Source organism: Eretmochelys imbricata, chromosome 7, assembly GCF_965152235.1.
Source record: "Eretmochelys imbricata isolate rEreImb1 chromosome 7, rEreImb1.hap1, whole genome shotgun sequence".
NCBI lineage: Eukaryota > Metazoa > Chordata > Testudines > Cheloniidae > Eretmochelys > Eretmochelys imbricata.
Window position 1 is genome coordinate 106,434,293 of NC_135578.1, and position 113,871 is coordinate 106,548,163.

Consider the following 113,871-nt stretch of genomic DNA (forward strand, 5'->3'; position numbering starts at 1 on the left):
ATCAAGCTTGCCCATGCTCAGTGGCTGGGACTGACTGGACTGAGGTGGAATTTCAAAACAGTCCTGGGTCATGGCATCACTAAGCCCCCTGGTCACATGTCCCCCCATCCTCTTCCTCATCTTCCTTGCTGTTCAAGCCAGGGGCCTGTGACCCAGACTCCTTTATGTATCCACAGTGGTCCGCAGGGTGATGGTAGAATCCCCAACAAGTCTGACATGCAGCTTTTTGTAAAAGCGGCAGGTCTGCGGCTCAGCACAGGATTGGCTACTGGTTTCTCCAGTCTTCTGATACACCTGATGTGGTTCTGTCACTTTCACATGGCGCTACTGCTGGTCCCTGTCCTTCCCCTTCTCCTGCATCCCCCGTGCACATACATGTCCACATTTCTACAGCTGGTCTGCAGCTGTGCTTGCAAACCGCCTCTTCCCACAAGCCCAGGAGATCCAATATTCTGTCCACTCCAAACTAGAGCATGTCTGGAGTGTGCAGTTGCACACAATGGAGAGCTGCTAGTTTGCTCACCAAACTGGACAATCAGGAAAAGTCATTTCAAAACTTTGAGAGGCTTTAAAGGGGTGTGCGGCCTTCCAGTCTCTGACCCCTGGGCAGTGGAGTTCACAGTTGCGACCAGAGTGTCGGTCATTGTGGGACAGCTGCTGGAGGATTGTTCGGGTTGACGTAAGTAACAGTGTCTACCCAGGCGTTGTATCAACCTGAGTACACTGACTGTGGCTCAACGCCACTCAGGGAGGTGGTGTTACTGTATTGCAGTAACGGAGCATTTACATCAGTAGGAAACAAATTTAAGCACAGAAACATGCACAACTATGTCAACGCAATGTGGCTTATGTCGACCTAACTTTATAGTGTAGACAAGGCCTCAGTCTACCACCTACAAACTGATGGGTTAATAGAATGATTTAACTGTACCTTGAAGTCAGTGCTCCAGCAATTCGTTAAGACAGGTGCTAAAGATTTGGGGCCAGTATACCCTATTACGTGAAGCCATTAGAGTGCTCAATCAATTAAACGTGGAAGAATGAAACAGAAGATGCAATGTACCAAAGGACAAGAAATCACTTTACTCGTATGCTAAGATGTATCCTTTTCTGGTAAATGGTCCAATAAAAAATGTCAACAGTTCTTTTAAGTTATCCAAACTCATTTATTGACAATTTAAATGTGACATATTTACAGGAAATAGCACTGGTTCTAAAATAATTTAACAATTTTTATAGATTTATAAAAGTACTGATAAATAGGAGACCCTGACAATTACCAACCACAAATATATTTTCCTATGCTACTGAACCACAAGAGTAGTTCTAATTTTAATAAGTCCCATAATGGAGCTGCTTTACCTCCACCTAATACATAAAACTGCCAATACCAAAATATAGTAAAATGAACATGCAGTGCCAAAGCTGTACCAGAGCAAGTGATTTTAAATGTGAGAACGATAGTAAAAATATTTCAATTGAAAGTGTCTCCCACACAGTGCGTACTTGTGAAAAATAAGCTTTCAAAGTACTGTTGTCTTATTTTGGTACAAGTTAAAAACTACACTACTTGTTTAGACTGCCACAATAATTTCAACCCTGCACTAGCTTTCACGTGATGTTGAAGAGTAAAATGAAAAAGTGTAATTTCCAAATACTATTGCCTAAAAACAGTGGTTAGTTTATGGATTAAGAAGTTGAAGATGCTGACGTAATGGTTTTGAAACTAGATAATATTTAATTCTCACATTACACCAATTACTCTATCCTCGGATCAACAAGTTACTGTGGAAAAACCCTCTCTCTCTCAGGTCAAAAGTCAGTTTGGAAGCTGGAGCAAAGATGGACTTTTCTGATATGTACTTGTTAAGTTCCAGAAGACTAACAGTATTGCAACAGTGGGAAATGTGAATCACAATAAGCAGCAGCATATGGAATTTGTGGGGTTGGTTGGTTTGTTTTTTTTTTGGTTACAGCAAACATTTTTAAAACCTAACTATGAAACCAGTACATGCTCAAGCTAATCAAATATTTGAAATGTAAAAGTTCTTATATCTTTTGTTTGCATCACTGAACCCATAACAATGCACACATGTAACAAATATTCAGTTTTATAAAAATCACATATTGCACAGCTAGTAGATGCAATACCAGCATGCTGGTATCCCTAGCATAAGATTTTCTATTTTAAATAATTGTTTTGAACTACGTTACTCAAAATAATTTCACCCCAAGGTTCAAAACCATGTAAATAAGGTCCGTGTACACATAGAGTCTCAAAATGTTTAACAAGATGAGAAAAAACACAGGCACTTTAATAGATTATTAGTGCACCAAAATTACAGGCCACAATTGCATGACTATAAACAGTTCAGTACCAGTTTTGACATCAAACTAAATAAATGAGGTCTTTCACTGATCCAAATATAGAAACAAGAACTGTTCACAAAGTACTGATAAGAAAAAAATCTCTCAAAAAAGTAATCCTAAACAGTATATGTTTAGACACTTAATACAAAGTAATTGCAGCAAAGCTTAATGTAATGCAATATAAAACTGGTTTACTTCAAAGGCGTAAGATGTAGTAGTCTGATTTCCCACCCCCCATCCAAAACACCATTGTAGGTGGTCCATTAAAATCAAATGTGCAAAAAAATTACAATTCATCTTTAGGAGAGCATCAAAAATAGGCTTAATGTTCAAAATAGCATTATTATTCTAATGTGAATTTTACAGCACCATATACTTAGAATTCTAAGAGCTTAGAATTCTTAGTCTGGTAATATTTCAGTTAACAATATTGATCTGATAGGAACGCAAGAGACTTTTTGTGCATATCCCAGTATGTGAAAGTCATAACATTTTCAAAAGAGGAGAGAAATAATTCTCACATATGCATAAAGTCTTAATCTGGTTTATAATCACACATAATTAAATAATCACATTTGAAGGCATTACATTTTCTATAGTATAGCATTAAAATATTGAATGTAATTTTAGGTTTGCCAAATTGAGGATAAAGAGTTGCTGGTACCTTATTTACTGACAGCAGTACATATCTTAACCATGTAGTTTGGCCCCTTCCTATTAGAAAGTGATTTATTATCAGGCTGTGAGAAAAAAGCAGAAGGTCCATTTCTGACCCTAATTTGAAGGCAGTATATAATTATTTAATATATATAATTATATATGCATGTACCTGTGTATACACATACCTATGTTTATACACGCATACATAAAATCAGTGTTCCATTCTCTTTGTTCTTTCTTCCTAAAATCTTCTTTGGCTACAAGTCTGACCAAGGAAATCAGAGGACCAAACAGATGGATCATTCTCCAAACACTTCCATTATTACACGTCACTGACTGGAAGGCTTGCATCATCCAGATCCACTGGGCCAGGATCCTGTTCCTGAGTGCCATTTTTACTTTGAGGTTCCAATAGGCTCTGTACAGTCACTTTGGAAGCTGGTTCTCTTGGAGGGACAGCCTGGACCTTGAAGTTCCCTGGCTTGGCCTTGGTAAAAGATTCGTGAAATCCTCGCTTCTCCAAGGCAAGGCGTTTGGCGTTAAGGTTTGAGACCAGAGCGTTGTTGTGAGAGGCTGTGGAATGTGAGGTGGCTGCGGTGTTGGCAAAACAGAAAGCATAGCTGGATTCTGAAGAAAAGCTGGAATGCTCCTGTAAAAGGATAAGTGTTTGTCAGATGGAGTCAGTTATTAATGGCATGTTAGTAACTCAGTTCCAGACTTTACTCTGTAAACTAAGAGAACAGAAAAACAAAGCAAAGCATCAGCCATGGCAGCAGGAAGTGGGTGCCTTCCCAAGGCAATGCATTTTTAAATGTGAGCTTACTGCTGTATGTGATAGCAAACATCCACTGCAGCGGAAGAAACTAAGTTAGGTTCCTGAAGTCAAGCTTGGCAGCTCTTTACATTTTGATACAAGAGATTAGCAAGCCCAAACTGATTTTTTACTAATATGTTTAATGGAAATTAAATTGTGTTCGTTTTCAATACATGTTAAAGCTCACATCTTCAATGTCAGATGGAAAAACTAATTGCAAGAGAAAAGTGTTTTCAAATGATATTTGGTATACAAATACATATATTATATATATTCAGATTCCAAAATCTGAAGCACTGTGGAACTCTCACTGCTCCCTCCCCTTAGAATACTCTGCTGAATCAAGTTAAAGCACGTTACACTTTTGTTCACTGACAACTGTTGATCTATTTCCTATTTTTGTTCCATCTTATTCTACTAAGCCACAGAGCAAAAATATGATGAATTAACTACTGTAAGAAGTTAAAGAATCCCTTTCTGGAATCCTAATTGTTGAAATCTTAGAAAATATACTTAAAATAATGCTTTTGAATCTAGATAAACAGTCTTTTTTTAAACTGCAAGAGCAATACTGAATTTTTTTTTTTTTTTTCAGAACAACTCAAGCTACAAATTGTACAGAAGTCATTTTCAAGTGCTTATTATGGATACTTGCCATTCCGTTGAATGAGAATTTTGGAAGAGTCAAATTCAGGCAATAAATCTACCACTATTTAAATACCTTCTTGTCAGAAAGGGGGCAATCAAACTATCCTTATCTATTACATTATGATTCAGGTAGGATAGCGCATACTTATGCCATTTTTGACTTTAATATAATTACTTTGATAAATCACCATAATAGGTCTGTCAAAGAGAGAGAGATCCTCTATGTCAACGATCTGAAAACATTTTCATATCAATTGTCAGTTTAATTTAGCATGGTATTGGATAGATTTATAGATATAATTAAGTTTGCAGTGTTGATCTGGCCAAATCAACAATATTACCCATATATTAAATAGGTAATATTTATATTTTCAGAGCTATTATGCATTTGTACATGCATCATAATAGGATATGTGTTAAGAATTTAATTTGTTGGCCTTTCACATTGTTTTTAGGAGCAATTCCAGGGAAAGTATTTTACATTATTTTGTCATGTTTTATGGTCAATAGCCCACTTGCCACACCACTTATTTCTAATAGCAAACAATGTTTATAAAAAAGCAATTGTGCTATATGGTTCAGTGATATATCTGGCATTCCGATCTATTTTCATCGGTAACTTCAGTTACACAAATGGGAAAGCTGAATAATTATGCCAAGTTTTCTAATAAACTACTTTTGTTCAGATTTTGCTACCTCCTCTGATAAATTCCTAGTTTAAGACATTAAGCTGCTTTACTTTTTAAAATATTTTTTAACATAATGTACAAGTTACAAGTAACAACCCCTTCTATATTCTGGCTAATAATTTCATGCATATGAGTTTAAAAGCCATGCAAATCAGGCTGCAATATTATCCTTCCAAGTATTGCAGTTATAAGATGCTTGTGTATGTGCACACATCTGTATTAGTTGGGGATAGCTTTTATTTGTGTTTTTGCTGTTACAAGGTGTCAAAGTTGTAAGGTAAAAAACGGAAATATGAACTCTCATGCAAATTAATCAAAGTTTTAATACTTTGCTCTTTAAATTGCATTTTATGTATTTTAAGGTAGTACAATTTGTACTTTGAATGTGAAAAATGACTTAGCATCATTGTTTTTGCCATTACTAATTTAAAAAATCAAATTTATTTTAGAAATCAATAGGTAATACTTAACTGCAAACCTAATGAGTGGTGTGAAGTAGTTTATGAGTTAGTTTTCAATAACGGGAACTGAAAAAAGCAGTGGGATTAAGAGTTAATTTTACATAGTGTATATTAGCGTTTTAAATCCTAGCCCTCTGTTAAGAAGGCAAGTTTACATGAGAGCCCACATACGTGCTGCATTCACCAGTTCTTGATGTATACCTCTGTATACAAGGATTCGACAGCCTTCTGGCCTGCCGCATCTGGAACACAGTGCAAAGCTAAGATTAGAGTAACCCATACTTCAAGAAGGGAATAGAGGGAGGAAAAAGAGAGGAAGTGTTGCCAATAGTTATAGCTAGGTTGCTTAGTCAGCCCCACCACAAAGCATACACACACTAAGAAAATACCCATCTCCCTCTTTTCCTCTCCCCCAGAAAACTTTTAAACTGAGTCTATTTTGTGATAGCAACTTTTACTTAAAACATGAAGCAGCTATAAAATTACTAGCTGCACATACTAGTGTTTAGATCAATTGATAGCAATCACACTAGCACATCATCTATGTGACTGCTGCACATTTAATAGCCAGATTTCAAAATGTAGATTTCCAATGTATTATGGGGGTAGATATACTCAGTTTATTACAAAATATCACATAGCAAAAAAGTGAAAACCATACCTTGCAGCATCTGAACTGTGAAGTATTCCATGATAATTTTGGACATACTTGATGACACGGACACTATTACAATCTTTAGCATGAAATACAATAATCTGTAAAAAAAAATCTGAGCATTTCTAATGTAGGTCCTAATGGAAAAATATATATGAATGCTGCCATCCACATGCTTAACAACTTATGATTTAGGTCACAGTTGTACACACACAGTTCAGTAATGCTAGATGGTGTTCACACTGGGTCTCCAACAGCAAAACTTCTAATTCATACGAGGTATTTGCAATCCCCTTCTGGCCCAAAATGCATTCAGTTTGGAACCACAGCTACTAACGTGACATATGGCCAATAGTTAATCCCGAGGATGTGCAAATTGAGGACCCAAGATAATTTTTAATCAATCTTTTATATAATTTGATTGCAAAATTTGTAATTAGCAAAAAATCTCGCCAGAATTAGCGAAGTTTCACTGTAGTTCTTCAGCTAGTAAAAGCTTAGTAGTAAGAGCTCATACTGAACTCAAAAATCTTCACACTCAGCACTTGCATTGTCTTTACGTTTAAGACAATGCAATGCGTACAAAGCTCCATACAGATAACACTAAATGAGCACTCAATTAGAAATGCAAAATATTTTATGCAAATTTAATATGCATGAAAGTTCATGCAAAGGAGATATGTTACTACAGGACTGGGAGAAAGGGAGATGAAAGAGGAACAAAATAGAATTTCTTGTACTAGATTGACACCTCTTAGAGGCCATATATTATCTACATATCAAACACATACAGAAGCTGCTGATCTTCCCGGTCCCCGTTGTGCCACTATGGCCCCAGAGATCGCTTTTATCCAGCTGTGCATGTCCTCCGGGCTGTCTGCCTAAATCAAAATAAAAATTTTAAATTAACATTAGATGGCTATTTAAGCTGGGTGAAGATGCTGTTTGTTTATATGGGTAGTCTGGGAATACAATGACCAGCCTAGCTTTCTTTCCCATTGGCAAGCAGGGGTAGGATTTTTCTAACTACCTATGACGTTGGAGCACAAGTGTCCATGGTTTTCAGTGGAATTTATACTCCTAAATCACTCAGACACTTGTGAAAATCACCCAAGATTATTACATCATATTTGTAATATTCCTCCAGGTCAATACTCCGATAACATTTCCATCAGAATTGGATTTACATGTTGGTTTATTTTTTAAAGGTGATCATTGTAATTCTCACAGGATTTTCAGTGATGTATATAAAGGGGACTTGTCCAATACCACACCCTCATATTTCTTCTTCACTATTGCTGTTTCCTATGAAACAGAAACTAACGTGGTCGGGTGAGGGATCTGGTGAAATACTGCACAAAGTAACCGATATGATTTATTGCTGGTGACATGCTATACACACACACACACACACACACACACACACACACAGAGTGAGTGAAAAGGTCTGGTGTTTAAATTAGGGATCAGCCAAATTTGCAGATAATGAAAATTGTTCATCTACCTTCTCAAAACACTACATAGAACACATGCCAACACACTGTACAAAAAAGTCTGTATTACACACACTTCAGATGATACAGAAAATAAATTGTGTTCTTACTTTGATTAAATTAACATACTATTTAGAAGAATCAATCCCCTAATTCCTTACAACCACCTTATTGGTGCACGCACACAGCAACCAATTGATTGTTATCTCAATCCATACATTATAGGATAGGAAACAACTGGAATAATTAAAACAAGTACTATATTTTCCAGTTAACCACACTGGGACAAATCATTGCTTCTCAAACTCCACTGTCTCTTCTTATTGAAATGGTGTGTGTGTCTGTGTGTGTGTGAGAGAGAGAATTTGTAATTTTTTCTTTGCTTTTGTTGTCTGTCACTTGTTTTTAGTCATCAGTGAACCAGTATGGATTGATGAAGTTGTCAATTTCTGTTTTGCTCAGGGCACATATTAATAGGTTAAAATTAAGGGCTTTGTGGGGGAGGGTAACTCAAACTACCTATTTCCATACTTTCACATATATGGGGTTCTTTTAAATATAACTTTTAACTCTTAATTTCTTGGGTCTTAGCAGTTGAAATTTTTAAAAAAATTCTTGACAATATTTTAATTCTCAACACTAATTCCATCTTAAAGCTGTGTGTCTGGGATATAAACACAAGATCCCCATTCATCAATTTGCTTTCATAGGAATATTTCAAAATATATCTGAAATTGCAGAGTTTGGTACACTTCCTTTGCACATATGCTGACTACATTAGACTGAAATGCTATACAAATAGCTGCTATAGCCTAAAAACAAATCTAAATTCAGTGCTCAATGATTCAACAAGGAGTCAAAATATGGCAGTAGTAATGACTGAAGTAATATTACTGAAACAAGCACTGCACTAATCGCATTTTTGAGGTATCTGGTCTAGGGCTTTCACTATTACCAAGAATGTGAAATATGTATTTCAATTAGGATACTTAATTCATAGCAGCCCAATATTCACTGAACCATTTTAAAATGTGATGCCAGAATAAATATTCAGCAATAAACAAAAGAAAACCTTGCTAAAGCATACAGTGGGTTGACAAGAACATATTAAAACCTTCTAACCAAATCAGTCATAAAATAGTGTCTGGGAACTTGCACATTGCAGCGAGACAAGATACCAAGTTAGGAGTTGTTCTTAGAGCTACACTAATTCATTAAAAGAAAAAGAGTACTTATGGCACCTTAGATACTAACAAATTTGAGTATAAGCTTTCGTGAGCTACAGCTCACTTGGTATATGCTCAAATAAATTTGTTAGTCTCTAAGGTGCCACAAGTACTCCTTTTCTTTTTGCAGATACAGACTAACAGGGCTGCTACTCTGAAACTAATTCATTAGTATCTCTTGACAGCTGAAAGCCCAGATTCTATCTGGGTAAAATTAAATGAAGGTGGTATATGGTAAATATGTTCTCCACTACATTTAGCATGTCTTCACTAAAGAATTCTAAAAAGGTCTATGGTCTGCAGAACTCACAGTAAGCAGAAAAATGGTAAAAAGAAACAACTGCTCCATTATGTTCATTATCCTATTAAATAATTATTTAACCCTGAACTAAAAAGGACAGATGTACACAATGTGCCAAACAACTTTTTCTTGTTTAGAAATTCATTAATGTGATAAGACATCCAACTTCTGCATTAGCAAATCGACCAAGTTATTATAAAACAGCAGTTGACAATACCTCATATAAGAACAACAGTATCTTGCATAAAGGGAACAAATAGTCATCATAATACCTTACTCTGGAGATTTTTATGTCAAGAACTTGTAAGGAAGAACCCCAATAGTGACAAGTTCCTACCAATGGTTTCACAAACAAATGATCTGGGGACAAATTTTTGCTAACTCTTTGGTTTCACCTCTATTTCCAAAATGTAACTTCCTCATTCGGGCATATGGGAAGAATGTTCTAACATATCATCATTAAAGCTACCTTGCTGAAGTCTACTTTCACACATCTGGAGAGAGATTGTAAATTTGGTGGGTTTTGTTTGATTTTTAAAACAAGTAAAGTATGTATAGTTCTTAAAATCAGCCTGGTAAGGATATGTGAGCAGATTGTTTTGTGCATGTACTGTTAAGTATTCAGTAAGATATGGCAAGAATCACTGAAGTATTTTCTGGTTGTGAAAGCACCACATACAGCCAACAAATCAAAGAACATTCAAAGTGAAAGTTCATTTTTTAGACAGAGATATTACAAACAAAGGCTATTGGAGCTACACTGCAGTACTTCACATTCATCAGTTAAGGTTACTAGTTTGAATCTTTGACCATTAATCTCCTAGATCTCTGTAGTTTAAATCCACAGTGAGTTGAAAAACTAATTTTCTATAAATAAAAATGTAATAATTTAATTAAAAATACAAATTTTGTAAGTGTATTGACCTCACACTACAGAATTTAAATAACTTCATGCCAAATGTCAACTCAAAAAAGTATTTAAGTTAATAAATGACAGGCTGTTTAGGACTTTCATAAACTTCAATAGTAATTCATTCTTGCTTGCAAATCTGACATTTCTCATATGGATTTCAGAACAAAACTGCAAAGAAGAAAACCTACACTAACATGAAAAGACAGTTGGAGAAAGGTCTATACTATACTATAGTATTTTACAACCAATGTATGTGCAACTGAGAGGAAGACTGAAGACTACTTTCTCAAGAAACAATTTTAACAGTAAAGTATTTATGCTTAATTTTCTTGCAGAATGATCTAGTTTTACCCAGAGTGAAAGATTACCTGTACATAAAAGGTTCGAGAAGTTGTTACAATTTCAAAGAGATTGTCTCTCATCATTATATCACTGCAAAGACAAAACAAAACAAATACTTAATAGGAATTTAGATTTTTAAACTGCTCTACTTAAAAACAATGTTATAACTAGAAAATCAGAGTATGCAGAACTCTGTATCCATCACCCTTCAAATTAAACTTTCATCTTTCCTGATGAGTTGGTAGTCACTATCAATGTAATCAAAGTAACTGAAATCAAGCAGTTATTAGAGGAAAAGTTATATGACTGATTGTGATGGGATGTATCAACCCTGCACTAGCCCAGCAAGGGTTAATCACTCACTGCAGGCTCAGGAGGCCTCACCCCTTCGCCCTTGCTGGGCATGCTCCAGCTGGGTATAAAAGAAAGCAATTTAGCTCAATCTGGGCTGATTGAGAAGGAGAGCAGACACATGGTACAGGTTCCTGCCAGGAAGCCACTTGAGCCCCAGACAGCGGAGGCCAAACACTCTGAGTCCACTGAGGACCCCCAGTCAACCGCAGAGATAGAGGGAGACAGACAGCAGCTGCTGCCCTGGAGGAACTGCCAGAGCTGGAATCACAGGTAGAAAGCAGCTCAGGGAATGTGTTTGTGGAGGCTGGAACCTGAAACCAGGACTACTGATTTCACAGGGCACTGGGTTAGGACCTGGTAAGTAGGGTGGGACCAGGTCCACCTACCCAACTGCCCAAGGTATTAGGCACCACAGCCCAGAACTGTGAAAGTTAAGCATGACTGCCTGGAGATCAAGGACTTAGCCGCTAGGCCTCACTGACCTGAGGAAAAGGGAGGCCTCAGACTCTGGCTGCTAGGCCTCGTTCCCCTGAATGTGAGGGGTCACAGTCACCAAAGGTGGTAAGTTCTCTCTCCTCCACCCCCTTTTTCACCTCGACTCACATCCCACAACAGGGTACATTACCCCCACGACATTGATGGAATGCATTTTACTTTTATTGGCAAATTCTTAACTTTGAATTTAATCTCAAATACAAAGAATAGTTACTTAGCCTGTAGTAAATGTGGTTCCTCAAGATGTTGCAGTCAGTGTGTATCTGACATGAGATCAGTTTTCTGAATAGCCATGTCCATCAGGGCTGTGCATGAACACTGTGCCTCTTAACAGCATAAGGGAGGAATGGCCAGAACCCTCCCTCAGAATTCAAATCCTACTTTTTCTGAGGACTCCAAAAAGTGGGGATGGAAGGTGAGTCACAGGATCCACACTGACTACAACATCTTAAGGGAAGGTAACTTTTTTCTTCAACTGTTTTTCAAGATGTGATGCAGACATATATTCTACTTACATGTGTGCCCAGCTCACTGGAACCGAAGAAATTTGCTGAGCAGTACCTCTCGGGGTGACAGTCACCCTGCAGCCCTACCCCAACCCGATACGGGCTGCACTGCCCTGACCCCCACAGTTCCTTTGCACTGAATGTCAGATGTACCGACTCCTAAAGAGGATGGAGGATGGGTCATGGAATACACATCTGCATCACATCTCGAACAACAGATACAGGTAGGTAACCATTTTTCTTTTGAGTGGATGCAGCCATGTATTCTACTACAGTGATTCACAAGTGATACTCATAGGAAGTGGGGCAGGAAGTCTATTTAAAGAAGGACTGCAGGATTGCCTTCCCAAAGTTTGCATGCGATCTGGATGCAGCAGTAATTACATAGTGTTTTATAAAAGTAAGCATAGAGGATCAAGTGGCAGCCCTGAAAATATCCAATACTGGAATGTCACTTAGAAATGCGGTCAATGTTTCCAGTGCTCTTGTGGAATAGCACAATATAGTGCTGCCTTTGAGAAGGTATAGCCTGAGCTACTTCATACACTGTTATGATACAGGAAGTTCTCCACCTGAAGATGGTCTAAGAGACTGCTTGACCCTTCATTTGGTCTGCATATGAAACACACACACACAAACAAGATGAGGAGCTGAAAGCTTTGGTGCTATCTAGATAAAAAGCCTAAAATCCAATGTAAAAAGACACTGTTCCTATGGGAATGAATGTAGCTTAGGGAAGAACACTGGTAACTATATAGCTTGGTTCAAATGAAAAGAAGGAAAACCACTTTGGATAAAGACTTTGGGTGTTGCTACAGGGCTACTTTGTCTTTAGAAAAGTCTGTAAGGGGGCATTGCCAATTAAAGCCTACAGCTCACCCACCCTCCTGGCAAATGTTATTGCCACAAGAAAGGCAGTTTTCTGACACAGAAAGGAGAAAGAGGCTGGAATGGAAGACCCACAAGAGCTACTAAGACAGTGTTAAGATCCCACAAAGGAATTGGTTCTTTAACCAGGAGATGGAGATGAGCAACTCCTTTCAAGAACCTCATTGTCAGAGTTTGAAAACACCCAAGTCCCATGTATGGACTGGTGAAAAGCCGAAATCGCCTCCAGAGGAATTCACAATGAACTAAGTGCAAGACCAGAAGACTGAAGGTATAACAAGTACTCAAGGATATCCTGGATACAAGCCAGCTTCAGATGAACTCCCCAGGCTAGCTCCTGTATTGAAAAATACTCCCACTTTACCAAATGAGCTTGGCACGGTCCAAATTCAGCTTGGGAATGACTTGTGGGATGATCAGAATTGGAAGAAAAAAGAATTGCTGATTCCCAGTGTAGGTGAAAAGCATTGGTGAAGAAGCCACAACTGAGACCCCCTAAGCAGCAGAACAGCTGCCATTTCTTGTTGTCCCTTGTGATGAGCAGATCAATTGTCAAGATGCCCCAAACTACAAAATTGGACCACAAGAGGCTGATCTTCAGGGACCATTTATGATTCTGGGAGAAATTTCTGCTGAGGTGATCCATTACATGATTCTGGATCCCAGGCAAGTGATTGGCCACGAGGGTAATGTTTTTCCTGATGCAAAACTGCCAGAGCCTGATCATCTCTCGACACAGCATGCTTGGAGTGTGTGCTTCCCCTCCCCCCCCCCACATCTATTCACAGATTGCATTGAGGTGGTATTGTTGGTAAGGAAGTGCACTGAAGCAATCTTGAAGGGCCGGACAGCCATGATGGATCGCACAAAACTCCTCGACAGAGATATGCAGAGAAACTTCTTGTTCTGACCACAGGCCTTGAACTTTCACAACTCCAGATGCACTCTGCAAACTTTTAAGGAATCATCAGTGACAACAGTCCTAGCCAGTGGGAAGCGAGCAAAGCGAACACCTGGCACACATTGCCCTGAACTGTTTACCACCGTAAGGAGTTCAGGATCAGCAGAGGAAGTCTGAACCGTCTGTCCAAGGAATGACTATTTGTATGACAGGCCAACTTCAGACACATCTGAAGAGGACATAGGCGCAGTCTGGCATACTGGATTACCTGTGTGCACACAGCCATATGGCGTAGCAATCTCAGGCATACATGGGCCAGGCCTAAGACTCCACCTCCAGACATAGGTGGTGAATTTCCTGGAGACAATCAGTTGGCAGAAACTCTCTCAAACTCAGTCTATCAGGGCCTGAGTGAACTCAATTCTTTGAGGTGGAACCATTGTTGACTTCCCGCTGTTTAGGATGAGATCTCGACAACTGAGTAGGTGCAGTATGAAGTGCACATGACTGAGGACTTCCGCTCTGGACCTGCCCCTCAGTAACCAATCATCCAGATACAAGACAGGAACTCCTCTCTTCTTGAGGTATGCTGTTACTACTACCAGACACTTGTATTCAGAAAAAACCCAGCGTGCTGAAGATAGGCTGAAAGGCAGCATGGTGTATTGGTGTTGCCGGACAGTCACAACAAACCTAAGGAACGTCCTGTGACTCAGAAGGATTGTTACATGGAAATAAGCACCCTGAAGGTCCAGGGTAGCAAGCCAGTCATTATGATTTAAGGTGGAGAGGATAGTTTCTAGTGTGACCATACGGAATCTCATGTACATGATGTATTTGTTAAGATTGCAAAGGTCAAGTATAGGTTTCATCCCTCCCTTGGACTTGAGAACCAGAGATACGAGGAGCGGAAACCTTGCCCCTAATGATGCAGGCAGACCTTCTCTACAGCCCCCAGATGCAGTGTCTCTTCAGGGACCCCTCTCAAAAGAGATAGGGTGGGGAGGCGGTATGGAAAGTAACTGTATGGAATAACCTGATCTGACAGTGCTTAGGCCTAGTTGTCCAAGGTAATCAAATCCCAAACACTGTAAAAACCAAGGCCAATGGGGGTGAGGAGCCAGCTGGTTAAACCCAGAACTGGCAAGCCCCTGACCTGTCCCCTGACTTTTACTAAAATACCCTGGGGCTGGGGGACTAAGTCAGGCTGACCGCCACTCCTCCAGCCCCAGGGGGGGCCGGCCCACTGCTCCGGCGTCCCTGGGGCTCACTGCCAGCCCACTGCTCCATCACCGCCGCTGCTCCTGCATCAGGGGTGGAATACCATTGCTCCAGCCCCACTGCTGTTCCTGTGACAGTGGCTGACTGCCACTGCTCTTCAACCCCAGGGGGGCTGACCCAATCCCAGCTGCTGTTTCAGCCCTGGGGCCACTGCTCTGGTGGCCCCAGGGCTGATAGCTTCTCCAGCCCTGCTGCTGTGGAAGAAGTCACAGAGGTCCCAGAAAGTTACGCAAGCTATGACCTCAGTGACAGAATCCTCTAATTAAAAAGCCTGACCTTTCAAACACAGCTATGTCTACAAATAACCAGAGAGTCTGAATAGTTTGGTTCTGTCAAGTAATAAAATAAGGATCTGGAGACATCCAGAGTCTGAAGCTTCTTCTACTCTCAGCACTACCTGTTCCTTGTGAAACAATGTAGGGTGGCTCAGCCATGAGTGCTTGAAGCTCTCTAATCCTTCTAGTTGAGGTGACCGCAACCAGAAAGGGTGAGGGTAATCTGGTGCAAAGAGCATACTGAAAGAGGTTCAAAGATGGGCTCCCTAAGATTCAGGATGACAATATCAAGATCCCATGCCAGAACAGGGTCCCTAATGTCGCTGAGGACTGGTCTGACATGAGCAATTAACTTCTGGAGTGAGGCGTCATTTCTTGTAGGATAGAATTAGGGAGGTAAACACATCATGAGGCTGAAAACAGAACATTTGTGCTAAGTAAGTTAACAGGTCAGTAATCTGAAAGACAGAATGTCTGGGCCTGCAAAGATAAGAGGGAGAACACTCAGGAAACCATTTACCAACAATTGGCAAGAGGAGTTAGGAATGTAGAGATGATGTAAAGATCAGATTCTACGTGAACAGAACGGGATGTACATGGATTAGTTTCTGACAAGTAACCAAGCCAATCATGAGGCACATAATTCAATGTGTAAATGTATGTAAAGGAAGAGGTTTTCTATGTAACTTTGGATGTATGGTAGGCCCTATACCCATGCCCTATGTTGGAGTCCGATCCACTCAAGTGTAGCTTTGCTGTGTGCCAAACAAAATAACCTGAGTGACGAAATCTGGAGTCGAACCGAGCATTTTGGACCCAGAGAATTGGATGAAGTCTTCTCCCAGAACTGGGCAAGGTGTTCTGGATAAACAGAGTTGGAACAGCCTTGGAGGGAATCCTAGTGCATGCCTGGCAGTAAGCATGCAATGGGCTCGTGAGGAACCTGGGCACAGATGAGTCAGAGAAGATAAAGCACGACTACACTAGAGGGTAACAAGTTGAGACTGTCATAAGGTGGACACTGACAGAGCTGAACAAGAGGCTATTTTTAAATGCAGCAAGTAGTAAAGGATCTTTGGCAACAGAAACTGCAACGGGTCTAGACTGTGTTGGGAAGCTCCTCCGTTTTGAGGCGCAAATCTTCCAGATGTTTTCCGTTCTGTAGAAGAAAATCTCCTGAATCTGCAAGGAGCAGTCTCTTTCAGTGGTACTCTGCTTGCCAGCATCCATGCAATCAGGAACAGAGACTCTGCCGTCTGCCACGAGTGGTAAGAAGGAACTGAGGCAGGGTCACATTATTGCTATCACAAGGAGGCACAGGGCACACGCATGACCCTGACACATGCTGCTATTCAGAAAGACTCCAATCTCATGTATGTGAGGTGCAAGCACACCTACAGCAGAATCTTCACCAACACATACCCGAAGTAGACATTTCGGTTCCAGCCTCACTTCAAAATATACTGATATTAGTGGTTTAATTGTTTCCTTGATTTTGTCGTTCATGGTTCATTCTGACCTTAACTCACTGCTAGGGATCACGCAGTGCAAGCCTCAATATCGAGATCTCATATTATACATCATACATTGCACTGTTTAGATACAACAGGGTACTTAAACACAAAGCTATCTTTTGTCCCTAAATACACCAACTATCACACACGTATCTAAATTAACTAATTGGAATTAAGCTACACATCTTTTGGCTGATCCTACATTCTAGCCCCAACAACACTGTTTACTGTGATACTTCAGAATTTTGCATCAATGGTTAATTCTTCTCACCTTTGTTTACATTCCTGAACTTTATGGACCTCTTTAAGAGGTATGATCCGGAGAGGTTCCTTTTCCTGCAAAAAAGGAAAAAAGGTTTCAGTGGACTAATTTCTTTCAAGATTCAAAAACCAGGATTTTGTTACTCAGGACTGATTTGCAATAACAGAGAGATCTAAAGGGAGACTTCCAAGGCAGCGATTCATTATGGCTTTCTCCAGCTAAGACTTTGTTCACTCTCACAAGCATTGAACTCCTCCACAAATTCTAAAGCATGAAAGCATTATGAACTATTTTTTAAATTATTATTTGGAACTTTGTGTAGCTACCCATTATACTCAACTGGATAAAGTCCAAGAGGATCTCCATGACTTAAGCCACCTCTTTCTTTCCAAAGCATGGCGCAGTAATCAGAGAATCAGAATTGTAGGACTTGAAGGGACCTCGAGAGATCTAGTCCTGTCCCCTGCCCTCATGGCAGGACTAAATACAATCCAGACCATCCCTGACAGGTGTTTGTCTAACCTGCTCTTAAAAAAATCTCCAGTGATGGAGATTCCACAACCTCCCCAGGCAATTTATTCAAGTGTTTAACTACCCTGACAGTGAGGAAGTTTCTTCTAATGTCCAACCTAACCCACCCTTGCTGCAATTTAAGCCCATTGCTTCTTGTCCTATCCTCAGAGGTTAAAGAGAACAAATTTTTCTCTCTCCTTATTATAACATTTTATGTACCTGAAAACTATTATGTCCCCCCTCAGTCTTCTCTTCTCCAGACTAAACAAACCCAATCTTCCCTCAGAGGTCATGTTTTCTATACCTCTTTCCTAGACCTTTTTTTGCTGCTCTTCTCTGGACTCTCCCCAATTTGTCCACATCTTTCTGGAAATGTGGCAGCCAGAACTGGACAATACACTCCAGTTGAGGCCTAATCAGCGTGTAGTAGAACGGAAAAGAATTACTTCTCATGTCTTGCTTACAACATTCCTGCGAATAAATCCCAGATTGATATTCATGTTTTTTGAAACAGTATTACACAATTGACTCATACTTAGGTTGTGATCCACTATGACCTCCACATCCTTTTCTGCAGTACTCCTTCCTAGGCAGTCATTTCTCATTTTGTATGCGTGCAACTGATTGTTCCTTCCTAAGTGCAGTACTTTGCATTTGTCCTTATTGAATTTCATCCTATTCACTTCAGGCCATTTCTCCGTTATACATAGGTCTATTTCCTGAACATTTAAATAAACCTCAGCACTGGCCTTTCAACTTCCAGTTTCATGTGCCACCATGTGGCTGTTGGAGGGAATAGAAAAGTTTCTCTCTCCTTACCTGAAATTTTATTTTTAATACTAAGGTTACTTATAGGTATTTCTGACAACTTGCAGCTTCAAGGAAGAACAAGACCTGTCTCTCATTGGCAGCAGGGGAATGCCCTACCTCCTGAAGTTACCTTCAGTGAGAAATTGCACAGCCAGGATGATTCAAATCTACTTTCCCTATAGATTGTTAACTATACTTTGCGGAAAAGCACAATGATTTCTCTTACAGAGCATACTAAATTCCATTTAATAACAAAAACACCCAAATCCTGGGATGCTAATTTCCATTCCTTCAGGAATGGAATCAGAATGGATGTTCAGGATGATCCATTTGTCTACACGGAGGGCCGGATCTGTTAACTTTATTACTCAAAGAAAGGAAATTTTCAGGTAGCACAGACAAGTTCTCTTATTCTTTCTGCTAAGGCCCACAGATCCGTTACAATGGAAATTTCATAGAAATGTGCCTCCACAGTGCCTGGGAAGCAAGATCTTCCATTAAATATTGGCATCTGAAACAGATAAAATATCTCCTCTATCTTCCCCTGGGCACTAAGGCATGGAGAAGATTTCTGCCTTTTCACAATCAACCTGTGGAACTTGTTGCCAGAGGATGTTGTTAAGGCCAAGAGAACAGAGTTCAAAAAAGAACTAGGTAAGTTCACAGAGGATAGGTCCATCAATGGCTATTAGCCAGGACAGGCAGGGATGATGTCCCTAGCCTCTCTTTTCCAGAAGCTGGGAATGAGCAACAGAGAATGATCACTTGATGATTACCTGTTCCATTCATTCCCTCTGGGGCACCTAGCACTGGCCACTATCGGAAGACAGGATACTGGGCAAGATGGACCTTTGGTCTGACCCAGTATGGCCGTTCTTATATTCTTACCAAAATAAAGAAAATGGCATTGGCTATGACTGGATAACCAAACAGCAAACAGCTGATCGGTAGCAGGGAGTGGGGGAGGGGAGGGGAGGGAACTTGCACCCTCAGGGAAGAGGCAGGGGAGGCGCTTGGCTGGCAGCAGAGCCTGCCCTGCTGCAGCAGGAGCCGGCAGCATCAAGCTTCTGCCCTCACAGGAGAAAGCGGAGGGGCGAAAAGCAGGCCGGGCCGGGGCCCCTTTGGATTGTGGGCCCAGCGCCATGGCAAATCTAGTACTGACCAGAACCCTACTGAGCGAGGCATGATACAAACAGAAGAAAAAGACAGTCCGTGCCCCAATGAGCTTATGCTTCTTCCAAGTGTTTATTTCAAACATCTTTGGTCCTGGATGGAGGACTGATTTTGCAACAGCAGATCTCTATGAGAGCTGAAGATGCCACTTGTTTTCCTTTATGGAAATCATAATCTGTTAACCTTCTGAGGTGAAACCTAGCACTTGATCGTATTCAATGTCAGCCCAGGCCTATGACTGACTTTTCTGGCACCATGCATCTGTCCTGAATCCAAGATACTTCAGGAACCGTTTCAGTGTGTTTACTTCAGCTTTCTCTGTGTACTTAATCCTTCTCTCTTCCCAGATAATTTTTCTGGTAAGTGAATTTCCTTCTTCCCTAATGCCAATATTATTGTTGCCATGATCCTGGAGAAAGACCCTGGCAGCACATGTAATTTCAAAAGATAATGACTGACTATGGGAAGAGAGCTGCCAGACAGCTGCAAAACATAAGAGTTGTCTTGAGGATGGTAAAATGGAAATTCTTTGAAGACAAGCCTCCTATAGAAACTTACTTAGATATTTCATGCAGGGCCCTGTTCTGTTTGTCCCCAAACCTCTAAGGCTAGAAATAGAAATGAGGAACAGAGGTTGTAACGTGCCGATCTGAAGTAGATGAATAATTTAATTCATGTCATGGCTTTTTCATGGGTTACTCAGACTAGGAATAAGACAAAGATATTCCTGCAATTCTTGTATAAGTACATGAGTACCTCCTTTGGGCATAGGGAAGTTACTTACCTTATTGTGGAATTCTTTGAGATGCGTGGTCCATATCCGTATTCCACTGTGAAGTACAAGTGTATGCCATGCACCTGAGACCGGAGAAATCTTGCAAGCAGTCTCCAGTGTTCCACCTGTGCCCCTGCACCAAAGATATAAGGAGTCGGGCAGATCGACTACCTCTCCAGTTCCGTCTCTACCATGAATCTTGTCATATTCCGAAGCAGAGGGAAAGGAATAGGAATAGTGGAATACAGATAGGGACCTCACATCTCAAAGAACTCCAGTTAAAACTAGACACTTCCCTTTCTTCTTCGAGTGCTGGTCCCTATGTTTTATTTCACCACAGGTGACTGACAAGCAATACCAAGAGAGGAGGAGGATGCAAAGCTCCATGTTGTACAGCTGCTTGTAGAACCACTGTCCTGAAGGATGAGTCAGCAGAGGAGCCTTGAACCAAGGCATAATGTCTCATGAATGTACGGATGGAACTCCATGTACCTGCCCTGCAAATATCAAGCGGAGGCACTTCCTGAAGTGATACTATTGAGGCTCCCTATGTACAGTGAGCCCTTACCCCATGTGGAGGAGGAAGCTGTGCCAACTGACAGTAGATCCACTTAGACTCTCTGAGAGAACATAGTTTGTCCATGTACTCGTTCTACGGCAATAACAACAAACAGTCTGGGTGAGTCTCTGATCTGTTTCATTCTCCGCAGGTAAAATGCCAATGCTCATCTCATGCAGAGGGAATGAAGTTGCCTCTTCTCAAGAGACACGGGGCCATCCACGTTAGCATTGTTTGTGAAAGCATGTGGGGGCCCTTAGAGTGTTATAACAGTTCACCGTTTGTTTTTGATTAATCTGATGCAACCTGAGAGTTTTCATGCCAAAAAGAAAAGGGGCTTAGGTACTCGCCTGAACTTGGCTGCCTGTGAAGGGTGGAGTGTGAACTTGGCTGCCTGTGAAGGGTGGAGCAGGAGAGTGAGTTTGTGTATTTGGGGGGCGGGGGGGGGGAACCCGGATTTGTGCTGGAAATGGCCCACCTTGATTATCATGCACATTGTAGGGAGAGTGGTCACTTTGGATCAACTATTACCAGCAGGAGAGTTAGTTTGTGTGTGTATGGGGGTGGGGGGTGAGAAAACCTGGATTTGTGCTGGAAATGGCCCACCTTGATTTTCATACACATTGTAAGGAGAGTGGTCACTTTGGATAAGCTATTACCAGCAGGAGAATGAGTTTGTGTGTGTGGTTTTTGGGAAAAAAAAAAGGTGTGTGGGGGGGGGGGCGGTGAGAACCTGGATTTGTGCTGGAAATGGCCCACCTTGATCATCATACACATTGTAAAGAGAGTGGTCACTTTGGATGGGCTATTACCAGCAGGAGAGTGAGTTTGTGTGTGGGGGGGGGGAGGGGGCGGAGGGTGAGAAAACCTGGATTTGTGCTGGAAATGGCCCAACTTGATTATCATACACATTGTAAGGAGAGTGATCACTTTAGATAAGCTATTACCAGCAGGAGAGTGGGGTAGGAGGAGGTATTGTTTCATGGTCTCTGTGTATATAATGTCTTCTGCAGTTTCCACAGTATGCATCCGATGAAGTGAGCTGTAGCTAACGAAAGCTTATGCTCAAATAAATTGGTTAGTCTCTAAGGTGCCACAAGTACTCCTTTTCTTTTTGTGAAGGGTCTGTAGAGTGACAAGACCACTCTTACAGGTAAATATCTCCCCCAGTTAGAAATGCTAAGTTCCTGATCACCAGGGAAAATACCCACATTTATGTCTGGTAGGGATCCCAGTCTGATGATGGGAATGACAGTCTGATACCGTCCTAGACTTTTAGGTGTGACAGGAAGACCCAAACCCCCTTCATTATACCTTCCCAGGGTGAAGGAAGGATATATTACTATAAGTTTGTCAGAGGCAGCTGCAGACCTCCTCAGCATAGTTTCACAATATTCTGTACATCTCTGCCTGAAAGAGTCTATACTTCTAACCTAAGTTCCCTCTAAACTGCATGCCTGCCAGAGGAGAGGCACCCCTCCCTACCAGCCCCAGCATGGGCCTTGCCCGCAACCAGGGGAGAAGCGCCCCTTCCCCGGCTCACCGGAGTAGTTGGGTGAGAGACACCCCTCCCCACCGGCCCCAGCACAGACCTACCACAGCCGGGAGATGCGCCCCGCCCAAAGCCCATCGGAGCTGCTGTCTAGTGGAGCCCCTCCCTTGGCCCAGCCCAGCTGGAGCTGCCACGGTTGGGGAGAGACACCTCTCCTCTGGCCCCGAGCTGCTGCAGCAAGAGAGGGCTGCGGGGAGTCCTCTCACTCACTGTAGCCCCAGGGCGGCCTGAACCCCAAACACCTCATCACCTCCATATTGGTGCACATAAAATTCATTCTGCACATAGACGTAAAAAATTAAAGGGAACACAGCTTCTGATCTGGACTGCTGGGCTTTGTGGGTATGTGCGCATGCATGCCTAGAGGAACAAGCATGTCTATGATGTGGTCTTTTCAGAATTGACCTGCCCTGCTGAACTCCATGAAGGTGAGCAAGAGAACTCGACACTGAGGATTATCCACACTGCTGCACTCTATGAAGGTGAGCAGGGGAAAATGCAATGGTTTTTCCCCCCTTCAGGAGTTTGTCCCAGTAATCATGCTTCAGAAGTAGGAGCAAAACTGGGCTCAGAGATTGCTAGCTATTGGAAACATTTTTGGAGCAATCAACCCATCCTCAGAGAGGCTGGGCTTATTTGTCTCCCCTTCCCCAACATAGGCCCCTTGACAATCTCTCATGGAAAATACTGACCAGATGCTCAAGAATGGGGCTCCTTAGCAGCTCTACCCCACTGTTGCATGCGGGATCCATATGGGCCAGATAGATCTGTTTCCCCTGAATGTCACAGCATAGGACATGAGTAGGTTTCTTTGGAGCAGGGTTATAGAGATGACAGGGGGTGAGAGCCGAAGCCAAATGCCCCTTATCACACACTGGTGTTGGCAGCATCCATGTGGTCTCTGGTGCCTTCCACCCAGGACCACTAGTGAAGAGGACTGGGAAGAAGAGAAAGCAGCTAAGCTGATGATCTGAGGTGTGGCTGCTGGTACCTATAGGGATTCTGGTACAGTCTTTCATCTGGCATGCAGCCCTTCTAGCTTCACTCCCTCCTGATGGAGATTGACAAGAAGCCCTTCCTTCCCTGTCAGTTCTTTTCCAATCCTGCCTGCTTCCTTTCTTACCAGGGGGTGAGGAGCTGAGGCAGTCCCATTCAAAAAAGGCAGAAAGTCCACTCTGCTGCGAAAGCCAGCTGACCTTCCCAGTGAGAGAGGATGTTTGTTTCTTAGCTGCATACCTCTGAATTTGCTTTTGACAAAGGCCATGTCAAGGCAGGAGAGGAAGCCAGGAGGAACTGTGCAGCTATGCAGGGAAGCTTAAATACAGCATTGTGCTTCTTTTAACATTTGCTTGGACTATTTCACAATCAGCATTTCTTAAGACAATCATTTATAATGCAGTGAACATCCACCAAGCATGAGAGGAACAAAATACTGATGCAAAATGAGTGACGCCTGTTGTGCATATTTAGAAATTCATTCTATTCACTATTACTCCTTACTGGAGATCAATCCTCCACAATACCATATCAGCCCCAAAAGCAGCAGATTGCGAGGTCAGAGAATTAAACTTCCAAAGAAAGAGATGACCTATTTTCATAAAAAAAAAAATACTGAAAACATAGAACAGAATTACAGAAAGTTACAAAAGCAGCACTGAACTTTTTCAGACACCAAGTAGATCATTAAGAAACCTTCAGTGTGTATTTTTGAAATTTACTTCCAGACATCTTTTGAAAGCTACATATAACATTTGGGAACATACCTGTTCAGATTTGAAATAGCCGATTGTGTTTTCATCTAACTGAAAGTATCTTCTCTTCCAGTTCTTCATCTATTAAAGGAAAAAAAAAGAAAATATTGTAATCCAAGCAATACATGATTCCCTTTAATTACACTCAGTCTAGCTAGGTTTTTTGAAAAATACATCAGTGAACCATTAGCAGTTATATGGAAGCTGCATTTTCCAATTTTTATTTTTGAAATTACTTTTAGCAATTTCTACTAAAAAGCTATTGGATATTTCTTGAAGTGCCACACTTTTATTTCCAATTATTCCTATTCATAGGAATAATGTTTCCTACATTCATTACTCTAGATTATTTTAAAGCCAAATATCCTGTTCTGTAAAGTCTAAGATTTAATTTCACAAGAAGTACACTTGGAAAGGTTTTCTTAAGGATCACAATGCCTCTAAGTCTGTGAAATCAGCAGTATGGTAATTCAATTACTCATCATTCTGTAGAAAGTGGCAAAAAATGTTTAGATGCTCCTTTGGAAAAGAGTGAGAACAGAAAAAAGGTATCTGGGGAAAATTTAGGGAACTACAATCCTATACAGGACAAATTACCACTGATGAAGTGAGGTCCAAATTCCTTGATTTAGGGAATCTGTTCCAAAAGTGCTGTGGACAAATCTGAAATATGCACTTTCTATCTGACATTCTACATACAGGTAGAATGAATCAAACGTGTACTTTATTCACGTCATACACATCAAATGACCTGGAATAACAAATGGGATTAAAGTGATACGATTACTTGAATGGAAAACTGGGATAAGGGTAAACCGAGAGGGACAAAAAATAGAAAGACATGAAGACCTCTGTGTAAGATTGAAAGCTTCTCTTGGTGAAAGGGACAAGTTGGTCCATTACAAGGTACTACTTCACCCACCTTGTCTCTAATATCGTGGGACCAATACGGCTACAACAACACTGCAAATATGAATAAGCCAGAAATATACCTTATTCTGTTCAGAGAAATATAAAGAAAACTAGGGAATATGCCGCCAGCCAACCATGAAGATAGTAAGCAGGAAAGTACATTGAATAGTGGTGGTGAAGAAAGTATGTACTTCTATTACATAGCGCTTAAACTATGAGTAAAAAAAGAACGAATATGTTTGCATATAAATTGGTATATCAAAAAGTAAAATGTTTAATATAACATAGGGGTTTATATTTACACCCTTCCCACTAATAATGTGATAATGGCTTAATAGATTTTTTTTACTTAAACTGCTTAAACAGTATCGCCTCATATATTTGAATAATTTGGCCAGTACTCATATACTACAAAGGCAATTTGGCTATGAATTTATGCAGCCTATAAGTGAACAAATTTTCACTGTTATTGTAAGTTGCACACCTAATATGGACTGTATTATACATATAGTTCACGTAATACTTTTCATATTACTTCAGTCTAACGAACACAGTATTTCTGCGTACACATCTCAGATTAGAAAATGAGTTTTCTACATGGTGTTTGAGAAACAAGATAATGTAAATACTAACATAATGCACACACACAAGAGCAGACAAAGTTTTCACGCAATTGTAACGGACATTCTGATTTGAGTCTAACCATGCAACCTAAGCATCATTTTAAACTTATTTGTGTGTGGCATTTCTTTGGTGTCCTTCTAAAATAAAAAGGAAGAACAAGTTCATAAGAACAGCTGTACTCGGTGGTCCAATCTAGTTCACTATCCTATCTCCTAGAGTGGCAAATACCAAAGTTTCAGAGGGAGTGTACAGAACAGGGTAGTTGGAGTAATTCAGCCCTGTCTTTTCTTCCCAGCTTCTAGCAGTCAGAGGTTTAGGGTTGCCCTGAGCATGGAGTTACATCTATAACCATCTTGTGTAATAGGCACTGATAGCCCTATCCTCCATGAATTTATCTAATTCCTTTTTGAACCAAATTATACTTCTGGACATAATACCCTCCCATGGCAATGAGTTCCACAGGTTCCTCTTGTTTATATTAGATCTGTTACCCATTCTTTTCATTGGGTGACCCTTAGTTTTTGTACCGTGGGAAAATAACACTTCTCTATTCACTTTTTCCACACCATTCATGTTTTTATAGACCTCTATCATATCCCTCACCCTTTAGCTGTTCTAAGTGGAACAGCCCTAATCTTTTCAGTCTCTATTCTCTGAACCTTATTCAAGGTATGATACTTTGTCTTATTTTTTATCCCTTTCCTCATAGTCCCCAACATGGTTAGCTTTTTTAAGCATTGCTGCATACTGAGCTGAAGTTTTCTGAAAACTACCCATGGTAACTCCAAGATCCCTTTCTTGAGTGGTAACCGCTAATTTAGAACTCATCATTATATACATATAGCGGGGATTATTTTTCGCAACATGCATTACTTTGCACTTAAACACAGAATTTCATCTGCCATTTTGTTGCCCAATCACCCAGTCTTGTGAGATCCCTTTGTAACCCTATGCAATCAACTTTGGACTTAACTATATTGAATAATGTTGTATCACATGCAAACTGTGCCACTTCACTGTTCACTCCCTTTTCCGATCATGAATATGTTGAACAGTACAGGTCCCAATACAGATCTTTGGAGGATCCTGCTGTTCACTTCTCTCCATTGTGAAAACTGCCCATTTATTCCTACCCTTCGTTTCCTATCTTTTAACCAGTTACTGATCCATGAGAGACCTTTCCCTCTTATCCCATGACTACTTAGTGTCTGTAAGAGTCTTTGGTGAGGGACCTTGTCCAAGACTTTCTGAAAATCCAAGTATACTACATCAGCTGGGTCATCCTTGTCTACGCATCTGTTCATACTCTCAAAGAATTCTAATAGGTTAGTGAGGCACGGCTTCCCTTTACAAAAGCTGTGTTAAACACAATTTGTTAGGCAAGAGTTATCTATATCTCTGATCATTTTGTTCTTTGCTATAATTTCTACCAATATGCCTGGTACTCAAGTTAGACTCACCAGCCTATAATCATTAGAACTGCATCTAGAATCCTTTAAAAATCAGCATTAGCTACTTTCCAGTCATCTGGTACAGACTTGTTTATGAAATGGGTTATATACTACAGTTGTTAGAGCGGAAATTCCATATTTGAGTTCCATCACAACTCTTGGGTGAATACCATCTGCTCCTGGTAATTTAGTGTTTAATTTATTAAATTGGTTCTAAAACATCTTCTATTGACACATCAATGTGGGACAGTACTTCAGATCTGTCAACCAAAAAGGATAGCTCCGATATGGGTATTTCCCCCACATCCTCTGCAGTTAAGATTGACAGAAAGAATCCATTTACTTCTTCCACAATGCCCGTGTCTTCCTTGAGTGTTCTTTAACAGCTTGGCCATCTAGTGGCCCCGCTGCCACTTTGGCAGACTTTCTGCTTCTGATGATGATAAAAGTTTCATGCTCCCAGACTTCAATGTTGCAAGTTTGCAGAGCTTTGAATATAGCATGTGCTAAATCCCTTAATCTTGAACTGTTTGGCGACACACCAATCTCCTTCACACCTTTGGAATTGCACAATTGCTCCTCCAAACCACATAGAACACCTAAAATCTTTCCCTAACCACTTCACACTTCATAAATCCTGCATGCAGTAAACTCTTGCTTCAGTCCAAATATCTTCTATACACTTTTCATTACAAAAAATAGCTGCATGTTCTCATGCCAAAGAGCATCCCTTAATTACACACTTAGCCTAAAACCCATGTGCAGCAATGGTTTTCCTCCCCAAAACGTCTTAAATTTTAAACTAATACAAAAACAAGTGGAAGCACCAAAAAATCCCCACAAAAGTTGAAATACCACCAATACAGAGATAAAACACATACTACTACTACTGAATCACCACCCATTTGATAAAATTCTAATTCTAACTACCCTCAATATTTTAACAACATTAGTGTTATTTGGTAAAAACCAAAGATCAGTATCAATTGATCTCAGTATAATATGCAAAGTAACCGTAATAACTTTGGGGCCTCTGTTCTTCACAAGAGGAATGCATTATTCTCCAAATCACTTACCACAGCGCCTTGTTTAACACAATAGCCAGCTTTGATAACAGCATTGTCTGGGGGAGGTTTAGCAGTAAAGTAAGGAAGGTGGCTTTGTGACCGTTTCAAGTAATTTCTGTCATCTCCTTCCCCACATTCATTTAATTCTTCTTTCTAGAATGAATCAGAGAAAGGTTCAGGATGTTCAGCGTTTGCTCCAAAGCCCAGGGATATAAGAACAGAAAATGAAAGTGTATTTGGTTCCCTAAACTTGGTATTTGGTCCACCCCGTACCCACAAACCCCATCTCTGATTTGTTTAGAAGCAGCAAATACTTGACACTGCAGTACAGCAGTAATATCAATGTGACAATTATCTACATAAGGCCTACTGGAGTACTCCAGGTACTGCTCAAAACTACACAGTTTGAAAACAGATTATGAACAGATAAAGCAATTAAAAATAGTATGTTGAAGACCTAAGAAACAAAATCTTTACTCCTTTTAAAAAAAATTAATCCATGGAATGACTTTGTTTAGGAGTACAACAGTCTAGATAATTCCAAAACTATGATTTGGGCCAGTCATGCAAGTCTTCAGAACAACCAATCCCCCAACGTGACCTAAAAGCATAAGATAGTACACAGAGTGTCAAGCTCAGTAGAATGACAGTGCATCTACTTTTAGATCTAACCATTACTAGCTTTTTATTTTCAATCAGGTTTCTAGCACACCGTTTATAAAAATCTTGGCTTTCTGAGCCAATCAGTATCTTTCCTTTCTCCACTGCAAAACGCAAAAACAAATATATCAGTTAACTTCAGTAATCGACTAACTTGAACAACTTTGACATTGCTCATGTCAGAAACTCATTTCATGCCAAGAAATTCAAACTCATATAGGGGGTCTGATTCTTGGCAGTAAAGAAGTCAACACTTAAAAGTGTAATCTTTCATACAGTCACAGAAAAGTAAAATAGTTGAAGAGACACCTAGATACCATATCAGGTAAACAATTTAAAAAGCAAGCTTATGAGAGTATGAGTCTTCTGGATGAGGATGGATGGGTTGACAAATTTATTATTGGTAAAATAACGTATCTCAGAGTATCCTGACAAGACAGACACATAGCACAACTCTTCCACTAATAACATTTCCTTACTTGGTATGAAGCTATTACCTGAGTAGGTGTAATGATGGGAACACCACCAACAATTTCTGTTCTGTAAGACACTTGTTTCTTTCCACCCAGATTTTCAACTTGGCGATTTGAGCTATCAGGTTGACATAGCAGATCAGACTGCTTTGGTACCTGAAAAGTTAGACATGATGAATAATTTGATGTTTTCCCCTGTTTTAAGACTAAAAATAAAGCTAGTAATCCCCATGCTTAGGTACCTAAAAAGCCTCAGTTATTATTCAAGCACTCACATTCAGTCTCCAGAAGGATTTCTACAACTAGTTTTTAATTCTAAAGAAATATCTCAATAGGTAACTGTTTGCAACAGATTTGTGTTCGATATCAGAAAAAAAAAAAACACTGATCTGTGGTTAAGACACTTGACTTTGACTCAGGAAATCAGGCTTCACTTTCCAGCTCTGCCACAAACTCCCTACCTAATCTTCAGCAAGTCAGTTTCTCTGTGCCACAATTTCTCATCTGTAAAGTAGAAATAGTTTCTCCCACCTTGTCATTAAGCTCTTTGGGGCTAGGATTCTTACTACGTCTAAACTTTGCTTAGTACAATGGGACCACAAACCTTGGTGTCTAGGTACTACTGTAATGCAAAGAGTTACTATTCATACAAAGCTATCGTGTCGATGTTTGACAAGTGTCTTTGCTGCTTGATGCAGCATTTTCACCCACAATTTAATGCTTAGCATGAAGGTATTTAAATTACTATGAAACAATATGAACTAAACTGAAACTCTGCTTTAATTGTAATATCTGGAGCAAGGTGAAAAAAGTTATCCATACTGTTCAAGCGGCTTTATAGAATGACAAGATACAGGTTTGTACTTCAATGCAAAATCTTCAGGGCTAAAGAATGCAATGGTTAATAATCATTAACATGTTTCAGAGTAGCAGCCGTGTTAGTCTGTATTCGTAAAAAGAAAAGGAGGACTTGTGGCACCTTAGAGACGAACCAATTTATTTGAGCATAAGCTTTCGTGAGCTACAGCTCACTTCATCGGATGCATTCAGTGGAAAATACAGTGGGGAGATTTATATACATAGAGAAAGTGAAACAATGGGTGTTACCATACACACTGTAACGAGAGTGATCACTTAAGGTGAGCTATTACCAGCAGGAGAGCGGTGGGGAAAAAACCTTTTGTAATGATAATCAAGGTGGGCCATTTCCAGCAGTTGACAAGAACGTCTGAGGAACAGTATGTGTGTGTCCATTTATTCTTTTACGTAGAGACTGTCCAGTTTGGCCAATGTACATAGAGGGGCATTGCTGGCACATATCACATTGGTAGATGTGCAGGTGAACGAGCCTCTGATAGTGTGGCTGATGTGATAAGGCCCTATGATGGTGTCCCTGAATAGATATGTGGGCACACAGTTGGCAACGGGCTTTGTTGCAAGGATAGGTTCCTGGGTTAGTGGTTCTGTTGTGTGGTTGCTGGTGAGTATTTGCTTCAGATTGGGGGGCTGTCTGTAAGCAATGATTGGCCTGTCTCCCAAGATCTGTGAGAGTGATGGGTCATCCTTCAGGATAGGGTTGTAGATCCTTGATGATGCGTTCGAGAGGTTTTAGTTGGGGGCTGAAGGTGATGGCTAGTGGTGTTTTGTTATTTGCTTTGTTGGGCCTGTCCTGTAGCAGGTGACTTCTGGGTACTCTTCTGGCTCTGTCAATCTGTTTCTTCACTTCAGCAGGTGGGTACTGTAGTTGTAAGAATGCTTGAGAGAGATCTTGTAGGTGTTTGTCTGAGGGGTTGGAGCAAATGCGATTGTATCGTAGAGCTTGGCTGTAGACAATGGATCGTGTGGTGTGGTCTGGATGAAAGCTGGAGGCATGTAGGTAGGCATAGCGGTCAGTAGGTTTCCGGTATAGGGTGGTGTTTATGTGACCATCGCGTCCAGGAAGTGGATCTCGTGTGTGGACTGGTTCAGGCTGAGGTTGATGGTGGGATGGAAATTGTTGAAATCATGGTGGAATTCCTCAAGGGCTTCTTTTCCATGAGTCCAGATGATGAAGATGTCATCAATGTAGCGCAAGTAGAGTAGAGGCATTAGGGGACGAGAGCTGAGGAAGCGTTGTTCTAAGTCAGCCATAAAAACATTGGCATTCTGTGGGGCCATGCAGGTACCCATAGCAGTGCCGCTGATTTGAAGGTATACCTTGAATAGAGACTGGGAGTGGATGGATCATTACACAAAGTAAAACTATTTCCCCATGTTTATTCCCCCCCTCTCCCCCACCGTTCCTCAGACATTCTTGTCAACTGCTGGAAATGGCCCACCTTGATTATCACTACAAAAGGTTTTTCCCCCCTGCTCTCCTGCTAGTAATAGCTCACCCTACAGTGATCACTCTCGTTACACTGTGTATGGTAACGCCCATTGTTTCATGTTCTCTATGTATATAAATCTCCCCACTGTATTTTCCACTGAATGCATCCAATGAAGTGAGCTGTAGTTCACGAAAGCTTATGCTCAAATAAATTTGTTAGTCTCCAAGGAGCCACAAGTCCTCCTTTTCTTTTTGAGAATCATTAACATGGAATATTGGGGAGAGGAGTGTGCAAATTGTAAGATGAGTTTAACAATAGGATCCAAAGATTAGTGTTCCACAGCAATTTAAGACAGACACATTAAGAACTGTATGCAGATAATGCAAGTTACTCAACTTGATACACTACTATAAGAAATCTCTGGACATTAGCTTACCTTCAAGCAAAAATTGGCACTATTTCATCAAGAGAGGGGGATAAAAGGTGAGGTGTGTTATACGAGCTACACAAAAGGCAAATGGGACTATGCTGAGTATTACCACTTACCTCTTCATACTGAGTACTGATGAAGTAGATCACTGTATCACAGGAGCACCAAAGAAAGGAAATAGGAGATCTAGTACTTTCCAAATCAAACAGGAAGTGCTGAGGGAACTAACTTTTAGGAACTCTCTCTGAAAGTGTCTAAAACTGACACCCAACCTTTGTAAATAGGATTACCTGGTGAAACAACATGTTCAGGTAGTTTGAGAAATACCTTTGAGAAATACCGGAAGCAAAAGCAGTTCATGTTCCGCCTTAGCTATTTTCGAAAACGGCCATGTTTATCCCAGTTTGTCGGAATCAAATAGTTCTAAACCATCTGCCCCAGCCTCCACATCTGAAAAACCTTTACAAAGGTTTGTTACTTCACACAAAATCAAGTCATCGATGGTTGCAAAATAAGCATCCATCTATTAGATAATCAGGAGAAGCAGCTACTCCTTTTCTTCTTCACCTTGTTTGACTGTGCTCCTTGCAGCTCAGTAGGAGCTGCAGTCACAATGGTGCCTCTGCCACTGAATGGTCTCCCACAGCATCTGACAATAAGCCCTCTTGCAAAGTCTCACATCAAGACACAGTATTTCAAAATATTTTTAAATATTTGAATGCTTTTGAATACGTCAGTCTGCTAAAGGTGAGCTAAAAGGTGCCAGCTCTTCAGGAGCTTGATTCTGCCTGTTCTTGAGTTTGTGCCAAATCTGAAAACTGCATAGTTTTCTATCCTTGGAAGCAATACAAAGGCATTCTATTCCAAAAGGTAACATCTTTAGACTTGGATTAGCCTGCTTTCAAACAAATCAGAACCCCAGAACAAGGGTCAAGAACGTCCAATTTAGGAAAGGCAGAGCAATTCAAAAATATCAGATGTATGGCTGATCTAATAGTTTCAGTATTGTATATCTTGGTCTGGAGTATAAATAAGGAAGCAACTTCTTTCTTGTTCTTCAAAAGAGAAAGTATTTTGCTTTATGAGCTTTACAATTCTTAAATCTAGTCTAATCAAAGTCTCAGTTATAATAGTTTTTACTTATAAACACAAATGCAATGGGAAAAGACAACTACTACTTCTGAGTGGCTTTGATGTTTGGGTACTGGAAATAATCTACTGAAAAGTGGATGTTAAAGTTTCCAAGAGCTGTGACAGAAAACTATTACCTAGGACAGTTTGCTTGCAGAAAGTACAGCTGAATTATTCACTGGATAAACAGCACTAATTAGGAATATGCTTAATTTTTTTGATAGCTGTGCTCCTAAAGCACAGTAAGATACACACAAAAGAAGAAAGGCGATGCAGCTTGTGTCATTTTCGATTGAAGTTTGTTAGCATAACCCAAGGCACATTAAAGTTCAATAATCTGAGGATTAAGTGTGAAGTCTGAAGGATTTATTAACTGACTATGCTATAGACAGAGGTTAAAGTATAACCTTTGTATCAATCTAATTGCTAAAAATCAGTCAAGCCTTCTACAAATCTTGATTAATTGGATTCCATTCCATTAAATCATATATGAACTTAATTCAGTGAAGGTTCATATTTTCAAGATTTTAACAGATTTTAAATAATTTCATGATGTTCTCAATGTAATTTACAAGAATAATAATAAAGGTGAAGTTAATTTCAACTTTGTTCAAGTAATTGGGGGGCTCAACATCTGAACAACAAGAATGTACACTTCTTCAATCCTGTATCCGGCCTGTGTCATCTTACCTCTCCTATGAGGAACAAAATTCCTTTTGACTCCTCTTTGGTACTAGTTCTAAATTTTGTAGTTGGCAATTTTAGGATGCCATGGCAATGTGTGGTTCATTTAGAGTTGCCATAGAGAAGATAGAAATATTTTTCATAGAAGAAAAATATTTCTACGGAAATATCCTTAAACATATGGTGGGAAATTGTGGGCTGGATTTGTTGGTCAGATCCAGTTCCTTTGTTCCACTCTGGAGGTGCATGGGTCTGTAATGCCTATGGATCTTTTTGCTGGGAATACTCAGAGTAGCCTATACCACCAACTCCTGCAGCTCCCAACAAAGTGGACATATGTCAAGAATAAGGGCCTCAAAGTTACTGCAGTTTAGGTTTCATGACTGGCATAACAGCCCTCCAGAGCTACTATATCTGGCCAGAGTAGTTTACAGCAGTCCTGGAATTGGCCTCACAATCAAGAAGTTGCAACCAGTTCCTCTATAGCACCCCACCACACACTGCACCCAGTCAAATCTGGATACTACAAAAACTTGTCCCCATATATTAGACTCCTTTATTGCTCATAAATAGGGACCTACCAAATTCACCGTGCATTTTGGTCAATTTCACAGTCATAGGATTTTAAAAATAGTAAATTTCATTATTTCAGCTATTTAAATCTGAAATTTCATGGTGTTGTAATCGTAGGGGTCCCGACGCAAAAAGGGGGCTGTCACAAGGTTATTGTAGGGGGTATTGTGGTACTGCTACCCTTACTTCTGCGCTGCCGCAGGTGGCAGCGCTGCCTTCAGAGCTGGGTGGCCAGAGAACAGCTACTTCTGGCCAGGAGCCCTACTCTGAAGGCAGTCCGCTGCCAGGGGCAGCACAGAAGTAAGGATCGCATGGTATGGTATTTCCACCCTTACTTCTGTGCTGCTGCCTGCAGGGCTGGGCCCACACTCTCCAGCCACCCAGCTCTGAAGGCAGCAGTGCAGAAGTAAGGATGGCAATACCACAATCCCCTGTAAAATAATCTCGTGACTCCCACCAACTCCCTTTTGGGTCAGGAGCCCCAGTTTGAGAAACTCTGGTCTCCCCCAGGAAATTGGTATAATACAGGGTAAAAGTACACAAGACCAGATTTCTCTATGATGCGTTTTTTGTGGCTGTGAATTTAGTAGGGCACTACTCAAACCGTATGAGCAGAACTCAAGAGTGGAGGAAAGAGAGTCAAAGTGTATACAAGCATTGTGTTTTTATGTGCTGTAGTCACATGGTCTTCCTATAAAATGCTATGTCCGCTCCCCTCTCTCTTTTGCACACACTTTCACTGGTCAGGATGCATTCTGTGAATGTGCAGCCGAAGAATTTTCCACAGAATCCTTTGCCACTGAACAATGCTCCAAAACCTAAACTTTCATTTTCGAAAAATGTGTCATCTACTAATGCTTGTGAAGAAAAAGCTTTTCAAAACATGAACTAAACATGAAGTAAAAGAATGTTGCCTTCCCTGATCTTTCACATAACCTTAAACAGCTCAGAGAGAGAGATGGCCTGTCTTCTTTATCCCAATTCCTCCAACACTTCTTCAGATATTAAGAGCTCCAGTTGTTCCCATTCCACTGCCAAAATTCCCCATCTCTTCTCCCACTGTCAGGGCTTCTATAATGCAGTTATCTATTAGGATTAACATAGCTCTGTGGCATGTTAGAATCAGAAATGAAAACAGAGACAGCATAAACATTTAAATAAAAACAGGGTTACTGTATAGATTGTAAAAAGAAAAGGAGTACTTGTGGCACCTTAGAGAGACTAACCAATTTATCTGAGCATGAGCTTTCGTGAGCTACAGCTCACTTCATCAGATGCATACCGTGGAAACTGCAGCAGACTTTATATATACACAGAGAATATGAAACAATACCTCCTCCCACCCCACTGTCCTGCTGGTAATAGCTTATCTAAAAGCCATTTCCAGCACAAATCCAGGTTTTCTCACCCTCCACCCCCCCACACAAATTCACTCTCCTGCTGGTGATAGCCCATCCAAAGTGACAACTCTTTACACAATGTGCATGATAATGAAGTTAGGCCATTTCCTGCACAAATCCAGGTTCTCTCACTCCCTCACCCCCCTCCAAAAACCCACCCCCATACACACACAAACTCACTCTCCTGCTGGTAATAGCTCATCCAAACTGACCACTCTCCAAGTTTAAATCCAAGTTAAACCAGAACATCGGGGGGGGGGGGGTAGGAAAAAACAAGAGGAAATAGCCACTCCCAGTCTCTATTTAAGCCTAAATTAATAGTATCCAATTTGCAAATGAATTCCAATTCAGCAGTTTCTCGCTGGAGTCTGGATTTGAAGTTTTTTTGTTGTAAGATAGCGACCTTCATGTCTGTGATTGCGTGACCAGAGAGATTGAAGTGTTCTCCGACTGGTTTATGAATGTTATAATTCTTGACATCTGATTTGTGTCCATTTATTCTTTTACGTAGAGACTGTCCAGTTTGACCAATGTACATGGCAGAGGGGCATTGCTGGCACATGATGGCATAAATCACATTGGTGGATGTGCAGGTGAACGAGCCTCTGATAGTGTGGCTGATGTTATTAGGCCCTGTGATGGTGTCCCCTGAATAGATATGTGGGCACAACTGGCAATTGGCAATTGTGCCCACATATCTATTCAGGGGACACCATCACAGGGCCTAATAACATCAGCCACACTATCAGAGGCTCGTTCACCTGCACATCCACCAATGTGATTTATGCCATCATGTGCCAGCAATGCCCCTCTGCCATGTACATTGGTCAAACTGGACAGTCTCTACGTAAAAGAATAAATGGACACAAATCAGATGTCAAGAATTATAACATTCATAAACCAGTCGGAGAACACTTCAATCTCTCTGGTCACGCAATCACAGACATGAAGGTCGCTATCTTAAAACAAAAAAACTTCAAATCCAGACTCCAGCGAGAAACTGCTGAATTGGAATTCATTTGCAAATTGGATACTATTAATTTAGGCTTAAATAGAGACTGGGAGTGGCTATTTCCTCTTGTTTTTTCCTACCTCCCCCCCCCGATGTTCTGGTTTAACTTGGATTTAAACTTGGAGAGTGGTCAGTTTGGATGAGCTATTACCAGCAGGAGAGTGAGTTTGTGTGTGTATGGGGGTGGGTTTTTGGAGGGGGGTGAGGGAATGAGAGAACCTGGATTTGTGCAGGAAATGGCCTAACTTCATTATCATGCACATTGTGTAAAGAGTTGTCACTTTGGATTGGCTATCACCAGCAGGAGAGTGAATTTGTGTGGGGGGGTGGAGGGTGAGAAAACCTGGATTTGTGCTGGAAATGGCTATTAGATAAGCTATTACCAGCAGGACAGTGGGGTGGGAGGAGGTATTGTTTCATATTCTCTGTGTATATATAAAGTCTGCTGCAGTTTCCACGGTATGCATCTGATGAAGTGAGCTGTAGCTCACGAAAGCTCATGCTCAAATAAATTGGTTAGTCTCTAAGGTGCCACAAGTACTCCTTTTCTTTTTGCGAATACAGACTAACACGGCTGTTACTCTGAAACCTGTATAGATTGTATTCATTTTGTCTGAAGTTATTAAAAATCTATTTTTTAAAAAACTGAAAAGCTGTTGCAGAATTACCAGTATGTCACATTAGAACATTGTAGAATCCAAGTATGTTGTGACAAGTTGGACCTAAATTCTGCAGCAAAAACATGAGGGGCCTTGACTACAGTCCATGCTTTAATCCAGGGTTTCTCAAACTTTATTGCACCACAACCCCTTTCTGACAACAAAAATTACTACATGACCCCAGGAAGGGGCACTGAAGCCCAAGCCCCTCCACCCTGGGCAGAGGGGCCAAAGCCCGAGCCCCACCCCCCTGGGGGAGTGGGGGGTGAAGCCAAAGCTTGAGAGCTTCAGCCCTGGGCGGGTAGGGGCTGTAACCTGAGCCCTGCCACCCAGGGCAGAAGCTCTCAGGGTTTGGCCGCAGCCTTGGGTGGTGGGGCTCAGATTTTTGGCTTCAGCCTAGGCCCCAGCAAGTCTAATGCCAGCCCTGGCAACCCCATTAAAACAGGGTGGTGACCCACAGTTTGAGAACCACTGCTTTAATCTAACAGAAAAAAAAAAATCGATTCTGCAACCCAGCTTCTCCCACAATTCTGGATGTCTGGGCTGTTCCCCTCCATTTTGCAGCTCACAGAGGCAGATCAGCGTTTTGGCACCATGTGTTCTGACCTCTGTTCCCATTTGTCAACAGATTTCCTGCCTCTGCAGCAGCAGGCTGTTCAATTGCGCCCACCCTCATCCATTATATATATATATTTTTTTTTTTCTCAGCTTGGGCAGTAGTGAGCAGTTTCATCTTTTCAGCTTACTGATCCTCCCTGGGTCAGTTAACAGTTTGGTGGTTTAACCCAGCCTGACCCTCTGCTGCAGCATCTCCCTGTCTGCTCCTGTGCCCCTATTCAGGTATGGCAGAGAAGTCAAGAAAGCACCATGTGAAAGCCAAGTGATGCTCTGTTTGCAGAGCAGGGAGAGGGTTGAAAAACAAGAACCACCCCAGGCAGTCAATTCAGGGGTAAGTCTCAGGTGACTCATGAAGAACAAAGAGGAAAGTTTGTAGGGTCACAAGTCTGTTCACCCTACTCCTCACCACAAGTCTTAAAGAACTGGGCTTCTACCCTTCCCTCCCAATTTACCCCAGGGGGCTCTGGTGAGTCCCCTCCACCCTCTTGGGAGGGAATGGCTCCCAGAGGGGGAGTATTCAGACACAGATCTTGAGAGGGCTTCAGACCCTAAGGAAGGCAAGTTTTAAAATGCCTCAAAAGCAAAAGCAGAACTTCTACCCAACACATCCAAAAACAGCTTAAAAAAAAACTAAAGTAAAAAAAGGGAGGGGAGGGGAAGAGAAGAACCACAGAAAATCCAGGAGGTACAAGTTCTGACTTCTTCCTCTTCTTCTCCCTCCCACTGAGGAAGGCAAGCAATTGAGTTCAAAGAATATATCAGAGGTCTTCCCTTCATGAGCAATTCCAGACTATGTGCAGTAAGGTTGTCTTCACAATTCAAATTCAACCTGAACAGGATCCCAAGAGAAAGCCTCAGAGTAAATTCTCCCCTTAAAATCCTCTCAAAACTGCAATACCTTTTCACCCCTCCTTTGAGGAGGTGACTGAGGATTAAAGAAATAAGCCTGAAAAGGGCAAGCACACTAACAAGAGCAACCCTCAGGCTCTACATCAATCAAAATTGAAGGACTCTATTGCTGAAATGCCGCAGGTTGAAGCTGCTGTAGCATCTCTTGCAAGGGATATGGTAATTCCCTCAAAAGGCATGTTCTACCCCAAGAACTTCATAGATAGAAAGAGGGAGGCCACTCTCAAAAAGGAATTTTGAGGCCTCCTCTGCCACTCTCAAAGCATCCCAGGTAGCTATCTGCTTTGCAATGGCATCTCTCTCCTGGCTAGATCTCAGAGTCCTCAAGGACAGAGATCACCTTAACCTTGGTTCAATTTTAAAGAAAGTCTCCCTAGCACAGGATTTGTAGTTGACACCTCAAAGGATGCAATGAAGTTCTCAGCTTAAGCCAAGGATTCCAGCTCAACAGCCAAGCACCACCTACGGTTCCAATCCTGGAAGGTGGATATCCACTCCAAGCAGGTCCTATGCTTGGCCAACTTTAATTGCTCCCTCCTTTTCGGAGAAGAGCTGGAAAGGTGGTGGCTGACAACGTTGCAAAACCCATGCACTAGAGACGACAAGCCCTCAAGACAGAAATGCTCCTCCTGGCTATGTATTCACAGAGGTATCAGAGAAGGAACAGACTCTCCAAAGGAAAACAGGGGAATTGAGGTCGGGAGGTGGGGGGAAGGGGGAAGGAGGGTAAAGAGCAGAAGTCCACAGGGACTTCAGCCCTGCCCCTCAATCCACTCCTGTGACAGACTGCATAGCTTCAGTCCTGGGTGAGAACGAAGGAGCAGAATTTCCCATTTTCTAGAAGAATTGTTCACACTGACTATAGACAAGTAGGTCTGGGAGATAGCAAGCCAGGGATACTCCCTCAGGCTCCAGTCCCTCCCTCACCTCATCCAGTCTTCATCCTGTCACCCATTTCTAAAGACCCTATCAAGGTTCCTTCCCCACTCTGAACTCTAGGGTACAGATGTGGGGATCTGCATGAAAGACGCCCTAAGCTTATTCTTACCAGCTTAGGTTAAAAACTTCCCCAAGGTACAAACTTTGTCTTGTCCTTGAACCGTATGCTGCCACCACCAAGCATGTTAAACAAAGAACAGGGAAAGAGCCCACTTGGAGACACCCTCCCCCAAAATATCACCGCAAGCCCTACACCCCCTTTCCTGGGGGAAGGCTTGATAATAATCCTCACCAATTTGCACAGGTGAACACAGACCCAAACCCTTGGATCTTAAGAACAATCAGGTTCTTAAAAGAAGAATTTTAATTAAAGAAAAGGTAAAAGAATCACCTCTGTTAAATCAGGATGGTAAATACCTTACAGGGTAATCAGATTCAAAACATAGAGAATCCCTCTAGGCAAAACCTTAAGTTACAGAAAGAGACAAAAACAGGAATATACATTCCATCCAGCACCACTTATTTTACCAGCCATTAAACAAAAGGAAATTAACGCATTTCTAGCTAGATTACTTACTAATCTAACAGGAGTTGTAAGGCTGCATTCCTGATCCCTTCCCGGCAAAAGCATCACACACACAGACAAACCCTTTGTTCCCCTCCCCCCGCCCAGCTTTGAAAGTATCTTGTCGCCTCACTGGTCATTTTGAGTCAGGTGCCAGCGAGGTTATCTTGGCTTCTTAACCCTTTACAGGTGAAAGGGTTTTGCCTCTGGCCAGGAAGGATTTTATAGCACTGTATACAGAAAGGTGGTTACCCTTCCCTTTATATTTATGACAGACCCCATAAAATGAAATTTGATCCAGAACAAAATCTCATACTCTGGATATGGGAGTGATAAAAATAATTCCCTCAGAAGAAAAAAGGCTCTGTGGGTTCTACTCCATCTTCTTCACTGTTCAGATGTGCACTGGGGAGGGGCTGGTATCAGAGCCATGCTTGACCTCAGAAGGCTCAACAAGTGGAAGAGGGAAAAGTTTCAGATGAAGACTCTGGCCTCTATAGCGTTCTCTCTGTCCAAGGGTGGATTGGACGAAGCATTTCCTAACTTCAGTGGATCTAGCAGATGCATACCCACACACCCTATCAGGCCATGTCACTGCAAACTTCTGAACTTTGTCTATGGCCAGAAACATCAGTACCAAACACTCCTGTCCTCAACCCCCAGGGTTTTTACAAAGATGCTGGTAGTGATTATAGCCAGACTGAGATCACAGGGAACCCACCTGTACCCCTTCCTGGACGAAATGCTGATCAGCACTCCATCACCGTCATCAGCACATAGAGCTACGTCTCGGACACTGAATCTCTTAGAGGTGTGTGGCTTCATCATCAGTGTCAAGGAAAGTTCCTTGATTCAGTCGACCAGAAAAAACACTCACCAAGGGGTAGAAATAGACACCTTGGTAGCAAAAAAATCTATTCATTAGAAACATTCATGAAAATTCAGGATTTTATCATCTTGCTCTGGAGCACAGAAGGCCTCCCATAGCACTGTGTCTTCAACTGCTGGGCCTCCTGGTGTTGTATGACTACCCATGAGGTGATCCCTATACACATCAGCCACCTTTCAAGCCTTCACCCAAAAAGCGTAAGACCACTCCCCGAAACACATGAAAGATCAAGTATAGGTTCTGACACAAATGATCAACTCCCTACACTGGTGGTCAGCCTACAACAGTGTTCACAAAAGCATGCCACCTGTCTTCCAGATCCTCAAGTTCCACAATTAATGCCAGCCTGCATTGCTGGGGAACACACTTAGAGACCCAAACAGCTCAAGACTCCTAGAAGCTGGAGAAAAGAGCTCACAGCATAAGTACCTTAGAGATGAGTGGTCAAGCTGGCTCTGCAATGGGTTCCAGTCTGCCCTAAAAGGGAATCATGTTCTGGTTCAGTCAGACAATACAACTACAGCTATATATTTAAATAACCAATGGAAAACAAGAAGCTCGGCACTACACGTGGAAGAAAATAAGGTGGGTGGATCAGTTTCTCCTTTCCTTCACAGTTATCCACATAAAAGGGAATCTCAACTGAAAGGTAGACAGGCTCAGCAGGTGCAGGATCAACAACTCTAAGTGGTGCCTGAATCAGAAGGTTTTCAATCTCATCTTTCAGACATTCAGCCTCCCTTCAACCAACCTGTTAGTGAATCATATGGACACAGAGAAGCTGAAATACTTCACCAGGGAGACCATCCCGGATTCATGGGGACAGATGCCTTATCACACAGCTGGACACAGGACCTACACATTGCCACCCTTTCCACTACTGTTGAAGGCGGTCCAGAAAACACAAGTATTGGTTTTCAGACCATATAGACCTGAAATTGGAGCCTCTACTCAAGCCTCTGTGGAAACCGGACAGTTTCTCAGAAGGTCGTCTTCTTCATCCAGACCCGGAACAGAATCAGCTAACAGCCTGGCTATTGAAAGCGAAGTGCTAGAAGATCTGGGTCTGTCCTCCAGAGTCATTAAGACATTGCTTTTCTCTAGTACACCTCTAGGACAGTATCAGTACTGAAAGCGTACTTCTCTATCAGATCCAAAGTCAATATCTGCCAAGAGCACAATGCAAATCCCAGAAATCCAGGAAGCCCAGACATTTTGGATTTTCTCCAAGAAGGTGGCATAGACAGAGGGCACTCCAGTACCATTGCATGTCAGGTATCTGCTCTTAGTAGCATACTCTTTCGCAGGATCCTTGGGCTCCCTGGAAGACAACCCTCATGTACTCAGATTCCGCTGAGCAATCGGGTTAGCCAGACCAGGGGCCAGGTCGCTTTTTCCAAAATGGGGCCTACAGCAAGCTTTGGGGGCCTCAACAACCATCCCTTTGAGCCTTTGACTTCCATGTTGGCATTTTACTCATTAAGACTTGTTTCTTAAAAGCTGTCACGTCCACCAGACAAGTGTCAGAGCTGGCAGCCTTATCTATACAGGAGCCTTATTGCGCATTCCACAAGGACAAGGTAGTGCTCAGGATGACAGAATCCTTTATCCCTAAAGTTAATTTCTCCTTCCATGCTTTCAAAAAGGTTCTTCCTTTGTTCTATCCAAAACCACTACATCCAACTGAAAAGACATGGCACACCTTAGATGTCAGAAGAGTGTTGACAGTCTCTCAAGTGTACAGAGTCCATGAGATCATGCTCTGTGTCCTTCCACCAAAAACGCCAGGGACCCAACCTCCAAGCCCTCCATTGAGAAGTGGATTAGACTGTGCACTGAGGAATTTTACAAAGCATCAGAGACTCCTGTTTCAAGGTGCACTCGAGAAGATCCCTAGCAATCACAAGGGCTGAATAAGCAAGTACGCCCTCGTAGGAAGTTTGCCAAGTGGCAACTTGGTCTATAGCTAGCACCTTCATTAAGCAGTTTAAGGTGACTTGTCGGCTTTCTGCAGAGACCAACCTCCTGTAGGCAGTAACCCAGAAATAATGCAGACTTTTGAGCGAGCTTATGAAAAGGAGGTGGTACTTTCTTTCCTACCAAAAACTTTTTTCTTAATCCTCCCTACATCCATTCACTGCTCACTACTTCCCAAACATCCCAGAATTGTGTGAGACCTATGGCTGCAGAACAGAAAATTTCTTAATAATTTCCTTTCTACTAGCAGCTCCCACACTTCTACCCAACCTCAGTGGCTCGTGAGCCAAAAGCCAGACATTAAATGAAATCATTACCATGACAGTCTTTCTTGGTCTAACATACAGAGTTATTTCATTACATTCAGAGTATTCTTTAATAATGTGATGTAAATTTATAGATTTAGCATAACTCATCTGGTGGCAAGTGGGAAAAGAGAAGGCATAGCCATAGCACGCAGTGCCAAAATGCTGATCCACCTCCATGAGCCCAGACGTTCAGAATTGTGGTAGCCACTGCTAGCAGACAGGAAATTATTGGTAAGAAGTCTTCCAATCATACCAACTTGATCAATAAGAAAAAGTTGCCATGCCCTCTCAGCTGCCTCTGAAATCTATTTTCAATGAAAGTGACCCTCTGGAACTAAGAGGAACATGAGATCCTAGGTATCAGGGGTTTTCTCAAATTCAAGGTATTTTTGTGAATTCAGAAAGGTCTGCCATTAGCTAAACATGTAGAGAAGTTTGATCCAGCAGGACTTATCTCAATCAAGTCTTTCTTCCCACATTCTCCAAGTATTATTGCAGCACTTAGGAACCTAGTCATGGATTAGGACTTCATTGTGCTTCATGGAGCTGTACAAACACAAAACAAAAATATGATCCCTGCCCCAAAGAGCTTACAATTTAAGTATAGAGACAACAGATGGATTCAGACTGACCAACAGAGGAGTACAAGGAAACCATGAGACAGTATTGGTCAGCATGACCGTTCTCTCAGCAAACTAGCCGTCTAACCACTGCCAAGATTTTAGTAGGCACCATGACAAAGGACAGTTTTAAAGGAGGGAACTGAACGAGAACAATTAAATGGCTTTGAGGAGGTTTACAGGGAGCTCTTCCCAACCATGAGATGTAACATGGGACAAGGCACAAAAGTGCTTGTTTGAAAATTTAACTGGTGGGTGAAAGAGGCTGGCAGTGTCAATCTCACAATAGTGAATCAAAAAATAGGTAGCATGGGGATTAGCCGTAAAGGGCCTTGAAGTAGACTAATACCAGGAGCACAAAAACAGAGCCAATTACCTGGACAGATGGGAAACAGACAGACATTCTGCCTTTATTTCTTTTACACTCTTACTGTATGCAACATATTACCCAGGTGGGCCATCCTGAACCATGTAGCAAAATGATTTTTTACAGATGCAGTACCCCTGATCATTGGGTGCCCAAGGTTGCGAAGGCATGTGGAGGTGTATTTTCTGAGCAGGCTTGCTCTTCGATCCTCAAAATATCTTGTAAAAGTGACTTAAACTTCTGCCATACCCTGTGGTTCTGAAGCTTGATTTCCCCTAGGGAGTCTTTCAAAGAAGAGTATTTTTAAAGGAAATATCTAGTTTTAAACACTAACCAATCCAGAAGTGAGTGAGTGATAACATGGTTTACCAATTTGGTAAACATTCTACTCATTTGCAGACTAACAAAAGTAGAGGAATTATACATTTGGAAAAAAAAAAAAAAAAGGTATTTTCTCAATTTTCAAAATCAGCTTATCTACAGTATACACAAGAAAATTAGACCTAGTAGCAATTATACAAATCATACACACAATGTAACTAATAAAGCTAGCAGATATCAGCACTACAAGACTTGGATCACTTACAATTATTGAAATTTGGGCTTTTAAAAATGTATATTTTTTTGTATAAAGAATGCCATCCCCAGAATATTTTTATTGAGTACATACACTGGAAAAAAAATCAAATATTTGCAAAGTAATTTTTAAAGTGCCACAATGAAGTGTCATACTAGTCTTTTCCACAGTACATTTACACACAAATATACCAGCCATAAACCAATATACTTATCTGATAAAACCAGTACGTGGTGTGCACATATACATTCCTCTTTTGATGCCTGGCCAGCAATGCACTTGAGTCAGACTTTTGCCAGAAGTACCACTAGGGGGCACACACATCCCTGCTCTCCTCATGCCCAGCCAAGAGTATAAAAGGGGCCTATCTACTGCCTCCCTCTCCATTCCTTCTCACAGCTTATGCCAGTATTAACCAAAGTAGCAAGGAAGGTCTTGGAATGCATACGTGCACAACACATCTCGAAGAACAGTTACTGTAGGTAACTAACCATTTTTTTCTTCAAGTGATAGTGCACATATACATTCCACCTCAGGTGACTGTTGCACTTCTCTTACAGGTGGTGGGACTTCTGATAATCTGAACAGCAAATGCAACATGGACTTGCCGCAGCTTGCATCATCACCAGAGGCTTAAGTGAAGGCATAATGTCAGGAAAAGGAATGTACAGCCAACCATGTCACCACTACACCTATGTACATTATGGGAACGTTAGTCAGAAAGGCTGATGAAGTGGAGTTGGCCGTGGTGGAATCAGCTGTTACTCTAGTGCAGAAGATAACAGCAAAGCTTGAGACAGTCAGAGATCCAGGGTGATATATACTGTGTTAACACTGGCTGACCTTTGACCCTCTTGGCATAGGCTACATAAGGCTTACTAGAGAGGTTCTGAACACCTTAATGGTGTTGAGGTAGAATGGTAAATATTTAAAGTATAAAGCGTTTCCTCTACTTTGAAAGAATGAAGTGTGATCGGAGCGAAGTGTCGCTGGAGGGGCTACATTGAGAATGCTCAATCAGGAAAAACCGCAAATAATAGGGCAGACAATTCCCAAAACTGGTGATCTATTATTCTAATTAGATTCACCAAGCCAGTAACAAAACAGTTTCTGTACTATCTTACTGGTTACTCAGAAGCTAAAATACATTTCCCTTTAAGCAATCCAGTCTTTGGCTCCCATCCAGACAGTCAAGTCCATAAACTGAGGGTTACTTAAAACCTTATATAAAGTTCTACCAATCCCAAGAGAGAGGACACAACACTACCCACCAGGTCAATAAATATTTCAGATCTAACTCAAATACACAGCTATAGCCAATTCTTATTAACTAATCTAAGATTTTTTTAAAAAATTAAGAAAGTTACTAAATTTAAAAGATTATACATACAGATACGAATAAAATTCTTAGGTCAGTTTCATAGCAGAGATGGTGAGGCTGCTGGTTTGTATTAGTCCTTCCAGAAACAGTTCAATAGATTATATATGGGCAGTCCATGTGTACAGTTTGTTCAGATTCTTCCATGAGAATTTGCAGGGATAACAACAGAACAGACCTGGAGACCTCAGTCTTGTGACTTGAACTTCCCCTGACAAAATGTAAGCAGATCTGAGATAGTAAGGATCAGGTCCCAAAGTTTTTATAGCTGAAGCTCAGCTCATAAACCTTTTGGCAGCCAGTGATCACAGTAGGCATTTCTTGGATGAAGAATAGGTAATATACATTGTTGTTTTGAAGTAAAACAACTTCTTAGGCACACACTGGTAACTAGTTGCCTTCATTAGCATAAGGCAACTAACTATTCAAAAGGTAACCGTTCATAGGTAGTTTACTACAAACTTCAAAGAGAAATAAAGAATGATATTACACCACAAGTTTCATCTAAATGTGAATATTCCTTTAACTCTGAATATGATATAGTAATGAAAACATTAAAGGCAGGAACCAAAGTTAAACTTCTACTAGTTAATTAGATCACACTGTTAAGCTTCTAACAAGATATAGGTAAACAGACAAATACCATTAGTATTTACTTCTGATTCTCTGACAATACAGTCTTACATTTAAAGAATGCTACTCTTTTAGCATGGCTTTGCTAACTATCTACAAGAAATGGCCTTGTTTACCATTTCAGTACTTTTCTAGTATGTCCTTAAAGGTTGATTTTGGGTCATTTAGCCTGCTGGCTGCTTAACCCTCACTGGCTCAGTGTCACCTGAGGTTTAGGAAAAAAAAATACTAGAAACAGAACAGATTGATTCAATTCAGGTAAAGATCTTTGGCATGAACTTTGGATGCGGTCCGAGAGGCACGTTATCCTTAGGGTAGCCATTAATTAGACCTTTCAAAAATCTGGAAGCCAGAGGGGGAGAGAACTCCGAGAACACCTTTATTGGCATGTAAGCTGCAGAAATGCAAGCCAGATGAACCTTCATGGAACTGACTGAAAGGCCTGACTACTTCAGTTGTATCAAGTAATCCAGTGGAGGTGTAATGTCCATGCAATGTGGTGACAGAAACTCTCTTCTACTTTGCTACACAGGTAGTTCTAGAATCCTGTTCTGATAAAGAGCAGAAAGCTTGGACATCTTTGGACACAGTTTTCCCACTAGCATTTAGCCAGAGATAATCCATGCAATGAGGTGGAGAGATTGAAGGTTGGGGGGCAGAGACTGATCTTGATTCTCAGACAGAAAGCCCTTTAGCAGAAGAAATTCATAGGTAGCCTGACAGAAAGTTAACGCAGGTCTGTGAACCAGCACTGTCTCAGCCAAGCCAGTGCTACTAGGATCAACATTGCCTTCTCTCTCCAGTTTTCTGACTGCCCTGGGGATTAGAGGATCTGAATAGAATACATATTAGCAGCTGACCAGACACAGCAAAAGAAAAGCATCTGTCATGGAACCAGGAGCAAGGCCAGCCCTGAAGCAAAACCTGCACTTGTTGTTCAATAAATCTATCATCAGATATTCCCCACTGCTGGATGATCTGGAGAAGGATGTCCCCTCTGACAGACCACTCATGATGGTCAACAAAAATCCTGTGTTTTTCACTTCACAACGGCGTTTTTCACTTCCAGAATATAGAAAGCTTTCAGTGTCACTCCATTTCTGATGCATAAGTTCCATAAACAGATTGCCTCCTGACACAACTGAGCTGATCTGGCACCTCGGGTCTGTTGAGAGGACACATGGCACTGGAGTTATGTATAACCACTTGCACTACCCAATTCTTGATGATGGGCATAAAGGTCTTGAACACTGGCTCATAGTGCCAGCACGTTTATGAGGAGAGAGACTTCTTGAGATGACCACAGGCTTGTGCACTCAGCATGTCAAGATGAGTGCCCTAACCACTCACTGAAGTCATGGCTGGCTCAAAGGGTAGAAAGGAATACCCTTGCAAATGTTCTATGGTCTCAACCACCACTCCAGGGACTGAAGCACTTGTGGGGTACGTAAATCTGCATGATGATGAGGTGAAGTCTGCATGCAGTCACTTAAGTTCATGATGCCATATGCTGAAAAAACTATAGGCAGGAATGTTCTGATGTGAGTGGGTTGGACTTGAGGGTTTCAACCAGAGACAGAGCAGGTTGAAAATTGGTCATCACAGTTGTAGCATCAAGCTCTGCCCCAACGAATGGAGTATGCTGTGTCATTGGCAACTTTGATTTGCCCAAATTCAGTTTCAGGCCAAGATGTTTGAACAGCTGTCTCAATGAGAAGGTTGTACTGCACATGGACTCTTGAGGCTCCGCATACTTGCCAATCATCCAGATAAGGAAAATTCAGACCCCAAAGAGGTGCAGGTAGGCCACTACTACTACCACCATACATTTTGTGAAGATCCTTGGGCAGCTTATTTGGTATTCAGGAGGCCTGGTGCCGAGAGAAACATCTCACGGCAATGGAGGTGGACATGGACCGAGAAACCGTCTGCTGCCTTGCGTGAAGTTCTTTCCATAAGATGACCTTCAGAAACTAGAGCCATAAACTGCTCCCTATACCCCTCTAGCAATTTTTCCGCAAACTCAATGATCGCAGAAAAATAAATGAAGTTATAATTCTCCAACAGAGCCTGATAATTGGGAATCCTTATTCGAAGCACTTCTGTAGAGTAAGCCTCTCATCATCTTTAGGAGTGGTTTTAGTATGTGACTGGTGGGAGCACACTCATGAGCTGTCATATCCACCAGAGCCAGTACTGGTTTTAATTTAAAAATAATCAGTGTCCTTCTGGGGGACTTTATATCATCTGTCCATTCTTTTGGCACTTGGTAGTATTGAAGTCAGGGTCTGCTAGTGGGTTTTTGTGGGCTCCAGCAAGGACTTGTTCATTGGAAGGGCAACTCTTCCCAGAGCTGGGGGGTCTGTAAAACATCAAGGAGGGTATATAGATGCTCTTGAAAGACTTCCATCGGCACTCACAGCAAAGTGGCTGTGACGTATTGACATGAACTGTAATCGTATAGATCACTGTTGCAACCAAGGTCCTATAGTTGCACCAAATCTTGTACAAATGAGGTCAAGTGAGGTGTCTGAAAAGGCTGGTTATGATTATGCTGTCTGTATGTGTCTATTATTTTTGTATTTGAAGTTATGAATATTGGCTATGTACTGGTATCTCAATGTGTTTGATTCTAAGTAGCATCAGTGAAGCATTTGGTCAGCTTCTGGAGAATGGGCACTTACTCAGAATAGTCCTATCAAGAAACACTTAAGTGACAACGGACTTTCGGAGACTCCAATCCACATCTGAGGAGCCTTCCTGGGAACGTTCAAGGTAACATGTGAGCAATGGCTGCTCTACCTGCAAACTGAGTCAGGCATGGACATGTGATTTGCCCATGTGACTCCAAACCCCATCTTGCTGCTGTGATTTTCCACAGTAAGAACAAAGGGGTCCTTCCACATGGCAAAGGATATAAAGGGCCCTGGAAACCCCTCCATTTTGTCTTCAATCCTGCTTCTGACCACTGGAGGAAATGTGCTTGAAACTGAAGCTCTGAACAAAAGGACTGAATGACCCATGCATTCTGGGATGTTTGTAGTCCAAAGACTTGATTGGTTTAAATCAGCAGTAAGCCTATCAAGCCTGAAACAAGCCTGAACTAAGAACTTTGCAACTGTTGTATGTATTTGATTCCATTTAACCAATTTTAACTCTCATCTATATTTCTTTCTTTCTATGAATAAACCTTTAGATTTTAGATTCTAAAGGATTGGCAACAACGTGATTTGTGGGCAAAATCTGACTTTTATATTGACCTGGGTCTGGGGCTTGGACCTTTGGGATCGGGAGAATCTTTTTTCTTTTACTGGGGTATTGGTTTTCATAACCATTCATCCCCAGAAGGAGTGGTGCCTGTGTGATACTGGGAAACTGAAGCGTCTGAGGGAATTGCTTGCATGACTTCTGGTTAGCCAGTGGGGTAAGACTGAAGTCCTCTCTGTTTAGCTGGTTTGGTGTGCCTTAGTAGTGAAGGACCCCCAGCCTTGGGCTGTGACTGCCCTGCTCTAAGCAGTTTGTCCTGAACTGATATTCTCAGTAGTGTCCCGCCAAAGGCTGCTTTGTTATAATGGCCAACTTCTCTTTTCAGGTACTGAAAGACCTTGAATTCCTCTGGTGGCGAAGAAGTGGACTCAAGTATAAGAGTGTCCTCCAGAGAGGAGGAAATACGTGGAAGTACATTTAGGGGTTCCTCCATGATTCCTTCTTCCTTAATAGGGTCCAACCCTGTGGTGAGGTGTACAAGCTGATAAGCCTACTCAATAAGTTCTTGTACAAGAGGATGAGAGAGACTGATGGGACCCTAAGTTCCCTTGGGACAGGCCACAACCAGCAAGGCCATGGAAGGTATTTTGCATCTGGGTTGTTCAAACAGGAGGACATCATATGAGGGCTTAGAACCTGAGTCCATGCTCCGTGGCCAGTTCAGTGATCTAAAGAGTGTGAAGGCAATATCTGTCCCTCAGGCTCTGAGCCCAATGAGGAGATGTAGGACTCCTGTCAATAATGGAGACACTCCATAAATTAGGACAATAAGATCCTTATGTTACAGAGTATTTCAAACTCAATGAAGTCTACCTAGTTGGCAAAGTTTAACCCCAAATTTGGGAAGTGGTACTAGTACTTGATACCTAGAACTAAAACAGTCTAAACCCAATAAAATTTAATTTCAGGAATCCTGACTCCCTGTGCCAAAAGAATACTCTAATCTGTAATAGTAACTACAGAATACACAGAACTACCAGATATATGTTCACAGGTTACATTTTGAAAAAATTAGTAAATAAAATGCAGTAAAATTCAACACTGCCTAGAATGTTAGCAGTTCCAATAAGTAATGCCACTACCTACATACTTATGAAAAACTAGTCAACTGTTATGACTCCATATTATACTTGGGATCTTCTCCTTAAGTTAGGTAGAATTCTCAGATAACTCTTATCAAATAACTTTAAAACAAACTAGCACAAAACAATTGGCCAGTATTTAAACAATCGGACTTGTTTTAGGCAAATGAAGCCTACTCATATATTCAGCCCTTTTGAAATGCAAATTTGACACGTTATAATCACCTCTGACAAACTGAATTCCTTGATTTTGAACTGCAATAAAGTACTCAACAATTAGTGAAAGCTATGCAGCTTTTAACATAAAAAATCCTACTAAGTTTTAAGTGAACATATTTTACTCCATTTTTAAAATGCTAACACTGTAGAGAACTTCTGTGTGTGATATCCTCAAAGAGTTTCTATTTAGGTATTTTTTAAAAATAAGGATCAAGTACTATCTAATACATTGCTTTGATACAGTTTATTTTCTAACTGGAAAGCAACAGTAACAAACCTAAAGTAGAAACAAAATATTTTTACTAATATATTTGTAATTCCACCAAAAAAAAATGAGCTAAATCAAATAGCAACCATGTCAACAATTAGAAATGCCACTTCCCTAGGCACCCTAAAGAGGAGCAGGTTACTGAAAACTGGGAGCTGGAGTACAAATACATGTACTGTGCTCAGTCTGAGTCCTTGTGTGTTTATTTGGAAGCACACTTATGAAGTTTTCTCTCTGAAACAGCACGAAGGAAAATAGGCTAAAGTAACTTCTGCTTCATGAAGAGATCAGATGTAACCTGTGGGCGTTTTTGGTCATGTGGTAACAAGCTGGTCTGGTGCAAAACAAAAACCTCTATAAGAACAGCTTATTTGTTAAATTAACCCTTCACTGTCAGGATCTGTGGAATGCCATGACATACAAGCAGTTTGCATTAGATGCAACTGAATATCAAAGCCCCCTATAACGTAACAAACTTTATTCTCTTCAAATATTGCTAAATTAAACTCAGAAGGGACCAGAAAACAACTGCACTGGTTAAACTACAATATGGTCGTATCAACCTCTTCCACAAAAGGAGAAAAAAAGAAAGACCAAATACTTTAAAAAACACATTAACTAAAAAGTACACTTCAGTAATTTTGTAAACTATTGTTACTATTGAAAAATTAGATAAAATCTATTTTTGTCAAATTTTCTAAGTAAAAATAAAATATCTTCAGTCTGTTTCCCTCTTTCCCTTGTAGAGTCAGTTTCTTCCTTTTGTATGGGGCTTAGCAATAGGGGGAAGAGAACAATTTTTAAAAGACAAAAAAAATCTATAAAAATCAGCAATGATCCTTGAGGGCGATGTAAAATTTGAGATTGACTAGATTTCTATTTGACAATGTCTCTTTACAGATGATTAATGCTCTCAATTGTGGAAAAATTAATAGAACTACTTACTGTGATTTTGATAGCTTTGTTCAGAACATTTACCCATTCTACTAGGTCTTGCTGATCATTGGCTTGTAGAAAATACTTTCTCATCCCCGCATTCATAACTGTTAAGATATTAGAAAGTAATTAAATTGCACTGAAAAAATAATTGAAATCAGACAGTTTAAATACTCAACTTGGATTATTCCATCTTCCTCTTTTATGCAATACTGTCACAGAAATCTCATGAAACTTACAGCTACTTTAAGTTTATCTTGTTTTACACATAGCTAAATAATTTCAGATATGAATTGTGTTTTTCAAAAACTTTCCAGTTAATACTTTACTACCCAACATAGGAATTGCTGTAAGAAAACAGCCATGAAAAAAACCTTGTTGTAATAAGAGGTCGCCATCTTATGCAGTCCCTCCTTGACTCAGTTTAGTCTAAATTTCACACTACATCCAGCTTTCATGCTTGTTAGAGTTTGGGTATTTCCCTTTCCAGTCTGACCAATTCTCATCTTTGGCAACAAGTTCTCCTCCCCCAACTATTTTTTTGTGTTAAACACGCTATCCACCTGGACTAACCTGTTTGGGGTTGGGATAAGCTCAAACCTACTAAGTGCAATCAAGACTATCAATTATTACTCCCTAGCTATCGGTTTTTAATGACTTCTAATCACTCTTTTGGATTTGTCTACTGTACTACTGGAGAACTGATGCACAATTTGAATTGTTAATCTGTCTAGGCATGTTAGTGCCACACTTCAACATTACTGCTCCCCAGAAAATGGCTTATTTCTCTATCAAGTAGGATTTTCCTCTGGATGTTTTCCAATCCATTACACAGAGTACTGGGTTCTTTTCTAGTTGCACGTAAAAGATTACTGTTTATTTCTATCATCAGAATACCTAGGACCACTCAGTCATGGATCAGAATCCTACTGTGCTAGGTGCTGTACAAATATGGGGAAAAAAGACATTATAATCTAAGTGTAAGGAAAGAGACAACAGATGGGTACAGACCAACCAATAGCGGAGAACAAGGAAACAATGAGACAATATTGGTCACCATGGTAAGCTGTGGTCTCATCATAACAGCAGCCTAACCATTGTCAAGTTTTTTTGTAGGCTTATTGTGAAAGGAAAGTTTTAAGGCAAGGGCGGGCAAACTTTTTGGCCTGAGAGCCGCATCAGGTTTCTGAAATTGTATGTAGGGCACAGCCTCCCCTAACAGCCAGGCATGGCCCAGCCCCCGCCCCCATCCAACCCCCCCCACTTCCCATCCCCTGACGGCCCCCCTCCTGCCCCATCCAACCCCCCCGTTCCCTGACAGCCCCTGCCCCACCCTCCCACCCCTGATCTCTGTCCCCTGACCGCCCACCCCTAACTGCCCCCCCGCTGCCCCATCCAACCCCCCCTCCTTCCTGACTGACTCCCCGGAACCCCTGCCCCATCCAACCACCCCCTTCTCCCTGACCACTCCCGGACCCCTCGCCTCTAAACCCCCCCCTCCTTCCTGACTGCCCCCAGGGACGACTGCCCCCATTCAACCCAGTTCCCTGCCCTCTGACCACCCCGACCCCTTATCCACACCCCTGACCACCCCCCGAACTCCCCTGCCCTCTATCCAAACCCCTGCCCCTACTCCCTGCCCCCTTACCATGCTGCCTGGAGCGCCCATGGCTGGCAGTGTGGCTGCACCAGGACAGGCAGCCGCAGAGCACAGAGCACTGGTTCAGGCCGGGCTCTGCAGCCTCGCCACCCAGAGCATTGTGCCACGTGGCGGCGGGGGAGGGAACAGCCTCCCGGGCCAGGAGCTCAGGGGCTGGGCAGGATGGTCCCACGGGCCATAGTTTGCCCACCTCTGTTTTAAGGCAATATTAGAAGAATGAGTTAGTTTTGCAGATATTTACAGGAAGTTTCTCCCAAGTGTTAGGGGCAGCATTGGAAGAAGCACAATAGTGCTTCTTTGAAAATTTTACAAGTGGGCAATAGAAGCTGGCACCATAGGCCAATCAGAGGTGGGAGTCAACCTTTCCAATATTAAATGAGAGATAAGTCATGAAAAGCACTGAAAATGAAAGCCAGTGGAGCATGCAGAATGGGGTGACATGGTTAAAGCAACAGGCTAGAAAAAAAGGAGCTTTGCAGCAGCATTCTGAATGGATATGAATGGGGCAAGATTACAATTGCTGAAGCCAGAGGAAAAAATGCTGTGGTAATCAAGATATGAGGTAATAACTGAATGAGAGTTTTAGCTATGAGGATCAATCGGAAAGGCTGTATCTTAGTGAAGTTATGCAGAAAGAATCTGGAAGATTTAGACATAGCCTAGATGTGAAAACCTAGAGAAAGGTCTAACAAGCATGAAAGCTTAGACTCGGGTCTAAGATGATATTCAGGTTATGGGCTGAGTGACGTGCAGGATGGTGATGTTGCCCACAGTGATTGAGAAAGGAAGTAGCGGAGAGGGCTTGGGGGAGCTTGTTTGCAGTCATGTTGAGCTTGAGCTGACTGCTAGACATCCATGGGAAGATGATGCGAGACAGGCTCAGAGTTTAATTTCAACAAGAGACATGTATCTGAACTGTTAAATTGAATGCGTGTGTGTGAGAGAGATTTCCCAGAGATAAGGTGCAGAAGGAAAGAGAACGAAACCAAGGAATCCCTACCTTAAGTTGGAGGAGGATTCTCTGAAGGATATGCTCAAGGAGCAGTTAGAAAAGTAGAAGAACCAGGGAGGACAGAATTACAGAAGCCAAGGAAGGATAAGATTTCAAGAACAGCACAGTCAACTGTGTCGGAGGTGGCTGACAGCTAAAAGAGGACAAGGATGGAGTGCTGTTTCTGAGTTTTGGCTACAGAGAGATCACTAGACACTTTGGTAATTGTGTTTTCAGTTGAGCAGAAAGGGTGAAAGACTGAAGAGGGTCTAGGAATTCTAGACAGCGATCGTAAACACCGTGTGCAATTATCTTAAAGATGGAATGGGAGAAGAAGATGGGGAAGTAGACAGAGAGGCAAGTGGGGTCGTGAATGGGTATTTTTAAGATGGGAGAAACTAAAATATAATTGTATTTTCAGGGGAAAAGAACCAGAGGAAAGTGAAAGATTAAGGAAAATAATAAAAGTTGCACAATTTACATTTAAGTTATAAAATAGACATTCAGAGTACTACTATTAAATGTAGACAGACTAATATAGGTAAGTCTGGTCTAATTTGAAAACGTAGCATTTAAGGGACAACTTAACTTAAGATCAGACTAATATTTCTACTTTTTGTCCTGGCTAGAAGCATGATCATGAATTGCATGAACTTTGGGGCTCTATTTAATAACTGGTTTTATTTAAACTAAAATTCGTTTTTAAAGAAAATATTCAAAATGTATACAAAGATTCTTATTTTACTATCAGAATTTAGCAGTCTATTGACTCAAGCCAATTCTTATTTTACTTGGCAGTACCAACACTACCCAAGACTAATTACACCAAAGGAGAATAAATTACACCTATCTTTTCAACAGAGGCTGTGTCTAGGCTGCGCCACAGCACAGACTATGGAGATGTGAATTGCAGCACGCATTAAACTGCTATGCTAAATTTGTTCTGTGTGAATGCTGTTAGCGCAAACCCAAAGATACCCAGCTCTTGTTAATGCATCCCTCTTCAAACAGGACTACGTAAAAGCAAAACTAGGTAACTTTTAGTTCACACCAGCAGCATCTACACAAGGTAGTTACAATTCAGCACTTCAGCATGTGTGCTGCAATACACATGCCAATAGTCCAAACTACAGGGCTCCCAGAGTAAAGGTCAAGGCCAATACATTAACATAAGCTAATAATCAGTAGAAAAGTATTTATCCTGAAGTAGGAATAGATCTGGTTTACATTAAACATTAGTCACGTTAAATCTTCACTCAAGATTGAAAACTTAGGCAGAATAGCAAAATCAACGTATTCTGTCATAACGCTCTAGTCCATTGCTGCCCACGTTGTTCAGTCAGTTTGTTAGTCTAAGGTGCCACAAGTACTCCTTTTCTTTTTGTTCAGTCAGTGACATTCTTAATGATCCATTACATGTTCACAAGTTGGGCTAAAACTGACGACAGTAGTGTCAACTATCAATCCACAACATCCAAGACTGTGGAATGAGATTCTTAAAAATTTGATACAGTATGTAACACTCGCAGAAAAAAAAAAAGTCCAAACTCTTATTTAAAATATAATTCTCAAAATATTTTGATAATTTAACAGAGCAGATGTGCATAAGCAAAATGTGCATAAGCTTCCCCCACTCCCTTTCTTTCCTATTTTACCTGGCAGGACCAACAATACTGCCAAAGACCAATTACACCAAAGGAGGACAAATTACACCTATCTTTTCAACTGAGGCTGTGTGTCTAGGCTGCACCACAGTACAGACAATGGAGATGTGAATTGCAGCACGCACCAAAGCAGTCCCTATAAGGGACTGCTTTGAGCTGACCGGGTAACACAAACCCACCGTAGAACTGGGCTACTTGGTCAGCTGGAGATACCCATGGTGCTGGGAAATCCCCAGGTGGCCCCATAACCTTCAGACTGCAGTGTGAAGTACGCAGTCATAACACTGCTATGTTCTGGAAGTCTCCAGCCATCTCTTGGGGCTATTGTAGGCAGGTATTAATTGTACAGCAGTCCTGAAGCTTCTCTAACTTACAGAGCCCTCAGCAGCCTCAAGAATTGGGGGAGCCACCTCGCTGCTGTCCATCCCTTCAGTTTCTGTACTGAACATGGGTAACTCAGATGTGAGGATCGAGACCAAAGTGCGTAACACGCTCTTCAGAAAACAAATGCACAAATTGTACAAGTCTATTTTCATATTATGTTGTTCTTGTTACATAATTGTATGGGATCTACAGTCAAGTCTTGACACATTAAACACATCAAAAATACCAGCTTTTAGCTTCAAAGAACTAGCGAGAAAAAAATGCATACAGGTGTTTCCAGTGACAGGCCCCAAGATCAACAGGAGTCGTGCCTATGTATGGTAATAGGAACTGTCTAAGCATCTGGCCATGCAATCTGCATTTTACAACTGCACACAGTAGGCTACATATTGAGAGGAAGCAGCATAGAGGACTACTAGTTTGCCTTTTGGATCTATAGCTGTGCTCCCATAATACAAGGAATAGTTAACAGAAAGGAGAAACAAGCTTAACATATACTTTTACCTAGTGTGTTCGAGAAAGTATAACCTAGATATATCTCCAGCAACATTTATTGAACAGCTGTGTCAAAATATTTCTTTGAATGTAGATATAAGGCTAGATTTTCAGATTGGGATGAATAACTGCTCTGTTTTTGCAGAGAACTTTCAAGATCCAAATTGCTTCTGTCACAGGATTCTAGATTATGATAAATCCTGGACAAATGCCATTTCATACATTAAACAGTGGAAGAAAAGGAGAATAAATGTGTGCTTTTAGAAAAAGAATCAGAGCTATAAATTCACTTTATGCTAAAGGATTAAACTGCCAGTAAACAGAGTAAACAAAACGTTTTTCTTAAGCATAACATTAACCATTAGACCAAAGTTTAACACAACAAACAATTTGGCAGGCATCATTAATATTGGTGTATCTACAATATCAACATAACTTTTCCCTCTATAATACAGATTAAAATAGTTCACTTACTTGCCTTCAGAGCTGAATTATCTGTGTCAGATACCCTGAGAACAACCCATCTTCTTTATTTAAATTAGTTAGTTTACCTACTGATTCAAAAAAGCCCCAAAACATCCCAGCAACAGCTGCCAGCTAGTCACTTGTAGCTTAGTAAGTTGCAGTTTTTAAAAAGCCATTAAAAACTCATAAAAGAAACCAACGTTCTCCCTTTATATTAGGAAGGAAATCAGGAATATAAATAAATTTAGAACAAACAAGCACTACCGGTAGTACCTAATATTAGAACTGCAGAACATACCCTGGTTTCAATTTTTTTTTTTTTTATTATTATTTTTTATTTTAAAAGAGCAATTTGACAGATGTCGAATACACTAGAACTTACCAAAACAGAATTCTGCCTTTGGCCTTAGCTTAGTTGCATCGCTAACCTAATAAGAAAAACAACATGTATAATAAATACTGTAAGTGACATTACATGTACAATATCTAGTATGTACATTATATAACAGCATACACATTCAGTTTAAGATTAACAGTTCAACATTACATGGAAACATAAAATATATGCTTCTATTCCTTAATTTAGGGACCCATCTCATTCCTGGAAAGTGAAAGCCATTCCTTGACACTTGTTAAATTCTGCCAAGTATCTAAAGCACAACAAGTGAAGGAAGCTATTCTCATCTTTATTTTAGGATTTTAAATTGCTACCCATTAGTAGTATTTCAGCATAATGAATGTGAAATCAATAGCAACAGCAAAGTCCCTACTGGACTTCATGAACTCCAAAAAGTTTTTTGGGATAAATAAAAGTCTGGAATAAGGATTTTGTTTTTGAGTTTTGATTTTATTAACCCTCTTCCTCCGCTAATGCATTTCTAGTGTCTCATCACCGTAACATTCCTTCAACCCAAACCTGATTTGTGCACCTTTTCAGATTTAGGACTTGAAATTTCAAGAAGAGCTGTGTAATTTAGGGCAAATTAAGCAAATACGAGATGAATGATGGTTGTAAGCACATCGGTGGTAGCGTCTCTGGACATCTACCTACCCTTATGACCCAGTGTCACCCAAAGTTAACCAGAAGACAAGAAGATTGCAGAATGGATCGTAGAAGATAGTAAAAAAGGAAAGTAAAGGTATCAAAATAATTGGAGAAAGGAAGAACAGGAATGAGATGTATGGACAAGAGAAGGCAATTTCATTTTCCCATTCTTTTTATTTCTTACAGGACATTGTAATATTTTCTATCAACCTAACCTCTAAATTTGCTTCCTTCTGCTCCCTTTTCTATGAATTTTTGCACCCCTACAAGTATTTAGTTTCTGATTAAGTTGTTTCTAGAAGTTTCCTGCGTTGCTCTTTAAGAGATTATACGATCTGCAAACTATCATATTAAATGAGTATTCTTTCCTTTGTAAATGGCTTCAGTTTCTCAGAGGCAAATTGGAACACAGATTAATAGGTACAAATTCAAATTAGAGTTCAACCTGAATCCACAGTTTAGAATGCTAATTCTATTACATACAAGGACGAATAGCTGGAATTTAATTTTTTGGAAGCAAATCTAGACAAGTATCACCAAGAAGCCGGTTAAAAAGAACACCTAGACGGGTTTCTGCATTCCCTACTGCTTTGACTAGCTCTAGAGCTTTTAATGTTTCTTGAAACTTCAGGAGCAGTAACCACATTAATTCCCCCCCCCCGCAGTATATCATCAGATATACCCCACAAATCTACTACCTGTAATTTCACAGGTAAGGCCAGATGAGACCACTGTGACCATCTAGTCTGACCTTCTGAACAACACAGGGCACAGGATGTCCCTGAATAAATTCCTGCTTGAACTAGAGCATAACTTTCAGAAAAAAATCCAATCTTGATTTAAAAGTTGCCTGTGACACAGAATCAACCACAATTCTTGATAAATTGTTCCAGTGGTTAATTACCCCCATTAAAAATTCATGCCTTATTTCCAGTCTGAATTTGTCTTGCTTCAATGTCCAGACACTGGTTCTGGTTATACCTTTATCTGCTATACTGAAGAGCCCATCAAATATTTTTTCTCCATGTACATACTTACAGACTAATCGAGTCACCCCCTCCCCAACATAACCTTCTCCTTGTTAATCTAAATTGTTTGAGTTCCTTGAGTCTATAAGATATGTTTTCTAATCTTTTCATTCTTCTTCCAGCTTGTGTCTTAACTCTCGTCAATTAAAATTATTCAGTAAGGAGTTCTGGCAATTTCATAAAATCACAGCTGCTAGTATCACCAAAATCTACTGATAGAATTACAATCTTACACATAGACAAGAAGTATATCACTTATAGGTCAACTGGCATACCTTTGAAATGTAGGTAAGTTTAATAGCTCCAACAGGTGGAGAGCCAGAGGGAAGGTTCTATTAAAAAAAAAGCAAAATAATATGGCATGAAACTAAATTATCCTCCTACCACATAACACGTTCTATATATATATGCATTATGAATCTAATCTAAGCTTCATGAACAAAAAAAATTCTATACACTTGCATTCACAATACAACATCCAACACAATGTATGCTTTAACAGGATTTAAACTATTTGGTTTCATTTATTAAACAAACATCTGGTAATCAACTAAAACTGAATGGTTGTTGGAAATAATGCTGGTGTTAATTGTTTCAGAGATTTATGCATTTTACTATAAGAAAAAGAATTCTTGCAGATTTGTAACCAGGAAATGCTCCTAAAAGCACACTTGTTCCTTAACAGATGTTGAGTCAAGATGATGGCATCTTACATATTTTGATAGAAAAAGGACATTCAGCTACCTCCAAGAATGCTTTCCTTATGTAACAGTACTTTCTAAAATACATTAGTATTGTTGCAAGAGACTGGGATATTAAGTCAACTGGAGGAAAATGGAAGGTGTACAAGTTCCTTACCAGCAATGTTAAGTCTACAAGCCTGATTGCAGTTTGGATTGTGACAGTCTCTTGATACTAGAAACAGCAACAAGTACCACGCACTGGCCTATTAGCATATTAACATGTATTTGTGTTATTTTTCATAGCAAGTCTATAGTTGGGAATTGCAATTTAAAGGAGCAAAACAATTATGTACGTTTTACTGCATTCAGTGGTAAAATATGGTCAACTTTCTATTTAATTTGTTTCCAGTGAAACTTGCTGTGCATCTCTTTATTTTATCATTCCTTCTTATCTTCAGTTTCACTTCACTTCTGTTCCATAATAGGACAGTTTATGTTAAAAATACATAGGTACGGACAAAAAGAAAGTAACTAACAAGAAAAGCTACGTCATGACCTATTTTGGGAAAAAAGGGGGAATGAAGCCATGTTTGTCATGTACACATTTCCCTATATTTATTCTCCTCCCACCACAAATTCTCACTCAAGATAGTCTTTTCTAATTTATGCTGTCACTCACTCTCTTACCCTTGCACATCCACACTGGTTATTTTAATAGAATAGACTAAGTTTTGCAATTAACATCCACAAGTAATAACTAAAACTAAAGAGAATTAAATCAGCTGGAATTTAAGTTGAGCTCCCAGACTTAATCCCAGATGCTCATGTATGCAAGTAGTTCCAGTGACTTCAATGAAGTTTTTTTGTGAGTGTTAAGCAGAAGTAAAAATTTCATTTTAAAACATGCCTAAAAATCTTGCTTCTGTATTAATCTTCTAACGGCCAAGTTTAAGATCTCATGCCTCTCAATGAGACTTAACACAACTCTCACCAAAACATTTCACACAACATTTTAACATATGATGCAATTATTTCCTACCAAGTATCACAAATCCCAGGATTATTGGTCTTGGGACAAAAATGAAGCAAAATTTAAAGTATGTATTCGTCTTTTTTTTTAACCTACAGAAATCCCATTATTGATTTACATTTTTTTTAAAGAGATGAAGACTTTTTTTGGAGGTGGGCATGAGTGAAGGTTAAACTACAATGTTTGTAACTAATCTTCTACAGATGAGGTTGGTAAAAACATATGGTACTAAGACTGCTGAAAATTTCAACATATTCCCGCAGCAGGTGAGTACAGGGGGCATCCTTTCCCCACCCTCACTTTCGGCGGGAAGCGGAGCGCCGCATCTGGGAAGTGGCACAGGCTGGGGCCGCATTGCTCCACTTCCCGCTGCTGCCGGTGACTGCCTGTCAGGGGGTGGGGGATGTGGATAGGGGTCGGAACAGTCAGGGGACAGGGAGGTTGGGTAGGGGGTGGGGTGGTCAGGAAACAAGGAACGGGGGGGCAAACCAAGTTCTATAGAACGTGGTCTCACCTATAACACGGCAAGATTTTTTTGTCTCCAGAAGACCGTGTTTTATCGGGGTAGAGGTGTATATGGATACACAATGCACCAAGATGTGTGCATCTTGAAAATATGGAAGCAGAGTTAAGAATTTAGTATTTTACACTTACTTAACACCTTTCATCTAAGGATTGCAAGTAGTTTCCAAATAAACATCAATACCTCATTAAGAAAGGCAAGTATTAAAATTGAAAAATGCAATAGCCTAAAGACGCAGTACTTCAATTATAAGAAGTCCTAAACCTGCGCCAACGCTACTTTAAGGGACCAACAGTTTTAAGATCCAGGGACAACTCCAGTGGCATTAGTTCAGCATCATCCATTGCCAGGAGAAGGATTTGATAGCAGCCTTCAACTATCTGAAGGGGGGTTCCAAAGAGGATGGAGGTAGGCTGTTCTCAGTGGTGGCAGATGACAGAACAAGGAGCAGTGGGGGAGGTCTAGGTTGGATATTAGGAAAAACTATTTCACTAGGGGGGTGGTGAAGCACTAGAATGGGTTACCTAGGGAGGTGGTGGAATCTCCATCCTTAGAGATTTTTAAGGCCAGGCTTGGCAAAGCCCTGGCTGGGATGATTTAGTTGGGACTGGTCCCGCTTTGAGCAGGGGGTTGGACTAGATGACCTCCTGAGGTCTCTTCCAACCCTAGTCTTCTATGATTCTATGTATTGGGTTTGCAATCTGGGGATCTGGTTAAAAACTTCAAACAATTAGAAAAGTAAGAAGCCAGGGGAAGATCAGCTTCTCTCATCTCCGCACACGCAGAAGGTTACGTCCTCATTTATTTCAGATGCTCCTCTTGCAACTCTAATCCATGTCTTTCTCAGTTTGATATCAGACAACTGGAATATACTCTCCATGGGAACACATCTTGGATCAATCCAGAAAATGTAGCTGATGCAGAATCTGGTAGACTGCTTGTGACACAGTGAGTCATTTAGTGAGCAAATTGAATATATCTCATCTGTAGTAGCTGCCTACTGTTTCCTGGATTGATTCTGAGGTATTGGTTTTGACCAATGAAGATATAAATGGTTTTGGAACCTACCTATTTAAAGAGACTAACTTTTTCTTCAGGAGACACTGCCACAGTTGCAGTCAGCAGAAGTACATGAGTTAGAATTTCACTGGTATAACGGAAGGGGTCACTGGTAGGACATTTCACTGTTTTTTGGCTATACTCACATTATTCCCATGGTAGCACACACACCGAGTTTTGGAAAGAGTGTTACGTACTAATTGTATTTCTAATAGTTTGCCAAGCATGCCCAGAGTTTGGAATGGTTGCTCTTACGCAATAATTCAGATCTCAAATAAAATATTTTTAACTATGAGGACTAGTTCTGAAAGTTACATCCTATTTCCTTATTTTTGTGGTGGTATGTAATTTATTTCTAGCCCTATTAATTTGCAAAACAAGCCTTAAAAATGTAATCCAATTAGTTCTTGTTAACAACTTGCCCTTCCTCTCTCACACCACTTATAACTTGATTTTAGGGGCTGTGGTTTCAGATCATTAGAGATAGGAAGCAGAAAGCTGGTGTAACTGCATAAAGCACTAACCTATAATTCTAACAGGAGATATTTTATTTTAAAATATAGTAGAATTTCAGTTGAGAAAAGCAAGAGGGTAATCAAGAGTGTAATTTAAAAAGCAATGGTATAATTAAAAATACTGAAAAGTATTTTAGTTAGTGGATGATAGTTCTGTAAAATCTGAGAAGTGCTGTGAAACTGAAGTTTTAACAGTTTTTATATCTGAGCTTTAAAGTTTCCCCAAGCCTTGGTCCTGGATCACAGACCAAAAAAAGAAAACAAAAATAAGAAAACCAAACTTGTTCAACATAGAGAAAAGGCACCATGCTTAAGTACTTACTGATAATGATAGATGTGCATGCTGTATACTGTATTATCCAATACAAGTTGGATTTGATTTCAGGAGTTTTCTGAACTTATACCTGTATTTCAAATCCCTTATCTATGCCACTACAATGCATGTTATACTGAATTCAAGATCTGCTTGAATTTTCCAGGTGTGACTGTGAACTCCAAATGCTAACAAAATTATTTAAACTGTGAAACATTAATTACAGTTTTCCCCCTACAAATAAAGAGTTTCACAGAGTAGTCTAACCGAGGAAGTGGGATACAAATGATTTAGCTACATATTAATATTTTATGTAAAAGCTTTTATTTAGAGCTGCAAATTTGATGAAATTCATTCTGAAACCCTCTTTCATGTATACAATAGATTTGCTTTAGGTCAAAAAAATATTTGACTTCTGGTAACTTCCACAATTTTATTCCAGATGTTGTCATACCTGTGGATTATCCATGTACCATACCAAATTGTCTTCCCTAGTGTCCAGGATAAAGTACCTCCGCAGAAACTTCCCACTGTTCTCATTTTCTTCAATGTCTAGGAAACCACAAATGCGATTCTGACGATCCACATAAGGCATTTCTGAGCCTGAACATTACACTGTAAAACAAAAACAATGACTAAAACAAAAAGTTTACTTTCACTGGTTATAAAACTGCTCTGTACATTTTGAGCACAGCTTCAACTACTAGAAGAATTTTCAGGAAAGGAGCTTCCACATAGGAACAAGTCAAATTAAGATCAACTGTTTTTTCCCCACCACAGGAGTAACTTTTATACATTTCTTTGAAATACAACTATTAAGTACTTAAGTTTTTATATACCCTGAGTTGAGAACCTTGGTATGTGTGTGTTAAATACTGGTAGAACAGCATGCCTATTAGTTTACACAAGATCAGCATAGGATAATCAAAGATTCTTTCACTAATTTGCACAAAGGGTTAGATAACAGATTTACATTTCTTCTCACTTTTAACAAATAGGTCTTTTGCAGTTAAAAAAGGTTATTTGTCAGCAGCCCTACTGTCTGAGATAGCTTATCATACTATGTTTAGGGAAAACAACGTGGGTTATAGCCCACAAAAGCTTATGCCCAAATAAATTTGTTAGTCTCTAAGGTGCCACAAGGATGCCACATTGCTTTTACTGATACAGACTAACAAATACCCCTCTGAAACCTGTTTAGGGAAAGGAAATGCAGATGAGGGGCTTCTGGGCAGCCATCTTTATATGTGAAAATCTTGTACAAAGCACACCAATTTCAGCCAAAAATCAGAAATCTTTCACTCTTGATTACTATTAAAAGGTGAGGAAGATTAAGTATTCATGTACAGCTATAAGTAGTTATGCACACACTATGTAAACTCAAAACTAAAATCTTTGGCATTGATTTGTGATACCATCATGTGTTTTTTTGGAAAATCAGCTCTGAGTCTTTATTTATACTGCTGACCACTGTTCCCATTTTGTCTGCTTCATCTTTTGCTGTTCCATCTCACTTACAGACCATTCCATCATCCTCTTCTGCTTTTATGCTCAGGAGCCAGGAAAGTCACTGGCTCTTAAATATGACACTGTAAGCAAGCAAGTTTCCATCCTTTTGGAATAGTGGTCTAAAAATCCAAGTAAAACCAACATTAAAAATTCACATACGAAAGCTTGCCTGATGTAAATACATTTTAAAGCAGGATGGGAAGTATAGTCTTGCATTATGCTTCTATACTTTGTCAGGGACAGTACAGATTAAAAATACCAATTTTAATTAGCATCTCAACTCTGTACAATTAAGTTTAGGTATATAAATTTTTTCACCAATGGGAGCTTTCAGACTACTCTACTGAGCAACATGGTGAAGTTTACTTTAAAAGTTTATTAGAATGTTGTCATCCATTTTTTTCCACTGTTTATATCCTTGTCTAAAAGTCATCAGGTAGTCTCTCTCCCCCTATTTATACTGGGGTGGGGGGAAAGGGAAGAGAGATCTACTGACATTATCTATATCTACACACACACGCATCATGGCAAGATGTGAGGTACTTGTAGTCACATTTTTAATTACATATTTATATTTGGGATCACCTGCTTGGGTGTGATTATCTACAGCTTCCAATTTCTGTATGCCACTAAACCCTTGTCACCATGTACACTAGTCCACAGTTTTATTCACTTTAAGTCAGAGAAAAATAAATCTAATTTTTATCACTGCCATCCCACCATTAAAAAAGTGAACGTACTAGGAATACTTAAGAACTGAGAAATATGGCAATGAATTTAAAGATGGTGAATGAAACTTAAGCTTTTAGCAAGCAGAAACTTGGAAGGAAATGAAATACCATGGTGATGGGTCACCTTATAAAAAAAACAGATAAAAGACTTTACTGTGAAACTAGTATTTGCTCAAGCAGTGTACAATTTACAGATCAACATCTCAGGTCAGAGACATAGTATATGCTGCTGATATGACTAACTGTGGAAATAGATGTATGGTAGTCCTTAAGACAGCCTCATCTAGTAACCATACTATTAAGAGTTCACACACAAGTTCCTGGGATCATTTTAGAGTGGGGAGATTTTTCCCTTCTGCAAAGATAACTAAATAATGGCAAGATCAAGAATGGCTGTTACATAAATTGTGTCCATAATTTGGCCACACTTAGCACCAGGTATATTTTCATCTAAATAAAGCAGCAGCTTTATGATATAGGGGTATCCTATCTCCTAAATTTCACCATTTATACCCCCTAGAAAACTGTGTCACACTATGGGCACAATTACAACTTAACTGTTTGCTAAAAAGTATAGGCAGACCAGAAAAATGGGAGGTCTATAAAAAGCAAATATTGGTAGTGGATTTCCTGTCAAAACAGGTTGAAACTCTATTCTCTGCAGAGACTCCACAGAAACTGAAACAAGAAAAATTATACCCATTTTTTCCAACAAGGTAGAGAATGAAGTTTCAAAAGCCCATATTTGAGATCTGCTAAATAAAACTATTAGAGAGTCTTCACAGAAAATTGTTTCCTATTACATTTTTAAGAGAATACAGAAGAACAGCAGATGAATGGTTGATGAGATGATCCAGAATCTAGAACTGACTTTATAATACCCACAGCTGAAGAAAGGTTAAGGTTTTAAACAGTAATGGGATTTTAAAACAAATATTTCTGAAACTGCACGTAAGTCTGAACAGTTCTCAAGGACCCCAATCATGCTAAGATTTATTCACATACTGAACTTGAAGTATGTGATTAGTTCCACTGAAGACAGTGCGACTAAGCCTAGGCCTTAAGGCTTGGCAGAACTGGGGCCAAAGTGCAGAGGGGTTGTTGTACTTGTCAGTATACTGGATTTTACAAGAGAAAAATGTGTGCTTCAAAACTTCATCCTCTAATTTTTGGCTTACAAAACTATTCCATTTCTGATTCCTGTATATCCTTTGTTGAAAATCCAACATAAACTGCAGGATGGTTTACAATATTGAGTTTCATAATATATTTTTTCTGCAGAACACTAGTTCAAAATTAGTAATTGTATTAATAAGACGCTCTATTGTTTTCTTAAAAAAAACCACAGAATATGAACATGTAGCAGATATAAGTTTGACTTGAATCCAGGCTAAAATCACAGTAGAACACTTTCAATTGTAAAAAAATTATCACCATTATATTATGCTATAGAAACATTCCACTTAAATAAATTAATATTAGTTCTAATCCAATTCAGGTTGGTAGTAGGCAAAAGTGGTTACCATCAGATGGCAGTTTGGTGGACTATGTGACATGATTTAGCAGCTGTGTTTCCACTGCTCAGGGGCAACTAACTCACAATGCCATTATTACTACTGGCATTCTTAGAGAGACAGTGAACTACCATACTACATCTAAAGAGATCCTTTCAAGAGTGGCATGGCAGAGTTGTCCAAGTCCTATACTATTCCTCTTCTTTGAATAAGGAGTTTGGTTCCAAGGCCACCAATATAACATTTCACCAGCACTTAAGCTAAAACAAAAGTTATAATTCAAATATAATTTCATGAATATTCAGTAGATGTATTCAAGTTGTACCCATCAATATTACAGGGAGTTATGGAATACAAGTCCCATTGAAAGTCTGAGATTTTTACTCCTAAATCACCTAGGTGCTTTTTAAAACCCTATATGACTAAGGTCCTAATCCAGCAGAACATTAAGCATATGCTTAAGTAATGCACTCACATGCCTAAATGTTTTGCTATAAATTTATAAAACAGCATATGAACTCCTTTGCCTTCCTTCTAAAATCCAATACTAGTTTTCTAGGATGTAAAAAGTATTCCTCATTTTCCCCATACCTTCAAATAGCTTGTATTAAGTCTAGCATTACTAACCCTAATCCAGTGAAAAACTAGGAAACGAAGCATTTCTTAAGCCATGTAACAGACTGGTCAGTTAACGTTCTTCATATTTGTTTACATAAGTCCTAAGTAAAATTAGCTCCTGCTCTCTTGGTTTCTTGTTTAGAGTTAGGCTGGCTTCTTCTGGGTGTACTCTTGCACACATTCCAGTAAAAGTGTCCTGTAAAATGTAAGGAAGTACCAGGTGTTTCTAACAATTTCCCAGTCTGATACCTCATTTGCCAGTTAAAGCACCAGTCCTGCACTGAGAACAATGGAGGCAATGATGATGGAACCCACATGGAGCACCCCGGAAGTCAACCGAACTCCACATGATCAGAGCCTAAATTATTAACTCTGTTAGCATTAGTACTGTTATCTTTTGCTAATAGTACTAATGCTAACAAAGAGAGATTGGAGTAACAACCCAGTACAGTATGTAAGGTTACCTTTCCCCACCTCCGTGCCTTGCAAGTTCTCAATTTTCTTCAAATCTTTGTATTCTCATGTGTAATATTAATATACAATTTTCCATTCTTGTGATTTTTGTGTTAGCATAATCATCACCTCCGCTTCCTGCCATGTTTGAGTATGCCAGAGTGTTTGAACTTTGTGTTTAACCTTTAACTCTCTCAAAAGCCTTTTCCTGAGAAGTAGCTGATAAGAGTACCGGAAGGTACATTGCTACCAGAAGTCTTTTCTATAAAATGTTGCACTGGCATTTGAAAGGGATTTTAAAACATTAACATGATGTAAATCAGGAGTCTCAAACTCCTGGTTCGCGGGCCATCTGCGGCCCGAAAACCTCCCCAATGTGGCCTGTAGGGCTCCAGCAATTTTGGGACCGGGTCTTTCCCTTGGCCCTGCCTGCCGCCCCCGGGCACTCCCTCCGCCCCCCCCTCCCCCGCGCCCTCCAGGAGATTTACAATGGCCAGGGGCTCCACACATCACTGGCAGCGCAGTGGAGCTGAGTGGCTTCTGCCTGCTCGCTCCACACGTGTGCCGGCCCCAGGGCGGGGCTGAGCCTCCACATGCTGCCCCCACCCCAAGCGGCCCTGTAGCCAATGGGAAGCTGCAAAGATGGTATCTGGGGGCAGCAGCACGTGGAGGCCCCCTGGCCCACACCACCTTGGAGTCCCAGGTGGGTGCCACACCCTCCAACCCCCTCCCAGAGCCTGCACCCCCACCCCACACCCCCCCTCCCGCTCCCAAACTCCCTCCCAGAGCTTGCCGCCTCCCCTTTCCCACATACCCCCTCCCACCCACAAACTCCCTCCCAGAGCCTGCAACCCCACCTCCTCCTCCTGCTCCCCTGCCCCAGCCCAGAGCCTGCACCCAGCACCCAAACTTCACCCCAGACCTCCTCCCCCACCAAAACTCCCTCCCAGAGCCTTATGCAGGTGGGGACGGGGCTGGTTCTGGGCAGCATGAGTGACATTATTGGCCTGCTGAGAGGATTTGAGGACTGACACTGGCCCTAAGGTAAACTGAGTTTGAGACCCCTGATGTACATTAAAAGTACTAAATACTCTCAAGTTTCAGAGTAGCAGCCGTGTTAGTCTGTATCCGCAAAAAGAAAAGGAGGACTCGTGGCACCTTAGAGACTAAAATTTATTTGAGCATAAGCTTTCGTGAGCTACAGAGCTGTAGCTCACGAAAGCTTATGCTCAAATAAATTTGTTAGTCTCTAAGGTGCCACGAGTACTCCTTTTCATTTTGTGAATAGTCTCAGAAATTTTCATGTACATACTTCACTTCAAGGACTAAGATGTTCTTACTATAAAAGATGTTTGCAGACATCAAAATCATAATCCGAAAGTGCCCTATCTTTAAAGCTATTACATGCACAACAATTTAACACAGAGAAAGCATAAGTTAAAAGGAAAAACTTCACAATAGAAAAGGCTAGAAGCAGACTTTACAATTTGTGAATTAATCATTCATCATCATCAGTGATATCCAATCTGTGGTCTTCAAAGCTCTTAATTATGGCCCTGGGGAACTACAGTACTATGTTCAAAATAACTGTACTGCATTATAAACTCAAAGTGTTTTACTTAACCTGCTCTGTGATTTTTAAACTCAGTTGTTTGAACCAGCTTCATCACTGCTGGCAGGAGCTAGGCAGTGCCATCTCCCAAGCTGCCTCACACCATTTCCCTGGCAGCCCCAGGAGCAGCTCTAGTTTGAAAGCCAAGAGTGCTCAGAGCAGCTGTTGTCCCTTACTTGCTGCAGCTGCTCAGCAGCTCCCCTGTTGGTCACCTGTTCCATTGCAGGGAAGGGGGAAAGTTTCTGGCTACTATATTGACGGATTACCTGCAGCCTCTGGGAGGAGCTCAACTGGCGCTTCATGAGCCATGGGGAGTGTCTAACAAAGGACAGATAGCTCCCCTTCTCCCACTTTACTACCTGTGGCAACCCCTATTTTGCTGATGGTCAAGCAAATCAGACAGGAACTCTTCAGCCTGGAGTTAAACATCCTTGAGATGGAAAGAAACTTGGAGAACACACACTGTTAAAATTCAGCCCATTTTGACAAATGAGGGAACTAGTAACATTAAAGAAATTTGTTCTACCGCCACCCCCCATTTCCTGAGTCCATGTCCCCTGAACGGTCAGTGAAAAGAGAATCTTTGCCCAATGCGAACAAAAACAGACAATGACTTTCTGAGAGAGGAATTTTATGAACACCTTGAAATACATGAGAAATCCAAGCTCAAACCCCCCCCCCCAAAACCCACAGCTGACCTCACTAACTAGCATCCCATCCCAATCCTTTTGTTTTTCTGCAAGATTATTGAAAAGGTGGCAGTGGGTTTACCAATACCAAGCATCCACTCTAGTTTGAAGCCAGGTCATAACCCAGAAATGGCACTAAGTGACCTTCTTGTGGGGTAAAGCCTATGCTGAAATTCTTAACTCTCCCCCCACTCCCTCCCATATACTGCTGACTTATATGTATGTCCTGGCAGAAGCTATCAGAACAAAGTTAAACTAAATATTCTCTTGCCTTTTCAATATGCTCTATAAAGTCATAAATAGACGTTACTCTTCACCTGCATCATTGATTTTTTCAAATCCCATAGAACTCACTCTTGTGTTGCAACAACTACAGTTTCTTGCAAGATGAGACATGTTATAATACCAACACTACAGCAACCATACGTCGTTTTACATATTTTCATTCAGTACAGATAGCACAGTCTCCTAGATCCCAGGGAATACCTGAAATTGAAGAACAGATAAACAGTTGGCTCAAACTGAAGCTAGGCGAGATGCAAGTGATATTAGCTGGTTAAAGGATGCATGCACTACAAAGAACTAGGAAGCACCATTGCACACTCAACTGAAGTCATCTGCCCTAATAGTTAAGACTCTGCACAACCTTGAAACCACTCTGGACTCGTTACTGATTCTGGATACACTCTACTAGGAAGAAAATGCCATTCACTCTGCCTGGATGGCTGGACTGCTCATCTTAGAAAAGAGACGAGTAAGGAGGATATGACAGAGATCTATAAAATCATGAATTGTGTGGAGAAAGTGAATAGGGAAATGTTATTTACCCCATCACATAACACAAGAATCAGGAGACACCCAAGGAAATTAACAGACAGCAGGTTTAAAACTAACACTAGGAAGTACTTCTTCACCCAACACTAAGTCAACCTGTGGAACTCCTTGCCAGGGGATGTTGTGAAGGCCAAAAGTATAATTCAAAAAATTATATAAGTTTGTGGAGGATAGGTCCATCAATGTCTATTAGCCAAGATGGTCAGAGACATAACCCCTTCCTTCGGTTATCCCTAAACCTCTGACTGCCAGAAGCAACAAGGGATGGATCTCTCAATAATTGCCCTGTTCTACTCATTCTTGCTAAAGCAACTGGCACTGGCCACCATCGCAAGACAGGATACTGGGCTAGATGGACCATTGGTCTGACCTAGTATGGCCATTCTTATGACCTGGCCCTTGTATATCCATTCGTTACCTTCAGCTGGACTATGGTAATTCTATCCGGGCCTAAATAAGAACTTCTGGAAGAGGCTACAGTTGATACATGGATTAGTGGCCTCTCTCATAAGTGGGATGCTTCATGACCTAATCTGGCTCCTCCTCTACACTCAATCCATTTCAAGTTTCTAGAGCTCATCTACAAGTGGGGAAGGCTGAGGTTAGCTCAATAGCCTCTTGTTCTGGAGCCAGCCACAGCAGTTATGAATATCTGGTTCACTTATGCTAATTTAGCCCTGGTACGTACAAACAAACAAAAGAAATGTCCAAGGCTTTGGAACACCCTTCCACATTAAATCAGAAAAAGCCCTCCCATGATGTAAAACTTTTCACTGTCATAACATTCTTCAAACAGCTAAAGCAAGACAACGTCTATTAAGACAAAAGCCAATAATTAAAACAAAGATAAAGACTTGATTGTGCCCAAGTACATAAACCCAAGTGCATGTTACAACCAATGCCCTACTGCTACAATAAGACACACTCTAGAAATGTTTGTCAGTAGATATTTATGGATGCAGCACTCTCTATAGGAAACAAGTGGCAAACCGATACCACTCTCACCCATAAAAGGCTTAAAGTTTAACAGCACAAATGAAACTAGGTACTACACATACAGACTAGAGTGTGACTTCAGTTCAAATGCTTCACAATAAGGAGGGTTTGGAAGTTTCGTGGAGGAGAGGCAAGAAGCTTTAAATATAATAGCAAAGAGGCTATTCTAGGCTTAAGAGGAGACCTGAGTCAACAGCAAGTGAAAAATAAGCAGGGCACAAAGGGGGACACTTTGGTGGAGCATAAGAAAGGGTGGAAAAGAAGGTGAAGATGTGGAATTATGGGAGCTTTCAAAGTAGAGAAAGCATTGGTTAGAGCAGAGAGCTTAGCAGCTGCATTATCAATCCATCTTGGCTGCAAAGATCATGTAAGTACAGACTAATGTCCTGGAAATCACTGTGCAGAAGAAGGAATGAAGTACTCTGAAGATATCTTGGAGCCCTGTAGTGGTTAAAGAAAGAGGAATGAGTTAGACTGGAAGACAAAATGTTGTAATATTGGCAGTGACAGAAAAGGTGGATGGAAGAGCACAGAGTTTTACGAGGAAAGATCAGGAGTTTACTTTTCATCATGTAAAGTTACTATATTCGGTTTAGTGATGTCATTCAAGATGAACTAGAGCAAGTGGAGAACTGGAGTTGGATAGATAAATATGACAATCAATGAAAAGGTCATAAAAATCAGTGGCAGGGAATGAATGAGATCATTCTGGGAAGTACAAAAGAAGAAAGAGGAAAAGAATGGAGGGGGACAAGGAAAAGAAATAAAGCACAATTGAGAGATTTAAACCATGACTGAAATACCTTGATTAAAAAAAGCCTTCATTGATTTAAATCCAGTCAAGGCTTTGTAAAACTAATCTGAAAACTGGTGATATTGCAATTTTCAATTAAAATTCATAGTATATTAAAACATGAAAGCTTTTTTTCATAATACTATCGGTAGATCATCATAATTTTATAAAACTGCTGTATGCAAAAATCAAAATATTGAAAATTAAGGCCCTGATCCTGCAAACACTTAAACAGATACATAACTTTCCTCACAGAAATAGTCCCATTGTATAAAGTTAAATAAGTGTTTGCAGCATCAGGGACTCAGTATATTTTTATTAAGAACCTGTCACGTAATGGCATAAAATCTGTGTCACTTCAAACAGTGAAACAATTTTGTTTTAACAATAAAAAGTTATTTAAACTTCCGGTAATTTACAACAACAATTTTTTAATACAGGCCAAAGTTTTCAAAAATTGGAGCCTGTAATTAGGCTCTTCAGCCTGCTTTTAGCATCTAAGGGTGGGATTTTTAAAGAGTGCTTAGAGCATAAGTCCCATTGACTTCAAACTGCAAAACCTGATGGTTGAAGCATTTCAGCTTTTGACCTGTGGAAGTACAGTAGAGTGGATGGTGATATTGGCCACAAATAATAATATAATCTAGCGTTTAGACATCGCTTTTCACTAGTAGATCTCAAAGCTCTTTACAAAGGAGGCACAGAGCATAGGCTACTTGTTTTTCAATTTTGTGTTTGCATAGTCTCATAATAGGGGATATTAATGAGGCCTTTGGGCTTGTCTTTTCCAGCACAGATGAGCATTTTAAGTGTGAAGTTTCTTAGTAAAAAAAAAAAAAAAGACAAAAACAAAAAAAACCTACATAAAATCAGAAATTTTATTAACAATTAGGAAACTTTAAAACTTTGAAAATTTAAGACCATAAAATGGAAGTGAAGAACTAACAATATGTAAATAAGAAATTTGATTTAAATTAAAAAAAAATTAAGTGATAATAAAAATGTTAGTCATGATTTTTATCCACTCTAGAAAGTAGAGCTCCAAAAGGGTGCTGATGAAAATGTGGGCAGATAGGAGAACCATCAAAACAAAACCAAGAACTGTTGCTTGAAAACACAAGGAAAAGGAGAAAGTGACAACACTCAAGACAACTGAATTGCAGGAGAGAATTACTCTTGCCTTTTGTTGAAAGCAACCTGAGCAGAAAGAGGAGGGTGAAAAACAGACTGCAAGGTACTGAGAAGAGTTGGGAAAGTGAAAAATAAAGGCCTACTGGTCCGATACAACAGTACCTTTGATCCTATATAAAATATATACATTTTCAATTCATATACATTTGAGCTTTAATGCAATTTCTATATAGATAGGGTCTGAAAGCAAAACAATTTAACACATTCTAAAACTGGAGCTGAACAGTTTATAGTTTCTGGTAAATCTCATCTATCTAGTGAATTTATATATTTTTGTTATCAATAGAGCACCTTATGCTATTACAAGATACTTGAATACAGGAGCTTGGCACTGACAATATAGCAATCTAAAACTCCTGTCTATACTGATCTTAGAATAGGTGTTTTGTAAAATATACAGGACTCTGTATATAAATTTATCAATGTGAAACAAAAAATAATGAAACAGAATAAAAAATAAGAAACAAAAAACTCAACCTGCAGTGGCAGTTCCTATCCCATGGGGCTGGGCCAACTTACACACTCCAGGCTTTGCAACCTGGCACATGGGGTCGCAGCACAACTGACTAATTTGGCCTGGCCAACCTGCTGTCATCAACACTGAGGAATGGCTGGGTCAGATCTGAGTGGTGCTAGAACCCTGTGCACAAGATTGCAAAACTGGAAGTGGGGAGCCTGGCCCAGCCCTGGGGGGACAGAAGCAGCCACTGTGGGGGAAGCGAAGGGCAGGCTCTCTTAATCCCCCCTCCCCGCCCAGGGTCTCCCAAACCCTGGGACGAGGACCAGACATCCCAACCCTCAGGCCTCTCACCTCTCTGGGGGAAGAGGGTTAGTGGGGGAGGCTGGGGTTCCTGGGACTACTAGGGGCCTGGAGCTTGATGGAGAATATTTAAGGGGGTATGAGAGAGGTTTCTGGGGTTAACATGAGTTTATGGGAGCTGAGGCTCAAAAGGAAAGGGGGGGGGAATACATGAGGGAGGATAGAGATGCCTAGAGTGGGGTCCCTAGAAACACAGAGAGGGGGGACTGGAGAAGAAAGCAGCAGGGGTTGGGAAGATCCATGGTGCCCCATGGGATTTATCTCACTAAGTGGGGACAAGAAGTGGGGATTATCTGGGAACTGCAGTACTAGATAAATTTCAAGGGGGAAACTGATCTGTCCACAGTGTCCAGGGTATTTTGGGATAGCTGACTGTGATAGAGGTTGGTGAGTGTCTCAAGACATGGAATGCTTAATGCATAATTCTAAAGAAAAAAATAATACGGTATTGATAAACTGGAATTTATTCAGTTTTTATTTGTATACAGACAGGTATTTTATTTATGTAAATAATAATGGATAAAACAAAAGAAATACTCAAAAACAAAATTATTAAAAAAAATAAAGAATTTAAGAAGGCCCTACTTATATATACTTGTAACCAAAGGGGAGTTCTAATACAGTGGGCTTCCTAGCATTAGAGCATGAACCAGAACCTCCATCTATTCCAACAGATTATAGGTCTCATCCTAGCTCTGACTAGCTTTTGAAGTCATGCTACTATCACCACAGGTACTATAGTGATAAAGTTCATAGAAGTAATAATCAGGCCTGGCCTACCTCATGCTATTTGGATCACTCCATAGTTACATTGGCTCATACCAATCCATTTTTTGGCACATGCTGGAGATGAGGAATCCAAGCTCCCTTCAACCATGACCAAATTTTCATACCATTACTTCACTCCTGTTCTTTCACCTCCCTTAAAGTCACAAGTCAGTTTCCTTCTCTGAGCCACCCATAATAAGAGAAACATTTGACATATAGTGGAAAACAGAAAAATCCCCAAAAAATAATTAACTCCTATAGTCTGAAAGCATTGACATAAGTACAGAGTTCGTTACACAGTATGAAAATAATATTGACTGCATAACTGACTTAACTGTGTATAAGCTGAATTAGCTTGAAAAGTCTTAAAGAGCAGTTAAGGTAACTTTTTTTAGACCCTGCCAAAATGAGAATTCATGTACCAAGAAATGAGAGCACTGCTGAAGCAATAGTTCAAACATCCATGAAACAGTTCTTTTGAAATTCTTGATGCTAGTACATAAAGCAGTGCACAAAGGAATATGGTTGACTTATGCTGGGTAAGAAAAACAGTCTGCCAAATCAACTGTTGTAATAAAGTTCAGTTTATTATATATCCTCCTACAAGAGTTAAATATACTTGACAGTATTCTTTAAAGTGTAATATTTTAAGACTGCTCATTTTTTAAAACAGACTTGATGACTAGTAACTGTGTTAGTACAAAAAGAAAAGGAGTACTAGTGGCACCTTAAAGACTAACCAATTTATTTGAGCATAAGCTTTTGTGAGCTATAGCTCACGTCATCAGATTCATTCAGTGGAAAATACAGTGAGGAGATTTATATACACACAGAAGATGAAAAAATGGGTGTTGTTATACACACTAAAGCTTATGCTCAAATAAATTGGTTAGTCTCTAAAGTGCCACAAGTACTCCTTTTCTTTTTGCGAATACAGACTAACAGGGCTGCTACTCTGAAACCTGTAAGGAGAGTGATCACTTAAGATGAGCTATTACCAGCGCGGGGAGGGGGGGTGGCGGCGACCTTTTGTAGTGATAATCAAGGTGGGCCATTTCCAGCAGTTAACAGGAATGTCTGAGGAACAGTGGGGGGGGGGGGGGGGGGGATAAACATGGGGAAATTGTTTTACTTTGTGTAATGACCCATCCATTCCCAGTCTCTATTGAAGCCTAAGTTAATTGTATCCAGTTTGCAAATTAATTCCAATTCAGCAGTCTCTCGTTGGAGTCTGTTTTTGAAGTCTTTTTGATGTAATATTGCCACCTTTAGGTCTGTAATCGAGTGACCAGAGAGACTGAAGTGTTCTCCGACTGGTTTTTGAATGTTATCATTCCTGACATCTGATTTGTGTCCATTTATTCTTTCACGTAGAGACTGTCCAGTTTGACCAATGTACATGGCAGAGGGGCATTGCTGGCACATGATGGCATATACCACATTGGTAGATGTGCAGGTGAACGAGCCTCTGATAGTGTGGCTGATGTGATTAGGCCTATGATGGTGTTCCCTGAATAGATATATGGACACACAGTTGGCAACGGGCTTTGTTGCAAGGATAGGTTCCTGGGTTAGTGGTTCCGTTGTGTTACTTGTCTGAGACAGTTAACGTATTTTACTATCATGTTTTCTTGGAGATATAAATTTAGACTGCATTGGTCCGAAACACCACACCAGAAAAAGCATGTGCTTCAAAATAACCACATTTAACATGTGAATGTATAGCATATTTCAGCTCAGTCAAGAGTTTACACCTGAGGCAGAGTCTTAACAATTGAAGCTCATGTTTGTAAAGTTTGATAACTCTATTCTCTGCAAGCGTATACTATACACATTTAGTTTATAGTATTAGTAATATTATCTTACATTTATATAGCTCACTTCATCCAGAAAGATCCCAAAGTACTTTATGTACCTTATAGAATTATTTCACCCACCTCTAAAACACACTGGCCTTTACATGTATTTTTGTCTTGGGGGAAAACACTGATTCCCTTCCTACAGTCTTTCAAATATAGGGGATTCAACAGATCACATTTCATTTCAAAGTTTTTTGGCTATCAATCCAACAGAGCTAGTAAAAAAGTTGCTAGCTAAAATCTGAGCTTTAATATCCTAAATGTAAAGTGCAGCCCAAATGCAAAAAAGGATACATTTATCATCACCACCACCTTACTCAGACTGCTGCTTATGTATTGAGATCTGAATGTTAGTAATGACAGTTTTTAGTGTTTTCCTCTTTTTTGAAAAGACCTATAAAACTGCAGAGCAAACAAACAGAGAGAGAGCTACAGTCTATTCCTTCTATGCATCAGATTTGTTTACTAAGCTCTAATCACTTGCACCTGTGCAACCACATTAAGGTCACTCAGGGTTGCACAGGTGTCAACTCAAGGCACAATTCAAAGAAAATGAATGTGCATAGCACCACTGAGGTCAAAATTCAAGATACAAAAACTAGGCAACCACAAGACCAAGTCTTCAGGACGGAACAGAAGTAAAAATTATGCTTTTCTAATGAACTGAGCATATTTGATAGTACAAATACACACAACGGAACTGCACATCATTTTTTTAAAAATAGAATTGCTGTTCTACCCAGCAAAATATTTTAAACAAGTTTGCCTTTATCTTCTTCCCTCCTACTGTAGATTTTCAGTCCATGCCCCCTTGTTTGCCCTTTCCCACTTTGCTGTCCTATCAGCCTTAGTGGTACCATTTCCCTAGCATGGTGTGTCCCCAAAGCCCCAGTTTTTGTGACCTCATGGATTCCTCCGGTCCCTGCCCTCTTCCTCTGCTTCTTGCAATCTAAGGTACTTATCTGATCTTATAATCTTTAATGTATTTATCCTCAACACCCCTTTGAGGTACTACTATCCCCCTTTTACAGATGGGGAACTGAGGCACAGAGACTAAGTATCTTGCCCAAAGTCACACAGGAAGTCTGCAGCAGAGCACAGAACTGAGGCAGTCTCCGAAGTCCAAGGCTTACTCCGAAACCACTGAACCAACCTGCTTCATGTAATACCTAAAACTATTCAGATTTTTTCTAGGCAAAGACAGGCTTAGGTTCCAACCTGGAAACTGTTTAAATTGTTGAAGGCCATAAATGTGCACAAGGCCTACACCTCCCTATCCAGACAACTTCAGGTCAAAGCTAAATGGCTCATGTAATTCTTTCAGTCATAAAACTTAATGCAATTCCTCCAACATTAGAGAAACACCTACACATTCTAGATGCTTCTGCAAGTCCTTTGAAGGGAAAAGTACTCTTCAGTGTTAAGATAATTAACCAAGTTTCCTTCCCTCATAGTAACAAAATCCTGGTGCTCTACCTAGCACTAACAAGAAAGTCTTTTTGGCAAAATAGAATATCAATTCATACGTAAACGTTTACATAAATAATTAGGTTTCATCATATATCAAGAGTTCCTTAAACCTATATGCAAGTTATTTTAAATAGTTCTTCAAAGCCATAATTTCAGAGATCCCCTAAAGAGTATGAAAATTTATTAGAAATAGAGCCTTGCTCATACCTCTTGTATGTAATCATTTCAATGTCTGTACACAAATCCGATTTTCACTTGAAAAACTGAATTTGAATAGTAAAGTTCTGACCTCTCCAGTTTACATATGAAATAAAATGAAAACACATTAAAGCAAAGCAAAAATTAAGATTAAAAATTAACTGTAATATGAGTATTTTAAAACCCTGCTTGTCTGACTATAGATGCTAGGATTCTGATACTTAATTGTTATAGGTCTAATCTAAACTCATTCACTTTTGAAAAAGATCGCTACCCATCCGTTTCCAGAGCTGTTTAATTATACTTCAGTTATAAAAAACTCAAAGCATGAATTATTTTCAGACTGCCAGCATAATCTGGACCTTAGTGACGATATTTTAACTATTTGCTCCATTTTGCACAATAGTAGTTATATTCTAGTCAGCAAATATCTGAGCTACCATATTTTTTGGCATTAAGGATCGTGAATTAATTATACTGTGTGTTCTCATAGACCTATAAGACAAATGAGAACAAGGATTTGTAGGACTCCAAACTGCACTGTAAAAGTATTTTTATATTATGCTAATTATTCAAACAGTTTTAAAGAAAAGACACTGTCTTTCATCACAAGCTACTGTTAAAGTCAAACGCTGACAAACTATTATTTTGACAGATTGTTGGAATCAAAGAAAGTGCACACTTCCCCAGGCTGAAAAGTTTCCTTGCTGTAAGATTTATTGACTTTCCTTCCACAAAGCTCCTGGCTTGCTGAAGAAACTGTTTGCTGTTATGTGCACCATCAGTTCTGCAAAACTGGGCCCCAAAAATATGAAGTAACAATTTAGAGACAGTCATGGAGTTTTCAGAAACACACTACATTTTGAATGTTTGACGTGCTTGGCACTACTATAACCAGCATTTCATTCTCTATTAAAAGCAGAGACTTTTTATGCATATAGGCAGTGCCCTAAACTTTTCCTATACTACCAGAAATCTACAAAAATTGTTCTGTTGGCTTATTATATATTTATCCTGTGGTATAGTCACCCTTTGTTTATTATTCTGGAGATTAAACCTCCTTTCCTTTTGTAATCCAGTCAGAGCTACTAAGAAAAGTCACAGAATGCACTTGAATATCCTCTCCTGCCCCACCCCCGCTTTTCCCTTTTACAATTAATAATTAAGCCAGGGAATAAAAAGACAGCCCTTTTTTCATACGTGTGGCTCAGTTTTCCCCATGGCCTAATGAGGACATCAGTAGCTTATTTTTACTACAAAATTAATAGAACACCACCTACAATTTCGCAATTAGCCTTTACTATTGGAAGTAGCAGTTTTTCACCATCTCAAACATTTAATCCTACGCAGTATCACCATATATATTATAATCAACTGCTACATACCTGCATGCCACTAAGTCTTTCATTTACATAGCACTGTCTGTTCTAAAATATCCCAAGATTCTTCACAAATTTAGACTGATAAAAGATTTCCTTGGAGATACCTAGAGGTGGATGAAGTTAGCAACCCAACTGTAATAGCACAGAGGAACATACCAGCTTAAACAAAGAATACATTTTTCTAGTAAAACTACCAGAGTGACTTTAGGTAAGTAGAGGTATTACCTTGGGTAAAAATTCTACACTTGCACAATAATGTTAAATGATCTTTAAAGCCCTTCATTTCTGGTTTAATTCTGGAAGTTTATCAGCTTTTATTCAAAAAAATTAAAAACAGTAGAAAATTGGTAAAAACAGAAAAAGGACAGCAGATGCGAGGGGGTACTCATTATGAGACAGCTGAGGAAGCCTTCTGCTCCCTGCAGCAGTCAGGCCACCTCAGCTGCCAAGACCCAGCTCCCTGCCCATCTTGCTCCCACTGTACCAGGGAAGCGAATGGGACTGCGCTGAAGGGCCAAAGTCAGGTACGGAGCATAAGACTGCACCTTTTGAGTACTGGCCATTTTGCAGGACAGTGCCTCCTCCTTACTCCGCCAGCAGTTCAGCCCTGTCCGCTTTCCCTGTGGAAAATTCCTGGGTCCCAAAAAAGTCAAAATTCACGTTTAAAAAACAAAACAAAAAATAGAAAAACCCAAAAACTGGTTTTTTCAAAAATCTGGGAAATTTTCATTTAAAAAAAAAATAAAAAAGGTAAAAACTAATAATGAAGGGTCTTAGAGATCATTAACAGCAGCAAAAGCAACACAAGGACCATAAACTGTTTTAAGTTTTAGCCCAAGCAGCCTCCAACAATATAGTTCCCCCCAACACCATGCTGAGGAATTAGTTCAGTACTGATTCAAAGGGAATAGCGACAAATATTGAATCATTTTCTGCAGCATATAAGTGTTTCTGAGGCTACATCTACACTACAGCCAGGATCGACACTCTGAGATCGAGTCACCGGCGGTCGATTTAGCAGGTCTATTGAAGACCCCCCCAAATCAACAGCACATCGCTCTCGAGTCAACCCATGTACTCTACCCCCAATGAGAAGAGTAAGGTAAGTCGACAGGAGAAACTCTTCCGTCGACCCCCCATGGTGTAGACCCCACAGTAACTCGATCTAAGGTACGTTGACTCCAGCTACGTTATTCATGTAGCTGGAATTGTGTAGCGTAGATCGACTTACCACAGTAGCCTGAAAAATCTCCCATCCAATTATTGACACAGCTAGTTGCTGCTAACACAAACACTATCAAGTTTTTTAAAACCACACCTGTCCAACCTTTATTTATCCTACTATTGTTATATTGAAGATAAATTTTTCCTAGTCTTTTCCAATTCAATATAGTTTTTCTTTTCTGCTTGTTTACTTAGTGTAAATGACAGTATATAAGGTACTGTCAAGTTCACAGTCTCCCCTGTACTGCCAGTTATGCCTCTGTGTGAATCTCTCTCTCTCATGAATAAGAAAAAGATAAACATTTCAAAAATGGGATTTTGGTTTCAAAGCCATAACAGTTGGCAGGGAGTAAAAGGGACAGGTGAAGTACCTGCCACTATTTTTAACTCACTTTTTGGAAGTTAATGACAGGCTCAAAACGCACAGCATAACTGAAAGGAAGAATCCTAATCTAACTCTTAACAACAGCTTTCAGAGTAGCAGCTTTTTTTTTTGCCTCTTAATACTATCTCTGCAGACTGTTGAATATAGTTTCTAATTAACTGAAAGCCCGTTGGTTGGGGTGACGGTGGGGGGGAAGAGGGGAGGCAGGGGGAGAAATCAACTGATGGACAAAATAGGTATAGACATGGGTCCTACCTTAATTAAAATGAAAATTAGCTTTCAAATCTCAGACATTGCAGACAAGCTCACAGTTAAGTGTGTTATAATAATTTAGTTTTTATGACAATCAGTAAAATAAACTAAGACCAGTTTTACCTTTAATCGTACAACAACTGGAAGTTACAGAGCAAAGCTTCATCTCAGTTAGACAGTTTTGTGCTGCACTGTGGTAAAGTGTAGCTTAAGTCTATAAAAAGAAAGTAGACAAATCCAACAGATTCACACTGTGACTTAATTGTCCAAAACTATTGCTTTCACTTGTGTTGTCAAAACTAATCAAATATAGCGCTGTCTTCCAGCATAAAATACATATTTAGCAGTGCGTAGAACAAGGGAAAGAATAGAAACTTATCTCTTCATTAAAAAGGACTACAAAGTTCATATAATGAACTCAATAATCCAATGACAAAACAGATATGGTGCAGTTGACTTCAATACAAGTATAATGGCTTACTAATATCTTTGGAAGTGACTATGCTCTTGAGATAAAGTTACTCGTGGACAAAATCTAAATGAAGGGAAGTTGCCAAAATTAGTGCTTTTACCTTAACTTTACTTTTGAATAAGCAACTGAACCGTCTTCACAATACCGTTATCAAATTCGAATAAATGCAATAACTACTAAAACCTCATCCACACTCGGAACTGAACAGCATTTGTTTAAATGGCTTACACTAAAATGGCGTGTCTGGACAATGAAGATGAAGCACAATGTTTTTAAAACAGTTTGACTTTCATGGTTTAGTTCTCTTGTAGATGGAGCCTTGAAAGAAAAAAAAAAAAAAAAAGCAGTTTGAATAGGACAGCATTTTCTTTCCAGAAATGTCAACAGGTACTACATGCCCTTTAGGAAAGTTTTGTACTATGTTTATTTAGGCTACCATATATGCTCTCTTATTCTGACTACTTAACTATATTGTAAAATTCCAACAAAATTGAAATCTATATGCTTGTTAACTTAAATTGTAAATAAAATTAAATTAGATTAGTTATAGTCTTACAGCCAGATGTAAATTTACCTACAGTCAAACAGGCAGGTAAATGCATCATCCATTCAAAGATATTTTGCTTAGCTAAATAATCAGCCCAGATTCCAATCAAGTTACAAAATCATGTCTACAATCCTGTCATGACCACAGGATTCTCTTGCCAGTCTACCAGATACATACTAAAGAAAAGTTTTTTCCTAATGCAAGACAGGTCCATGTGAAAGCCAACCCCTTCAAAGCTACACCAATCTGGAAATTCAATGAGTCAATCACAATTTTCATCTTATCTTTAAACTGCAGTTTGAGATTTCAATGTCAATGTAATACATAAATGCAAATTTTTGAAAAGCTACATGAGTTGATCCCAGCATGCATACCTCTCTCTCACACACAGACCAGCCAACATGTGCTCCAAAGCAGATAACATCAGAGTGTGTGTCACACTCAGAAGACAGAAGTTGCAAAGAAAAATGAGATCAGCCTCTTACCTCTGGGGGTGTTACAGAGTCTCAAATGCTTACCAGGTTAATTATACCATAAATGCATAAGTTTTCCCCAGGGTAAAGTCACTTTGAAAACCCTCACCAAGGCAGTGATTGTTAAGAGTGAGCCTGAAATATGTCTCATACCATAAAGCTACTACAAAACAAAGCCTTTCTTCAAAAGACTTAATAGTAAAATAAGGTATTTTTGCCCAGCAGTGAAAATAAACTCCCTCCAGACACACACAGGTGTGCCATACCCTGGATGTCTCCACACCACCCACACTCTGCTCCTCTTTCAACCCCCTTCTCACCACACACAGAAATACCCCTCTGCCCCTCACATCATACCCTCAAATACCCCCCCACACCTCATCCCCAAATGCTCCCACCCAGACACTACACCCGTCAGCCCCATCCATGCACCATACCCAGAAATACCTTTCACCCGCTGCCCCCACACCTCACCCCCAAATGCCCCCACCCATTCACTAATCCCAAAATACCCCCGCCCCACCCCCATACTCTGCTCCTCTTTCAACCCCTCCTTACCGTGCTTAGAAATACCCCTCTGCCCCCCATACCATATCCTCAAATACTCCCTACACTTCATCCCCAAATGCTCCCACCCAGACACTACAAGCCCAGACCGCTCTGCCCATCCACGCACCATACCCAGAAATACCTTTCACCCCCTGCTCCCGCACCACACCCCCAAATACCCTTCTGCCCCCCGCACCTCACCCCCAAATGCCCCCACCCATCCACTACACCCCGAAATGCCCCATGCCCCCCCAAATACCCCTCAGCTTCCCACCCCGGCACCAGCCCCTCAAAGACACCTCACCCCTCTGCCCCGCGCCCCACCCCAACCCCGCAAAGGCCCCCGCAAATAACCCTCATCTCCCACTGCCTCCTGCCCGCCCCACCGCCGGGCCCTACCCCCACCCCCACCCCCGGACACGGGGGCCCCACACCCCTTCCCGCGCTCGGGGAGCGTCTGCTGGGGAAGCCCGGCCCCTCCCGGGCGGCTGCTACTCACTGGAGTCCAGGGCAGGTCCGGAGGCAGCCCCAGTGAGGAGAGGGAAGGGGGGGAGGGGGGAACAGCACACAGCGCGGCTCCCCTCTGAGAGCCGCCGCCGCCGCCTCGCCCACTCCGCGCACAGCGCAGCGGCCCAAGACAGCGCAGCGTCGCCGACTGACTTTTCTTTTTTTTTCTTCTTCTTCTTCAAATGCAGAAACTTTATCCGTTTCCCGCACAAACAACAGCAACGGGAGAGCAACTGGACCTCAACCACTGCGCATGCGCCGATGCCCCTCCACCTCCAATCAGGCCGCCTAGAAGCACAGGGGCGTGCAATTCTCCTAAAGGTATTGGTCAATGCAGGGCGGGAGGGGACAGGCCATTGGCCGCAAAGCATCGTGGGACGTGTAGTCTCTAGAAGGGCAATCCGCCTGAGCTCTCGCCACTGAGAGGAAAGGGGAGCACTGCATTCTGGGACTTGTAGTCTCAGAGCGTCGAACCACAGCGCTAAGGCGACTGCGTGGTGGTAATACCGCGGCGTGTTTGCCGAGGGCGGGCAATGCCTAGTGTCCAAAAATCACGAGGCAAGTCTCCTGAATAATGCACTGGCCGCAAAACCCTGAGATTCTAAAAACAGTAAATTCTGGGCTGTTTTTTATTTGCCTGGAGGTTTTCGAGCTGATTAAGGGTCCTATTTCCAAGCTTTTCTTTACAGGCACGCGGGCAGGGCATCGATTATGTTAAATGAAAGTTGACATTCTCACATAAGCAAAATCATGACGGTTGGCAACTGTCTGGACCTACTTGCTGGGCAGGGCCACATTTCTGTATTGGATGAGGGCAACGCTTTGCCTGTTTTGAGGCCCATGGTCTTCACAGGGCTTCACCTCTGTACTGGAACTGGAAGGAGTTCTGCATGAGAACAAGTGACAGACACTCCTTTTTAATGGATGTGTAGATGTTTAGAGAAAAAAGCTGCACAGGGCCTTACCTCGAGGATGCATGAGGGAAGGGCTTTGCATGCTGGGAAGCAAATTCTTTGTAAAGCCATAGATCAGATTTGGATGCTACACAGCCTCATGAGGCCTGCCATCTCTGACTGGCCACTGCTGTCAGTAGCATCATTATGAATCACAGCATACTACAGCCCCTCCTAGGGTAATCATATGTCCCGGTTTTATAGGGACAGTCCCAATATTCGGGGCTTTGTCTTATATAGGTGCCTATTACCCCCCTCCCTTTGTCCTGATTTTTCACAGTTGCTATCTGGTCTCCCTAGCCCCTCATCTCTGTGGGGTCACACTGTTGTGTTATATTACAAATCAGAAAACGCTTTCAAATGGTAAAGTATTGTATAACAGATATTAATGCACAATAATTTGATAGTTGATGTTTTCTGTCATTTAGAGGCTATTGAGGGGTCAACAAGCATGTGGACAAGGGGGAGCCAGTGGATATAGTGTATTTAGATTTTCAGAAAGCCTTTGACAAGGTCCCTCACCAAAGGCTCTTATGCAAAGTAAGCTGCCACGGGATAAGGGGGAAGGTGCTCTCAAGGATTGGTACCTGGTTAAAAGATAGGAAACAAAGGGTAGGTATAAATGATCAGTTTTCAGAATGGAGAGAGGTAAATAGTGGTGTCCCTCAGGGGTCTGTTCTGGGACCAGTCCTGTTCAACATATTCATAAATAATCTGGAAAAAAGGGTAAACAGTGAGGTGGCAAAATTTGCAGATGATACAAAATTACTAAAGATAGTTAAGACCCAGACAGACTGCAAAGAGCTATAAAAGGATCTCTCAAAACTGGGTAACTGGGCAGCAAAATGGCAGATGAAATGTAATGTTGATAAATTTAAAGTAATGCACACTGGAAAGCATAATCCCAACTATACATATAAAATGATTGGGTCTAAATTAGCTACTACAACTCAAGAAAGAGATCTTGGAGTCATTGTGGATAGTTCTCTGAAAACATCCACTCAATGTGCAGCTGCAGTCAAAAAAGGCGAACAGAATGCTGGGAATAATTAAGAAAGGAATAGATAATAGGACAGAAAATATGTTGCCTCTATATAAATCCATGGTACGCCCACATCTTGAATACTGTGTGCAGATGTGGTCGCCCCATCTCAAAAAAGATATATTGAAATTGGAAAAGGTTCAGAAAAGGGCAACAACAAAGATTGGGGGTATGGAACGGCTTCTATATGAGGATAGATTAATAATACTGGGACTTTTCAGCTTGGAAAAGAGACGGCTAAGGGGAGATATGATTGAGGTCTATAAGATCATGACTGGTGTAGAGAAAGTAGATAAGGAAGTGTTGTTTACTACTTCTCATAACACAAGAACTAGGGGTCACCAAATGAAATTAATAGGCAGCAGGTTTAAAACAAATAAAAGGAAGTATTTCTTCACACAACGCACAGTCAACCTGTGGAACTCCTTGCCAGAGGATAGTTGTGAAGGCCAAGACCATAACAGGGCTCAAAAAAGAACTAGATAAATTCATGGAGGATAGGTCCATCAATGGCTATTGGCCAGGATGGGCAGGAATGGTGTCCCAAGCCTCTGTTTGCCAGAAGCTGGGAGTGAGCAACAGGGGATGGATCACTTGATGATTACCTGTTCTGTTCGTTCCCTCTGGGGCACTTGCCATTGACCACTGTCGGAAGACAGGATACTGGGCTTAATGGACCTTTGGTCTGACTCAGTAGGCCATTCTTATGTTCTTATTTATCTAGTACCTACAAAGGAAAACTTATTTTTACCATTAACAGTAAAACTCCCAAATGAAAGACTATAACTGGGTATTTCTACAAAGTGCAACATCTTAAGTGGTCAAATGGTGGTTCATTACCCTAACCCCTTGACAGTCCCATAGATCCATGATGGGCTGCTCTGAGAAAAATTGTAAATTTCCTCTAGTCATTTTTCCTATGAACAGCTATAGTATAAATAGTCACTGCATACATAATACAGTGAGAATCCCGGGGACAGACTTCTTCTCATTAATAAAATCTCCACTTGTCTCCTGCTGCAGCACACACACACCCACACACACACACAAGTCACTGGATACTAACACTGGAATCATGATGACCATTCATGTGAAGACACATCAGCCATATTACTAGTACTGGCTGATGGTATCACAATGCTCAGGTGGTCAGTTTTACCAACCTTAGGAGTTCAAAAATCATGAGTCGTATCCCAAAATCATCAGATTGGCTTAAAATCATGAGCTTTTACAGATATTTAAGGTTCTTTTTATTTGTCTTCTGGTTTATGGGCTTTGGTAACTTTTTTGGTTTCTCTGCAACCAAGATAACTATAAACTTTCCTTCTTTAAAATAAAACCTGAGATGGTCATATAATTACCTGATTTCAGGAGCCAGGGCTTTAAGAAAAACATATACTATCACAAGACTCATGATAAAATCATGAGAGTTGGCATCACTCAATATTATAATTAACATTTTTATGTTGCCAGATCACTTAAAGGCCTCAACAAGGTTGAGGCTCCATTATGATGACACTGTTCAAATATATAGTAAATGACAATGCTCAGTACAAAAGTTTTACAATCTAAAAAAACTGAAAAAGTGCTAGTTTCCTGGGGATCTCCCTGCCTCACCATATTAATTCATATGGAGGGAGAGATTTAGGAAATAAGTACATGGTTTGAGATGCTACCACAAGTTCTTTCACAGTGTATTTGACAGGAAATTCCAATTGTAATACTTAGCATTAATATAACACTTTTTACCTTTAAAGCATTGCATGATATAAACATCCATTCATCCTCAAGACAACCAGGTGAAGCATCTATGTGCAGTAATGGTGTGACACATGTGTGGTGGTAAAAATATGCTTCTTATTTCCAGGCCACAGACACATGATAAAGTCACCAATGGTTACAGTTACAGTAAATATTATTAACCTCATTTTCTAGATGGGGAACTGAGTCAGAGAATTTTCAGGAGCCAGGGTGAGAGACAAGATCACAGAGTCAATTCATGTCTGATCCAAAGCCCACTGCAGTCAATGGAAAGACTCCCATTGACTTCAATGAGCTTTGAGTCAGACCTTATGAGAGTCACTGTTAGAATGCAGGAGCTCTTGGCTCTCAGGACTATGCTCAGACCACCATACGTCTTTCCCCATTTTTGGCAGCCCTGTGATTTGTCCCATTTTCATCCTGGACTGACATAGTCAAAATCAAGTTATTTTGACTTCATAGTCCAGTAATATTTAATAATCCCATTTTACAAAGTAATTTACCATTTACTGTAAAATTACTCTCCCCTAGTACTAAAAAATCTATTGCAGTCAATTGCAGGATGGGTGCCCATATTATGAGCTTTTGTGAAATCTACTCTAATTTTATATCATATTAATATACTGGCTACACACTATACACACTTGAAAACATCAGATAGTACAGGAATCCAAATGAATACCTCTAGTTTCAATAGTCTCTCTGCTATTGTTTTCATTAACAATAAAATTGATTTTTTCCCATGTCAATGACTGAAGAGCTCTTATTTTTTAGGAATATAATAGGAGGAGCCAGTAATTAAGTAACGAACACTCTGATCACATGCAAGTGTCTCTCTCTAATACAGAAGGCTTATAAGTTCAGACCTTACAGCCAAGCTTTTGGAAGCCTCCAGACACCAGTGACCAATAACAATTTCCAATAATGATGTTTAACTAGTTTTAATGATAATCTGCTTCCACTCTAAACACAATCATTTCTACTGAAATATTGAATGTGGTCCAAAGTAGTAATAAAGAAAAGCTTTTCCTAGCTTAGAGCAGTGACATCTCTAAAAATAGAATACATTTGAACTCAGTCCTTGCATGTAAATACATCTTTGTTCCAGACTGGCATTTAATAACTGTACTTTACAGTGAAACAAAAGCTATAATCAGAGTACAACAATGAAAGCTGAAGTCAGCTCTCTGAACAATGCGTTACAATTCCCATGGCAACTTTTTCCTATCAAATCCTTGATAGGTCACACAATTTGCAGCTGTGTGAGCCAGAAGCCTTTCAAAATGAACTCCATTCACAATTATTCATACATTTTTAAATGATTTTTAGTTACCAGTATTTTACTGAAGTTAATATAAGGCAATCAACAGTACAGTAGCGGGGAGGGGGGGAAACAGACCCCCAATTCATCATTACTTGTGCACACAAAATTGCCTGGGGAATATTGGTCATGCAAAGAGTACGGGATGTGGCACACAGTTGTACTGTGTGCAGAAGGAGCCAGGGGTCCTGTGGAAAAAACAGTTTGTGACCACATAACAAAAAATTGTTTAATTATGCTTATACACAAAGAGACAGAATTAAAATTGCACAAACAATCTAAATTCTGGCATTTTTTAACTTTCAGCTGCTTGACCCTGCAGTCTAAACAACTTTCTTTTAACATAGCTCTTTTGTATATAAGGTTTTTTTTTAAAGGAAAAGGGTAAAAACAAATTCTAATATGTGAAACTTCAACAATCGCCACCTTATGAATCACCAGTAGAGTCTGAACTTGAGCTTTCAGCACTACAGCAACTGGAGCTACAGGATTCACATTAGCTGGCAGCAGGAGAAGTCTGTTAACCCCTTGGATGGGGACAGAGGGAGAAGGGCGAATGGATTATTAGGGCTATAGGCTGCATCTGTGGGCAGCCTAGACCATCTCTTTCTCCACCCTCCCCAGGAGGTGGCGAGATCTCCTTCCATAAGTGATGCCCTCAGAAGAGGAGACAGGCCACTGTGGCCATGTGCTGAGTCCAGGGCTAGTTAGTGGGGGAACCAGGCCCTGCTCTCCCTTCCTTCCTCATATTAGCTCTGATCTCCTGGGGTTCCCAATATAATGTGGGCTATATCATTTCTTCTTTTTCTTTCTTTTCCTCTTTGAAGTCATTTTGTATTGTAATAATACTTTATTTAAATTTTTCAAACCTTTCTTCAGATAAATCCTGGAGTATTTCTAAATTTGCTGTAATCCTCTCCATATCTCTTAGCCCTTTTACATTTAGGAAACACATAGGGGTTAGCTAGACTATTGAAATGCATTAATTGGCAGCTGTGCCTACAATGTCTGGATATATACTAATCTCAAGTTGGGCAAATAAAAATAGTGGCCTTTTTTGAAAATGTGGGCCTGAGTGAAACCCATGGAAGTAGAATCCCTACAGGATTGGATCAGAAATGTTATAGCTAATTACTCTGGTTTGAAATTTGGCTCATTCGGTGCAGAAAAATGAAGTATTCACACAACACCTGATCCTTTGAGCTTCAGAAAACTCACAGATTTTAAAAGGAGTTGTGAGGTATTGAGCCCAGGCTCGTAGTATTTAATAAGTCCTTTTAACTTGGCTCTCTTTTTTTCCGTAATGGTTGTGACGGATAAGAAGAGACCAAGAGGAACAAAGGCAAGATTTTCTTCCCCCACAAATTACACAGAGTGCAGGTGGGCACAACAGGGTCTCTGCACACTGAACCATTAAAGTATCAATCTTTGCTCTCAAAGACCACCCTCTGTGTATAGAAACTTAAATATAGTCATCTCTAACCCTCTATTTAATGCAAGTGTTCCTTTCAGTAACAGACTGTTGATTGTTCCAGTTTTCCAGTATTTTACTGTAGGCTACTGGTTCACAGATTATTAAAGTTTCAGCTGAACTCACTGAAATATTTGGTTTAGATTAGAGGCCAGTATTTTCATCATTCTTTCCTATGAAGTGTAGAAATTAGCAAGCCTAAATATATATTGGTGTCAAGGCAAAGATGTAGGATCTTCTTTTTTTATACTGAAAATGTATCTCACACGTGGATGCTTGCCCATTCTTCTGCTTCACCAAGTATATATGCCAAGAAAGACTCCTTATTTAGGAAGGATGGAAACTTTTTTTCTGCTAAGTATCTATCATTTTCCCACTCTCTACCTCCCAGAACTTTTCTGGGCCAAATTCTGCACTGGCTTAAGACATTGACTTAGTACAGAATGTGGCTCAGATCCCTGTGTTCTCCAGTGGAATTATAAGACAGGCCCTTATTTTTCTCTACAGATGTTACTATTTATAGCTTTCAAAAGCCGATAGGTATTCCCAGAGTAGTTCTTGAGGTCATGGTAAAATGCTAACAGACCTCTTTTGTAGTCATCCTTTATGCAGAAATTGTTGATGAATCCTGTCATTGTGATGGGAAAGGGAGTCTTTACACATAATCTTAGCAAGGTTCCTATTATTAAAAATAAAATCTGTACTTATTAATAATGCTTGCATAGTGACCGTCAAACCAATACACATTTGCAGATGACAGCAAATTGCATGACTGAAATATAGGTGAATGTGGTTGAAGCATGAACATTATAACAACCCTTCTTGCATGTTTCTCTCTTATTTAGGTTTTTTAAGTTCATGTTTCTGACTTCTTTTGAGTTGTTTTTTCCACCCTTTTATAGTCTTTCACTGCTACTTTCTTATTGTTCGGGATCTTCTGTTAGTCTTTAAAGTGCCATAATGATGGATGCATAGCAGTTCAATACCCATGTATAACTATGGTCAGCGTAGCAAAGTTGTTTGTTTGACTTGGGTGGAGGTTTGCCCTGTAATAGCAGGTTTGCCCATTCTATTTTTTTAAACAATTACGTATCCTTGAGTTATTTCATCATATTTATGTCAGTGCATTTGTGCTTACAGGCATTCATTCTACACAGAAAGATTCCTTGTAGAGAAGGAATGTTGTCTCTGTAGTCCCAGCCCTGTTAACAAGGGAGGGCAAAGTGCCTTAAAGGACCATATTCTGGCGGTTAGTAGTTAGGTTAAAGTACTAGACTTGGGAGAGGAACTGCTGTTCAAGTCCAGGCATGTGTCATTTTCTTGGTATTTTAAATAGGAAGGTCTGCTTAACTCTTACCTTTGTGCTTTCTACCATTTCACGAGGACATTGTTAATGAGAGAGGAAAAACGGTAGATTTTAAGAACATTTTGTTTAAGGGGCTGATTTTGATCTCATATCTGTTTTACACCTGTGTAATTCCATTTACTTCAACGGAGTGAAATTATTGCTGATTTACAAGTGAGATCAGAATCATATCCTATGGGTAAGATTCTGACCTCTGCTCCAACCACTTTACACTGTATAAAAGGGCTAAAATGTGGTAAAAGGTCTCCAAAACCCTGAATCCTCCTGAGAGAATTCTCCTGACACAGGAGCTGCAAAAGACAGTCATAAGAGTCTCTTCCAGGGACACTCTTGCAAGACCTCACATGGCGGGCGGGGATTACAATCAGGGCCCAGACACCGCAAAGGGAGAACAGGGAGCTTGAACCCCAAAGAATAGGCAACTGAATCAACTGATTGTATACTGTGTTATTGAGTAAGGCCTTTATGAAAGCTTGTAATGTTTTAGACTAAATAATCACATATATATATATATATGCAATCGTTATGAATTTATGTATTTGTGTATATAGAGAACTGTGCTCAAAACTCTGACTCCACCTCATAGCAGGGCAGTGAATGATCAGACAGGGGGAGACAATCTCCAAGCCAGATGTTACACAAAACCAAACTCAGGTAATGATCCATTGTACAACACAAGAAAAGACAATGATGGGCCATTAAAGTTAATGGAAAGACACTGAGAGAATTGGGGATTTCCCCACTTTGAGTATCTTTAGTGACCGTAGGGGAAAAAAAACCCTAGAAACATTTTTAAAATGGAAGGGATTTGAAGTGAAAGGCATCCAGAAACATAGATGTCGACTTCTTCTGGTGCCGGTGGGTGCTCAACTCCCCTCTGCCCCCAGCCCCGCCCCGACTCCACCCCTGCCCTGCCCCCATTTCAAACCTTCCCTAAATTCCCTGTCCCAACTCCGCCCCCTCCTGCCCCCATTCCAACCCCTTCCCCAAAGTCCCCACCCCAATTCCGACCCCTCCCTGCCCCTATTCGACTCCCTCCCCAAATCCCAGCCCCGGCTCTGCCTCTTCCCCCCTCCCCTCCTGAGCACGCCACGTTCCTGCTCCTCCCCTTCCTTCCTAGAGCTTGCTACAGCTCTTTGGTGGTGGCAAGCGCTGGGAGCGAGGGAGAAGCCGAGACGCAGCACGCTCGGAGGAGGCAGAGACGGGGGTAGGGGCGTGAGACAGGGAACTTGGCTGCCGGTGCGTGAAGAGCACCCACTAATTTTTCCCTGTAGGTGCTCCAGCCCCAGAGCACCCACGGAGTCGGTGCCTATGTCCAGAAACTGAGGGACAGCCCCTAGAGGCGGGAAGCTGTCTGCAAAATTCTGGATCCCTCTGGGAAACTGTGCAAAGGCAATAGGTAACTTGTATTAGAAAAGGGTGTAAAGCCTGAGTTTGCATCTTTATGCTTATTTTCTGTGTAACTTGTACACGTTTGCTCTCCCTTACTATTTCATCTTTGATTCTGTGGGATTTTTTTGTAAATAAACCTCTTGTTTACCCAAAGCAGGTCTCTATTGTGCCAACTGTGTGGAGGCCAAAGTAAGCTGGTATCTGGGGGGCTGGTTTCACACCTTTGAGGGTGATGAACCAGAGGGAAAAAGTCTGAGTGTCTGGTAGTTAAGAACTCAGAAGGGACGGATTTAGGGAGACATGGGACTGGAAGGTCTGTTGGCGTCACCCTGCAAGTGGTAACTCGGCATGGTGGAAGCCAGGGTGAGGCCTTGAGCTCGTGGGCAGACTCCTGGTATAACGGACTTGAGCCATAGCAACACAGCATCATGGCGCTCCAAGGTTACAAGGCAGGCAGTGAGAGAACCCCTTACTGGTCTGGGCGATCTCCAAAATGTCAGAGGGTGGGTGTCACCGTGGGAAGGGAGTAGGAGGGACAAGGTTCCTGCACGCAGTGCCCTCGAGCAGCACTACCACAAATAGGGCGGCCTGAGGAGGTTGTAGTAACTTAGGGTATGTCTACACATAGGGCAGGTCTACACTTAAAACGCTGCGGTGCTGCAGCTGCACCAGCGTAGTTGTGCCACGACAGTGCTTCAGTGAAGACACGACCTACGCTGGCAGGAGGGCTTCGCCCATTGGCATAGATACTCCATCTCTGCGAGAGGCGGTAGCTATGTCGACAGCGGAAGCCCTCCTGTCAACACAGCACCGTTTACAATGCGGGTTAGGTCAGTCTAACTGCGTCACTCAGGGGTGTGGATTTTTACACCCCTGAGCTACATAGTCATATCAACTAATTTGCTGCTTCCGCCATATATTTCACTTTAATACAATTTGCTCTAAATTAAGTTTAAAACTGATATTGTAAAAGTTATGAAAAATCTCCTATAGACAAAGAGATCCAACATTAACATCACTGGGAAACTCCTTCTCAAGTACACTTTAATGCACCTCCAGTATCTGGGGAATGAAGTAGAAATGTAGAAACTAATCCCCAAATACCTTTCTAACGACATGTTCATGATTGGATAGGTAACTTTATCCCACAGAGGAAGCTGAACAACTTTGCATATACATAGAAATAAAGAACTATGACCAAAACATCCCTTCACTGATATTAAGAAATTATTTTGCAGCAGACAAAACATTATTGTTAAAACTAGCCATTATATTACAGTGGAAAACAGGGAAGGAGTCAGGGCAATGAATTACTAAGTGTACAACAGAGTGCATTCACTGAAATCCTTTGATTCTGGGTCCAATCCTGCAAAGCCTTTGGCCCTATTCAACAAAGAATTTAAATATGTGCATTACTTTAAGCACAAGAATATTTCCACTGAAGTCAATGGGACTACCTAAGTGCTTAAATTATATACTGTGCTAAATCAAAGCCTCTATGCCCAGAAAGCCTTCAATGCATGCAGTCAGCTTGTGGAATCAGGATCAGGCCAAGTATGAACTTCTCCTAGATTGTTTTGCTTACTGTTACAATTTTTCGGAACTGTTTTCACAAACAAAAGCTTGTTTGCCTTAAAAATCCCCCATCGATTTCCAACAATTTGTTGAAAACTTCAATTCAGATATATTGAAACCTACCTCAAAAATGGCTTGTTATGACCCCTTCACACTTTCCATATAATTATGTCTCCTTGCAAATGCATCCGGCAGCAGTATTTATAGAAAAGAAATTGTTACCAAGTTACTAATTGTTTTTATTGTGTTTAGTTTTGTATTCAGTCCTGTTCCCATTGATTCCAGTAGAAATTTTTGGTCATTGATTTCAAATGGGAGTAGGTAGGAGTCCGAGCTATAATAAGTGTATATTTGCTTTTGCTTTGCTCTTACAAAAAGCATAAGGGTCATTCTAAAACTGATAGTTAACAGCACTCTTCCGTAGGCTCAAAAGAAGGGGTGTGTTTTTTAAGTAATAGGACCAGTGTTCTAGTCTGTGCGCTGCAGATGTATGTGGTTTGAGAGGAGGTGCTCAACATTTGCAACTAAGGTTACATTATGAAGCTAATTTTGATCCCCTTTGTAACACTCAGAAGAAAAATCCTCCTGCATTCACATTTTTAGACACTGTCAGTACAATGTTACGGCAAAGTATTTTTAATGTCTGTTTCTTGTGACTAATGCTGTATTCTTAGTTTAATAGGAAAAGTGAATAACAGTAGCAATTTGTAGTAAAATTGTGTATGCACGTAAGCTTGCATTTGAGACCAACCAGTATGTAGTCATTTTCTCACTAGATGATACCTTCAGTCAAGGCTCCTTTCCTTTCCTCTTTCCTACTTACAATCTTTTCCCTAGAGGCCATTTGAGTGTCTAGTCTTATTTGAATCTTTTCTTTTGCTTATAGTCAAAAAGAGCCCTTTACATGCTTTATTTTTCCTCATAAATATTTCTCTGAAAGATATTTTCCTCATTCCTATGTGCACATAATTTAAACTGAAAAATATCTGAGTCCTTCTCCAGTAACTATCAAACTACATTCCTAGCTTTCTTCCTGTGGTTTGCTTGATACAATATTTATTCTTTTAAAAGAACAAACAAGCTACCCTCTTTTCTGTTCTAGCCAAGAGTCATCCTGGCTAACAGCTGGGAAAATTCTCTTTAACGACTATTTTTGATACAAAGTTTGAAAATCTTTTCTTGGTCAAGGGTTACTGCCTTCTACTTCCAACATTTGAAAGATGAAGGTTTAGTCTCTGCTTGAATGAGGGGCGTATTTTCTGTTCTGAAATACGTGCAAGTTGCCCAGAGAGCTTTCAGGTAGTTTTCTTATCATTGTTGCAGCCACTTAGTGCTCAACTTACAGTGTTGTTTTATCTTTTATTGTTATTACATTCAGCAGTAAAATGCCTAAGTGAAAGTCAACACTTAATGCTTGAATAGTCTTATTGCTAAGATTCAGTCCGGACATGTGGATTAAATTCCTGGCTCTGCCACAGACACCTCGTGTGGCCTTGGGCAGGCCACATCACCCATCTGTGCCTCACTTTCACCAGCTATAAAATGGATTAACGATACCTACCTACCTTTGTGAACGACGTTGAGATTTACAGATGAAAAAGTGCTATACTATTGCAAAGAATAATTAATAGTGACTACTACAGAATGGAGATTTTCTACTAGAAAAATAATGTTTATTATCATGAAATATACAGGTTTCAGAGTAACAGCCGTGTTAGTCTGTATTCGCAAAAAGAAAAGGAGTACTTGTGGCACCTTAGAGACTAACCAATTTATTTGAGCATGAGCTTTCGTGAGCTACAGCTCACCCACAAGTACTCCTTTTCTTTTTATGAAATATACAGTATCTGATATATACTGCAATGAAACTGACTCTGAGACTTGGAGTTGTTCTGATGTGTTTTTTCACCAGGGAGCCAGGGGGGAGATCATGATTGAGCAAGACAACTTAAAATCCTGGGGTGAGATTCCATGTGGCACCTCTAAGAGGCACAATACAGAACTCAGAGCCCAGAAGGAGGACAGGTAAGGCAGCTTTTAGCCACGTGCGTGCTCTCTGATTTTGGGCTGCTCTGAGGGCTGGAGAGGTCCCCAACCTAATTTACAAAGCTCTGCTATGGCCCCATTCCCAACACACTCTACTGCCCGCAGCCCACTACCTATGCTCGAGCTTGGTAGGGGGTCTTCTGGAAGTAGCCTATTATCCAAACTTCCCAGCCAGAACTGGGGCTTTTAAGGCTCTTTTGCATCTCTCTGGCCCTATTATGCAGAGTAAAGAGGCTGCAGCAGGGATGAGAATCTTACCTTTGGTCCTTTCACTCTGATTTGTACTCTATATAGAAAGCTGCATGTCAAGCCATTCCACAATAGCTTTGGCTAACACGCACTGTGCATGTAAGCCTATACCTATAAATATAAATAACAGAGCAGAGAGAAGGAAGCTGCATATAAGGCACCACTGTATGGTCCCGTGCTATAATTTTAAACAATCTATATTCCGAGCAGGAGAAAGCTTATATGTCACATTTTCTATCCTGGTGACTGCTAGATTAAATGCTGGTATTTGCAGATGGTTTTAGTAAAAATGAAGAGAAACTGTATCAGTATCAGTTCTTCCCAAATTAGGGGTAAAAAATCTCATTATGTAAGAAATAATCCAAATTATGGCCATCCTCTTTTTGAGTGGGAGAGGAGGTCTTTAACAAGAAGGGGTGACTTGATGTATGTGGACATGGACAGTAGTGTGACCTGGCATTTCATACAAGTGTCAGCATCTAACATGGCAAGGGGGGGCTGAGATGCCAGTGAAGGATTAGCCTTGTCATTGTGCACAAATCTGAAGGAACATCATACTAATTAGGGCTTGAGTGGGAGTCTTTCCACTGACATCAATGGGAGTTGGGCAGACCCTTGAGCTTTCCTATATGGGCTTGTATTAGCACTGCTTAAGAAGTGGCACATTAAAATAAAGTTTGCAAGTGAAGTACTACTTTGGTTTCCTTCACCAGTGTAATCAAGGCTTTGCAGGGGAGGGGGGAAATCAGCATTTTTGTTTCATTTGGGAAACAGGTAGTTTTTCTGGTTTAAAATTGGTGAGTCCTGAGAATTGGATTGTTAAATTAGATTGTTTTCTGTTGGACTCCCTATTACCCTGAAAAGGGTGGGATTAAACTGTGACTGGGCTGGAGGGCTAAATGAAGGGAGGGTGAACAACCAGAGGCCCGAAGTGGATGTCAGCAGGGGGTGCTAGCTGGGACAAGAACTGCTACACGAGGCCCAGCCATGAGTTGGTGCTCCAGGGGCAACACCACTCTTTTACCAGGTGATAGGATGCAGTGGTAAAAAAAATGCTGGTGACCAGTTTACCCTAATGTTCCTGGTGCTGCAGCAATAGTGGGAGAATTTCACATGTAGTTCCTTATAGATACAGCCATAGCATAGTCAAAGCTATTGCAGCTTGGTTCACTTGATTTAGTGACGCTTTTCTGGCTTTTTTTTTATTATTTATTACTTCTATCATTACAGAGCCAACAAAATCCTGGGAGAGAGAGCTGGAGTCTACTGTGGCTTGTGTGTCATTCCTGATGTTTAAATTCTGAATGCAGAATCTGTTTTTGCTTCTGAGTGGTGAGGCATGAACCAGAAAAGACTCAGCTTAATGTTTAAAGCCCGGGTTGAGTTTACAAGCAGGACAGGAAAAACTCAAAATATGGCATTTTTCCTAAATAGAACAGGTTTGATCTGGAATTAAGGGAATAATCAATCTGTAATCACACTGTTATTTTTAAAATCACTTTTCAGGCTATACCTGCACTTTCAGAAGCTCATTACATTACATTCCTCACTGACCATACAAAAAATGCGGGGCCAGGTCTCAAGCTGGTGTAAATCAAGGCTGCTCTATTGGTTTTAATGGCACAAAATAAATGTATACAAGATGCAGATGTTGCCTATGGTTTGTGGTTTATCAGTACAGGAAGGTACACACACCTCTTTGGAGTAATTACCAGTTATCAAATCTATATGAAACATAGTTATAAAAAGATATAGTAACATTTCAGTGGCTGAGAAACCCTGCTCTTCAGAGGCTATGACATTTACAGCTGTAGATTATAATACTTTATATTTAATGCCTTTCATCTGAGAACATCAATGCCTCTCATGAGGGGCTTATTCTCTAAAACAAAGCTCAGATCTAGTTGTTGTCAGCTTCTTATTCGTTATTTGTGTTGTGATAGTGCCTAGGAGCCACAGTTATAGACCACAGTGCTAGTTACTATACAAACACAGAACAAAAAGTTGGTTTCTAACCCAAAGACCTTACAATTTAGGCATAAGACAAGAGACAACAGATGGCTACAGATAGATACACAGGGGAACACAAGCAAACAAAACACGGGGGAACACAAAAAAAGAGTAAGACATGATACACAGTGATCTGATCACGCCAGCTGCTAACCATTGTTGGGTTTTGTAGGCATCACAGCAAAAGGAGCTTTTTAAGAAGAGACTTGAAGGGGGATAATGAGGTAACTTTGCAGATGTAGCCTTCCCTGCTTATCATTACATTCTAACTGAACTTTTAGGCAAATATGGATAAGGAAGCATCTTAGAAAGTTACTTACACCAATGAATTAATGTCACATATACATTTTTCATCGCAGGCCTTTGTTGTATAATATCAAAATGTACCAGAGTTTTGTAAGGCAGAAATCTGACTTTCTTGACGCCTGATAGGGAAACAGTGGGGGCAAAAGACGTATCTGGTTTCAAGACTACGCTTAATAAGTTTATGGAAGGGACATGATGGGATAGCCTAATTTTGGCAATTAATTGATCTTCGACTATTAGTGGTAAATATGCCCAATAGCCTGTGATGGGATGTCAGATGGGTTGGGATCTGAGTTAATACAGAGAATTCTTTCCTCGGTGTCTGGCTAGTGAGTCTTGCCCACATGCTCAGGGTTTAGCTGATCACCATATTTGGGGTCGGGAAGGAATTTTCCTCCAGGGCAAATTGGCAGAGGCCCTGGGAGTTTTTCACCTTCCTCTGCACCTTGGGGTAGGGTCACTTGCTAGAGGATTCTCTGTACTTTGAAGTCTTTAAACCATGATTTGAGGACTTCAATAGCTCAGTCATAGGTTAGGGGTTTGTTACAGGAGTGGGTGGGTGAGATTCTGTGGCCTGCGTTATGCAGGAGGTCAGACTAGATGATCATAATGATCCCTTCTGACCTTAAAGTCTATGATTCTATGATAGAATACCAATTGAAGTTAACAGAGCTTTTCCATTGCCTTCACTGGGCTTTGTATCAATCTCTTGTTCCCCTGGTACCTGGGTCACAACAGTCACAAAAATCACAATAGAATTGACTGTACAGTTTTACTATGCTAAGAGCCTTTACAGACTCCCAGTGTGATTCTGTGGTTGCTGACTGGTCTACAAAAGATATCTTACCTTTTTTTTTATAAATGTGATTGCGTGCAGTTCAGACAGGGATAATGAAGAAATGAGTGAATCTATCAATCCTATTTTTATCGTGGGTGACGGAAAATAGAAATGACTCATGCTTTCACTCATCATTTGGCAGGCTCATCACACTCTGCAGCAAAGTTTAATCGTATTGTGTAGTGGCTTGGGCCAGGTTTCTGACTGGGAATGTGGGCTGGGGCAGCTCTGTGGCTTCCTGTCTCAGTTTTCCCTTTTGGACTCCTCAATAACCCACAAAAGGCTTTCACAAGTCCAACAACAATAGAAGTTCTTGGGGGTCTCATTTATTAACATAAAGTTGGAAACAAACACAAATGAGTCTTCCACCGCTGCCTCAAGTTGGGCACTCCCCTGAGGGTCTGTCTGTCTTCCGGTTTCCAAGTTGGACACAGTTTTTCAGCCCTTCCCAAGTTTAGTTCAGTCTTTCCCCTTAACCCATTGTGGGATCCTTTAGGTCACTCCTGCTCTCTTCTGAGTAGCCACTCACACACCTTACTAGCTGGAGTCTTTCACGGCGTCTGTCTGCCTTCTGGTCTCCTCTCAAGCCAGCACCCTACTGCTGGACTTCCTTCCTTCAATGATCAACCCTGCATAGGTGTATCAGGATGGGGCTAATGGAACAAGACTGACTGGTACAAGGCCTCTGGCCCTTAAAGGTGCATGCCACCCTGTTACAGTTATGCTAATAAATTCACTATTCTGGCTTCAGAGAAGCAGCATGAGATTTAAGAATCATCCCAGACTACTAAATAAAGGACTGGTCCTATAGTCATTTGACTCAAAAGAGTTTTGCTAGCATAGGAACTGCAAGATTGAGTCTGTCATAGTATATGGAATTAAATGCTATCTGTCATAAATATAAAGGGAAGGGTAAACCCCTTTGAAATCCCTCCTGGCCAGGGGAAAGCTCCTCTCACCTGTAAAGGGTTAAGAAGCTAAAGGTAACCTCGCTGGCACCTGACCAAAATGACCAATGAGGAGACAAGATACTTTCAAAAGCTGGGAGGAGGGAGAGAAACAAAGGGTCTGTGTCTGTCTGTATGCTGGTCTTTGCCGGGGATAGACCAGGAATGGAGTCTTAGAACTTTTAGTAAGTAATCTAGCTAGGTATGTGTTAGATTATGATTTCTTTAAATGGCTGAGAAAAGAATTGTGCTGAATAGAATAACTATTTCTGTCTGTGTATCTTTTTTGTAACTTAAGGTTTTGCCTAGAGGGGTTCTCTATGTTTTTGAATCTAATTACCCTGTAAGATATCTACCATCCTGATTTTACAGGGGGGATTTCTTTATTTCTATTTACTTCTATTTTTATTAAAAGTCTTCTTGTAAGAAAACTGAATGCTTTTTCATTGTTCTCAGATCCAAGGGTTTGGGTCTGTGGTCACCTATGCAAATTGGTGAGGCTTTTTATCCAACATTTCCCAGGAAAGGGGGGGGTGCAAGTGTTGGGAGGATTATTCATTGTTCTTAAGATCCAAGGGTCTGGGTCTGTAGTCACCTAGGCAAATTGGTGAGGCTTTTTACCAAACCTTGTCCAGGAAGTGGGGTGCAAGGTTTTGGGAAGTATTTTGGGGGGAAGGACGCGTCCAAACAGCTCTTCCCCAGTAACCAGTATTAGTTTGGTGGTGGTAGCGGCCAGTCCAAGGACAACGGGTGGAATATTTTGTACCTTGGGGAAGTTTTGACCTAAGCTGGTAAAGATAAGCTTAGGAGGTTTTTCATGCAGGTCCCCACATCTGTACCCTAGAGTTCAGAGTGGGGGAGGAACCTTGACACTATCTTAAACAGGAAGTGTTTATTAAATAAAACAACTACAAACTCAGACACAATCAGACTTCCCACCCCATTGGAGTTCCAGCTTTGTCTCCCTTGTTTACAGAGGACTACATCCTCAATGCAGCATGCAGAGGCAGAGCGGCTGAATAATATTCTGCAAATAAGCAAATAATTGGAAGGCCTCATAAAAGATTCTGTGGCATTTGGAGGCAGCTGATGAGGAGTGAGTGGCTTTAATCACAGAGGCAGGGTTTCTGGCACTTTGATAAGAGCATGGTATCGGAGGCAGTGGGAGGAGTGTGCCAGATACTCAAGTCCAAAGACCTTTGGCAACTGAAGCACCTACAGTGCTTGCTTCAGCCATGGTACGCCTGGTTTCATACCAGGGACTGTGTCATAGAAGTTTGGTACCATGGCATGCTGGAGACTCCATGAAAAACTGCTGTTACAATTATAGTGTAGGTTTCAGAGTAACAGCCTTGTTAGTCTGTATTCGCAAAAAGAAAAGGAGTACTTGTGGCACCTTAGAGACTAACCAATTTATTTGAGCATAAGCTTTCATGAGTGAGCTTATGCTCAAATAAATTGGTTAGTCTCTAAGGTGCCACAATTATAGTGCAGTTACCATGCTATGTAATGCAATTCTGGTGCAGTTACAGTGCAATGTACAATTACAGTATGTTACAGTGCAATATTATAATGCAAATTACTTCTACTGAGCATAGCAAATCAGATAAGCCATGCAGAAGGTTGGTTAGACTCTGTGCATAAATATATTAAACTTATCAAGCAATGGCAGTAAATCCAGATGCACATGTGGTTATACATTTGCCCATGAATTATTGTATGTAATATTTGAAAATATGCATTTCCTGGATAATATTATATAATATGGGCTGTTGATTAATTGCAGTTAACTCATGCGATTAATTCAAAAAAATTAATCACAGTTTCAATCGCACTGTTAAACAATACCAATTGAAATTTATTAAATATTGTGGATACTTTTCTACATTTTCATTTATATTGTGTTCTGTGTTGTAACTGAAATCAAAGTGTATATTATTTTTATTACAAATACCTGCACTGTAAAAATGATAAACTAAAGAAATAGTATTTTTCAATTCACCTCATATAAGTACTGTTGTGCAATCTCTTTGTCGTGAAAGTGCAACTTACAAATGTAGATTTTTTTTTATTACATAACTGCACTCAAAACCAAAACAATGTAAAACTTCAGAGCCTACAAGTCCACTCAGTCCTACTTCTTGTTCAGCCCATCACTGGGCTTGTCTACACCAGGCAGCTTTTAGCAACAAGGCTGTGTCGACACAGCCTTATCGCTAAAAGTCAGCTTGCGTAAACACTTTGTTGGTACTTTCTTGGCACTTTTGCCGACAAAATACTTCCAGCCTTGCAAGTGGCGTTAGCTTTGTAAGCAGGAGAGCGCACTTGCTGACAAAGCCACGTTCACACTGCCACTTGCATCGGCAAAACTTTTGTCTTTCACGGGGAGGCTTTTTTAAGTACCCATGAAAGACAAAAGTTTTGTTGACAACTTCGCAGTGTAGACATACCCGCTAAGACAAACAAGTTTGTTTACATTTACAGGAGATAATGTTGCCCTCTTATTATTTACAGTGTCACCAGAAAGTGAGAACAGGCGTTCACATAGGATTTTTGTAGCCAGCATTGCAAGCTATTTACGTGCCAGATATGCTAAACATTCGTATGCCACTTCATGCTTTGGCCACCATTCCAGAGGACACGCTTCCATGCTGATGACGCTCGTTAAAAAATAATGTGTTAATTAAATTTGTGACTGAACTCCTGGGGGGAGAACTGTATGTCTCCGGCTCTATTTTACCTGCACTCTGCCATATATTTCATGTTATAGTAGTCTTGGATGATGACTCAGCACACTGTTGTTCATTTTAAGAACACTTTCACTGCAGATTTGACAAAACGTAAAGAAGGTACCAATGTGAGATTTTTAAAGACAGCGACAGCACTCGACCCAAAGTTTAAGAATCTGAAGTGCCTTCCAAAATCTGAGAGGGATGAGGTGTGGCGCAGTTTTTCAGAAGGCTTAAAAGAGCAACATGCCAATGAGGAAACTACAGAACCCGAACCACCATAAAGGAAAATCAACCATCTGCTGGTGGCATCTGACTCAGATGATGAAAATGAACATGCGTCGGTCCACTCTCCTTTGGACTGTTATCAAGGAGTTCCCATCATCAGCATGGATGCATGTCCTCTGGAATGGTGGTTGAAGCGTGAAGGGACATATGAATCTTTAGCGCATCTGTCATGTAAATATCTTGTGACGCCGGCTACAACAGTGCCATGAGACCGCCTGTTCTCACTTTCAGGAGACATTTTGAACAAGAAGCGGGCATAGCATTATCTCCTGCAAATGTAAACAAACTTGTTTGTCTGAATGATTGGCTGAACAAGAAATATGATTGAGTGGACTTGTAGGCTCTAAAGTTTTACATTGTTTTATTTTTGAATGCAGTTATTTTTTTGTACATACAGTAATTCTACATTTGTAAGTTCAATTTTCATGATAAAGAGATTGCATTTCAGTACTTGTATTATGTAAACTGAAAAAGACAATTTTTTTGTTTTTTTTACAGTGCAAATACTTGTAATCAAAAATAAATATAAAGTGAGCACTGTATACTTTGTATTCTGTTTTGTAATTTAAATCAATATATTTGAAAATGTAGAACACATCCAAAATATTTAAATAAATGGTATTCTATTATTGTTAACAGTGCAATTAATCGCAATTAATTTTTTTAATTGCGCGATTAATCGTGATGTAGAGGGGTTTGGCTGGGGTTCGTTTCCCTCCGGTACAGCAGGGAACCACACCGCCTCGCTACTTCCTTCCAGTTGCTGGTGGGGAATTAGCCGGGCAGCGGGAGTCTCTCACAGTGGCAGCAATAGAGGCAAACACAAACAGTTATTCACGCCCGGCCCATGGTTTGGGGGCCATAGTGAGTCAATGGCTCAGGCCCTTAGGCTAAGGGGCTGAGCAAACAGTTATATAATTGGCAGGCCCAAGCCCTGGATCAGGGCGGGGCAGCAAAGAGTCAGTGGCTCAGGCCCTCAGGCAGGGGCTGAGCAAAGGCAGCTAACCATCACTGTATGTCTCCTGGGTGCTGGCAGACACGGTACTGCATTGCTACACAGCAGCAGCTTATTGCCTTTTGGCAGCAGATAGTGCAGTAAAACCGGTAGCCGTCGTCAATGTAGTCCGGGGTACTCTTTTAACCCACCTCGATGAGGTCAGGGGCGCCTGGGCAAACATGGGAGTGACTCAGCCAAGTCATTATCCTTTTAAGTTTCGTCTCATGGCGATTCAGTCCTGCCGGCAGTCCTACTGCACCGTCTTTTAATGAGCAGCCAGGAGACGATGATGGCCAGCAGTCATACTGCACTGCCTTCTGCCGAGCACCCAGGAAATGACGATGGCTAGCAATCGAACTGCACAGTCTTCTGCCAGCAAGATGTATAAAGATAGATGAAGTGGATCAAAACAAGAAATAGACCAGATTTGTTTTGTATTCATTTTCTCCTCCCTTCCTCCCTCCCTCCATGAAATCAACGGCCTGCTAAACCCGGTTTTGAGTTCTATCCTTGAGGTTTTGAGTTCTATCCTTGAGGAGGCCATTCTGTTTCTCGCAAAGCCACCCCCTTTGTTGATTTTAATTCCCTGTCAGCCAACCCTGTAAGCCATGTTGTCGGTCGCCCCTCCCTCCATCAGAGCAACAGCAAACAATCATTTCGCGCCCTTTTCCCTGGATTGCCCGAGCAGGAGCAGACGCCATAGCACAGCAAGCATGGAGCCCGGTCAGCTCACCGCAGCAGTTATGACCATTGTAAACACCCCACACATTATCATGCAGTTTATGTAGAACCAGCACCTGAAAAACCAGACGAGGAGGCGATGGAAGCAGGGTGATGAGGACATGAGCATACTTTTCTCTAAAACTGCAGTCCCCCGCAATTTGGAGATCATGGGGTTAATGGGGCGGGCTCATGCCGTGGAACACCGATTCTGGGCATGGGAAACAAGCACAGAGTGGTGGGACCGCATAGTGTTGTGGGTCTGGGATGATTCCCAGTGGCTCCGAAACTTTCGCATGCGTAAGGGCACTTTCATGGAACTTTGTGACTTGCTTTCCCCTTTGCTGAAGCGCAAGAATACCAAGATGAGAGCAGCCCTCACAGTTCACAAGCGAGTGGCAATAGCCCTGTGGAAGCTTGCAACGTCAGACAGCTACCGGTCAGCCGGTAATCAATTTGGAGTGGGCAAATCTACTGTGGGGGTTGCTGTGATCCAAGTAGCCAACGCAATCATTGAGCTGCTGCTATCAAAGGTAGTGACTCTGGGAAATGTGCAGGTCATACTAGATGGCTTTGCTGCAATGGGATTCCCTAACTGTGGTGGGGCTATAGACAGAACGCATATCCCTATCTTGGGACCGGACCACCAGGGCAGCCAGTACATAAACCACAAGGAGTACTTTTCAATGGTGCTGCAAGCACTGGTGGATCACAAGGTACATTTCACCAACATCCACGTTGTATGGCCAGGAAAGGTTCATGACGCTTGTGTCTTCAGGAACTCTGGTCTGTTTAAATGGCTGCAGGAAGGGATTTATTTCCCAGACCAGCAAATAACTGTTGGGGATGTTGAAATGCCAATAGTTATCCTTGGGGACCCAGCATACTCCTTAATGCCCTGGTTCATGAAGCCGTACATAGGCACCCTGGACAGTAGTAAGGAGCTGTTCAACTATAGGCTGAGCAAGTGCAGAATCGTGGTAGAGTGTGCATTAGGATGTTTAAAGGGTCGCTGGCGCAGTTTACTGATTCACTCAGACCTCAGCGAAACCAATATTCCCATTGTTATTGCTGCTTGCTGTGTGCTCCACAATCTCTATGAGAGTAATGGGGAGATGTTTATGGCGGGGTGGGAGGTTGATGCAAATCGCCTGGTCACTGAATACGCACAGCCAGACACCAGGGCGGTTAGAAGAGCACAGCAGGAAGCGCTGTGCATCAGAGAAGCTTTGAAAACCAGTTTCATGACTGGCCAGGGTACTGTGTGACACTTCTGTTTGTTTCTCCTTGATGAAAACCTGCCCCCTTGGTTTGCCTCTAAATTCCCTGTAAGCCACCCGCCCTCCCCCCTTCGACCACAGCTTGCTTGCAAAGGAAATAAAGTCACTATCATCGAAAAAACATGTATTCTTTATTAACTGATTATAAAAATAGAGAGATAACTCACAAGGTAGTCCAGTGGGGTGTGGGAGGAGGGTATGAGGGAAGGAAAAGGCCACTTTAAAACTTGTTGAATGACAGCCTTCTGTTGCTTGGGCTGTCCACTGGGGTGGAGTGGTTGTGTGCCTGGAGCCTCCCTGTGTTCTTGGGTGTCTGGGTGAGGAGGCTACGGAACTTGGGGATGAGGGAGGGTGGTTAAGTAGGGGCTGCAGCAGCAGTCTGTGATCCTGCTGCTGTTCATGAACCGTTTGATCCCGCAGTAGCCCCAGCATTGCCTCATGCCTCCTCTGATCTTCCTGCCGCCACCTCTCCTAATGTTCATCGGCAACTGTCCTGTACTCTGCTATTGTGTCCCTCCACACATTCTGCTGAGCTCTGTCAGTGCCGGACAACTGCATGAGCTCAGAGAACATTTCATCGCGTGTGCGTTTTTTTCGCCGCCGTATCTGAGATAGCCTTTGGGATGGAGGAGGGAGGCTTTAAACATTTGCAGCTGCTGGAGGAAAAAAAGGGAGTGAAGTATTTAAAAAGATACATTTTACAGAACAATGGCTATACTCTTTCACGGTGAACAACACTATTCACATTACATAGCACATGTGATTTTGGTACAAGGCCGCATTTTGCATCTTATATTGAGTGCCTGTGGCTTTGGTGTTAGAGATCACACACGCAGTGCCGGGCAACAGAATTCGGCTTGCAGACAGCTATGGTAAGCCATAGTCTTTCGGCTTCTGCAACCTTCATAACAGCAGCACCCTCCTTTCCCATACCAAGCAAAGCCCATTGAGTTGGCCATTTAGTGCTGCAGTTTTCCTGTTAACGTGCAGCAGCAGAAACCAAACTACCCCCTCCCCCATCCAATTCTCTGGGATGATCGCTTTACCCCTCCCCTCACTGTCTGGCCGGTATCAGGGAAGATCCCTGCTAGCCATACGTGAACAGCTCAGCGCCAGTGCCCCCGCCCCCACTGTGTGACTAACTGTGGGGAGGATTTCTTTTCAGCCACAGGCAAACAACCCAGTAAGAATGGGCACCTCTGAATGTCCCCTTAATTAAATTCCCCTATTTCAACCAGGTTACCATGAACAATATCACTCTCCTGAGGATAACACAGAGAGATAAAGAACAGATGTTGCTTGAATGCCAGCAAACACTGGGACCATACACTGCCAGGCTTTGTCATGCAATGATACCAGATTACTTGTTACTAGCATGGCATGGTAAAGTGTCCTACCATGGAGGACGGAATAAGGCTGCTCTCCCCGGAAACCTTCTGCAAAGGCTTTTAGAGTACCTCCAGGAGAGCTTCATGGAGATGTCCCTGGAGGATTTCCGTCCATCCCCAGACATGTTAACAGACTTTTCCAGTAGCAGTACTGGCCACGAATGCATCCCAAGTCCTCAGGGCTACTTAATTATTAAAAAACGCTTGCTTTTATAACATGTATTATATTTTAAAAGGTACTCTCACCAGAGGTCCCTTCTCCGGCTTCGTTGGGTTGGGAGGGTATTTCAGTCAGGGTGATAAAAAGATCCTGGCTGTCGGGGAGAACGGTTTACTGTGTGCTTTCCCCAAGCTCGTCCTCCTCCTCCTCATCTTCCCCATCTGCAAAATCCTCAGGCATGGCGGAGAGTACCCCATCATCGGAGTCCACGGACAGGGGTTGGGTAGTGGTGGCGGCCCCCCCTAGAATTGCATGCAGCTCAGTGTAGAAGCGGTTTGTCTGGGGCTCTGCCCTGGAGCGTCCGTTTGATTCTTTGGTTTTCTGATTCGCTTGTGTGAGCTCCTTAAGTTTCACACGGCACTGTGTTGCATCCCTGATGTAGCCTCTGTCCCTCATGGCCTCAGATTTTTTGAAATGTTTTGGCATTTTGTCTTTTGGAACGTAGTTCTGATAGCATGGTTCGTCTCCCCATACAGTGATCAGATCCAGTACCTCCCATTCGGTCCATGCTGTAGGTCTTTTTCGATTCTGGGACTGCATGTTTACCTGTGCTGATGAGCTCTGCATGGTCACCTGTGCTGATGACCTCGCCTGGCCAAACAGGAAATGAGATTCAAAAGTTCCCAGGGCTTTTCCTGTACACCTGGCCAGCGCATCCAGGTTCAGAGTGCTGTCCTGAGCGGTCACAATGGTACACTATGGGATAGCTCCCAGAGGCCAATACCTTCGAATTGCGTCCACACTAACCCTAATTCGAAACGGCGATGTCAATTTCAGCTCTAATCCCCTCGTTGGGGAGGAATACAGAAATCAGTTTTAAGAGCCCTTTATGTCGAAAAAATGGCTTCGTTATGTGGATGGGTGCAGGGTTAATTCGGATTTAACACTGCTAAATCCGACATAAACTCGTAGTGTAGACCAGGCCCAAGGGTCCCACACATGCCTAACACAACATGTGGTGTACCTCATCCAGTGCACTAAATGTCCCAGTCACAATTATGTGAGTGAAACCAGACAATCATTACACTTGAATGAACTCACACAGAAAAATGATAAAAGACAAAAACACCATCTCACCCCTGGTCAAAACTTTTCACAAAGCAATCACTCCATATGTGACCTCTCTGTCCTCGTCCACAAAGGAAACCTCACAACAGCTTCAAAAGATGAGCATGGGAGTTTAAATTCATATTTTTACTAAAAATCATGGACATAATAAAGACACTGGGTTTATGGCATATTACAATAATCTGTATCTCACCGACCACCCTTTTTAGTCCTTTGGCTGCCAGATGCTGAGACTGGATGACAGGAGAAGGATCACATGATAATTGCCCTGTTCTGTTCATTCCCTCTGAAGCGTCTGATATTGGCCACTGTCAGAAGACAAGATACTGGGCTAGATGAATCACTCGTTTGACCCACTACGCCCATTCTTGTACTCTTAGCTGTTAACTGGCCACCTCATCTTGAATGGTTTCTTACAATATGTGTTAGCTACTTATTCTAAACAATTTGTTCCACCTTGTACTTAGCTCTGACACTCTGAGTACTTTTCCCAGACCTGAAGAAGTGCTCTGTGTAAGCTTGGAAGCTTGTCTCTTTCACTGACAGAAGTTCGTCCAGTAAAAGATATTACCTCACCCACCTCTAAGATGAGTCATGACCTAAAATGAAACAAAGAAGGCATTGAAAGGCAACACTGCAGAACTACAAAGTCTTGTTATTAATCATTAATAATTATTTCTTCAATGCCATGAGATAAAGAGAAAGGTTCCTGCCATCAAAAGCCTCCAAACTACAAGTAACTGAAATTTCAGCATGACTAAGAGTATGTCTATTCTGCAATTAAAAATCTGAAGCTAACTTGAGGTCACAGGCAGCGCTTAATTTGTAATGAAAGAGGTGCCAGGGCTCAAGCAATTTTTGTACATTTATAACTGATGTAGCAAGCCCAGAGATGCCGGGGCTATAAACTGCCAAGCCTCCAGGTGCCAGGGCTCACCCCAGCAAGTCCTGGCACAGATTAAGCATTGGTCACGGGGCTTGGGCTGAGGAACTGTTTAACTGCAGTATAGACATTCAAGCTTGGGCTGCAGCCCAACCTTGGGGACTCTCCCACCTCACAGGGTCTTAGAGCCCGGGCTCAAGCC

At 41.1% G+C, this 113,871-nt stretch overlaps 1 protein-coding gene across 7 annotated transcripts; it reads right to left on the reverse strand.

Annotated features, from left to right (window-relative positions):
- Nucleotides 1-2,284: 2,284 nt before the first annotated feature.
- On the reverse strand, nucleotides 2,285-87,070 carry PLEKHA1 (pleckstrin homology domain containing A1). 7 transcript variants are annotated; one of them, XM_077822991.1, is made up of 15 exons: nucleotides 86,812-87,069; nucleotides 84,972-85,061; nucleotides 84,395-84,485; nucleotides 72,417-72,585; nucleotides 65,428-65,588; nucleotides 61,126-61,182; nucleotides 59,160-59,205; nucleotides 53,128-53,225; nucleotides 29,393-29,524; nucleotides 28,245-28,388; nucleotides 24,194-24,262; nucleotides 17,058-17,122; nucleotides 10,599-10,662; nucleotides 7,089-7,178; nucleotides 2,285-3,679 (listed from the first exon to the last, which is right to left on the reverse strand). In XM_077822991.1, exons 5-15 carry the CDS (start codon nucleotides 65,566-65,568, stop codon nucleotides 3,353-3,355), a joined length of 1,233 nt encoding a protein of 410 aa, XP_077679117.1. In that variant the 5' UTR covers nucleotides 65,569-65,588; nucleotides 72,417-72,585; nucleotides 84,395-84,485; nucleotides 84,972-85,061; nucleotides 86,812-87,069; the 3' UTR covers nucleotides 2,285-3,352. The 7 variants fall into 7 exon arrangements, with proteins under 7 accessions (XP_077679117.1, XP_077679118.1, XP_077679119.1 ...); XM_077822992.1 differs by lacking the exon at nucleotides 72,417-72,585; XM_077822993.1 differs by lacking the exons at nucleotides 72,417-72,585; nucleotides 84,395-84,485; nucleotides 84,972-85,061 and adding an exon at nucleotides 5,814-5,884 and having other exon boundaries at nucleotides 86,812-87,070.
- Nucleotides 87,071-113,871: the final 26,801 nt, after the last annotated feature.

Coding starts and splice junctions, on each gene's coding strand:
- PLEKHA1 (XM_077822989.1), bottom strand. CDS start 65,568: ATGCCTTATGTGGATCGTCAGAATCGCATTTGTGGTTTCCTAGACATT. Junction 29,525..53,127: donor ACAAAGCTATCAAAATCACA/GTAAGTAGTTCT, acceptor CTAACTTTTCAG/GTACCAAAGCAGTCTGATCT. Junction 7,179..10,598: donor CTCGAACCTTTTATGTACAG/GTAATCTTTCAC, acceptor ATTTTGATTTAG/GCAGACAGCCCGGAGGACAT.